The sequence below is a fragment of the Oncorhynchus nerka genome, linkage group LG13, assembly GCF_034236695.1.
Source record: "Oncorhynchus nerka isolate Pitt River linkage group LG13, Oner_Uvic_2.0, whole genome shotgun sequence".
NCBI lineage: Eukaryota > Metazoa > Chordata > Actinopteri > Salmoniformes > Salmonidae > Oncorhynchus > Oncorhynchus nerka.
Window position 1 is genome coordinate 73,819,279 of NC_088408.1, and position 121,896 is coordinate 73,941,174.

At 44.3% G+C, this 121,896-nt stretch overlaps 3 protein-coding genes across 3 annotated transcripts in view; all 3 read right to left on the reverse strand.

Moving 5' to 3' along the window:
- Positions 1 to 11,415, reverse strand: part of LOC115140102 (ras-like protein family member 10B) — a 32,334-nt gene extending 20,919 nt beyond the window's left edge. The window contains exons 1-2 of the mRNA XM_029678201.2: positions 10,392 to 11,415; positions 1,421 to 1,545 (exon numbers count right to left, since the gene is read on the reverse strand). Of these exons, the coding sequence (XP_029534061.1) occupies positions 1,421 to 1,545; positions 10,392 to 10,607 (341 nt within the window). The 5' untranslated portion in view covers positions 10,608 to 11,415. The remainder of the gene's footprint in view (positions 1 to 1,420; positions 1,546 to 10,391) is intronic.
- Positions 11,416 to 18,549: 7,134 nt separating this feature from the next.
- LOC115140103 (AP-1 complex subunit beta-1-like) lies at positions 18,550 to 62,283 on the reverse strand. The gene is given in 26 exon segments (XM_065026670.1): positions 18,550 to 20,576; positions 21,256 to 21,260; positions 26,317 to 26,475; positions 37,006 to 37,092; positions 37,662 to 37,746; positions 44,168 to 44,297; positions 44,430 to 44,575; positions 44,767 to 44,843; positions 44,846 to 44,900; positions 45,011 to 45,040; positions 45,641 to 45,793; positions 46,022 to 46,042; positions 46,250 to 46,460; positions 46,831 to 47,090; positions 48,019 to 48,117; positions 48,849 to 49,014; positions 55,379 to 55,494; positions 55,792 to 55,887; positions 56,058 to 56,178; positions 56,308 to 56,529; positions 56,712 to 56,902; positions 57,121 to 57,366; positions 57,515 to 57,650; positions 57,822 to 57,927; positions 59,961 to 60,021; positions 62,194 to 62,283. Coding segments are annotated over 26 exon segments (3,078 nt in total). The 5' UTR covers positions 62,218 to 62,283; the 3' UTR covers positions 18,550 to 20,501.
- Positions 62,284 to 66,370: 4,087 nt separating this feature from the next.
- On the reverse strand, positions 66,371 to 121,503 carry LOC115140104 (GAS2-like protein 1). The gene is given in 7 exon segments (XM_029678210.2): positions 66,371 to 74,056; positions 74,059 to 75,089; positions 76,917 to 77,223; positions 85,744 to 85,840; positions 89,042 to 89,149; positions 119,011 to 119,979; positions 120,956 to 121,503. Coding segments are annotated over 6 exon segments (3,336 nt in total). The 5' UTR covers positions 119,695 to 119,979; positions 120,956 to 121,503; the 3' UTR covers positions 66,371 to 72,947.
- Positions 121,504 to 121,896: the final 393 nt, after the last annotated feature.

Below are 121,896 nucleotides of genomic sequence, written 5' to 3' on the forward strand. Positions count from 1 at the left end.
AGCCAGACAGACAGTCAGACAGCTTGCTAGCCAGTCAGACTATCCAGGACAGATCAGGACAGCCTGGCAGGTCATCCAGTCAGCCAGACAGACAGTCAGACAGCTTGCTAGCCAGTCAGACTATCCAGGACAGATCAGGACAGCCTGGCAGGTCATCCAGTCAGCCAGACAGACAGTCAGACAGACTTGCTAGCCAGTCAGACTATCCAGGACAGATCAGGACAGCCTGGCAGGTCATCCAGTCAGCAGACAGTCAGACAGACAGTCAGACAGCTTGCTAGCCAGTCAGACTATCCAGGACAGATCAGGACAGCCTGGCAGGTCATCCAGTCAGCCAGACAGACAGTCAGACAGCTTGCTAGCCAGTCAGACTATCCAGGACAGATCAGGACAGCCTGGCAGGTCATCCAGTCAGCCAGACAGACAGCTTGCTAGCCAGTCAGACTATCCAGGACAGATCAGGACAGCCTGGCAGGTCATCCAGTCAGCCAGACAGACAGCTTGCTAGCCAGTCAGACTATCCAGGACAGATCAGGACAGCCTGGCAGGTCATCCAGTCAGCCAGACAGACAGTCAGACAGCTTGCTAGCCAGTCAGACTATCCAGGACAGATCAGGACAGCCTGGCAGGTCATCCAGTCAGCCAGACAGACAGTCAGACAGCTTGCTAGCCAGTCAGACTATCCAGGACAGATCAGGACAGCCTGGCAGGTCATCCAGTCAGCCAGACAGACAGTCAGACAGCTTGCTAGCCAGTCAGACTATCCAGGACAGATCAGGACAGCCTGGCAGGTCATCCAGTCAGCCAGACAGACAAGCCAGAATCCAGGACAGTCAGGACAGCCTGCCAGGTCATCCAGTAAGCCAGAAAGACAGTCAGACAGCTTGCTAGCCAGTCAGACTATCCAGGACAGATCAGGACAGCCTGGCAGGTCATCCAGTCAGCCAGACAGACAGCTTGCTAGCCAGTCAGACTATCCAGGACAGATCAGGACAGCCTGGCAGGTCATCCAGTCAGCCAGACAGACAGTCACACAGCTTGCTAGCCAGTCAGACTATCCAGGACAGATCAGGACAGCCTGGCAGGTCATCTAGCTTTTCACACCTGCAGCTCAGGAGGGGAAAGACTAGTACATGTGAAAGGGATGGTGCACTGTAGTTTAAAGGCAGGTCACGTCACAGAAGCTGCAAAGATGTGAACCTCTTTAGAGCTCAACAAATGAGGGCCATTCATTCCCCTATCAATATGCAAATGAATGCAGGTGCAGAGACCTGCAGTCGGAATGACAGATGTCTTTTGTCCTTTTTCTCTTTTACATACAGTACATGACTGCTGGTCTTCTGTGGCCATTTATGGGTCTCTCCACAGGTGTTTTACCTAATTGGCCCATATTTGTCACTGTGTTGTGGTTTTCCCTTACCTGTGCTCCATGATCTGCTGGCGGATCATCTTGACGTACTCAAAGCTCTCCACACAGCAGATGTCATAGACCAGGATGTACGCGTTGGCATTACGCACCCCTCTGCAGCGTAGGTCCAGCCACTCCTGACAGAGAGAGAGAGAGAGACAGACATCACTCACCCACTACAGACGCACAAAGATCCAAAAATAGGGAGGATATCGAAGACATATTGTTTCACTTGTTACTGACTTGACAAGTGAAACAGAATTTTAAATGATTTATATTTCAAGACCCAATATAACATTTTCAAATGGCATGTATTCTGCTCCTATATCTCCCATAAAACAGTGAGGCTTGTGAGGACAGGAGTTATTTTAGCAGGTTTCTGAAACAGAGGTAGCCACAGATCACATCCAATTATTCAAAAGCTGTCAGGAAGTTTTGTCCTCTTCATTTCGGTTGAAATTGAAATAGCGTAGAGTCAAATAGATTTTTAAGACAACTTTGAGTCAGTCAGATTGATAGCCCAGGTGTAATTTGAATTTGAATTGAACCTTTATTTAACTAAGAAAGTCAGTTAAGAAGGAATTCGTTGTCTGACTCTACCTGACGTGTGCATAATGCAGGTCCAGTACAGTTCTCTGGGCTACACATGGCTGAGGTCAGAAACAGAGAAACAGAGCACTGGCAGAGGGCCAGTCTCCTGTCAAGCGTAACACTTGGAACACATCAGTCCCACAGCGCTACACTGTTCAGCCCTGCTGTATGCAATGATGGGAGGGCAAACAGCTGACAGATGAATGGTAATGATTTGCTAACAATAATTAAAACACACAGCACAATGGGAGTGATTTGCTACAGCCATTAGGGTAATTGCTTCAGCCATGACACAGTGACCCAATCTCCTCCCTCCTGCACTCTGATTTTCTCTCACACACACTTTCCCTCGCTCACTCTCTCTCACTCTCACTCTCTATGTCGTCAGCTCTACCTACGTGAGCTGAATCTATAAGGAGTTCTGTTAGCTGGGGGAGGGAGAGAAAAAGAGAAGAGGGTTATTGGGGAGGGAGGGAGGGAGGGAGGGAGGGAGGGAGGGAGAAAACCGAGATAGAGAAGCGGAGAGATTAAAGAGCAGCAGGTGGATGGACAGGAAGGAAGTGGGAGGGAAGGGTAGAGCGATGGAAGGACCAACAGGGTGTGAACATAAGCCCTGGCCTGAGCCCCACCAGGCTGACAGGCAGTGGGTGGAGGAGTGGGCGAGGTGGCAGAGGGCACAAGCATTCTCCTTCACTCACCTCCAACACCAGCATTCTGAACAGAGTGAGAAATCAATATGGCAAGAAGAGCTGAATGTCATTGCAGTAATGAGAATCAACAGGACAATACTGGAGGAGTAATCTAAATGTATTTATTCTGTAGATAAGTCTAAACAGGGAGCTTGTCAATAAGTCATTTTGGTGGGGAATCAGATGTAAACTGAAGAGACGAGAGCGAGAGAGTGTGTGTGTGTGTGTTTTAATTATTGTTAGCAAATCATTACCATTCATCTGTCAGCTGTTTGCCCTCCCATCATTGCGTACAGCAGGGCTGAACAGTGTAGCGCTGTGGGACTGATGTGTTCCAAGTGTTACGCTTGACAGGAGACTGGCCCTCTGCCAGTGCTCTGTTTCTGACCTCAGCCATGTGTAGCCCAGAGAACTGTACTGGACCTGCATTATGCACTAAACGCGAGTCAGACAACATGTTTTATGGCTTCAGTCTGGTTTACCGTAGGCTATCTGACTAACTCAAAGTTGTCTTAAAGGCCAACACTACAGTTCAAAAGTTTGGGATCACTTAGAAATGTCCTTGTTTTCCATGAAAACATACATGAAATGAGTTGCAAAATGAATAGGAAATATAGTTAAGACGTTGAAAAGGTTGTAAATAATGATGTTTGATTCAAAGAATAATTGTGTCCTTCAAACTTTGCTTTCTTCAAAGAATCCTCCATTTATAGCAATTACAGCCTTGCAGACCTTTGGCATTCTAGTTGTCAATTTGTTGAGATAATCTGAAGAGATTTCACCCCATGCTTCCTGAAGCACCTCCCACAAGTTGGATTGGCTTGATGGGCACTTCTTACATACCATACGGTCAAGCTGCTCCCACAACAGCTCAATAAGGTTGAGATCCATTGAGAGTGCTGGCCACTCCTCTGTCCAGTGTCTGTGTTCTTTTGCCCATCTTAATATTTTCTTTTTATTGGCCAGTCTGAGATATGGCTTTTTCTTTGCAACTCTGCCTAGAAGGCCAGCATCCCGGAGTTGCCTCTTCACTGTTGACGTTGAGACTGATGTTTTGTGAATACTATTTAATGAAGCTGCCATTTGAGGACATGTGAGGCGTCTGTTTCTCAAACTAGATACTCTAATGTACTTGTCCTCTTGCTCAGTTGTGCACCGGGGCCTCCCACTCCTCTTCTATTCTGGTTAGAGCCAGTTTGCTCTGTTCTGTAAAGGAAGTTGTACACAGTGTTGTATGAGATCTTCAGTTTCTTGGCCATTTCTCGCATGGAATAGCCTTGATTTGTCAGAACAAGAATAGACTGATGAGTGTCAGAAGAAAGTTCTTTGTTTCTGGCCATTTTGAGTCTGTAATCGAACCCACAAATGCTGATGCCCCAGATACTCAACCAGTCTAAAGGACCGTTTTATTGCTTCTTTAACCTAATTGTAAAAGGGTTTTCTAATGATCAATTCGCCTTTTAAAATTATAAACTTGGATTAGCTAACACAACGTGCCATTGGAACACAGGAGTTATGGTTGCTGATAATGGGCCTCTGTACGCCTATGTAGATATTCCATAAAAATCATCTGTTTCCAGCAACAAAAGTAATTTACAACATTAACAATGTCTACATTATATTTCTGATCAATTTGATGTTATTTTAATGGACAAAAAATTTGCTTTTCTTTCAAAAACGAGGACATTACGAAGTGACCCCAAACTTTTGAACGGTAGTGTATTTCACTCTCTCTCTCGATGTCACCAGCTCTACCTGCTTGAGTTTAATCTAAAAGTGGTTCTGTTAGCTGGGGGGGGGGAGAAGGAGAGATGGAGAAAGAGGGGGAGAGAGAGAGAAAGTCAAGAGAGTGATTGGGGAGGGATGGATGGATGGAAGGAGAAAACCGAGATAGAGAAGCAGAGAGATTAAAGAGCAGCAGGTGGATGAACAGGAAGGAAGTGGGAGGGAAGGGTAGAGCGATGGAAGGACCAACAGGGTGTGAACATAAGCCCTGGCCTGAGCCCCACCAGGCTGACAGGCAGTGGGTGGAGGAGTGGGCGAGATGGCAGAGGGCACAAGCATTCTCCTTCACTCACCTCCAACACCAGCATTCTGAACAGAGTGAGAAATCAATATGGCAAGAAGACCTGAATGTCATTGCAGTAATGAGAATCAACAGGACAACACTGGAGGAGTAATCTAAATGTATTTATTCTGTAGATAAGTCTAAACAGGGAGTTTGTTAATAAGTCATTTTGGTGGGGAATCGGATGCTGTAATGGGGCAGAATCTGAGAGCAGATAGGGATCAATGTGAGCTGTAATGATGACAATGGTAACATACCCATGTCGACAAGGAATAATAGCCTTTATTTAATTTGGAGGGATTTTCGGCATCACTGCGTTTGTGTGTGTGAGAGAGAGAGAGGGAGGGAGAGTCTCACACATACAGTAGGTCTGAAACATAATGAGGGCGATCAGCCATGGAGGCAAGCAATGTGGCACCGAGATCATTACACACAAAGGTGGGAGAGAGTGAGAGAATGAGAAGGGAGGACAACAAAATACATAATGGTTGACAGTGAAAAGAATGTACGTAGGGAGATTCAGTTCTATACATTTGTGCTGTTATTGCCTTTTCTCCCTGTGGGTTTATTCAAAAGTTTTCCAGGGGAAATTAGGGGGTAGTGACCATTGAAGACAGATCATCAGCATTCCTCTCCCATCTCTCCTCTTTCTGCCTCAGTTTTTTCTGCCCCCCCTCCCCCATTTTCTATCCATCAATTCCTATTTCCAGATTATTAACTCTCTTTACTGCTTAAGCAGTACACATGATCACATCCCTCACTATCTACAGTAGGTGTGTTAAATGCACCCCCATCTCTCTGTGGGCTAAAAATAGAGGTTGCATCCTCGGCTCATATCTCTTTGTCATCCAAGTACTATTTTTTATGTGGAGGTGGAGCTCTGTACACAGAAACGATGGCAACACTGCGGCTTGTAAACTCACTATTCCACATTCTCACACCTGTAGGACAGAGAAGAGAACAACAGAGAAAGAGCGAAACGAGGACGTGGAAAGGAGCTATATAAAGTAACCACACATGGAAATTGTGCGTGCGAGTGTGCGTGTATGTGTGTGTGTGCACAGGTGTGTGTGTTTATGTTCTCCAGTTGGCTCTTTGAAAACTATTAAAACTCGCAGCTTAGCCTGCTCCCTTCAAGTACCAAACAGAGCAGGTTTCCCTGACAACCCAGGTCCTTGGTCACTTTTGTACCCGGATGTGAGGGAGCTGGCATCCCATTGCTCCCAAAGACAGTAATGGTGTCCAATCACAGCTCATACAGAGAGAAGAGAGCATGGTCATGAAGGGTTATACCTGAAGACATACCTCAGACACTATTCTGTCCCTTTGGGATTGAGCTTCTCAGGACTCATTGAGGTACTGTTCACAAGGGAGACAGACCCACATTACATCTGTGAGTGTTTGCGGGGTTTATTAGGGTTTAAGATGGCATTGATCTGTTGTCTCCTCCAGCTGCCGTACTCTGATGATAGCGCCGGCCTTTTAATACACACACATCACCTGCTCTGCTAGTCTGTGTGACAGAGCCTATCTGCAGAGGCTGACAAAGGGCCAAGAGAGCGTATCCAGAAGAAAGACAACATTTCTGATTCATCTGATGTAATGAACAGTAAAATATATACATTGTACTCTATATACACTCAGTTGCCAGTTTATTAGGTACACGCATCTAGTACCGGGTCGGATAAGGCAATGTATTTACACTCCTCAATTTGTCCAGTATTGGTGATCGACTTCCCACTGGAGCCGCTTCTTCTTGTTTTTAGCTGATAGGAGTTGAACCCGGGGGGTCATCTGCTGCAATAGCCCATCCGTGACCAGGATGGGTTGTGCATTTTGTAGAGGCCGTTCTGCACACCAGTTGTGCTCTGCTGTTATTTGCCATTCCGGGTTGCCATTTGATTAGCTGTTCAGGAGTCTTATGGCTTGGAGGTAGAAGCTGTTAAGATGCCTTTTGGACCTAGACTTGGTGCTCCGATTGCCGCTTGCCGCGCAGTAGCAGAGAGAACAGTCCATGGCTAGGGTGGCTGGAGTTTTTTGTTTGTCACACCATTCTCTGTAAACCCTAGACACTGTCGTGCGTGAAAATCCCAGGAGGCTGGACGTTTCTGAGATACTGGAACCGACGCGCCTAGCAAAGATCATACCACACTCAAAGTTGCAAACAGTAATTTAATGCCTCGATGCCTGTCTGCCTGCTTTATATAGCAAACTCACTGTCTGTAGGAGCGAACGGGATGGTGTATCTAATAAAATGAGTATACATTATCATAGTAAGAGAGAGAGAAGCAAATAGAAACAGAGAGAGAGAGAGGCACGAGAGCGAGACGAGAGCGAGACGAGAGCGAGAGAGAGAGACGAGAGAGAGACGAGAGAGAGACGAGAGAGACACGAGAGAGAGACGAGAGAGTGAGAGAGTGAGAGAGCTTTATGTGTGGAAGTCATGGTGATATGATACAATATCAGAAGATGAATAAATCTGAATGGGATCCATTGTAAGGCTTAAGTCCATCTGTCATCACATCCTATCGATAAACTGTGACAGATGCTCTGGGAATGCAAACAGCAACAAATTAAAACAGACAGCAGCCCCGCCAGAACATCAATGATTGTTACCATCCCCAAAATTGAAATAATGAAGTGTCGTCTGCCCTGTCTGCCTAAAGAGACCTAAACAAGTAAACATCCTGAGTCTAAATGATGGACCAGAGCCAAAGTACAAGTACTACGTCCTTTATTGCATGCACTTACCTAACAGAAACCTGGGCCCCTTCCATAAACATGGAGACATACTGACGCACATCACTTTATTCACCATCTTCCTCCACAGGTACCATGTGGGGGAAGAGGAACCGCATTTAGTGAATCTGGATTTCTATGGTGGCCATTAGACTCTTTCTAACCTATCTAATAGGCTGCAGCAGCTCCACTCTCATCTCTATTAGTATCTCTATTAGTATCTCTATTCCCTCAAGGCCTTCAGCAGGGTACTGTGCTTTAATCCAATCAACTCCAAATAAAATGAGAGTAAATCTCAATCGGGTCCCTGGGTCTGTTCTTGTTCCAGAGCGCTCTGTCCTGTGATGTTGGTCCAGACAGCCTCCCCTCTGCAGACCACCATGGGCCTCCTGGCTCATTAAATATGGAAGTAAAAGAGGAGAGCGCTCGCTCGGAGTGGAGAGCGGGAATGCCTCACCACCCCTGTCACAGCCAGTAAAGGAAGACCAGATAGCGTGGTTCAGAGGCTGGGCTACAGAACAGATCACAGAGGACAAGAATAAAATATACTAAGGCTTCTGCTCTCAGAGCCATTCCTGAGGAAATGAACCATGACAAATCTGCCTGATAGCAGTGCTCTTGTTGCACTCAACTAATGATTCCCTGGTCCTGTTTGGCTCAGTGGTAGAGCATGATGCTTGCAACGCAAGGGTTGTGGGTTCGATTCCCACGGGTGGACCAGTATGAAAATGTATGCACTCACTACTGTAAGTTGCTCTGGAACAGAGCATCTGCTAAATTACATAAATGTACCTAAGTAGAGGTGTTGGTTAGATACTGTATGCTGATATCTTAAACTGCTGTCTGAAGAGGTTGAGGCTGTTATGTACATATTCAACCAAGGCCAGAAATTCTCCATTTAAGTATTAAACTGTTGAAAGATAACTAATCTATATGCAGACATAATGAATCATGGTGCTGTAACGTGTGAAAGGAAAGCACAATGCTCATGCAGCATTATATATGTAGGAATCAGAGAACAGATGTGCAATTTACACTTTATGTGACGAGGCGTCTGGGGATGTACTGTACACAGACACACCTTGCAGACTCTATAATGTGATCCATCCTGTCTTCTTCCTGCTGTTTGCACTTGCCAGACTGCTCTAATGATGGCTAAGAGGCATTTAGCTGAAGAAAAAGCAAAGACAATCAGATTGATTGTGTTGAGGTGCTCCACTCCACAGAGTGGAGACAATGAAACACACTGCAGACCTTTTAACACATACTAAGAGACAGTTGTCATATTCTCCTCTTTCTCTCTCCTGTAAATGGCTAGAATCCTGAATTGCTGGGTTGAGGCTGTCTACTCTTCAGTGTGTTGGATCTTCTGTTTACAGGAAGCACAGTGCATGCCCACTTTGAATTCAGAGGGCTTTCTGTTTGGCTGCATGGCCTGATCTCTCCTCCATGGCCTGATCTCTCCTCCATGGCCTGATCTCAATTTCTCAGTGGCACCACACCTGTCCAAAAAATACAGTTGTTGCAATGGAGCCGAAAGTCCGCAACGCGTTCCCTCGGCCAATGACAAAAGCCTGGCAACTATCAGTAATATCTGTGTTTCACGCCAGTCCCAGCCAGCTCTCCCAGCCAGCTCCATAGTAACCTTGGAGAATCCCATCTGGAGCCCCAGCAGCCAGGTCCAGGGAGGGAACAGACATGCTTCCTGTGGACCGGTGAGGAGGTCAAGATTGGTGTGTGGGGGTGTCATTGGACATTCAGAAACACCCTTAAGCATGAATACAAGCATGTATGCACACACACACTAAAATATGCATGTGTGTCTGTCACTCACTAAAGGTGAGGACAAGGAGATACAGAGAGAGCAGGAGACTGGTGCAAGTGCTGTCTGAAAGTAGAACAGCTTTGAGAAAATAGATTGAATTGATCAAACCACTGGCTGTCAGTGGAAAAAGATGCAACTACTGGATGGTGTTTCATCTGACATTAGCTGCTCTTGCCAGGGCATATCTATGGAGATACAGCTTACTGTAGGTCACTAAGAGAATCTCCATTTTGGTTTTTACTCATTTAATGCATTGGTCATTATATTGGAGCCTGCTGTGTTTTTAGCAGCAGTAAGTTCAACCATCTGCCATCGATTCAGAGTTTATGATTCAATGTGGAATTGTAGCACTTACTGCCACTCCAAACACTAGAATGCTACTTGATGGGCTGTGAATCTGTGTGCCAGCTCTAACAAAGTCAAAGCACATGTGCTTCCAGTTCCCTCCTCTGATAAGAGCACACATCACTCCCCTCAGCCAGGTAGACAGTCTCCATCACCCCAGCCAGGTTCAGGTGCCCTGAGGCAGGGCAGCGGAGTGTCCTCTGGTAGTGGGTCTAGGAGCAAATAGCTAATAATGACTTACTTATGGAGTCAGAGGCAGAACATATGGATAAATTCAACATGACATAAACATCCCTCCTTTTGCCTGAGGGTGGCAATATAATGCAGTGAGGAGCCCAGAGAGAGAGAGAGAGAGTGTGTGTGTTTGCCTGCGTGTGTTTTAAAACACCAAATACATAAAGTAGCCTATAGCCTAGGCTTACCACTGAAGTAATACATCAGGTATCCATAGAAACTACTGCTCTAAGGGACATCTGATTAAGAAAAAAATGCAACGGATGTCTTTTGAAGAAGCGCGCGATGGTAATTTTCCAGGGCTCTAACTATTAGCGAGAGGCCAAATAGGTTCTGATAACCTAAAGGTAAGTGAAAGACAATGAGGCAAACACTTACCACATCTCGAAATTATACCATTAAAGCCTAGGATATATTTTGAGCCCAATAAGAGAATGCTAGTATCTTTCTTATAAGTGAAAAACCCAAATAGAAAGTCACTTTCTATCTTACCTGGCTCGAGCTTGAGGGGAATGACGAAATTGGCGGGACATCCAAAATCTTCAGGTCGTACATGTTACCGTTCAAAATGACAGAGGGTCTGTACACATACCTGGTTCGGGTTGGAGTGTAAACCTCTGAGAAGTCATTATAAATAAATTGACGGATTATGGAAGTTTTCCCGACTCCGGGAGCTCCGATAACAGCGATACTTAGCGTCTCCACCATTCCTGGAACATCAGCACCATGGACAGCGACCAAACCAATTTGCAACTCAACAAAGATTATCCTAGCAGCGGTCTTGTTTCCAGGAAATATTGCTGCTGCTGCTGTTCCGACACAGATCAAAGCCAACAGTTATTTTTACGTTGAACATTTTTTGCTTGCTGCGGCCCAAAAATGTAGATTTTGCTAAACCTTATAATTAGGTAAAGAAAGGTCGAAACAGTCATCTGTCGTCAATGTTTTTAAATTCATTGATGGTTATGTTTGCTGTTATCCAATCTCTCTCACATCGAAACACAAATAACGTCACTTGAGTTTATTTCGTTTAATAGTCCTAAGAAAAATCAATCACTCCAAGATTCAATACCGGGGAGGGGGTTTTCGCAACGTCTCCGCATTCCATAGGGAGAAACGTATGCTAATCTTCTGGGGAACAACCCCCCGCGCCCTCGTCCCCTAGGAGGGAGCGCAAAGTCCGTCCTCGGAATTTCCACAGGGACATAATCTCACTCACTGTTTGAATTATCTCAACATTAACGAGCCCATTATTGCTTTTCTTACGGATCTTAGGCTGTACAGTTATTCTATCCGCACCTCTTACTCGTCTCCAGCCGATGCACCAATACGACTGACTCCTTGCGCTCACCAAAGCCTTGGAGAGGCACGCTAACTCAGCAGCCCCGTATCTACAGATAGATTTCCACGTGCTCCAGAATGAGCATATTCTGCTCTTCACGACGTAAGAAGGCACAGCTGATAATTTAGATGAAACGATCCAAAAACAGAGACAAGCGACCAACTGCTGCATAGGCATCAAATGAATGTATCTCCCCTGTTCACTGGCGTGTCTGTCGGTATGGTGCGCGTTCCTTGTGTGTGTGTGTGCGTACGTGCGTGATTGGATGTGTATGCTTTTGTCATCTTTTATCGTTTATGTGCGTGTTAATCATGACAGTCGTGCCCAGGTTTTGTGTAATGAGCTACTATTTAGAGGTCAAATACCTGAAATGGAACCACGAATGATGTAACCTATCACACAAAATGCACATTGACGTGTCGACCAAATTAATATTTCAATTTTTCCTCCTGGACACAGAATCCTCAAAGGAGGCTCCCATGGAGACAGAATGCTGCATTTACACTTCCTTAAAGCGCAAGGCTGACGCACAACTGATTGTGTTCCTAAAGCCAAGGGATTGATGAAGGATGGCTCCCTATCAATAGCAATACCTTGAGTGGCAATTAAGGTTTCACATATGATTAATTATACTACACCATTAATATGATGCAAAGCCGGTGTACTTACTTGCTCCTAAAACAATGGTCATACAATGAATGCTTCTCTTGCCCTTTCATATTCAATTACGACATCTAGACTACCTGTCTCAAGAGCTCTGTGTGTACTCATTAGCTATAGTCAAGCAATAATGACATATTTAGCCTACATAAAACCCTGCGTCATCACCATTTGTTTGTCTGTATGATTTCATCAAAACGAGCGGGGAGAGTGACGACAACCTGCTGCCATTCCAGTGATGGACGCAGTCAGAGTGAGAGACTGACTAAATGGGTGATATGAGCGCAGTGTGCTCTTGTCGCATTGACCAATTTTAACTCACCCTCACCTCACTGTTATAAGCAAACCGTTTAAAAATACATTTTGAGAGGTCGGTTGCAATCCAAACAATATAGTGAGGTTAATGTAAAGCCCCAATTATGTCAAGGTCATGCATCAAATCAGTCAAGGTATGTCGATCAACCTACAGGGATTGGCATGCCAAAACAGTTCCTCACAATTACCACAAGACTATGAATGTGTCCAACAATCTGTGCAATCAATAGAAATTCATGCTGCCACACGTCTTTTAAAGTTCATGTGCATCAATGTTTTTATTATTCTGGAACTTTATGGGATTCGCAGAAGTCCTGCCTGGTGACAGGTGTAACAGAATATTAACTTTCCTCCTTATAAATAACGCAGTTCTCGATATGGTGAGTTGTTAGCACCCCCTGTTGGTTAAGGTTCATCCACCCTTCTGGCCATCAGTGTTCCTCAAGGGTGAGCTGGGCTTTCTTTTGGATCCTGAGCAGAAACAATGATATTTTCGGGGTCACAAGAACACCATCAAAGCATTAGTTACGTCAAAGTAAAAAAGAATAGGGACCACTGTTTCACATGTCCTCATTCATTGACACAGTGGTGTGTGGATGACAGTCAGAGAAGATTGCTTGTTACTGCCAAAATCATCTAGAGCCTCTATTCAATACTTTGAGCTAAAGCCCAATTGAAATGTATAGGCAATGTTCCTGCGTTAGAGGAGACTGCATTCACGTTAAACCCTGCATATGTCCGCTAGATCGCATAATACCTTTACATTTCTATTACGCAATCTGGAACACTTCAGCGATACAGACTGAATGGAGCCATAGGTCTGGCACCACTCCACTGAGGGCATACCTCATACTGATGACAAAATAACCATAATATTAGACAACCTGATAACATTGCAGTTTAGGAAACACACAAAGCAGCTATGATGTTAAGGGAGGTTTTATTGCATTATTTTTAAAAAGCATTGAGTGTTTTTTTTAGGCACTGAACTGCAACAATGTGTGTTTTATAAACCTTAAAACGCACACACCGTGAGGATGAAGTCATTATCAGTGATCTAGTCCTCAGTAAGCTACACACGGTGTGGAGAGATAATGAAACAGTGATCAGCGCTGACTCCAGATCAGCTCATAATTGCCACTCCAGCTGCGCTGCTCCGATAACCAGTGGTGTAGTGCTGTTTTTGTAGGTGAGGGAGCGCAATTTATTTTTAAATGAACATCCTCAATCAAAAAGTTGTACCAACAGATGTAGCCGATTATTGAATAGGCGGTCATTATAGAATATGCATAAAATGCATCCTCCAGTTGAATACCCTCAAACACCAAGCTAAGCATACCTAATTTCAAAATAGGCCATCATCACTGTCAATTGTGAATGAGGTAGTTTGGAATTCGGTAGTGAGTGTTGCAACCGAGGACAGATGATTTTTACGTGCTTCACACTTCGGCGCTTACGTTCTGTGAGCTTGTGTGGCCTACCACTTCGAGGCTGAGCCAACGTTGCTCCTAGACAAACTAACTTGTTGAAAAGGTGGCACCCTATGACTGTGCAACGTTGAAAGTCACTGAGCTCTTCAGTAAGGCCATTCTACTGCCAATGTTTGTCTATGGAGATTGCATGGCTGTGTGCTCGATTGTATACACCTGTTAGCAGTAGCGATTTTAGCATGTAAATCTCGGTGTGGCAAAATAAAATAAAAATGTAGATACATGCCAGCAAAGCCACTACACAACAACACAATAATTGGACTATAATGGTGACCAAACTGTTAGGGCCTACATAAAGCTGTCCCAACAGCAGAGTCCCAACACCTTACCACTGCTACACCTGGCTATCAACAGAGCCGTGTCTGGCAGCGAAACATTTAATTCAGCCTCATTTACTGCCTTTTAAACAAACATGGCTGACTTGCTTAAACAAATGTGACGATTGAGATGTACACACTATGGCATAAGGGGATGACGAGCAGATGAGGCAATCTGTAATTTCGTACTAGGCTGGACGTAGTCAATATAACTATTTGTTCAGCACTTTTGAAATGTACAGCGACAGACCTCAGAACATGGCAATTCTTACTGGATTCTCCCTGTACACCAAGTCAGAACTGTGAGAAATAAAGGGGGCATATAAAACAAACAATGAAAGCTCTTACAATACTCAATGATGACATTTCTCTAAATCAGGCTATAGGCTACAAGTGCACCACCAAGTCAGAACAGTTCACTAAATTATGAGGGGAAAAGGGACCAAATTATTAGGGTGAGACGTGGGCTAGTAACAGCTTAGTACACAACATACACTTAATATTACTTTCTTAGCTACAGTATACATATCTCCCTGGGATATTACATCATGTATGTAGCACAATACAATACATTTTTGGACACACCTTATGGATGGCCTCTTATCCGCTCGTCATCCCCTTATGCCAGAGTTTGTCAATTGTCAGTAGAAACCGCATTTGTTTAAGCAAAACAGCCATGTTTGTTTAAAAGGCAGTAAATGAGGCAGAATTAAATGTTTTGCTGCCAGACAAGGTTCTGCTAATAGTCAGGTGTAACAGTGGTAAGGTGTTGGGATAGCTTTATGTAGGCCCTAACAGTTTGTGGGCAATGTTATAGTCCAATTAATGTATGGCTTAGTGTTGTTTTGTGTAGTGGCTTTGCCGGCATGCATCTAAAAAAAAAAATGGGGGAGTTTGCCCCACCAAGATTTACATGCTCAAATCGCCACTGGAAAGGAGAACAGCACCCGGTTTGTTTGTGTAGCATCTGAATGCAAGAGCAAATTGTTTTTTTGCATCGTAGAGGACCGAAATTGTTTTAGGTTGTGGCACTCAAGTGAGTGTGACTCATTGCGGAAAAAAGGCACCAGGAAAGACACTTCGATGTCGCTCAGGTGTTCAATTTGACCTCTGTTGCATGTTTCCATTTCCTGCAGGTACCCATTCTCCTGCATGCCAGCCTCCCTTTATGTTTCATTCATGACTCGAATGGCCTTAGGGATGTAAAGGACTTGTTAAGGATTGTAAAATAATGTTGTACTTTTGGAATTGTTCCCATTCTGACTCTTTATGTTATAGACGATATGCTAGTTGAATGTAGAAATTGTAGTCGTAAAAGCTAATAATTGTAATATGCCTTACTTGTTTCACATTTTGTAATTCCAGTTGGATTTTGATGAAAGTAGCCTTGAAATGAATATTGTATAATGTTATGATAGAGATTTAAACGGGTCTTCATCTTCAGGTTTGAATGAGGAAATGTATTCCCCTATGATTATTCTTTCAATAAAGTTAGTTTTATTATTATATCACTTTTTTTTGTCTTTCCTTATATGTAATACTGAATGCTGTGTCATTTGTTTGGGTGCAGATGTGTGTGTGATCACCAAACATCCCATAGAATGAGAAAATTCCATCGGTCACTAAAAGCTCTAACCAATTCACAGTAAAAAGGTACTTATATTCTGAGTTTAGATGATCAATCCTTACAAAACAAGGAAGAGTCAATATCCTCCAAGCTTTTATCTATCATTCTTTAGAAAGTTTGGTTTGGGAGAAAAGCATTGATTTTCATACAAGACACATTTTCACATGTTTTTCTTGACCGATTACAATTTGATTGATGTGTTGCTATTGTACGTCATATCAATTGAAAGAGCTATTTTTCAGCTTTTAAAATATGTATCATGTTTTCATATAAGGTTTAACACCAGCAAATGATTCTAATTTATGCACACAGAGGTCATGATTCAGTAAAAAAAATGTACAATTCCCACCAGGCAGGAAAGGGTTATTAATGACAGTTATGACAGGGTTATTTGTCATTATGAAGCATTTAACATTGAACTTAACCCCTGCACGAATCATGGATCTTGGAGGTCTGGGAAAATGCACTGTAAGTGTAACTATGCCTACATAACATTTTGCCTTGAAAACAGTTATCATGGGGAGACAAATCCACAATAATGTAGGCCTATGGCATTGCAAAATCGAATGCTTTTAACCGAACGTTAAAACCTCTTCTTACCGAAATAATCACCTTATAGTAGTCCTACTGTCATTCATGTAGAGCCAGCCTACTTGTTGGATAGATTGGATGCGTATTGGTGTCTTGCTGTAGGGTAGTTGTCTACTGATATTGTCGACTATCATCATCTGATCCATGAAAGCAAACAAAAATTACAAAGCTAAATAAATGGTCTACTTCTTCTGGCCTAGGATGGCACGGAGAACACCAGTGCCTGTGTGCACCTGAAGAACAACGCAATGAGCCTCTAAACAAATGATTGACTAAAGCAAACAATGATAAAATCAACAAATAAATCAAATGAATTTGGAATGAAGGCTATTTAAAAAAAAAATCAAGGACAAATTGCAAACAAATGGCAAAAATGAGCACATACAAAGGAAAGTCTATTCGTACAGGAGCTCAGCTGAGGCCGAAATTCAGCACTGCTGAGTGGACAGCACCGCCACATAGAAATGGTTTAAACCACGATGTCAAACTCATTCCAAGGAGGGCTGAGTGTCTGCAGGTTGTCATTCCTACCTTGTACTTGATTGATGAATTAAAGTCACTAACTAGTAAGGAAATCTCCTCACCTAGTTGTCTAGGTCTTAATTGAAAGGACAAACCAAAAACCAGCAGACAGTAGGCCGTCCATGGAATGAATTTGACACCCCTATTTTAAACCATGACAGAGAGGTGGGGGAGTTTATTTAATTTTGATGCTTTCATTTTCATATTTACCACTACGTTTCAAACAAATAGAGAATGGTTCAATTAGCATTATTTAGAAACCCTCCTAAAGTTAGCTTTCCTAAATGCAACAAAAAGCTAAGCCCCACCCCACCCCCGTAATTCACACCTTGATCCACAGGCTGTTCCATGTACTGTAGTAGCATATACTGTGTATGGTGCTGAGGAATATTAATTTAAGTTCTTCCAAACAAGATTTGGGTTCCAGTCAACAAACCAACCACAAAATTGAGCAGTTTAGCTTATCCACCCACCCCAGTCACTCTTGGCAGCTGCTAGATTGAGTGGGTACAGCTCAGAGAATGTAAAGCTTCTATCTACTATCACTTCAAAACCTCACCATCTTCTTGCTCCCAGTCTGTCATAGGGATAAATAAAGCACTGAGCTCCAGATAAACCTTGGGTTTCACTCTGGACTCATGGAGAAAGAAGGGGTGAGGACAGAGAGAGGAGCAGGGATGAAGGGAGAGGAGAGCAGATGTGTGAAGGGATTAGGGTAGAGGAGAACAGGGATGAGGGGAGAGGGGGAAGGGAACATCAAATTAGTATGCAAAGCTGTTTTTTTAAGGCTGCCCAACAATACTGTAAAAGAAATGACAGCTCACTCAACAGAGTGTGGACAGCCCTATACCTTCCGAAGGTCATTGTAAAGATAACTGTAGATATGCCTATAATATACAACATGAACCCATTTGTTAATATGGAATCTGTATGTACATATTACACAAAAGGACAAAAACATATTTAAAACAACTTCTGATCATCTTCCCTACTTCAGAGACTTATAAAGCAGACATGTTCTCCCTGTCCATCAAGCAGTGTCTGCATATGTGGCCAAGTGTGGAAGAAGAGTTACTCAGATTGTATATTCTACTAGTACAATACTAACCAGTGTTGCGATTGGCTTAGTCCTTTATATTATTTATATTATATTACTTCATATATATATATATATATATTATAATGTAAGATCTCAGTATACAAAACATTAGCAACACCTTCCTAATATTGAGTTGCACCCTCCTTTGCCCTCAGAACAGCCTCAATGCGTTGGGGCATGGACTCTACAAGGTGTCGAAAGCGTTCCACAGGGATGCTGGCCCATGTTGACTCTAACGCTTCCCACAAGTTGGCTAGATGTCCTTTGGGTGGTGGACCATTCTTGATAAACATGGGAAACTGTTGAGTGAAAAACCCAACAGCGTTGCAGTTCTTGACAAACTCAAACCAGTGCACCTGGCACCTACTACTATACTCCGTTCAAAGGCATTTAAACCTTTTGTCTTGCCCATTCACCCTCTTAGTTGCACACATACACAATCCATGTCTCAAGGCTTAGCAATCATTCTTTAACCCCTTAATCTACACTGATTGAAGTGGATTTAACAGGTGACATCAATAATGAATCATAGCTTTCACCTGGATTCCCTTGATCAGTCTCATGGCAAGAGCAGGTGTTCCTAATGTTTTGTACACTCAGTGTATATCTTATGGAATCCTTATTGGATGGAACTAAACGTGGTATACCATTCCTAATTGATGATTCAAGTAAATTCAGAAAATGCACTTGTGGCATTTGTGAACATATCTGATTTTTAATAGTTCTGTTTCAAATGATGTACACAGAAACGGTCAGTCAAAAAAACATTAGATTTCTCCTTCACCAGCTATTTTACAACTTCTCATCACATACACTAGTCAGTTTTCGCCACACACAGACCAAGTAAATCCACTCATCTCCAAGTAGTGAAAGTGCTCACTGTGGAGCTGTTCCAGAGGGTTCTGATTCAATGACTCAAAAGTTTAAATATCCAATTCATTTTCCAAAGAGACTAGGTAAAACAGAATGGTGAAGTTGAGTTGGTCAGATTTTCTTCATACAAAAGACTTCATGATGTGTGCTACCTCTACAGTTAGTTTCCTATAGAGATAAAGTATAGAACATACAGGTGGTTTGAAGCCTCTATGACAGGTGGTGGAGGTACTTGACCAACTAAGAGGGGAGGAGAATGCAACAACCTGGCAGGGAGCCCAAGCAGCCCTGATTAACAGAGCGCACACAGCAGAAACAACATCCAAACATCTGTGGCCCTCGCCCGCCTGCATGCCCAGAGTTAAATCTTCAATTACACTGCAAACACAAACCTGGGAATACATCATGGAATTACTTTAAAGAAGAAAAGGGGCAAGAATTAGGGAAAGAAAAGGTATTGTATGTAGTAGTGAGGCGTATATTGCTGAGTTTACACAGGCAGCCCAATTCTGATCTATTTGGCAATCATTAGTCTTTTGACGAATCAGATCAGATCTTCCGCCAATAATTGGGCAAAATATCAGAATTGGGCTGCCTGTGTAAATGTAGCCTTAGATGTTGCTCCAACCCTCTAATAACAAATAGCACACAGGCACCCCAACACACAAATACATGCACACACACACACACACACACACACACATGGGAGAGAGAGAGACCTGCTCCAAGAGACAGCAGAGATTGAGTACAACAACAATAAACAAGCCCAATGGGCACATCAAGAGCAAACAACAAACTAAACACATATGTGACATGGTGGGTTCCAAAACATTTAGTGTCTCTTACTAGCTGGGACATCACATCCCTTTAAAATAAAAAGGAGGAAAGTGTTTGTGAGAGAGAAGAAGTGAAGACATTGAGAGAGGCGGGGGGGGGGGGGCTGAGGGGTGAGTGAAGTGAGAACAGGAACACAGCAGGTGCTTCACAGCCCCAAGATATGGGGAAACAATGTGTCTGTACTGCCACATTTGAATGTGAAGCACCAAAAGGTATGCTGACAGTAGAGATTTAACTGCTGATTACACACACTAAATATAGGTACTAATTTGCAGAGACGCGAGGTGAGATAATCGTGAAAAGAGAAGACATCAGGGGTGGGGGGGGTATGGAGAAACAGTCACAAGGAACAAGAGTCCATCGCATCACAGTCTCCTCCAGCAGCACTAGCTGAAAATCCCTAACAGGTGTGTCCCAGATTAGAGGCTCATGGGAGGAGGGTGAACTGAATCAGATCAGCACGGGCTGGACTGGAGTTAGACCATCATGCAAGGAAGATCTGACAGGGTAGTGAGCTCTCATTGAAGACCGACTAGACTTGGTGGGTTATGGGAAACACAACCCCAACCATGTTCAAGGTGAAGAAGACAAAGGCCATTCCAACTATTGACGTGAGTGACAGGATTGGTCTATAGAAAGCTTTGGGACCAGGAGGGCTAGAGACTTCAGACTTAAATCAGATAAGGACTTGTAGAGTGGAGGGTTAGTGCTTGACAGAAAGAACAGATAGAAACCAGAGTCCCCAGGGAGGCACACAGACAGACAGCAAAGTTGGAGATTCTACAAGGAAAGGGTCTTTCAGAAGCCTGTATGTCAGGGGGAGAAGGGGGAGGAGAGGGTCAGGAGGGTTGGGGGTCCAGGAGGTCCCTCCAGTCAGGGCCAGTCTCCACGCCTCAGGTTGCGCCCCCTACTTCAGCCCTGTCAGGGGTTCAGTTCTTCAGCACTGCCTCGTAGCACTGGAACACACACTGGGACACCTCTGGTGCTCTGCACTTCAGAGAGATCTGAGGAGAGAGAAGAGAGAGTTAGTTACTACATGGTCTGGCTGGGCAAGGAGATAGTAGTCCTTCTGTTAGCAGGTGTTAGGTGTTGAGAGCACCTGGTCAATAAGAACTAGTTCAGATGTTCAGCCAAAGCAAAACACTTTCAAAAGCCAGCGTGACATGCTGGAGAACAAACGTCAGGTAGAAGCTATTGTTTTAGAAAGACATGGACAAGCTAGCTAAGCAGTCAACAATATACAGTACATTTCTATTTAATAACTCAAATCAACAAAACAGCTCAGTGTCATTTCTTCATAAACAACAAATATAATCTCTCATCTGGAGCAGATGCTGCCCTCGTCTTTATCTCAGGAGTCAAGTGCTATGAGAGATGAACTATAGTTCAGTGATCCAAAACAGAATCACACTTTTCCTGGTGATCATTTGATCGAACATCCTTAAGAGAGAGAGAGAGAGCCTTTTCAGGGATGAGGAAGCTGTATGGACGGGATGAAGGCTAAGTCGCCGGGCCACTTTTTCATACCTCGAAGAAAAGCTCCTTTCGATATGCTAGTCTAGTCAGTTAGTGCAATGCAACTGTAATGACAGGACTTTAAGCACCGTCTGTTTAATAAGCATGGTAATTATTTCAGCAGCTTCACTGACTCATGACTGAAGAGAAGAGTGAATAGCTCCCAACCTCCTCTATTCCCACCATTTCAGCAGAGGCATTTTGTTTCATTTTATTTGCAGGGGAGAATTTATTAGCATTATAAATGCTGCCTTTTATTCAATCTTATCAGCTTGGAGCAGAAAAAAATTAAAATGTCTCATTCCTTCTCTCCTTGTGAAGTTGAGAGAGTCTGTTGCTGCAGGAACTAATAGAGCTCTTAGCTAGCTGCAGGAACTAATAGAGCTCTTAGCTAGCTGCAGGAACTAATAGAGCTCTTAGCTAGCTGCAGGAACTAATAGAGCGCTTAGAGGCGGTTTCCTTTTCATTAGAGCTCATGCAGGAAAAGCTCAAAATTCTGTGTGTAGCCGTGCCTTTGCAGCAGTACTACTGCAGCCGTGCCTTTGCAGCAGTACTACTGTAGCCGTACGTTTGCAGCCGTACTACTGCAGCCGTGCGTTTGCAGCAGTACTACTGCAGCCGTGCGTTTGCAGCAGTACTACTGCAGCCGTGCGTTTGCAGCAGTACTACTGCAGCCGTGCGTTTGCAGCAGTACTACTGCAGCCGTGCGTTTGCAGCAGTACTACTGCAGCCGTGCGTTTGCAGCAGTACTACTGTAGCTGTGCGTTTGCAGCAGTACTACTGTAGCCGTGTGTTTGAGGTGCCAGGGTGATTGTGTGGTGATTGACAGTTCCGGCTGGCTCGTGCTTAGCAGTTCTAATAGCAATTGTCATTAACTGGCCAGAAGCATTTGAAGTCCCATTAGACAGAGGTTCACACCAGGTCCCTCTCTGACCCATGGGACAGGAGATCACACTGCTGTACCATGGTGACAGAGTGTCCCCCAGCACTGCATTGGTACATTCCACAGTGCTGCGCTAGACGAGTGGGAACACTACACAACTCCTCCCTCCAGGGCTGCCGCTGCTCTGTGTACTGCTGGCTCTTTACTAATGCATAATGGTGCTGGCATGATTAGTCAGAAACACACAACCTAGGCCTAGTTGGAGAAAACGGGGCCTAGCTGGCTGTCATAAGGATCAGCTTATTAAACCAGGTTGTAGAAAAGCTCTGATCAACTAGGTTTACATGGTGTGTGGGCATTTTGCTTAAGGCTTTGTAAAATGCTGCTGAATAATCTGCCTGTGAGTCAATATGAGGGTGGCGTGTGAAGGAGAGAGAGAGAATAAAGGACAGAGGAGAAAAATAACTAGCTGTAGAGAACAGTGACTGGTAGAAACAGTGCAGGTGGGTGGTGGTAGTGTTTTAGGAGAATGGAAGAAGATGTAGGAAGATGTAAAGATGCTGTGATTTCTGCACCATATAAGGATACCCGAGATTGAACGATGAGTGGGGGAAGAAGGAGGGCTGAAAGATGAGTAAATAGAAGTTGTGTATGGTGGCACGGTCATGGCGCTGGCTGTACCAGAGCACCATTCTCCCACAAACCCCTGCAATTAGCCACTCTTGGGGAGGGGGGAGTGAAGCAGCCCTTGCCATTGGTCATGCTGTTGCCATGGGGACAAGAGGTGAGGGCCCGGTGCTCCACTTTAAAAGACAGAGCTAAGAAGCAGAGCATCATGGGATAACAGGGACCAAATATGTGGGGTGATGGAGGAGCACTGGGGTTAGCAACATTACGTTAGAGTAGACCCAGTTAGTATAGAAGGTTTGGTTGTTTAGCAACCAAACCGACGTGTGCTCAACTATGAGGCAAAACAGGCAGGGTTGGCTTAGATTGTTGACATGTAAACTACATTAGTTAGTCTCCAACATTTATTGAAAACAAATACATTTGCACAATGAGCACTTCTCTCAAATACATTATTACAGTTGTTGGTTACCTAGCGAATTTTTGCCATATTAGCATAGACATGACATCAGTCAAGACACCACAAAATGGTATCAAGAACAAGACACAACTAGCTGAAACGAGCCACTTACGACTCCCCACATGGCAGCTTCTTGGCATTATTGTTAGCTATCTGGCCATCCAGAATCACAACAGACTTTTGCCCCACTGAATCACGCGCATCGCTTGTGACGTTGTCAGCTAGCCAATATATAGAGTTAGGAGGGCATCATTTCTTAACTGATGTCAGCTTTGCTGCCTTTCTACAGGGAGCTGTGGAATCTTCCCACAGGCTGAGTACGATCCACAGTGTTCTTTTCTCATGCTAAAAATAACTGCTCAACACAAGCATGTGTCAGGTTGACTTTCACGTGTTGTACTGAGAGAGCATCAGATCCATGCAGCAGCAGCAGCAGCACAGAGATGTGAGAGTGCATGCTGCACATGTGAAAAATGTTAACATCTTCAGTGAAGATCCAGATCTTCTGATGGTAGTCATCTGTAGGGAGGAAGAGAGCCTTAAGGGGTAGTAGGAATAGGAGAAAGCAACAGAAAGAGGGCATATCCTGACAGGTGTTCAGGCTGAGAGATATATATGAAAAGAAGAAAAAAAAACTCTAAATCCTAGACAAATTAAGAACAGCACAAGTGGAGACAAAAACACATCAACTACAAAAATGACTACAGACATACTAACAGAACAAGACAAACAGTCAAGGGCTGATCAAACACCTCAGTTGAGTCATTTCACAGACTGAAAACTCATTCATCTCCTGAACGAAAATACCAATAGACCAACAAATACAGAGGCTTCAACCACTGACAGATGAGTCAAGCTGAATGCACAATGAACTGTGGAGGAATTAAATTTAAAATGCTACATTTGAGCGAGATGGATAAAACAGATTGACTGACCGAAATGGAATCATCTGGGCTGGGGAAACAAGACAGTAAATGCCTGTATAATGAATAAAAACATGATCCTAAAGCACATTGACAAACGAGATGGGCTGAGGAGTCACGTCAAGGTCAGTGTTCTGAAATACTCATGCACAATGTCCTGGGCTACTGCTAATAACCAAGTAAGCAGACAACAGTACAATGACACACAATGCGTCACAAATGAAACAATACACACACAGACACGCCCCCTCGGGTGAAACACTCTTAGCCAGCAGGGTTGGTGGTGATGATGACTAAAACTCATCCATACACACTCCAGATCATCCCCATCTCTATTCATCCCTACACTCCATCCCATCCCTACACTCCAGATCGTGCCCATCTTTATTCATCCCTACACTCCAGATCGTGCCCATCTCTATTCATCCCTACACTCCAGATCGTGCCCATCTCTATTCATCCCTACACTCCAGATCGTGCCCATCTCTATTCATCCCTACACTCCATCCCATCCCTACACTCCAGATCATCCCCATCTCTATTCATCCCTACACTCCAGATCATCCCCATCTCTATTCATCCCTACACTCCAGATCGTGCCCATCTCTATTCACCCCCACTCCATCCCTACACTCCAGATCATGCACATCTCTATTCACCCTCACCCCAGATCATGCCCATCTCTATTCATCCCTACACTCCAGATCATGCCCATCTCTATTCATCCCTACACTCCAGATCGTGCCCATCTCTATTCATCCCTACACTCCAGATCGTGCCCATCTCTATTCATCCCTACACTCCAGATCGTGCCCATCTCTATTCATCCCTACACTCCAGATCGTGCCCATCTCTATTCATCCCTACACTCCAGATCGTGCCCATCTCTATTCATCCCTACAGTCCAGATCGTGCCCATCTCGATTCATCCCTACAGTCCAGATCATGCCCATCTCTATTCATCCCTACAGTCCAGATCATGCCCATCTCTATTCATCCCTACAGTCCAGATCATGCCCATCTCTATTCATCCCTACAGTCCAGATCGTGCCCATCTCTATTCATCCCTACACTCCAGATCGTGCCCATCTCTATTCATCCCTACACTCCAGATCGTGCCCATCTCTATTCATCCCTACACTCCAGATCGTGCCCATCTCTATTCATCCCCACTCCATCCCTACACTCCAGATCATGCCCATCCCCACTCCATCCCTACACTCCAGATCATGCCCATCTCTATTCATCCCTACAGTCCAGATCATGCCCATCTCTATTCATCCCCACACTCCAGATCATGCCCATCTCTATTCATCCCCACACTCCAGATCATGCCCATCTCTATTCATCCCCACTCCATCCCTACACTCCAGATCATGCCCATCTCTATTCATCCCCACTCCATCCCTACACTCCAGATCATGCCCATCTCTATTCATCCCTACAGTCCAGATCATGCCCATCTCTATTCATCCCTACACTCCAGATCGTGCCCATCTCTATTCATCCCCACTCCATCCCTACACTCCAGATCATGCCCATCCCCACTCCATCCCTACACTCCAGATCATGCCCATCTCTATTCATCCCCACTCCATCCCTACACTCCAGATCATGCCCATCTCTATTCATCCCCACTCCATCCCTACACTCCAGATCATGCCCATCTCTATTCATCCCCACTCCATCCCTACACTCCAGATCATGCCCATCTCTATTCATCCCCACTCCATCCCTACACTCCAGATCATGCCCATCTCTATTCATCCCCACTCCATCCCTACACTCCGCTCTGCTGTCACTAAAGTGATTCTTATCCACCAGTCTTTCCTAGATCTCTCTCCTTTAATAAAAAGTTGTTCTCAGTCCCTCCCGTCTCTGTGCTCACCGTGTAGTTGGGGTTTCCAGCCTGCACCCTCAGTTCAGCCAGCACCCAGATGCCATTGGACAGTTTGATGGACATGTAAAGCATGTCCTGTCCCACCTTGTCCCTGAACTCACCGTGTAGTTGGGGTTTCCAGCCTGCACCCTCAGTTCAGCCAGCACCCAGATGCCATTGGACAGTTTGATGGACATGTAAAGCATGTCCTGTCCCACCTTGTCCCTGAACTCACCGTGTAGTTGGGGTTTCCAGCCTGCACCCTCAGTTCAGCCAGCACCCAGATGCCATTGGACAGTTTGATGGACATGTAAAGCATGTCCTGTCCCACCTTGTCCCTGAACTCACCGTGTAGTTGGGGTTTCCAGTCTGCACCCTCAGTTCAGCCAGCACCCAGATGCCATTGGACAGTTTGATGGACATGTAAAGCATGTCCTGGCCCTCCTTGTCCCTGAACTCACCGTGTAGTTGGGGTTTCCAGCCTGCACCCTCAGTTCAGCCAGCACCCAGATGCCATTGGACAGTTTGATGGACATGTAAAGCATGTCCTGGCCCTCCACCGTGCGCTTGGCTATGGTGAAGATGTTACTGCCCTGCAGCTTGCTGCTGGCTGCATCTGTTTTGGGGGAGAAGAGAATAATCCTCAAAAACAATCTGTGTCACTTCTTCAACTTGAAATACACAGTTCACATTTTAAAACGTTATATTGTCAGTTACTTCAGAAAGTTCAAACCCCTAGACTTTTTCCACTTTGTTACTCTACAGCCTTATTTAATACAATTTAGAATCTATATTTTTTGCAATCTACACAAAATACCTATAATGACAAAGAAAAACACAGGTTTAGAAATATGTGCACATTTATTAAAAATAAAAACAGAAATACCTTATTTACATAAGTATTCAGACCCTTTGCTATGAGACTCGAAATTGAGCTTAGGCGCATCGGTTTCCATTGATCATCCTTGAGATGCATCTACAACCTGGGAGTTCACCTGTGGTAAATTCAATTGACTGGACATTTTATTTCTTTCACCTTTATTTAACCAGGTAGGCCAGTTGAGAACAAGTTCTCATTTACAACTGCGACCTGGCCAAGATACAGCAGAGCAGTGCGACACAAACAGAGTTACACATGGGATAAACAAACGTACAGTCAATAACACAATTGAAAAATCTATATACAGTGTGTGCAAATGTAGTAAGATTAGGGAGGTAAAGGCAATAAATATTCCATAGTGGCGAAATAATTACAATTTAGCAATTAAACACTGGAGTAATAGATGTGTAGAAGATGAATGTGCAAGTAGAGATACTGGGGTGCAAAGGAGCAACAAAAATAAATAACATGGGGATGAGGTAGTTGGGTGGGCTATTTACAGATGGGCTATATAGAGGTGCAATGATCGGTAAGCTGCTCTGACAGCTGATGCTTAAAGTTAGTGAGGGAGATGAGTCTCCAGCTTCAGTGATTTCTGCCATTCGTTCCTGTCATTGGCAGCAAACTGGAAGGAAAGGCGGCCAAAGGGCGAGTTGCATTTAGTTTTACTTGCATTTAAGAGCAGTTGGATCCCACGGAAGGAGTGTTGCATGGCATTGAAGCTCGTCTGGAGGTTAGTTAACACAGCGTCCAAAGGGCCAGATGTATACAGAACGGTTTCGTCTGCGTAGAGGTGGATCAGAAAATCACCAGCAGCAAAAGCAACATCATTTATGTATACAGAGAAAAGAGTTGGCCCGAGAATTGAACCCTGTGGCACTCCCATAGAGACTGCCAGAGGTCCGGACAACAGGCCCTCCGATTTGACACACTGAACTCTGTCAGAGAAGTAGTTGGTGAACCAGGCAAGCAGTCATTTGAGAAACCAAGGCTGTTGAGTCTGACGATAAGAATGGGGTGATTGACAGTCGAAATCCTTGGCCAGGACGATGAATACAGCTGCACAGTACTGTCTTTTATCGATGGCGGTTATGATATTGTTTAGGACCTTGAGCGTGACTGAGGTGCACAAGCTCGGAAACCAGATTGCATAGTGGAGAAGGTACTGTGAGATTTGAAATGGTCGGTGATCCGTTTAACTTGGCTTACGAAGACCTTACAAAGGCAGGGTAGGATAGATATAGGTCTAACTGTTTGGGTCTAGAGTGTCTCCGATGACCGGGGAAGCTTTCCCATCTTTAGGGATATCAGACAATACGAGAGAGAGGTTGAACAGGCTAGTAATAGGGGTTGCAACAATTGCGGCGGATAATTTTAGAAAAAGAGGGTCCAGATTGTCTAGCTCTGCTGATTTGTAGGGGTCCAGATTTTGCAGCTCTTTCAGAACATCAGCTATCTGGATTTGGGTGAAGGAGAAATGGGGGAGGCTTGGGCAAGTTGCTGTGGGGGGTGCAGAGCTGTTGACCGGGGTCGGGGTGGCCATGTGGAAAGCATGGCCAGCCGTAGAAAAATGCTTATTGAAATTCTTGATTATCATAGATTTATCAGTGATGACAGTGTTTCCTAGCCTGAGTGCTGTGGGCAGCTGGGAGGTGCTCTTATTCTCCATGGACTTTACAGTGTCCCAGAACATTTTGGAGTTTGTGCTACAGGATGGAAATTTCTGTTTGAAAAAGCTATCCTTTGCTTTCCTAACTGCCTGTGTATATTGGTTCCTAACTCCCTGAAAAGTTGCATATCGTGGGGGCTATTCGATTCTAATGCAGTACGCCACATGATGTTTTTGTGCTGGTCAAGGGCAGTCCGGTCTGGAGTGAACCAAGGGCTATATCTGTTGATAGTTCTACATTTTTTGAATGGGCATTGCTTATTTAAGATGGTGAGGAAAGCACTTTTAAAGAAAAACCAGGCATCTTCTACTGACGAAATTAGGTCAATATCCTTCCAGGATACCCGGGCCAGGTCGATTAGAAAGGCCTGCTCGCTGAAGTGTTTTAGGGAGCGTTTGACAGTGATGAGGGTTGGTCGTTTGACCGCGGACCCATTACGGACGCAGGCAATGAGGCAGTGATCGCTGAGATCCTGGTTGAAGACAGCAGAGGTGTATTTAGAGGGCAGGTTGGTCAGGATGATATCTAAGACGGTGCCCATGGTTACGTATTTAGGGTTGGTAGGTTCCGTGATAATTTGTGTGAGATTGAGGGCATCCTAGTTTAGATTGGTGTGCTAAAGCAGTGAATAAAACAAACATAGGGAGGAGGCTTCTGATGGTAACATGCATGAAACCAAGGCTTTTACGGTTACAGAAGTCAACAAATGATAGCGCCTGGGGAATAGGAGTGGAACTGGGGGCTACAGGGCCTGGGTTAACCTCTACATCACCAGAGGAACAGGGGAGGAGTAGGATAAGGGTACGGCTAAAGGATATAAGAACTGGTCATCTAGTGCGTTGGGGACAGAATAAAAGGAACAGATTTCTGGGCGTGGTAGAATAGATTCAAGGCCTAATGTACAGAGAAGGGTATGGTAGGATGTGAGTACAGTGGAGGTAAAACCTAGGCGTTGAGTGATGAGACACGTTGTAATCCAGGTTAGGTCTCAGCGTGTGTGGGGTGGGACAAAAGAGCTAGACTGAGGGCTCTACAGTGAAATACAACATTAAGAACTAGCCAAGACAGCAGTAGACAAGGCATATTGACAGAGAGAGGTATAAAGCAATCAGAGGTGTTGATCAGGAGAGCTAAGACAACAACGAGTAAATGGCGATGAATGGGCAGAGCGGGTCAGTTAGGTACATAGAGGACCGGAGTTTGAGGCTTGGGCCGACAGGTAAACAAAATGAGGTACCGTGTTATTGAAAAGTCCAGTTGGCATCAGCTGTGTAGTCGAGTGATCATTGGGTCAAAAGAGAAGCAATAGTTTGTAAAGGCACACACCTAACAATCGAAAAAAGGTCCAACAGTTGACTGTGTATGTCAGAGCAAAAACCAAGCCCTGAGGTCAAAGGAATTGTCCGTAGAGCTCCGAGGCAGGATTGTGTCAAGGCACAGATCTGGGGAAGGGTAACAAAACATTTCTGCAGCACTGAAGGTCCCCAAGAACACAGTGGCATCCACCATTCTTAAATGGAAGAAGAATGGAACCACCAACACTTTTCAGAGAGCTGGCCACCCGGCCAAACTGAGCAATCGGTGGAGAATGGCCTTGGTCAGGGAGGTGACCAAGAACCTGATGGTCACTCTGACAGAGCTCCAGAGTTCTTCTGTGGAGACGGGAGAACCTTCCAGAAATACAACCATCTCTGCAGCACTCCACCAAATCAGTAATTTATGGTAGAGTGGCCAGATGGAAGCCACGCCTCAGTAAAAGGTACGACAGCCTGCTTGGAGTTTGCCAAAAGGCACCTAAAGACTCAGACCATGAGAAACAAGATTCTCTGGTCTGATGAAACCAAGATTGAACTCTTTGGCCTGAATGCCAAGCGTCACGCCTGGAGGAAACCTGGCACCATCCCTACGGTGAAGCACAGTGGTGTCAGCATCATGCTTTGGGGATGTTTTACAGTGACTGGAAGACTAGTCAGGATCGAGGAAAATATTAATGGAGCAAAGTACAGAGATCCTTGATGAAACCTGCTCCAGAGTGCTCAGGACCTCAGACTGGGGCGAATGTTCACCTTCCAACAGGACAATGACCCTAAGCACACAGCCAAGATAACGCAGGAGTGGCTTCGGGAGAAGTCTGAATGTCCTTGAGTGGCCCAGCCAGTGCCCGGACTTGAACCTGATCGAACGTCTCTGGAGAGACCTGAAAATAGATGTGCAGCAACGCTCCCCATCCAAACTGAAAGAGCTTCAGAGGATCTGCAAAGAATGTGAGAAACCCCCCCCAAAATACAGATGTGCCAAGCTTGTAGAGTCCTACCCATGAAGACTATGCTAAAATCGCTGCCAAAGGTGCTTCAGCAAAGTACTGAGTAAAGGGTCTGAATACTTGTCAAATTGAATTGTAACAATAAATTTGTACAATTTATAAAAACCTGTTTTTGCTTTGTCATTATGGGGTATTGGGTGTAGATTGATGAGGAAAAAGCTTATTTCTCTCAAATGTTGTGCACAAATTACATCCCTGTTAGTGAGCATTTCTCCTTTGACAAGATAATCCATCCACCTGACAGGTCTGGCATATCAAGAAGCTGATTAAACAGCATGATCATTAAACAGGTGAACCTTCTTCTGGGGACAGTTTTGTCACAAAGCACAATGCCACAGATGTCTCAAGTTGAGGGAGTGTGCTATTCTCATGCTGACTGCAGGAATGTCCACCAGAGCGGTTGGCAGATAATGTTAATTTCTCTACCATAAGCCACCTGTAAAATCATTTTAGAGAATATGGCAGTACGTCCAACCGTGTGGGAGAGCGGTTTGCTATTATCAACGTTGTGAGGGTTTCTTTATTTTCACTATCTTCTAAGGTGTAGAATAATAATGAAGACATCAAAACTATGGACATATCACATGTAGTAACCAAAAGTGTTAAACACTTATTTATATTTGAGATTCTTTAAAAAGCAACCCTTTGCCTTGACAGCCTTGCACACTTTTGGCATTCTCTCAACCAGCTTCACCTGGAATACTTTTCCAACAGTCTTGAAAGAGTTCCCACATATGCAGAGCCCTTGTTGGCTGCTTTTCATTCACTCTGTGGTCCAACTCATCCCAAACCATCTCAATTGGTTTGAGGTCAGGGATTGTGGCGCCAGGTCATCTGACTTAACACTCCATCACTCTCCTTTGTCAAATAGCCCTTACACAGCCTGGTTGGTGTGTTTTGGGTCATTGTCCAGTTGAAAAACAAATGATAGCGCAAACCAGATGGGATGCCGTATTGCTGCAGAATGCTGTGGTAGCCATGCTGGTTAAGTGTGTCTAGAATTCTAAATAAATCCCAGACAGTGTCACCAGCAAAACACCCCGACACCATCACAACTCCTCAATGCTTTACTGTGAGAAATACACATGCATAGATAATCCGTTCACACACACCTCTTCTCACAAAGACAAGGCAGTTGGAACCAAAAATCTCAAATTAGGACTCAACCAAAATTCAAATTTCCACCGGTCTAATGTCCATTTCTCGTGTTTCTTGGCCCAAGCAAGTCTCTTCTTCTTATTGGTGTCCTTTTTAGTAGTGGTTTCTTTGCAGCAATTCAACCATGAAGGCCTGATGCACACAGTCTCCTCAGAACAGTTGATGTTGATGTTGAGATGTGTCTGTTACATGAACTCTGAAGCATTTATTTGGGCTACAATTTCTGAGGCTGGTAACTCTAATGAACTTATCCTCTGCAGCAGAGGTAACTCTGGGTCTTCCATTCCTATGGCGGTCCTCATGAGAGCCAGTTTCATCATAGCGCTTGATGGTTTTTGCGACTGCATTTGAAGAAACGTTCAAAGTCCTTTACATTTTCCGGGTTGACTGACCTTCATGTCTTAAAGTAATGATGGATTGTCATTTCTCTTTGCTTATTTGAGCTGGTCTTGCCATAATATGGACTTGGTCTTTTACCAAGTAGGTGTTCTAAAACTTTTGACCGGTAGTGTATATATGAACCAGTGTGTTCAATCATTTTCTCCCAGGCAAACACTGGTTCATTGCCACATGTTCACTAAATAAAACATTGATAAGTAGCCCCTGGGTGTTGTTAGTTTATAGTAGACAACCTGTAACACAAGCCTATCAAAATAAAGTTGCACACTCCATGTATAGTCTTCCAGCAATTTAATTGGTATTTACCAATGTTTTGGCATCACTGTGCCTTCCTCAGGGTAATGTCATGAATACTTGAACCAGGTTATGTAGACACACAGTGCAATTAGTGTAACCAATGACAGTAGTGAGGGGTGTGTCATAATGATTCAATTAAAATGAATTAGTGAAACAAAAAACAAGTGTATATCATATTAAATATATTATGCTATTGTTACCATATAGAAACAATGGAATATTCTACATCATATTAGCATCAACATACATTGTTTCATTGAATTTCCCATAATCATTTCGTATTTCATTTTTGTTACATGTAATCCTTTGGTTCAACCTTAATATATAATGTACATCATCAACATGTCGCAATATAGGAGATAGTTTGGTGAGATCTGACATGCCCCCTGAGCCCACTCAGACACTCTTGACACCTATCCCAAATGGGAACTACAAATGTAGCTCATGCACACAGTGCAATAGCACCATAAAAACATCTTTCTTCAGACACCCACATACAGGTCAAAAGATCCCTTTTAAGAGTATTATATCATGCAAGACCAAGGGAGTAATCTACCTCATCACCTGTTCATGTGGAAAAGCCCATGTAGGACAAACGAAAAGACAATTAAAACAGCGCATAGCTGAACACCGCAGCGCAATCAGGTGTAAGAACATTGACTATCCAGTAGCAGCTCACTTTGTTGAAGCTAACCACTCAATCTCCTTCCTCAAATACACAGGCATTGAGCATGTTGCTCTACCAAGGAGAGGAGGTAACATCGAGATCCCACTACCTCAAAAGGGAGGGTTACTGCATATCCTATCTAAAAACATTGACCCCTAGTGGTCTGAATATTGACTTTGATCTCAGACCCTTCTTATAAACAAGTCTTGTAAATTGAAAAAAAATGTTTACAGCTTATTAGCGTACACCTAATATGTTCCCCCTGTTGATGATGTACATTATATATTAAGGTTGAACCAAAAGATTACATGTAACAAAAATGAAATACAAAATTGTGAAATTTAATGAAACAATAATGTAGGTTGATGCTAATATGATGGACAATATTCCATTATGTTTCTGTATGATAACAATAGCATAATATTTAATACGCCATATACCATTTAACAGTTTCACAAATTAATTTTAATTCACTTAATCATTATGACACACCCCTCACTACTGTCATTGGTTACACTAATTGCACACATAACCTGGTTCAAGTATTTCATGACATTAACCTGAGGACGGCACAGTGATGCCGAAACGGTAAATACCCATTACATTTCTGGGAGACAATACATGGAGTGTGCGACATTATTTTGATAGTTTATTTGCAGTCAGTCAGCACCTCCACACAAACTATTATTCTGGGCGTGCGCCAGCTACTGTATTTAAAACAATCTACTATAACTGAGGGAATCAGAATGAAGCAATATGATGGCTATCTAATAGGCCTCCATGCAGAGGCCTGGACCTTCAGCTATTTTACTGTTCAACTTTAAAATGTGAAGGGGTTTGGGGACAGCATTGCAATCAGAACCATAATGGAACCAGGCGGTTGTCCATCATCTGCTCTGGGTCCTAGTGGAGCTTTTCCTTCTCAGTCCATAAACCATACTCTTTCAGTTCTTCGGATAATACACACACACAGTGAGGTCGGGCACTGAAGTTGAGCAATTAGGTCTGGCTCGCTGTCGGCGGTCCAATTCATCCCAAAAGGTGTTGGATGGGGTTGAGGTCAGGGCTCTGTGCAGGCCAGTCAAGCTCTTCCACACCGATCTTGACAAACCATTTCTGTATTGACCTCACGTTTCTTTTCCACAGGGGCATTATCATGCTGAAATAGGAAAGGGCCTTCCCCAAACAGTTGCCACAAAGTTGGAAGCACAGAATAGTCTAGTATGTCATTGTAAGCTGTAGCGTTAAGATCTCCCCTCACTGGAACTAAGGGGCCTAGCCCAAACCACGAAAAACTGACTTGTTGGAAAGGTGGCATCCCTGAGCTCTTCAGTAAGGACATTCTACTGCCAATGTTTGTCTATGGACATTGCATGGCTGTGTGCTCGATTTTATACACCTGTCAGCAACGGGTGTGGCTGAAACGGCCAAATCCACTCATTTCAAGGGGTGTCCACATACTTTTGTATATATAGTGTATAACAGGCATAGAAAGAATTCAGAGAAATGGAGCTTTCTGAAACAAGTCTCTTTTCATGTCTGTGGCTTTATTCATCTGCAGAGCACTGATACAACTCTGCCATAGTCTAACTAAGCTCTTCCTCTTTCATTCAAAAGCTAAACTCTTAATTTTCAATTACAGTTACTCTGTTTAAACTACCTTGCATAGCAAAGATATACTCCTTAATTAACTTGCCCTTGTCTCTCTGTCACACTACAGGAAGGTCTAAACCATCAATTTTCACTCTACAGGAAATTAAATCTATTCAGGAAAATATACTATAAGCTGGCATTAGTCATTTAGCTCAGACCCAACTGTTTTCATGCTTGTGTAAAATCTAATTATCACATGTAAATAAGGTCAGCAGGTTACCTAACGAAATAAAGTGCATTGAGGAAGTATTCAGACCTCTAGACTTTTTCTACTTTGTTACAGCCTTATTCTAAAATGGATTGAATTGTTTTTTCCCCCTCAATCTACACACACACACAATACCCCATAATGACAAAGCAAAAAACAGGTGTGTAGAAATTGCAGCAAATTTATTACAAATAAAAAAACTGAAATATCACATTTACATAAGTATTCAGACTCTTTACTCAATACTTTGCTGAAGCACCTTTGGCAGCGATTAACCTAAGGTCTTCTTGGGTATGACGCTACAAGGTTGACACACCTGTGTTTGGGGAGTTTGTCCCATTCTTCTTTGCAGATCTTCTCAAGTTCTGTCAGGTTGGATGGGTAGCGTCGCTGCACAGCTATTTTCAGGTCTCTCCAGAGATGTTCGATCAGGTTCGAGTGCGGGCGTTGGCTGGGCCACTCAAGGACATTCAGAGACATGGCTTGGCTGTGTGCTTAGGGTCGTTGTCCTGTTGGAAGGTGAACCTTCGCCTCAGTCTGAGGTCCTGAGCACTCTGGAGCAGATTTTCATCAAGGATCTCTGTACTTCGCTCCCTTCATCTTTCCCTCGATCCTGAAAAGTCTCCCATGTCCCTGCTGCTGAAAAATATCCCCAAAGTATGATACTGCCACCACCATGCTTCACCGTAGGGATGGTGCCAGGTTTCTTTCAGACGTGACGCTTGGCATTCAGGACAAAGAGTTCAATCTTGTTTTCTTCAGACCAAAGAATCTTGTTTCTCATGGTCTGAGTCCTTTAGGTGCCTTTTGGCAGGATGAATACTGCAGAGATGGTTGTCCTTCTGGAAGGTTCTCCCATCTCCACAGAGGAACTCCGGAGCTCTGTCAGAGTGACCATCAGGTTCTTTGTCACCTCCCTGACCAAGACCCTTGCTTCGGTTGACCGGAAGGCCAGCTCTAGAAAGAGTCTTGATGGTTTCAAACTGCTTCCATTTAAGAATGATGGAGGCCACTGTGTTCTTGGGGACCTTCAATACTGCAGACATTTTGTGGTACTCTTCTCCAGATCTGTGCCACGACACAATCCTGTCTCGGAACTCTACGGACAATTCCTTTGACATCATGGCTTGGTTTTTGCACTGACATGCACTGTCAACTGTGAGATCTTAAATAGACAGGTGTGTGCCTTCCCAGATCAAGTACAATCAATTGAATTTACCACAGGTGGACTCCAATCAAGTTGTTGAAACATCTCAAGGATGATCAATGGAAACAGGATGCACTGGAGCTCAATTGAGTCTCATAGCAAAGGGTCTGAATACTTATGTAAATAAGTTATTTCGGTTTTTCATTTTGAACAAATTTGTCAACATTTCTAAAAACATGTTTTCACCATGTCATTATGAGGTATTGAGTGTAGATTGATGAGGGAAAAAAACAATTGAATACATTTTAGACAAACGCTGTAACAAAATGTGGAAAAATTCAAGGGCTCTGAATACTTTCAAAATGCACTGTGTATCCATTAAATAGATAGATAGACTGGAGCTCTGACCGGACATGGTTCTGTTTCCACAGCCCACATCCCAGGTTACATGTCAAGCTGTCTTAACACATTTACATTTAAGTCATTTAGCAGACGCTCTTATCCAGAGCGACTTACAAATTGGTGCGTTCACCTATTTAACCAGGCAAGTCATTTAAGAACAAATTATTATTTTCAATGACGGCCTAGGAACAGTGGGTTAACTGCCTGTTCAGGGCAGCTCGGGGGTTTGAACTTGCAACCTTCTGGTTACAAGTCCAATGCTCTAACCACTAGGCTACCCTGCCATGTAGAGGTACACATTCTCCTCCTCTCCTTTTATCCCTCAGTGTTTGTCTGTCTCACCTGAGTTGAGATGGCAGTCTTTGATCTGGAACTGAGACTCGTTGTCATTAGGAATGTCTTTCCATGTGGCCAGGAACACCTGACGCTCTGGGGAGAGATACAAAGAAGAGTTCAGGTGGTGGGAAAAATTGAGAAACAGTGAAAGAAAGAAAGAAAAATATGAGGGAGACCGAGGACGAGAAAGCAAATGGAAATAAAAAACAAATGAAAGGTAAACAATTTGTTGCGGTGCTGAACAGTGCGGTCCCTGCTGCGCTTTTAGGATCCGGAACATTAGCTCCCAGCAGCATCTGCAGTCTCCACAGGGGGACAGACACCCCCACATTCCCCCAGAACCAATCAACCAGAGCGGGAAGGGCAAATTGGACCCAACGTCAGGATTGTGTGATCTGAGAGCAAATGCATGACAAGATACTTGTGCGCACACAAACACAGCTTCTAGGAGATTGATGTAATGGTCAGGGGCTGACCTTATCCTGGTTTGAGGCTATTGACAGGTGACACAATATGTTCATGTTTTAAATGCATGTCAATTGTAAAGTCTTTTGTCTAATGTATTTTTTGATTTGCGTCGGCAAATGGGGATCCTAATAAATCAAAACTCTAAAATCAACAGTGACGCACTGATTCACTGAGTAGTTTATTCAGACACTCACCCATCTTTCCATCTTCCACAAACAGCATGCTGATGGGGTATTGGCAGCTGAAGTAGAAGACGTCAATGTTGTTCTTCACAGCCACCTGTGAGAGTGATCATACAGAGGGGAGGGGGAGAGAGAGGAGGGAAAGGACGGAGATGAAGAGGGCAATCTATGACTCATTGTTTTCAAGTGGTCTGAAAGGACAGACACTGCAGGGCATGTGTGGGGTTATTGAACAAGAGGTTACTGTCCTGTGGAGACGACAACACACACGATAGCATCCACTGCACTCTGTATTCTACTACACAATGTGATCTCTCCATCCCTTTCTCTGTATTTGTGAGGCCCATTTGCTAAGGCAACATCTTTTATTCCTCCCTCAACGTTTATCCATTATGTTCTTCCTCGGACAACTTCAGAATAAAGAAAGCATGCTATAAAAAATATATATATATATATTTACACAGACCAGAAGATGCATAAAAGGCCATTTGACTAAATCTTCATTGAAGCTTGACATAGGATGCATCCCAAATGGCACCCTATTCCCTTTATAGTACACTACTTTTGACCAGGGCCCACACAATATAGGGAACAGTTGGGATTAAACCACAGTCTACTCTCTAAGAAATTTGTGGAGCCTGGAGCAGTCACCGTATTGATCAGCCTGCTCTATAGAAGAGTGATAAGGACCATGAGGTTGAGTTGAGCCTGTGGCAGGAAGGGCATGACAGGAGAAACTCTTGCATAATCCATAAGGGAGTATTGGTGCTGTGTGGACAGAGTGCCTCTCTGCCTGTCAGGCTGTCTATACTGCAGTTGGGCTATTCTGTATCCCTCGGTCACCCTACGTCTCTCTCGAACCTTCACACAATTGACTGGATAATAATGGAAACTGTTTTATTATCACTGCTGCTAAACTATTTGTTTTTATAGCCTACAGTACCATGATACAAGTCCTGGGCCTGTATGGATCAAATAGTTTAGCAGTGATGGGTAAAGTATTTCCATAAGCTGATACGAGAACGTTACTGTTGGCTAAATAACCGTCAGCAGGTACAGTACAGAGGCCACAGCTTTGTCCTCCTCCTGTAGGAATACACCCGGCTGGGAGGAGCAGTGTTGGCGCCAAGGGAAACAGAGCAGAGCCGTGGTGTAGACTAATACCACAGAGTGGGGTGACCTCTAATGACTATCCCCCACCTCTCGCTCATTTCTCCTGGACTCTCTCATCTCCTCTCACCAAGTGCACAACGTTGCATCCTTCCACCCTCGTTCCAGCCTCTCGTCCCTCTACGTCATCGGAGGACTGCTCTGATCCAAAGAGGCCCCGTCTCAGTTATGGTTCTGAACTAAACTAGTTCCAGAGACTTTCTTAGGTCATATTTCATCCTTAGTTTCTGTAGCACAGGAATTTAAATAACCTGACATTATTTGAACATTGTTTGGGGTGAAGCCATGACACAGCTAAGACTAGGGCTGGGCAATATGTCCAAAGTACAGTATTTAAAAACAAAAATTGACGCAAAGACTGTTAGACGGTATTTTTAGTTGCTGACTAAAAAGTTGTACATTTGCTTTATGAGTAGTGAGTGATCCTAGGGTGCTTTATGAGTAGTGAGTGATCCTAGGGTGCTTTATGAGTAGTGAGTGATCCTAGGGTGCTTCATGAGTAGTGAGTGATCCTAGGGTGCTTCATGAGTAGTGAGTGATCCTATGGTGCTTCATGAGTAGTGAGTGATCCTATGGTGCTTCATGAGTAGTGAGTGATCCTATGGTGCTTCATGAGTAGTGAGTGATACTAGGGTGGCAACGCATACATTCTAAGAGATGTCAAGGAGTCTTTCTCCATTCTGATTGTTTTATACTGTTCAATTCAACCAAAATCTATTTCAGCACTTTTATCATTTCTGCATTTCCCTGCACTCAATTGCAGTGGTGGAAAAAGTACCCAATTGTCATACTTGAGTAAAAGATAAATTAATAGAAAATTATTAAGTAAGAGTATTAAGTAAAAGTCACCCAGTAAAATACTACTAGAGTTAAAGTCTAAAAGTATTTGGTTTTAAATATACTTAAGTAATTTCACCATTTTTTTTTTTTTTACAGATAGCCAGGGGCACACTCCAACAGTCAGACATAATTTACAAACAAAACATTTGTGTTTAGTGAATCCTCCAGATCAGAGGCAGTAGATGACCAGGGATGTTCTCTTGACAAGTGTGTGAATTGGACCATTTTCCTGTCCTGCTAAGCATTCAAAATGTAAGTACTTTTGGGTGTTAGGGAAAATGTATAGAATAAAAAGTACAGTATTTTATTTAGGAATGTAGTGAAAAAAATAGTAAAGATAGCAACAACAACAAAAAAACACTTTAAAATATACTTTCAAGTACTAAAGTACTTTACACCACCGCTCAATTTTGAATTTCCACACTGCCACCCACATAGGGCTGCAGGATATGGGCTAATAATCTAGGACTTATATTTATTAACCAAATGTTGCAATTGCGATGACTTGCGAATTAGAGCAAAACTGTTGGAATCGTGGAAATGGAATGACTATTCTAATATATAGTTAGAATAGAATAGTGGGCACTTTGAATACAGTGTTGTTTGAGATGACAACGAATTAAAATGCCAGGGAGGATTTATTGTGACAGGGTAGGAACTAAAGTGTTGATACGTGTTTCCTAGGGGACCCTATAAACTTTGGCTGCATTGCATGTTCTCTCTTAGCTACTTCATGTAGCTAACATATTCTTGCTTTGCATATTCCTCTTTGATTTAAAAGATACTGTTGCAGAAACAACATGCCGATTCAGGTCTACACCATCACTGGTAATATCCGGCTGTATTAGCTAGCTACGTTCGCTCTTACTCTGTACATTTATTAGCGGCTAACAATTAGCGTCACAAGATTTAGGGCAACTTGCCAAGAAAATAAATTAGCTGTTTGCTGATGTAAGAAACACAAACTAATAGTGTCATTATTGAACGCTAGTGGATTTATATTAAGAAGCAAAGTGAAAACAGTATTGTTACATTGACCATGCAGACTGAACACAAGTGTCTCGTGGTTGAGTAACATAAAATGCGCGCCTTGAGTGACAGGGGACGTGGCTAGGTCTGTGTGGAAAGTGGCACCGGGAGAAAGAGCGGAGAGAGATGACTCAAGTAACAAACTATACAAATTGACATTACACATGGCGTATCACATTTAACAAACCTAAACATTCAAATACCGGTATAGAAGGTAAAGTAAAAACCCAAACCGGTCCCTGCATCAATACAATACGGTATACTGCCCAGCCCTAGCTAAGACAATGAATAACATCAACTGGGGGCTGTACTGTATAATTTAACAAGACATACAGTTCCTTGAAAGTATTCCTACACCTTGACTTATTCAACTTTTTTTTGTTGCAGCATGGATTCAATAGATTTCTCACCCATCTACACAACACCCCATAATGACAAGTAAAAACATGTTTTCAGAAATGTTTGCTAATTTATTGAAAATTAAATACAGAAATGAAATTTACATAAGTAGAATGAGCTTTGGCAGCTGTAAGTCTTTCTGGGTAAGTCTCTAAGAGCGTTACACACCTGGATTGTACAATATTTGCACACTTTTTCAAATTCTTCAAGCTCTGTCAAGTTGGTTGTTGATCATTGCTAGACAGCCATTGATTTTCAAGACAATTTAAGTCCAAACAGTAACTAGGCCACTCCAGAACATTCAATGTAGTCTTGGTAAGCAACTCCAGTGTATATTTGGCCTTGTGTTTTTGGTTATTGTACTGCTGAAAGGTGAATTGATCTCCCCATGTCTGTTGGAAAGCAGACTGAACCAGGTTTTCTAGGATTTTGCATGTGCTTAACGCGATTACATTTAGTTTTATCCTAAAAATACTCCCTAGTCCTTGCCGATGACAAGCAGTCCCATAACATGATGCAGCCACCACCATGCTTAAAGATATTAAGAGTGGTACAGTGCCTTGCGAAAGTATTCGGCCCCCTTGAACTTTGCGACCTTTTGCCACATTTCAGGCTTCAAACATAAAGATATAAAACTGTATTGTTTTTGTGAAGAATCAACAACAAGTGGGACACAATCATGAAGTGGAACAACATTTATTGGATATTTCAAACTTTAACAAATCAAAAACTGAACAATTGGGCGTGCAAAATTATTCAGCCCCCTTAAGTTAATACTTTGTACCGCCACCTTTTGCTGCGATTACAGCTGTAAGTCGCTTGGGGTATGTCTATCAGTTTTGCACATCGAGAGACTGAAATTTTTTCCCATTCCTCCTTGCAAAACAGCTCGAGCTCAGTGAGGTTGGATGGAGAGCATTTGTGAACAGCAGTTTTCAGTTCTTTCCACAGATTCGATTGGATTCAGGTCTGGACTTTGACTTGGCCATTCTAACACCTGGATATGTTTATTTTTGAACCATTCCATTGTAGATTTTGCTTTATGTTTTGGATCATCGTCTTGTTGGAAGGCAAATCTCCGTCCCAGTCTCAGGTCTTTTGCAGACTCCATCAGGTTTTCTTCCAGAATGGTCCTGTATTTGGCTCCATCCATCTTCCCATCAATTTTAACCATCTTCCCTGTCCCTGCTGAAGAAAAGCAGGCCCAAACCATGATGCTGCCACCACCATGTTTGACAGTGGGGATGTTGTGTTCAGGGTGATGAGCTGTGTTGCTTTTACGCCAAACATAACGTTTTGCATTGTTGCCAAAAAGTTCAATTTTGGTTTCATCTGACCAGAGCACCTTCTTCCACATGTTTGGTGTGTCTCCCAGGTGGCTTGTGGCAAACTTTAAACGACACTTTTTATGGATATCTTTAAGAAATGGCTTTCTTGCCACTCTTCCATAAAGGCCAGATTTGTGCAATATACGACTGATTGTTGTCCTATGGACAGAGTCTCCCACCTCAGCTGTAGATCTCTGCAGTTCATCCAGAGTGATCATGGGCCTCTTGGCTGCATCTCTGATCAGTCTTCTCCTTGTATGAGCTGAAAGTTTAGCGGGACGGCCAGGTCTTGGTAGATTTGCAGTGGTCTGATACTCCTTCCATTTCAATATTATCGCTTGCACAGTGCTCCTTGGGATGTTTAAAGCTTGGGAAATCTTTTTGTATCCAAATCCGGCTTTAAACTTCTTCACAACAGTATCTCGGACCTACCTGGTGTGTTCCTTGTTCTTCATGATGCTCTCTGCGCTTTTAACGGACCTCTGAGACTATCACAGTGCAGGTGCATTTATACGGAGACTTGATTACACACAGGTGGATTGTATTTATCATCATTAGTCATTTAGGTCAACATTGGATCATTCAGAGATCCTCACTGAACTTCTGGAGAGTTTGCTGCACTGAAAGTAAAGGGGCTGAATAATTTTGCACGCCCAATTTTTCAGTTTTTGATTTGTTAAAAAAGTTTGAAATATCCAATAAATGTCGTTCCACTTCATGATTGTGTCCCACTTGTTGATTCTTCACAAAAAAATACAGTTTTATATCTTTATGTTTGAAGCCTGAAATGTGGCAAAAGGTCGCAAAGTTCAAGGGGGCCGAATACTTTCGCAAGGCACTGTACTCAAAGTTAATTTCTTTGCCACATTTTTGCTGTTTGACTTTAGTGCATTATTGCAAACCGGATGCATGTTTTGAGAATATTTTTTATTCTGTACAGGCTCTCTTCTTTTCACTCTGTCATTTAGGTTAGTATTGTAGAGTAACTACAATTTTGTTGATCCACCCTTAGTTCTCCTATCACAGCCATTAAACTCTATAAATGTTTTAAAAAGTCACCATTGGCCTCAGTGAAATCCCTGAGCGTTTTCCTTCCTCTACAGCAACTAAATTAGGAAGGACACCTGTATCTTTGTAGGGACTGAGTGTATTAATACACCATTTAAAGTGTTGTTAATATCTTCACAATGCTCAAAAGGATTTAGAATGTCTTTTTTTTTTTGTACCAATAGGTGGCCTTCTTTGTGAGACATTCGAAAACATCCCTGGTCTTTGTGGTTGAATTTCACTGGTCGACTGAGGGACCTTACAGATAAATGTGTGTGTGGGGTACAGAGATGAGGTAGTCATTCAAAAATCATGTTAAACACTACTTTGCACACAGAGTGAGTCCATGCAACTTATGTGGCTTGCCATAACAAAAGGATTGAATTTGTATTGACTCAAGACATAAGTATTTCATTTAATTAATTTGTAAACATTACTAAAAACATAACTCCACTTTGACATTATGGGGTATTGCATGTAGGCCAGTGACAAAATCTCAATGTAATCCATTTAAATTCAGGCTGTAACAACAAAATGTGGAAAAAGTCAAGGGGTGTGAATACTTTCTGAAGGAACTGTATGTCAAGGCCAAAGCTGACATCACATGTGGTAACAATATTTCAAGCTGACATGTAAAACAATTAACTCTTCACGCAGCCTAGTTTTCTGAAACATCCTGTACAACTTATGTTGTGGGAAGGTTACCTGCAGGTTGTTGAGAGGATCCATCTTCATGACTGGCCCGACAGTGCTGAGGGGGAGGCTGACTTCAATTGTCTGGTTTGGGCCAAGAGGGGTGAGGACCTGGAGAGGGCCAGCAGGGGCCAGTCCAAAACTAGAGAAAGATGAGTCCAAGTCAGAACCAGAAACCACCCAAGAGGAAATCACATTCAGACAAGAGATGAATGGGTTCAATGACAGTCATTCAGAATGTGAGCTCACATCAGTCACAGTGTGGTCCTCTCACCTGTTCCTGTTGAACTGGATGGCAAAGTCGGTCATGACGCTCATGGCCTTGTTGGTGAGGATCAGCTCCATCTGGATGACTCCAGCACGCCGAGCGAAGGTCCCAGAAATCTCCAGACCTTTAGCCTTCATGGCCGGGAGCCACACCTGAAGATACAGGACGCCATCAGAACGCCTCTACAGCACTGCAGCAGTATCATATAGCAGCTATATCCTTCTAACTGCTTGTTTCAGAGGACAAGGCCATCATATAAATACAAAACACTTATTATATTCTGCATACTAATCTGACACTGCAATAATATACTATCATACTAATACTGTACAGAGAGACTTACTATTTTGGGAGGAATATATGCTCCCATCGGCATGCCAACCCCACCCAGGTCAAACAGGTCTCCTAGGCCACCCCCACTGGGGCATTGAGTGAGGCTGGCATCACAGCAGGAGCCGCCCCAAAACCTGCCCCCATCTGTGGATGAGAGATCATGTTTAACATGTAAGACATGAGCATCCAAAAACTGCACTGAAATATCAACCTTCAAAATGTATATGTTTAAACAACCAGGCAAGTAGACTTACCGCAGGACTCCCACCAATATCTCCTCCAAGCTGAGGGGAGAGAGAGAGAGAGAGAGAGGTTCAGATTTTACATGACTAGAATGTTACACCTTATTCCCAGCAGGTTGAGAGGGAGATGCTAGAGGAAGACTGAAGGGGGGGGGGGGGGGGGGGGGTGAGGAGAGACAATATAACAGTGTTCTAGAACTGTGGATGAAAGGAGGGAGATTGAAGAGCGCAGAACGAGCATCATGTATTCATGTTCATTCTGACATCCCTCTGAAACTAAACGCCAACTGTTTGCCAGCACAGTGGTCCGTTAGATGGTTTCACAGAGAATTCAGTATTGAAATACATATTACTCCCAAACATTTCATGAAGAGAGCAGAGCAAAAGTCTAGAGTAGCATGTAAAAATCATCAAATTATAGCTAGCTAGAGTAAGTAAGGACTTTTGGAACAACAAACAAGAAGAACAGGACCTACAAGAGTTTAAGAGCCCTGAAAGAAACATGTTGAGACAAGAGGAAATAGACCGTGACACTGCTGCTAAAGACAGTGAGAGGTCACAGGTCACAGTGAAGCACAGGGTACCAGAGGGGGACTCTAGTCTAGACTGTTTAGCAGCCTCTACTGATGCCCCTCAACCAACCTCTGCAGGGGGGCTGTGCTCAGTAGGGCTGTGGTCAGGAGGGCTGTCAGTGTGACTGTAGTCAGTGTAGGTGTAGTCAGTGTGGGTGTACACTGGCGACGGGGGCTGAGGTGACGGAGAGCGAGGAGTGTCCGTCCGTGGGGGAACGTGGGGCTGATGGCAGGATAATGTAGGGTTGTCAGATGTGTTCATTGACATGTAACAATCAGGATGCATGAAGCACAGAGAAAGAATATTGAAGAGGTGAATACAGCACACAGTATGATACGTATAGTATATACTTGTAGACACAGAAATAAAAGTGAGCTACTACATCTAACTAATGATGATAAAATGTGATGTGTGACTATAGAGCTATGCCCTCTCCCTCCATGTAGTTACCGGTTCAGACTCATCCCCCATCTGCAGGTGTGGCATCAAATAAACAGAGGAAAACACTCAGTCAAAAAAAGAAAAGAGAAGAATTTGGGGGGAAAAAAGAGAGAGGGGGGGTATAATAACCGTAACCTCTGGCTACAATGACTGTTTGCAGAACAGGAGTACCCAGAAAGGGTTCACTGGTTGACCAGGAGTAGCAGCATAGGGGTCTACACTATGTGAAATACCTACCAGGCTGTCCAGACCTCCACCCAGGAGGTCCATTCCCCCCATCTGCATGCCGGTGGTGGGGGGTGGGGGGCCACTGGTGGTGGGGGGTGCCATGTCCAGGTTGAGAAGGTCCCCCAAAAGGTCTCCCTGGGAGGGGATGATAGAGGGAGCAGCCTCAGGGGCAGAGCCCCCAGCAGCAGTGCCCACGTCTGGGCTCTCCGTACTCTCTCCTCTGGGGGATGGAGAGACAAGGACAGAGGGAGTTAGAACTAAGATTCACACAATAAAAAGGGGCATTTAAGAAGTTTTTTAACTTTTTTGTGCCAAAATACATATAGGCCTAGTCCAAGCCAAGCTAAATTATCTGGAACTCTATTCAATAAACCAAACCTGCTTAAAATGGATCCTAAAGTAATTTTAGGAACACCACTGGCACATCTTAAATCTAATGAAAATAGCAATTAAATGACAATAAACTTAATCTGCTCTGTGCAGTGGGCTGCACTTGATGCCTGCTTGGAACACAGCCTCATATGAGATATTTCTGACTGCTCTGGGTCACATCAAGTGGGCCCTAAGTGATCCTTGTGTATGAGACTCACGACCCAGTGCGGGCGGGGAGCCTCTTGTGCATCACACCGCGGCTGCCCTCCACGAAGGCGCTGGGGGGTTTATGGTAGACGGAAGCCAGCGTGCCGATGTGGCAGATGAGCTCCTCCAGCAGGGTGGGCTCAATCAGGTCAGTCTCCTCTGAGATCAGAGGCTTCTCAGCCAGTACCACCTCCTTGGCAGCCACAGGGTCAGTGGAGAGCAGGCGCCAGTAGATGTAGCCACGGTCTCGCAGGTCCGGGTTGTCAGAGTCCTGCAGACAACAGATGGACAGGATGACTGATGTGGTGCATAATAAATACTAACTGCTGCTTCAGACTCTTCTCTCTGCTACTCAGTCTGTTCTTCTCACTCATGTCAAGTCAGATACTAAGCAAATAATCTAAGGGTCAGTTTAGGTTCGGTTCCCTGAGGGGTAGAGCTAGAATAATTTACCCAGTCTAAGTCAGTCAATAACAATAAGACACTCCTAGGGAACAGCATAAGAAAGTCTTAGAAGTAAGACATGAGGAACAAGGGCATAAAACTAGATATTAAAAATTAAATTAAAACATTAAATATTTCTGGTCCTGGTAGCTTCCTGGCAGTGTTGAAACTAAACTCCAAAGTTAGACAGTCTGAGGAGTCTGTGGAGGGAGATTAACTACTCATAAAACACTCTGCAAAACAGAAACTAGTAACACCCAAACTAATAACACCCATATATAATAACTCATGTGCCCTCGTTGTCATGTTTAGTCAAGCACATCCCACAGTAACTAGACCAATGAAAGGCTACAAGTATTTAGATTACAGTCCACTTTTAAACTGGGTTGTTCCCAATGCTTTTGAGCAAAATACAATCAAACTCTTAATCTTTCTTATTTTTGACCTTCCCTTCTTCCTGTTGTGTTGCTTGGCTTATTGGTCTATTTAGGATAACACTTGGAGGTGTTCCACGCTTTCTGGGAATAGGGTACCCTAGTTGTTGAAAGATTGGACAATACACGTCCCACCTCTCCAACTTAATTTGAGCAATTCTAAGACAAGACAATCATAACATGCTGGTTTCTGTTCTTCTATTGGGCGGTTGGAGTGACATCTGACATGGCCTGAAGGCCCTGGCATAAGGATGCTGTTGTGAGACTTGTTAATCAGATCCGAGCTGCTCACTGTGTATGTATGTGTCCCGGGGCACTCACCTGTGTGGCCAGGCTGAGCACCTGCTGCACCAGCTCCTGGGTCTCAGTGGGTTTCTTGAGGAACAGCTTCACTATGGCTGTCAGCAGCTGCAGCTGCACCTGGGAACCAAGAGTAGACGAGACCAGGTTAAACTCACTCGTACTATTCACATCAACTCAGCTCACAGCTACATCCTTACAGTACAGAAAAGCCTTATGGACAAAACATTTGCACACCTAACAAAGACTACCCTGGACTGAAGACTACTCTGTATACACAGAGCCACTGAGGAAAATATGTAAATGAATACCAACTGCTCCATATTTCAATTGTTACTGAAGTGCTCCAATTGAAGTGTTGTTTTTTTACATCACCTGGACTCTGACGTTTTAAGGAAACAAAAAAAAATAGGCATTTAAGTGTCTCTCCAGAATTATTCAGTTTTATTTTTTATCTTCATCACAAACAGGTTGAATTCCTAAAGTAAATCAAATCAATGCTCTTTCACAAGCAGTGCCTTTCAGCGTTCCATAAACAGCCAGTCAGCATTTGCACATACCTGCTGCTGTCTCTCGAGAGCCAAAACAGTTATCATATGAAAGAACAGAGTGGCCAGTCAAGTATAGGACTACTCTCGCTGCGTATAGGCTGCTAAATGCAGCCCCCCCCAATCTCTTCCAGTGTACACAGAATGGTTACATTGAATCCCTGTTTAGACAGTGAGAGGTAAACGGAATCTTGTCTTGTGTCCCAAATTTCACCCTATTCCCCATGTAGTGCACTACGTTTGACTAGGGCCCATACATGGAATAGGGTTCCATTTGGGACAAAAGCCATGTGAGAGTCAGACCTGGGTGCTCTCGTCGTGGAAGCCCTCCAGGAAGCTCTCCAGCAGCTCATCAGCGTTGTCAATCCTCTCCGCGTACTCGCCTACGATCCAGATCATGGCCGCCCGCGCCTCCGGCTCATCCAGAGAGTCCAGGTTCTCACACAGCGTGGCGATCACACTCTCATACCTGGGAACAGATACCACGGTCAGGAACTAACAGACAGAAAAACATTTTCAAAGGGAACTACAAATAGTTGAAGTACTTCATTAGTCCCAAATGGGAAATTGGTTAAATGCCAACATAGCATTTACAACAGGATGTGCTGGAGCAGTAATGCGAGGGCAAGGAGGCAGCAGGTAGCCTAGCGCTTAAGAGCATTGGGCCAGTATTTTTTTTTTTTTAAAAGGCAACAATCTGTTCGCGCTGTTGCGAAGACTAACAGAAATTTCACAGCTTCTGAACTTTCACTTCACTAAATTCTAGCACATTTGTATTGTGTGCCTCTGAATATTTACATGACCGCACATCACACAAATATTTTGTGGGCCCACAATTACCATACTTTATGCTGGATGAACTGTGTTATTTTCTGAATTACATTTTGCTGACAAAAACTAAAAGAGGGGGGGGAACGCAACGTCTTCAGAAATTTAAATGATTCACTAGCAAAGGAAGCAAAGGAAGACCAAATAGAATGAAATCATCCATTTCACCAGCTAATTGAGACAAAGGTTCACTGAGTGACTCATGGCTGTGAGACCATGGTCAGGAAACAGCAGTACAGTAACTTAAGCACAGGGCAACGTGGACTGGGCTGCCTGAGGGTATACGTTTCTGTCGGTCTGTGCAGCATATGGATCCAGTCTCCTGGGCCTAGATAGAGCCGGAGTCAAGCTGTGGCTGCCTCAGCCTGTCCTCTTTTCTGACTGGGACTGCTTGAGAGTTATCTGGGGAAGGGTTTCAGTGCTACGCCATTCTCAAGGACTGACACCCTGCATGTGTGGGGGAGAGGTTAGAGGAGCGTTCACTCCCTCAAAAGCTTATCTTCATACCTTTCACGATGAAAGACAAGCAGAAAACCCTCTGTCATGGTAATGAGCTTTCTCCCTGCCTCTTCCAGACAATAAAATGTGATCTGGGGGCAGTGAGCTGGAACAGACAGGGCTCCAGGGTGTGTGTGTGAATTTGTGCAAGTTCGAATGCATTTGCTTGCATTAACACAGAGCATACTAAGTGACAACGGGAGAGCATAGGCCATTTTAACAAGCATAGCAAGCTCTGCTGATGTGCAATACAGCCTCTATGACAAATTGAATATCAATCTCCATCACAATCATCCATGGTTGGTTTACTACAGCACTATATCCCTGGTTGCATTGATCACTACGGATACGGCTATGAGAATTTGACAGACAATCCATTTTGATGGATGGAATGGTTTACCAGTAAACACCTCACCCACAGAAAAATAACAAGCCTATTTAGAACTATACTGGCTTCCTGAGTAGACTCATTCACCGATTCATTAAAATTGTGATATATGCAGTGCCTCTTCCATCAGTCATTCACTTCTAAACCATTTGAAAATACATTTATAGGAAAACAAAAACACTAAACTGGATTACTAGGATTGCGCCACATGTTCATCCCACATTTTGTTACGTTACAGCCTCATTCTAAAATGGATTTTAAAAAATCCTCAGTCTACACACAATACACCATAATAACAAAAACAGGTTTAGAAATGTTTGCAAATTTTTTTTTTTTTTTTTTAAATAATAACTTTACATAACTATTCAGACCCTTTGATATGAGACTTGAAATTGAACTCAGGTGCATCCCGTTTCCATTGATCATCCTTGAGATGTTTCTACAACTTTATTTGTATTTATTAAGGATCCATTAGCTGCTACCAAGACAGCAGATACTCTTCCTGGGGTCCAGAAAAATTAAAAGGTAGCTATGCAATTTAAAAACATTAGAATACATTAAGTTTGTGCCCTCAGGCCCCTACTCTACAACACAAAATGTGTACAGTGGGGCAAAAAAGTATTTAGTCAGCCACCAATTGTGCAAGTTCCCGCACTTAAAAAGATGAGGCCTGTAATTTATCATAAGTACACTTCAATCAACTATGACAGACAAAATGAGAAAAAACAATTCCACAAAATCACATTGTAGGATTTTTAATGGATTTATTTGCAAATTATGGTGGAAAATAAGTATTTGGTCAATAAAAGTTTCTCAATACTTTGTTATATGCCCTTTATTGGCAATGACAGAGGTCAAACGTTTTCTGTAAGTCCTCACAAGGTTTTCACACACTGTTGCTGGTATTTTGGCCCATTCCTCCATGCAGATCTCCTCTAGAGCAGTGATGTTTTGGGGCTGTTGCTGGGCAACACGGACTTTCAACTCCCTCCAAAGATTTTCTATGGGGTTGAGATCTGGAGACTGGCTAGGCCACTCCAGGACCTTGAAATGCTTCTTACGAAGCCACTCCTTCGTTGCCCGTGCGGTGTGTTTGGGATCATTGTCATGCTGAAAGACCCAGCCACGTTTCATCTTCAATGCCCTTGCTTCAATGCCCTTGCTGATGTATCTCCCGATACATGGCCCCATTCCTTCTTTCCTTTACACGGATCAGTCGTCCTGGTCCCTTTGCAGAAAAACAGCCCCAAAGCATGAGGTTTCCACCCCCATGCTTCACAGTAGGTATGGTGTTCTTTGGATGCAACTCAGCATTCTTTGTCCTCCAAACACGACGAGTTGATTTTTTATCAAAAAAGTTCTATTTTGGTTTCATCTGACCATATGACATTCTCCCAATCTTCTTCTGGATCATCCAAATGCTCTCTAGCAAACTTCAGACGGGCCTGGACATGTACTGGCTTAAGCAGGGGGACATGTCTGGCACTCCAGGATTTGAGTCCCTGGCGGCGTAGTGTGTTACTGATGGTAGGCTTTGTTACTTTGATCCCAGCTCTCTGCAGGTCATTCACTAGGTCCCCCCGTGTGGTTCTGGGATTTTTGCTCACCGTTCTTGTGATCATTTTGACCCCACGGGGTGAGATCTTGCGTGGAGCCCCAGATCGAGGGAGAGTATCAGTGGTCTTGTCTGTCTTCCATTTCCTAATAATTGCTCCCACAGTTGATTTATTCAAACCAAGCTGCTTACCTATTGCAGATTCAGTCTTCCCAGCCTGGTGCAGGTCTCAAATGTTTTTTCTGGTGTACTTTGACAGCTCTTTGGTCTTGGCCATAGTGGAGTTTGAAGTGTGACTGTTTGAGGTTGTGGACAGGTGTCTTTTATACTGATAACAAGTTCAAACAGGTGCCATTAATACAGGTAACGAGTGGAGGACAGAGAAGCCTCTTAAAGAAGAAGTTACAGGTCTGTGAGAGCCAGAAATCTTACTTGTTTGTAGGTGACCAAATACTTATTTTCCACCATAATTTGTAAATAAATTCATTAAAAAAAATCCTACAATGTGATTTTCTGGATTTTCTTTCCTAATTTTGTCTGTCATAGATGGAGTGTACCTATGATGAAAATGAGAGGCCTCTCATCTTTTTAAGTGGGAGAACTTGCACAATTGGTGGCTGACTAAATACTTTTTTGCCCCACTGTATGTGTGTGTGTGTGTGTGTGTGTTTGTATGCATGTGTCTGTCCCTACAGTGGCAAGAAAAAGTATGTGAACCCTTTGAATTACCTGGATTTCTGCATAAATTGGTCACCAAATTTTATCTGATCTTCATCTAGATCACAACAATAGACAAACAGTCTGCTTAAGACTAATAACACAAACAATTATACATTTTCTTGTCTTTATTGAACACTGTAAACATTCACAGTGCAGGGTGGGAAAAGTATGTGAACCCTTGGATTTAATAACTGGTTGACCCTCCTTTGGCAGCAATAACCTCAACCAAATGTTTTCTGTAGTTGCGGATCAGACCTTCACCACGGTCAGGAGGATTTTTGGACCATTCCTCTTCAAACCGGTTTCAGTTCAGCAATATTCTTGGGATGTCTGGTGTGAACTGCTCGAGGCCATGCCACAGCATCTCAATCGGGATGAGGTCAGGACTCTGACTGGGCAACTCCAGAAGGCGTATTTTCTTCTGTTGTTGATTTACTTCTGTGTTTTGGGTCGTTGTCCTGTTGCGTCACCCAACTTCTGTTGAGCTTCAATTGGCGGACAGATAGCCTACCATTCTCCTGAAAAATGGCTTGATAAACTTAGGAATTCATTTTTCCGTTGATGATAGCAAGCTGTCCAGGCCCTAAGGCATCCCCAAACCATGATGCTCCCTCCACCATACTTCACAGTTGGGATGAGGTTTTGATGTTGGTGTACTGTGCCTTTTTTTCCTCCACACAGTGTTGTGTGTTCCTTTCAAACAACTCAAATTCAGTTTAATCTGTCCACAGAATATTTGTCCAATAGCGCTGTGGAACATCCAGGTGCACTTTGCAAACTTCAGACACGCAGCAATGTTTTTTTTGGACAGCAGTGGCTTCTTTCTTCCGTGGTGTCCTCCCATGAACACCATTCTTGTTTAGTGTTTTACATATCGTAGACTCGTCAACTGAGATGTTAACATGTTCTTTAGTCTTTAGCTGACACCTTAGGATTCTTATTCACCTCATTGAGCATTCTGCGCTGTGCTCTTGCAGTCATCTTTGCAGGACGGCCACTTCTAGGGAAAGTAGCAACAGTGCTGAACTTTCCATTTATAAACAATTTGTCTTACCGTGGACCGATGAACATCAAGGCTTTTAGAGATAATTGTGTAACCATTTCCAGCTCTATGCAAGTCAACAATTCTTAATCTTGGGTCTTCTGAGATGTATTTTGTTCAAGGCATGGTTCACGTCGGGCAATGTTTTGTGAATAGCAAACTAAAAAATAAAATAAAAAATAAAAAACATTTTAATAGGGCAGGGCAGCTCTAACCATCTCCAATCTCGTCTCAGTGATTGGACTCCAGGTTAGCTGACTCCTGACTCCAATTAGCTTTTGGAGAAATCATTAGCCTAGGGGTTCACATACTTTTTCCAACCTACACTGTTAATGTTTAAATGATGTATTCAATATAGACAAGAAAAATACAATAATTTGTGTGTTATTAGTTTAAGCACACTGTCTGTTGTGACTTAGATGATCAGATCAAATTTGATGCCCAATTTATGCAGAAATCCATGTAATTCCAAAAGGTTTACATACTTTCTTGTCACTGCATGTTTGTGTTGCTTTTCAGTCGCCGCTGTTCCATAAGGTGTATTATCACCTTTTTAACTTGATGTTACTTGATGTGGAATAGAGTTCCATGTAGTCATGGCTCTATAGTATGTAGTCGGTTCTGGACTTGGGAACTGTGAAGAGACCTCTGGTGGCATGTCTTGTGGGGTGTTTATGGGTGTTTGAGCTGTGTGCCAGTAGTTCAAACAAACAGCTTGGTGCATTCAACATGTCAATACCTCTCACACATACAAGTAATGATGAAGTTAATATGTCCTCCACTTTCGAGTCCACATGTGGTAAATTCAATTGATTGGAAATCATTTGGAAAGGCACGAACCTGTCTATAAGGTCCCACAGTTGACAGTACTGTACATGTCAGGCAAAAACAAAGCCACGAGGTCGAATGAATTGTCTGTAGAGCTCGGAGAAAGGATTGTGTTGAAACACAGATCTGGGGAAGGGTACCAAGAAACTTCTGCAGCATTGCAGGTCCCACAGTGGCCTCCATCATTCTTAAATTAAAGACGTCTGGAACCACCAAGACTCTACCTAGAGTCCTGATGAAACCAAGATTGAACTATATGGCCTGAATGCCAAGCGTCGCGTCTGGAAGAAACCTGGCACCATCCCTACAGTGAAGCATGGTGGTGGCAGCATCATGCTGTGGGGATGTTTTTCAGCGGCAGGGACTGGGAGACTAGTCAGGATCGAGGGAAAGATGAATAGAGCAAAGTACAGAGAGATCCTTGATGAGACTGGGGCGCAGGTTCACCTTCCAACAGGACAACGACCCTAAGCGACAGCCAAGCCATGTCTCGGCATGTCCTTGAGTGGCCCAGTCAGGGCCCAGACTTGAACCCGATCTAACATCTCTGGACAGACCTGAAAATAGCTGTGCAGCAACACTCCCCATCCAACCTGATAGAACTTGAGAGGATCTGCAGAGAAGGGGAGAAACTCCCCAAATACAGGTGTGCCAAGCCTGTATTGTCATACCCAAGAAGACTCAAGGCTGTAATCACTGCCAAAGGTGCTTCAACAAAGTACTGAGTAAAGGGTCTGAGTACTTCTGTAAATTTGACAGTTTATTTTTTTAAATACATTTGCAAAACGTTCTACTACCTGTTTTTGCTTTGTCATTATGGGGTATTTTAGAATAATGCTGTAACGTAACAAAATGTGGAAAAAGTCTGAATACTTTCCGAATGCACTGTAGTGCGCTACTTTTGACCAGAGCCCTATGCCACTGTGTTATAACCAGGCCTAGACCTGACATGGGGCCATCAACAGGTGACCTACTTGTTGGGGTACTTGCGGAAAATGTCCTTGATGACCACGATGGCCTCCTGCACCACATAGTTGACCTTGGTCTGGATTAGGTCCAGCAGGGTGCTCACACAGCGCTCCGCTGATTGCTGACAGACAGAGACAGAAGAGACTGTCAACCAAACACAGAGCAGTCAAGGGAGACACTACAGTAACAATTGGCATTATTCAGGCTTTTGTTATTAGATGCATGAAAAAGCTCCAACCTTTCATAGACATTTATACTACACATGCTGCAGTAAACACATGGCACACAGTCATAAGGCTAGCAGTAAAAACACTAGTTAGCTTGACAGTTTCTTGTACTTGACTTGAAACATTATACTACAATGTATGACCCGTGTACAGTATATCATGACAGTGTTCCATCATCTCCTCACTCTCACCTCCACTTTGATGGCACAGCGGCCGATGGCTCGGACTGCCTTCCGCACAAAGTCCACATCCACCTCAGTGGCATACTCCTTCAGCTCTGCCAGCACCTATGAAACCCCCAGCATGAGGTCATTGATACTGGCTTTTATGTTGTCTAGGAATCACACATTACTGCTTGTCCATGTTACCTACCAAATGTTACTTACAATCAAACATCATGGCTTCCATTGGAAGTAAATGTTCTAACTGTAATGAGATTGTGGTGTGTGTGGGTCACCTGGGCGATGTTGGCTTGAGACGCCAGGCGGATCATGATGTCCAGTTTCTCCAGCTTGACATAGATGGGGTCGTTGTACTTCACAAAGAACACCTTCATCTCATGCTTCAGGATCTCTGGGCTGCACAGAGAAACCGGTACAGTCGGTTAGTTAGTAGAATACAGCCAACACATTAAATACTTTGAATGTGCTGAGGAAGCACGGGTAGAGTCCCAAATGGCACCCTAATCCCTATCCAGGCCTTCCTACCGTTTCTGTACGATGAGGTTGATGTTCCTCAGGGCCACGTACTGCAGCTCAGGCTCTGCAGACAGCAGGGTGACCAGGGGCGGGGCCAGCTTCTTCAGCAGGGTGCTATAGTAGTCCAGGTCCTTAGGAAGCATCTCCATGAACTTCATCAGCACCTTGACCGCCGACAGCACCACCGCAGAGTTGGCATGGGACAGACGGGGGGTCACCCGCTCACAGATACTACAGCGGGAGGGAGGGAGAAAAGGGCAGAAGTGATACAAGGGACAAGTACAGATTATGGGGAAATTGATATACATTACACTTCATATACAGCAGATGATGTGGAAACTGACAGGGAGAATAAGTGTGTCATAGACAATGAATGAATGTGATGAATGAGGTGGCATCCTGTGCTTTCTGACCTCTGGGACTCGCGGTCGTCACGGGGGGTGTAGTTGGCCAGGCAGTCCAGGATGAAGATCTGACCCCACTCTGTGCACTCGTTGAGGGCCGTCAGCAGCTTGTTGATGGACTGGGGATTCAGGTCCAGCAGGTTGCTGTTGGGGTGGGACTCTGCAATCTCAGACAGGGCTGCCACTGCATTCGCTACCACCTGACAGAAGGAGAGGGTAAGTTAGACTGCAAGAACACATAACCTAGTAGGTAGCAATGAGATGACGGAAGGAATTCATTTCCAAACAGCGATACAAATCTGATACCGCAAGTGCCCTTTTTCCTATACTGGGATAAACCTCCCATTCATGAAAAGTAGTACTACAGCCCAAGAGCCAGTAGTCTAGCAGTCTGGTCAGCCTGCCGTGGGAGCCTCACCATGGGGTTGGAGTCAGAGATGAGGTCCTTGAGGGTATCCAGGAAGCCCTGGTCCTCCACCAGCTGGGCGTTTATGTCATGGAGCTTGGCCACGCACACGGCTGCAGTCTTCCTCACGTAGGGGTCCTCGTCCTTCAAACACTTCCTCAGAGGCTCACACAGGTACTCAGTGATCTTGTCCACGCGGATGCAGCCCATAGTACGCACAGCCAGGGCCCGGATCAGGGGGTTAGCGTCCTCACAGTCCTGAAAGTGGAGGAGAGTCTCTCTATGTTAGTTTTACACACTGAAGAGTATTGAGATGTAGCTACCCCAGTTCTCTCACTTGTCAGTGAGACAATATTTTGTATAGGTCAGTGCCGTCTGTCTGACCTGCCCTGGTGTTGTGCTTTACCTTGACGAAGGTGTTGACAGCCATGATGGCCATGTCAGGCTGGCTCTTGGCATAGTTCATCAGGTACAGGTAGACCAGCTTCTTCAGCTCCAGGTTGTCAGTCTGCATGCAGTTCACCACGTCTGGAAACAGGGCACTGGGGGAGGGGTGCCAGATAATTACATATAGAATTATGAAGGTATGACAGCAGCCACTCGTGAAATATAGGTTCCCTATGGAGGGAGCAGAGTCAGTATGGGCCATGACTATCCATCGCATTGTCACATGTTCAGAGGTGACACCAGAGCGCGGGTCTAACACGACTCACCTGACATCCTTCCCAACGGTCATGGAGGCAATGACCTTCTTCACAGCCTCCTTCTTCTTCTCCTTCTTATCGCTGTTCAGCTCAGCTTTCAGCTCAAAGATCTCTCCTGCACAGATGGAAACAGAACATACCATTAAAACAGATAGCAAAAGTGTGTGTGTGTGGAGTAGTCATGCTTAATTCTTTAGATCAAGACCGGAGCATGTATTATAACCAGTCAGTGAAGGGTGCACTGCACACACTACTGTTACTTTGATTACAATTAATTTCATGACAGGAACACATGTATTGTTATAGAGATACGGTTGACCTTTGCTTAAACACTGGAGGAAGCTTGGTTAAACAACACTCCATAGAGGCTGGTCTATATTGATAGATGGGATGGACAGAGTGGTTGAGGGGTGGGATTAAAGAGCTCATGTTCAGTAATGTATTATTGCATATAAAAGTACCATGCATGTCAAATGTATGTATATGTAGCAGAAAAGCTGAAAATCCCAAAAAAGATGTGTCCTCCGAAGAGGGGGGTGGTGGTGGATGGGTTAATAAAAAAATATATTTATATTTTAAAAAAAAGTTAAACAAACCATGCACATCTCCAAGATACATCTGCAGACTTGTTCTATTTGAAGGGCCTACTGTACATGTAGGCAGTGGTGTAAAGTACATAAGTAGTACTTTAAAATATTTCTACTTAAGTCGTTTTTTAGGGGGGTATCTGTACTTGACAACTTTTACTTTACTACATTACTAAAGAAAATGATGTACTTTTTACTCGATTTTTTCTGACACCCAAAAGTACTCATTAAATGTTGAATGCTTTTCAGGACAGGAAAATTGTCCAATTCATGTACTTCTCAAGAGAACACGTGGTCATCCCTACTGCCTCTGGCCTAGCAGACTCACTAAACACAAATGCATCTTTTGTAAATTATGTCTGAGTGTTGGAGTGTGCCCCTGGCTGTCCGTAAATTTAAAAAAACAAGAAAATTGTGCTATCTGCTTTGCTTAATATAAGGAATTTGAAATGCTTCATACTTTACATACTTAAGTATATTTGCACACAAATACTTTTAGACATTTACTCAAGTAGTATTTTACTGGGTGACTTTTACTTGAGTAACTTTCATTAAAAGGGATCTATACTTTTACTCAAGTATGACAATTGGGTACTTTTTCCACCACTGCATGTGCAATAGGTGCAAAGACAAACACAGACAGAGCAGAGGCTGGACTTCAACCTCTTCGCAGTGCAGCCTGTCCTCAGGTAACACTACAGATCAGTTCAGCTTCTCTCTGGGCTTGGATAGGAGTGTTTACTCTCAAACACCACTGTCTGTGGGCTTAACCTTGAGCACAACTTCCCCCTGGTTCCAAGTGTAGAAAACCCATTAATGAGCCTCCCTCACACCTACACACAGAGTAGTGATGATCTGCCTGAAGGACAATAAATCAAAGTGAAGGGTTGCTTATGCAGCACTTCTGACTCCAATGTCTCATACAAGGCAAACAGACATGAAGAGACAAGTCTCCTTCATAAGCACTATATCAGTTTGAATGGTAGTGATTGGCTGGATGTTTGGGGGCTGTTTTTGAAGAGGTGAGAGAGGATGCAGAGCGAGGCAGAGAGCTGGGGAAAGCCAGAGGGACAGCAGGAGGGCTAACTTAAGGAGTGCTAAAGCCTGCGGCCCTAATCTTATTTAGAGGACAACCTCAGCTGTTCTATTCCTGCTTTCATCAGCCAAACACACAAAACACACATAGCCAGGCTGCTGCTGAGCCCGGTTTTCTACTCCTTTTGTTGATGTTGCTTTCTCTTGGCTGTAAATACCCTGAACCTGACATGTATTTTTTGTGACAGTATGTGGTTGGGAGCAATTCATTTCTAGAACATTCTCGATATAACATTCTCTAAGTCAACCATCGTTACACATGGTGGCTCTTTCCATCAGCGGGGTCATGAAGCCTGTTTCCATATTTTGATTAAGCCTACACACCATTTAGATTCGGGCCTAAAATCAAGTCATGACTAATATGATAAGAGTAGCCTAAAAACAGCAGCTCTGAATGAATTTTGATACTGTATTTTTTAAATGTATATATTTAAAATTCACTTTTGAAAGTCAAAGTGGGCCAGACCTTTCTTGGTAGTGGTGAAATACTTAGAGTCCGTCATCTTGGATCCAAATTGCCGGTTCTCCTGCAAGAGAGAGCGCAAAAGAATGAATGAAAAACAGGCACCAAGGTATATTTTTCCTAGAAGGAGAGGGATCTGCAAAGAAGACAGGAAATTGTAGAAGTGCAAGTGCAGGCAAAATAGGAGGAAGTCTTCATCACTTGGACACTTAGCTTTGATGTTTTTTTACGCGATTACACATTGTCCATTGTGTTAAAACACATTGGTCGACAACCCCTAAACAAGTTAAAAACCTCCTAGTCAGCACATAGGCCTACTTAATCAGCCGGCCTCTGACTGGACCTGTCGTTTGGAGTCGACGGAATCTCAGTCTGTAGCACACAGCATTATCCCTTTCCTGTTGTTGAATACCACACAGCATTATCCCTTTCCTGTTGTTGAATACCACACAGCATTATCCCTTTCCTGTTGTTGAATACCACACAGCATTATCCCTTTCCTGTTGTTGAATACCACACTCGATCCACCACCTTCATGTGATGGATCTTCCCACTAAGAAAAAAACTGACTGTTCTCTGCACTAAAAAAAAAACACTGCAAAGTAGCAGGCCTTGAAAGTAGCAAAGCTCCTGTGAAATTAAAAACATTTGTCTCTTATTTCACTGGATTAACAGCCCCCTTCCACACCCAACTTTAGCACTTCAGGATGAGATTGGGCCTCACATGTTGATATAATGCAATATAAATTATGCTGTGAGTAGTCAGTGTATTGGCTCTTGAGTATTTCATCCATCAACATTAACCCAATTCTAGTACTTACTTTTTTTTCTGCATGAGGTAGTCTTATAGATATCAAAAGTATTGACAGTATGAAAAATAATTTAGACATACAAAACAACCAGAGTACTAGAAAAATGGCACAAATGACTACCATGTTATCACACCCTGCTCCCAAAGTGATAGTGCAGAAAGCACAATGCCTGTTGAGAGGCTGTCTGGTCGGGCATTGATAACAATGTTGCTGCCCACCACACTGGCTGGACAAGTTTTTAAATTACAGTGCTGTGGTGGTTCAATAGACAGGACCCTCGTCAAATTCCCTGGGACTAAACTCAATACTCTCTTCTTTTTCCCCCCCGCTACTCTCTTCCCAATCTCATGCTCTCACCAGAACAAAAACATGCACAATGTTAGACTCCTTGCTAATGGGAAGCTGTCATTGCTGACTACCTAGTCACTAGCTTGGCTACAACGCAGGCAAGAGCAGTGGTCAGTCAATCTGATTCAGAAGCTGGAGAAATATATTTAGGTTAAGCCTAAATAGTTATGCTAGTTAACATTTTATTGACTTGAGGCACATGAATAAAAGGTGTTGCCTACATCCAAAGTGTAGGTATAAACTAACTGTATCATGGCTATCAGATCTGTGGCCCTTTGTGAAGAAATATCAACTAACAGTAAGCCTACATTAATTTCTGTGTTATGGAAATAACTGGCAGGCAACGGCCAGCTGTCATAACGCAAATGTAGCCTAAAACACTGACTGACTGCATCTAGCATGAAGTAAATAATGTTACTTCCCCAAAGACAATTTTCTGTAAATTAATCAATATTTTCAACAGCTACCTAGTTAGCAAATTTGTCAAGGTCTAGTAAATGAGCTGAAATTGACAAACTGAGTGGCATCTCTGACAGCAGTCAAAAGCTATTGACAGATTGTTATTAGTTAGCAAACAGCTAGGTTACTAATAGTGTTAGCTACTTGGCTGGAAACTTAGTTAAAACAGTTTCAAGTTTCAATATCACGTGCAAGTACAGTGAAATGCCTTTCTTGCCAGCTCTAGTTAAACCCAACAATGTACAGTAGCTAACCTAGTACTAATCAATATCCAATGCTAGTTTAACGCGGGGCCCCACTAAACTATTTGAATACCCTGTCACTTAGCTAGCTACTTAGCTATGACCTATGAGGTTAAGGTAGTGTTAAAAACCCTGGCAAACTATTGTTATCATAACTAACTAGCTACACATGTTCACACTTCCTCCTTGTCATTCCGAGCATCGCTAGCAAACAGTAATAGCCAACAACTGCTAGCTAACGTTAGTTCGCCAGAATGGTTAGCACTTCATCGGCTTTGCTCTCGTTCATTTTTAAAGCTAAAATTATATCAAGCCAAATCGAATGGCACAAATCAGATTTAAAACTGCTCTTTCTAACTTCGACTGATTACTCACGCATAATTGATTAGCCCACTCCATATTTGCTTGATGAATGAACCTGCTGCTCAGCTAGGTACTGTAGCTGATGCTATGCTGCTGTCTAAAGAAATTACCTTCTAAAGTAGAGGCTTATGGAGCCTTTGCCGGGATAGTAAAGCTCTTAATCTATCGACCTATTTTCAAATCCAACCCCACAGAATGAACGTGCCTACTGAAGTTAAAATTAGACACGACACAGAATAAAACAGCAGAGAAAATCGAAAGCAGCTTACCGTTGCGAAGTGTGTGTTTTACTTGGCCTTCGTTCCCTCCCACTTGAATAGCTATCATCGATCATGGTGTTTTTTTACTTCCGACTTCCGCAATAAGGTAATTTTAGGTGGATAATAATTATGAAAATGACTAATTTGGTGAGAAGATTATCATTAAGTGGGTATCAGATCACATTTGTTTCCACATCGTAAATAGACCAATCAAGCCTTTTTCTTGAATATTCTGTAATGACCTGACTAGATCATAAATGAACAATTGTCCAGACAGAGGCTTGAGTTTGCGAATTGACGGTTTATTGAACCAACTTTACACAGGCTACTGTTTGGGCCGTAGCACACGCCAAATAGATGACAGATAACCCACAAGCCAATCGTGACCTTCTCTTGTGAAGCCCAGACATAAGAGAGAGAGAACAAAGGCTGAACCTGGTCTTAACTTCCAATGCCCAACCCCCCTCCACGCCACTCCGCCAACCACCAGGATGCCCGGCATCAGAACATTCCAGGCATTCCCGTGATTGGCAGATAGCAGGTTGATTGACATGTCGGACCCCGCGAACACCGGGTACTGGTCAGTACAACACAACCACCTCCTAGCCTAGCACATAACACACAGCTGTCTGTGCGGGTCGCTACACAGCCCCCCACCACAAAGTCCCTCGTCCCCGAGGGAACAAACAAAGTCTCTGAAGCGACCCGGAGGTCTCCTTTGCCTGCGTGGCCGTGATGGTCGCAGAGTGCCCCTCTGGGAACCAGGGGATGAAGGCAGGGATATGGGGGACAAGGAAGCGGGAACGGGTAATACAGTCCGTGGTTCTGGGGAACCACGCGGTGACACAGGGGGAGACAGGGGGAGTGGGCTGTCTGGAGCCTTGTCTGCGGCACCTGAGGGTGGGTGCCTGGAGAATGTCATTGCCAGAGAGGGGAATTGTGGGTGTTCCTGGGGTTTGGGGAGAAGAGGCCCCTCTGTATGGGGCTAACCTGTCCCGGTGCAGTGCCACCTTTCTCCCCCTGGGAGGAAGCTGCACCCGGTACACAACCTCCCCTACCCTCTCCAGGACACTGCAGGGTCCCACCCAGTGACTGTCCAACTTGGGGCATCTGCCTTTTTCCTTAGGGGGCTGTAGACCCAGACCAGCTCCCCAGCCACAAAGTGCCTTCCCCGGGTGTGCACGTCATAGTTCCTTTTCTGCCTCACACCTGCATTCACCAGCTGCTCTCTGGCGAAGGTGTGGGCCTGGAGGTCCTGGAGTCTCCGGGCATACTCCGGCCCCGGAGGAACATGAGGGCTATCCAGGGGCCGACCAAACGCCATCTCCGCAGGGGTGCGGATCTCTCTCCCCAGCATGAGGAGGGCAGGCGTGCAGGAGGTGGAGTCTTGGACAGCGGAGCGGCATGCCATGAGGACCATAGACAGGTGCTTGTCCCAGTCACGCTGGTGTTTGGAAGAGACGATGGCCAGCTGCTGTCCAAGCGTTTTGTTGAAGCGCTCCACAAGGCCATCACTTTGAGGATGGAGAGGAGTAGTGCGGGTCTTGTGCATGCCCAGCCTCTCACACATGGTGGCGAACACACGGGACTCAAAGTTTCTGCCTTGGTCGCTGTGGATGGACTCTGCAGCTCCAAACCTGCTGAACATCCCCGCTGTCAGGGCGTCGACGATGGTCTCTGCCTCCTGGTCAGGCAGAGCATAGGCCTCGGGCCATTTTGTGAAATAGTCCATGGCCGTGAGCACCCAGCGGTTTCCACTGTCTGTGGTGGGGAACGGCCCAACTACATCCACTCCCACCCTCTCCATGGGAGCCCCCACTGGGAACTGTTGGAGCTGAGCATGAGAGCGGCCTGAGGGGCCCTTTCTCGCTGTGCAGTTGTCACAGCGGCGACAAAGTCCTCCACATCCCTCTTGTGCTGCCCCCAGTAGAAGCCCTGACGGAGACGGCGCAGTGTTTTTGTGACCCCAAAGTGTCCAGTCCCCACCCCCATGAGTACTCTGGAGCACAGCCTCCCGCAATGCTTTTGGGACCACCACCTGCCACCTCTCCTCTCCCGTAGCTGACTCCTTCCATGCCCGCTGTAGCACGCCATCAGCCAGCCGCAGTCTCTCAAACTTCGACCACAACCCTTTGGTCGCGAGTGAGAGCGCTGTCACCTCTTCCCATGGTGGCCTCACCTGCGCCTCTACCCACTGTAGCACTGGCTGTAGGTCTGTGTCCCGTCCCTGCTGCTGCCGCCATTCAGCCACGTCGACAGTCTGCAGCTCACAGCAGACAGGCCCGCTCGCCCGACACACTGTGGCACAGACACCCTCCTCTGCCCGCAGCTCTCTCTCCCGTCCCTCTCTCCGTTCACAGTGGCGGCAGCCGTCTGCAGTACAGGGCCGACGGGACATGGCGTCGGCGTTGGAGTGGCGTGCCCTGCCCTGTGCACCACCGTGAAGTCATACGGCTGAAGCTCCTCCAACCAGCGTGCCACCTGCCCCTCTGGCTCTCTGAAAGACATGAGCCACTGGAGAGCAGAGTGGTCAGTCCTTACAGTAAAGGGCAGACCACCCAGGTAGTACTTGAAGTGTTTGACGGAAGCCACAACAGCCAAGAGCTCCGCCGGGTGACACAGCAGCGGCGCTCATGTTTGTCAAATGTTTTGCTGAAGTACGCCACCACTCTCTCCCCCTCTGGCCCCACCTGGGCCAGCACCCCACCCATGCCCACATTGCTCGCGTCTGTGTCCAGGATAAAGGGCAAGGTGAGGTCAAGGGGGCGAGCACGGGGCCTCGATCAGTGCACGTTTCCAGGGTGTTGAACGCCTCCTCACACTCCACTGTCCAAGTGAAAGCCTTGTCCTTCGGCAGCAGGCGGTTCAGTGGAGCAGCAATGCTTGAGAAGCCCCGTACAAACCTCCTGTAGTACGAGGCCAGGCCCAGGAAGCTCTTCAGCTGACGCTGGTCGGTGGGGGTGGGCCAGTCTCTGACAGCCCCTACCTTGTCCTCCATGGTGCTGATCCCCTCCTTCCCCACTCGGTGGCCCAAGAAGGACACCTCTCTCCTCATGAAGTGGCACTTCTCGGGGTGGAGCTTCAGACCTGCGGCAGCCACCCTCTCCAGCACACGCCGTAGCGCCCCCAGGGCTGACTGGAAGGAGCTGCCATGGGCCAGGATGTCATCGAGGTATACCAGACACTGCTGTCTGTCGGGGGATGCCATCCAGCACCCTGTCCATCAAACGCTCAAAAGTAGCTGGAGCGTTGCACAGGCCAAAGCACAGGACCTTGAACTGCCAGTGTCCTCTGTTAGTGGAGAACGCAGTTTTGGCTCTGGCCTCTGGGGAGAGGGGCACCTGCCAGTAGCCGCTGCGGAGGTCTAGTGAGGAGAACCAGGAGGACCCCCTAACCAGGTCCAGCGACTCATCGATACGTGGTATGGGGTATGAGTCCTTCCTAGCACATAACACACAGCTGTCTGTGCGGGTCGCTACAATTCAGACAAAAATGTCAACCTGCTATATTATGCCAAAACTGAGATGGAACTTGATCACAGTCTTATTTAAAAAGATGAAAACATTTATCTGAATACCAAAATGTCTCTCTCTCTCTGTGTCACACACAAACATGCAGGCACCTGTATAAAACTAAAGAAATGTGTATGCTAAATAGAAACATAATGTGCCATGTCAACAAGGTCAGAAATGTGAGATATGAGAATGCTTCCGCTTCATCCTCTTCATCTTCCCTGGATTTTATGGTGGTTAGCACTGTGAAAAATGGTTTTTAATTACTTTTGGTTATAGGGCCTATGGACTTTCTAGTGTCATTTAAAAAGTTGCTTCACAACCTAGTGCATAGACTAACCTCAGTCACCATTGGCATGATTAGAGGTCCTCTCATCATCATCTCACTAAAAGTTTCAACAATAAAAACACAGTTGATTAGAGAAATATCAGAGGAACATATTTTATTTCAAGAACAGCTTGACAGCAATTGATTTTTCAAGGAAGAGTGAGGTCTTGGTTTTGCAGTATTGCTATTTAATACAGACAAATTCCACAAATGTTAAGTACTCATCTTCAGTACATTTAATTGTCATTATTTGATAGAAAATAACATCAGCAAATGATGCTTAAACACAAAAATAAATTCAAATGGACATTCAAAATTGATGTGACAATCCGTTTCATTTCATTACTTTTTATTATACAATTTAGACAGAGATATCAGAGATAAAAGGGAGAGCGAGAGAGAGAGAGAGAGATAATTAGTTATTTTAAAAGCAGTGTTTGACAATCAAAAGAAATGTTGCACCCTAAGGAGAAAGTTAAACTAGAAAATCATTTTGCAATTACAGTTGAATTGCCAAACTCAATCATTAGACCATGGTTTTCAACATGTTTACTGGAAAACATCTGTCACTTGCTTACCCATCATGCATGTTTTAATATTTCAAACCCATTTGATAATTGAACATTTTAATTGAAAATGTATCAAAAACAAATATATAAATAGTACTTTTTTTAAAGACAGCCACATGTAAAAGCAATACAATGAAATGGACCCAACTTTTCATTGGGTCAGTGAAGAGAGAAAATGTATATTGGCTAATAATGCAAACAGAGCCTACTTATGCCAGTGGGGGGTCAAATAAAAATGCAACGGTATCTTTGAGCAGTTAATAGGCAGTGTGTAGGTTGGCTCCTCCCTGTGTAGTTATCAACAAAACCAGTGACCCTCTTGGATTGGCTATATTCATTGCTGGAGTGTTCCCTTAATACAGCAAAAGCATAACAGCATCTGCTGTACTGTGACTATTTGGTTGATGTGTGGACATTAATTGGCATGATAAAACATGTTAAAAGCAAATATTTGAACAACCAAAATCCTCAAGTCAAAGACACAAAAATACATGAAAACATTCTCAGAAATAGTAGAACACCACCTATGGCCTCAAGTAGAGGATAGAAACCAATATACACAGGCAGTTAGAAAAGCCAAGGCTAGCTTTTTCAAGCAGAAATTTGCTTCCTGCAACAAAAACTCAAAAAAGTTCTGGGACACTGTAAAGTCCATGGACAATAAGAACACCTCCTCCCAGCTGCCCACTGCACTGAAGATAGGAAACACTGTCACCACCGATAAATCCACTATAATTGATCATTTCAATAAGCATTTTTCTACGGCTGGCCAAGCTTTCCACCTGGCTACCCCTACCCCGGTCAACAGCACTGCACCCCCCACAGCAACTCGCCCAAGCCTTCCCCATTTCTTCTTCTCCCAAATCGAGTCAGCGGATGCTCTGAAAGAGCTGCAAAATCTGGACCCCTACAAATCAGCCGGGCTAGACAATCTGGACCCTCTCTTTCTAAAATTATCTGCCTCAATTGTTGCCACCCGGTCTGTTGTCCGGGCCTCTGTCAGTCTCTATGGGGGTGCCACAGTGTTCAATTCTTGGACCGACTCTCTTCTCTGTATAAATCAATGATGTCGCTCTTGCTGCTGGTGAGTCTCTGATCCACCTCTACGCAGACGATACCATTCTGTATACTTCTGGCCCTTCTTTGGACACTGTGTTAACAACCCTCCAGGCGAGCTTCAATGCCATACAACTCTCCTTCCGTGGCCTCCAATTGCTCTTAAATACAAGTAAAACTAAATGCATGCTCTTCAACCGATCGCTGCCTGCACCTGCCCGCCTGTCCAACATCACTACTCTGGACGGCTCTGACTTAGAATATGTGGACATCTACAAATACCTAGGTGTCTGGTTAGACTGTAAACTCTCCTTCCAGACTCACATCAAACATATCCAATCCAAAGTTAAATCTAGAATTGGCTTCCTGTTTCACAACAAAGCATCCTTCACTCATGCTGCCAAACATACCCTCAAAAAACTGACCATCCTACCAATCCTCGACTTCGGCGATGTCATTTACAAAATAGCCTCCAATACCCTACTCAATAAATTGGATGCAGTCTATCACAGTGCATTCTGTTATGCCACCAAAGCCCCGTATACTACCCACCATTGCAACCTGTATGCTCTCGTTGGCTGGCCCTCGCTTCATACTCGTCGCCATACCCACTGGCTCCAGATCATCTACAAGACCCTGTTAGGTAAAGTCCCCCCTTATCTCAGCTCGCTGGTCATCATAGCAGCACCCACCTGTAGCACGCGCTCCAGCAGGTATATCGCTCTGGTCACCCCCAAAACCAATTCTTCCTTTGGCCGCCTCTCCTTCCAGTTCTCTGCTGCCAATGACTGGAACGAACTACAAAAATCTCTGAAACTGGAAACACTTATCTCCCTCACTAGCTTTAAGCACCAGCTGTCAGAGCAGCTCACAGATTACTGTACCTGTACATAGCCCACCTATAATTTAGCCCAAACAACTACCTCTCCCCCTACTGTATTTATTTATTTTGCTTCTTTGCACCCCATTATTTCTATCTCTACTTTGCACATTATTCCACTGCAAATCAACCATTCCAGTGTTTAACTTGCTATATTGTATTTGATTCGCCGCCATGGCCTTTTTTTTGCCTTTACCTCCCTCACTTGCTCACATTGTATATATACTTATTTTTCTACTGTATTATTGACTGTATGTTTGTTTTACTCCATGTGTAACTCTGTGTTGTTGCATGTGTCGAACTGCTTTGCTTTATCTTGGCCAGGTCGCAGTTGTAAATGAGAACTTGTTCTCAACTTGCCTACCTGGTTAAATAAAAGTGAAATAAAAATTTAAAAATGTAAAAGTGTCTGCAGAGAATTGATAAGGTCCCTGGAACCCTGTGCATTACTGAACTATGGGCTCTGGCTAAAGCCATAAGGATAATGGAGAGCCACAGTTCTAACAACATTTTTTATTTCCCTTTTATGACTTATTCTGGGCCCTCACCTTCAGACTCTACATACATCATTGTTTTTCACTTCGAGCCATACCTGTAACTCGAGACCAATTCATAAATAAATAAATAAGACCAACTACATCCCTCCCTTCTTTTCATCAGCAATGCTACCATGTTCCCATTGACACCAGAACACCTGGTACATATTCCTATACAGTACGTACTCAGATTCAGATTGCTGACAGATGTGCGCACACCACCTCTGCTCGTGCAACCCGATTACTGAAAACCCACTGCAGCAAAGGTCCCTGTCATTCCACTGTAAAACCATTCATAGTAGTTTTACAGGCTCTAAAGCCTTGTTAAAGTGTCAACCCCACATTCAGATCCCTGGCCTGCTCTGTTATTGATATTGCCAATAAGGCAGAGTCCATAACAGGGGACAGACAAAACCATTACACTATCAATTATTCATGTCCATTCTCCACATAAAAGCCCTCAAGAAAAACCTACACATATTCTTAAGCCATTTCAATACACCACAGAGTACATCACGATGAACAATCATCTACTCCAAACCAATCCAGCAAAGCACATGATTCAAAACTCAATATGTTAATATAAAACTCAAAGGAATTTCATCCAAATATGACACTTTTTACAACCACTAGATGTCACTGAAGACACTTTCACGAAAGATTGGTTTGTCTATGTATCTATTATACAAATAGATTATAATCCATCTAAAAAAAAGTGCTTCTTTTAATTTAGTGTCGTTGAACAATTCTACACTGAGAAACAAACTGATGGTGATGGCAATGACACTCACGTTGGATGGGTGTTGTTGTTGGGCACTAACATTCTCAAACCACACTCAAACACACATTTTAAGGCAAAGGGAATTGTCAAGGCATTTCCAACAGCAATATTGCATAGCTAAGGCAGCATATAACCCCATACAGCAAATATTTACACATTTCATAATTATGTCTTGTTATATACACTATAACCACATCTTTATGCAAGTATACATATACATGTACAGTACCAGTCAAACGTTTGGACACAGCTACTCATTCCAAGGTTTTTCTTTATATTTACTATTTTCTACATTGTAGAATAATAGTGCTGACATCAAAACTATGAAATAACACATATGGAATCATGTAGTAACCAAAAAAGTTGGAAACATATATTTTATATTTGAGATTGTTCAAAGTAGCCACCCTTTGCCTTGATGAGAGCTTTGCACACTCTTGGCATTCTCTCAACCAGCTTCATGATGAATGCTTTTCCAACAGTCTTGAAGGACTTCCCACATATGCTGAGCACTTGTTGGCTGCTTTTCCTTCACTCTGCAGTCCAACTCATCCCAAACCATCTCAATTGGATTGAGGTTGGGTGAATATGGAGGCCAGGTCATCTGATGCAGCACTACATCACTCTCCATGGTCAAATAGCCCTTACACAGCCTGGAGGTGTGTTTTGGGTCATTGTCCTGATGAAAGACAAATGATAGTCCCACTAAACGCAAACCAGATGCGGATGGTGTATGGCTGCAGAATGCTGTGGCAACCATGCTGGTTAAGTGTGCCTTGAATTTGAAAATAAATAACCGACAGTGTCACCATTAAAGCACTCCCACACCATCACACCTCCTCCTCCATGCTTCACGGTGGGAACCACACATGCGGAGATCAGCCGTTCACCTACTCTGCGTTTCACAAAGACACAGCGGCCAAAAATCTCAAATTTGGACTCATCAGACCAAAGGACAGATTTCCACCGGTCTAAAGTCCATTGCTCGTGTTTCTTGGCCCAAGCAACTCTCTTCTTATTATTGGTGTCCTTTAGTAGTGGTTTCTTTGCAGCAATTCAACCATGAAGGCCTGATTCACACAGTCTCCTCTGAACAGTTGATGTTGAGATGTGTCTGTTACTTGAACTCTGAAGCATTCATTTGGGTTGCAATTTCTGAGGCTGGTAACTCCTAATGAACTTATCCTGTGCAGCAGAGGTAACTCTGGGTTTTCCTTTCCTGTGGCGGTCCTCATGAGAGACAGTTTCATCATAGAGCTTGATGGTTTTTACGACTGCATTTGAAGAAACGTTGAAAGTTCTTGAAATTTCTGTATGGACTGACCTTCATGTCTTAAAAGAAAGGATGGACTGTCATTTCTCTTTGCTTATTTGAGCTGTTCTTGCCATAATATGGACTTGGTCTTTTACCAAATAGGGCTATCTTCTGTAAACCACCCCTACCTTGTCACAACACAACTGATTGGCTCAAATGCATTAAGGAAAGAAATTCCACAAATTACATTTTAACAAGGCACACCTCTTAATTTAAATTAATTCCAGGTGACTACCTCATGAAGCTGGTTGAGAGAAGAGTGTGCAAAGCTGTCATCAAGGCAAAGGGTGACTACTTCAAATAATTTTAAATATAAAATATATTTTGATTTGTTCAACACATTTTTGGTTACTACATGATTCCATATGTGTTATTTCATAGTTTTGATGTCTTCAACATTATTCTACAATGTAGAAAATAGTAAAAAATTAAGAGAAACCCTGGAATGAGTAGGTGTGTCCAAACTTTTAACTGGCACTGTATATACACATGCACATATATAAACACATTCATCCACTTAACTTACTCTTTTGTACACATATTTTAGTGTTGATTTTCAAGTTGAGATAAATCTTGATCATTGGAAGTATGTTTCAGTGACAATGACATATTATCTTACTCTTGCCCCAGACTGCAGTTAACACATAGAACATAATGTGAAAAATACTACTTTGTATATTTCCACAATAAAAGCTCAAAAACGAATCAGAAGACATCACTCAATCATGGCCATGTGGATTGGCAGTGAGAAAGTGACATCATACATGTATGACAATGAACAAGTCAGGATGCAGAGGGTTGGTGGGGGAAGGTGAGTAGAAGTGCACATATGGAATACGAAGTCCAAAGGACTGTTAGATGTGAACATTGTACAGTAAATTATTGTAGAGTATTGTATTGATATATAAGTCCAATACAGATTAGATGTGTAAAGATCCACAGAAGGTAAGGAGCAGAGGGTGAGTGGCAGTATGGAGAATGAGAGAAAGTATTTGTTACAGCACGCTCTCCACACCAGTATTTTGACAATCAAAGCAGACAGAGATGCTGTGGCATACACTGTCCACTAGAGGGAGCCAGTCCAGTTGACTTGATGATGATGCTTGTGATTCACTGCTTCTGCCTGGGGTTCTTTCCTCCCCATCAGCCCTGACAATTCTTCAGCGATGCGTATATAGCATGGGGCTTTCAAGACAGTGCCTGCTTTGTATTAGACACTTTATGATTGAACAAAGCATCCCCATATAATGCCAATAAATCCATTCAACTTAAACAATAGTATTCGATTCGGGATCGATCCTTTGGTAATAAATAATTAGGCTTAGAGTGCAAAGAATATAATTGGATACTGAAACCCTGACCGTTATAGGTAGGAAAGGGCATGACTGCATGACAAAATGAGGGAGTGTGCAACATGCTCTATAAAAAATAGTCTGTAGCCCAGTCTCCAGTCTATTTTAGACAGTAGTCAGTTTCATTTGACAACAGACTTTTCTATATCAGCATCATCAGGATTAGTTAGTTGTGTGTTACATCCAGGCCTCAGTGTCCAAGCCGCTCTCTGACTCCACAGAGTAGGAGCGGTCCCTGTTGCCCATGGCAGGGGAGCGTGACTGGGGGTGGATCAGGTCGGCAAAGGCCTGGTGCATGGCCTTTCGTGAGGGTGAATGGTCGTTGGAATGGGAGCTCTGAGGGGACTGTGGCGGGGTAGGGGTCTGGAGGGGAGTATGGCTGCCCCTGGCCTGAAGGTCTCTGTAGCTGACTGGGGTGGGGATACGTGACGGGCTGTTCCCTGGCCTGTTGTCTGTACGGGGTCTGATCCTGGGCCTCAGCTTGAGCTTGTAGATGGAGGGCACCCTGTCAGCCTTTTTCCCTGCCCTCTTGGGCCGGAAGACTACACCCCCATCAACTGCATCCCCATTGGCCAGGGGAGGAGGTGGAGGAGAGTACTCTGAGCGTGATTCACTCAGGCTGAAGCACATGGAGGAGCTCTCACTGGAGGAGTCTTCCTGGAAGGAGCCGTCCTCCGAGGGGGGCAGGGGGATGGGCGAGGGACAAGACTCTGGGGGAGGGAGGTCATCGTTGTGGTCTCCACCCTCCAGGTCGTAGGGGACGCTTGGTTGGTGATCCTCCAGTGGGACGTCTCCCTCAGGCCCCGAGCCCCAGCCCAGCTGACCCTGCTGGCTCTCCATCAGCACCTCTACTAGAGCACCACTGACATGCCCCCCCCCATTCATGCTCCTGCGGTGGAAAGGAAGTTGTGAGGGGGCATGGCTGAGAGATATGCCCAGCTCCAAGTCTCTCCGGCTGGGCAAGGAGGACAGGAGCTCCCCTTCGTCTATGGAACTGGAGATGGCAGGGAGCTTCCTGAGACCTCCACCTCGCCCGCCCCAGCGCTCTGGTTCTGCGTGCCCACCGTTGGATAGTCCGCCAGGGCTATGGCCATGCAGTGGGGCCAGGGTATCCTCCAGGCCTCCAGAGAAACGTGGGTTAGTTCTTTTAGACTCCCGGAGGTCAGGCAGAACTCCTACCTTACCCCCCACGTTGAGTGAGGAGTTGGAGGAGTTGGAGGAGGAGTAGGCCGAGTCAGTGACGTTAGGGTCAGCAGAGGCAGGCGTGGGCAGGGTTTGGGGCCCAACCCCTGCTGTGGGTGTGAAGAGGCAGGAAGCTGAAGGCCCCCCCCCCCTGTGGGTCTACTAGGCCCCCCTCTGCGCTGCCCTGTGTTAGCTAGGAACTCAGCCTCAAAGCTGCGGTACAGGTCCTGCTCTTTCTGGGGGTCCAGGTTGGGCAGGATCTGGAAGTTATAGCCTAGCCCCTCCTCCTCAGGTTCCTGTCGTTCAGAGCTGGCCCACCCCCTGTGGCCATGCCCATTGGAGCGAGGGCCGTGGGAGGTTCGAGGGGAGCGGGGTCCATGCCCATGGTGGTGAGGGGAGCGGGGGGAGGAGGAGTGAGGAGAGCGCCGGCCTGCCTGGGTGACTGTGGGCAGCAGCCTACTCCTCCCCACCGAGGGGGAGCGTGGAGCGGGGGGCCGGGGAGCCACTACAGTCTTCTTACTGAGGCTGCTGCTCTGAAGCCCTTTGATAGGTGAATTAGAGCAGGAGGATGATTGTCTCCTGGAGAAACCTCCATTGATTCTGGGGGAGGCGGGGGGCAGTTGTTTGGTCCTGAGCTCCTCTCGTCTGTCAGAGGATGGGGGCTGCGAGGCCCCATGACGGGGAGAGGGTCCAGGGCTGGCATCGCTGGTCCGACTCCGGCTGGGCATCTTCCCCTGGCTGTGGGAGCGCAGGGTCTGGAGCCTGCGGGGACTTTCGGGCCCGAGAGAGCGGCCCCTCTCCCCATGGCTGCTCCTGAGCCCGTCAGAGGGGCCCTGTGGGGGGCTGGGTTTGAGGATGGAGGCGGGGGCGGGGGCGAGGCGATCCCGGGAGTGGCTGCGTGTGCGGGGCATTGGGGGGCACAGGGATGGGCCCTGTCCGCCTTCTCCAGGCCTCTCGATTATATGCTTCCCCTCCTTCCTGTTAACCAACAGCACCACCTCCTCTCCGGAGCGACGGGTGCCTCCCAGAGAGAAGCGGCCTCCCCCTGTCCCTCCTCCTCCCTTAGAGGAGGCTGTAGAGGAGTCGCTGTCCCCTGATAGACGGCGGGTCACTGGCAACAATGACGAGTCCTTAGACCTGCAGAACACAGAGGAAGACAGACAAGGAGTTAATTATAGTTGCAGTATCTTTTATTTATTTCTGGCCTGAAATTGTATCATTGGAATAAAATAAATATAACATCATATATATTTTTTTACATTCATACTAGTTTGAGAAAAACAACTTGCTCAGAGCCCATTCTCCAACCCAGCACACCATAGTGCCTATGCCTCACCCCACTCCTCTGGCCCACAAAGGTTTATAGTAAACACCATCCACCTCCAGTTCATGATGGGATCTGTGACCTCCAGTGATCATGAGGAACCTCCCTGCAGGCTTCTGCTGCTGCCTACCCTGACGGACACACATAGGGCCGGGTGCTTCTCAGAACATTGGGCTGGATCAGGGATTACAGGGAAAATGAGAGCAAGTGGGGGCAGGATTATAGGCCCTGTGGATTTACTGACCCCACACACAGCCGCAGAGAGCACTGCCTGCCCTTCTTTCCCAGAGCTCACCACACCACTCCACTGACACGCACCGGTGGGGCCCCTCGGGACAACGTACCATCCAAGACAGGATACAACTAATGACTTACAGCAAGATAGAGCATAATCAGTAGAGCTCTGTATCAGTGGCCAAAACAACAACCTGATAGACATGTCTTTCAGAATCATGTGCTCTCTGGTAATATCCTGTAAGAACAATTAGCTATATCCGCTTTCTTTGCTGACATTCTTTATGTAACCACTTCTATAATGCTCTGAGTAACCAGAACAAACAACCAAGAAAAGATTATTGTACACTATATAAACAGGGCAAAATAAATTAGTGACAAGGTTGAAATGTTAATCAAATATTGCCTTTTAAAATAATGACGTAGGCAAACCAATATTGACTTAGGTTGACTGCATTCTGACGGCTTGGCATAATGAAACACATGGTGTTTTCCTTCACAGGTTAGCCCAACTGTGACCTACTTCCTAGGGGGAGCAGCAGGGCCTAGGGGTGCAACAGTTGTCAGTCAGATTAACCCTTATCTAGTCTGGTGCATTTGGAGGTGCCGACCTTGAAGGGGTTAACCTGTCCCGAGGCCTGTTGCCGTGACGCCGGGCCTGAGCCATCACTCACTCCGGATACTGAGCCAAAGTAAACGAGCCCACAGCCCTTAATTGTGTTGAACAATGGCGACTCTGACGTATGAGGGAGGTATGTGAGACCAACTCAACGGGACCTTATGTGGAGAGCTGAGGGAATGCATTCTCTTTACTATCCAGAAAATAGTTTTATAGCCAATGAAAACCAGTACTCTGACTGTCATGCCACTTCAGTGAGAGACAGCAGAAAAAAGGAGAGACATGTTTTTCCTCTAGTATAGTCAACATGTAGCCTAATTCAATCCATCAGCTCCGGGCCTTGGAGAGAGAACAGAAACATCACCAACAGCAACACTTGGATGTTGAATCCCATCTGAATTCAGACAGTCATTAGTGTAATTAACAGAACCAAAGGAGAGGAAGGAGGAGAGGGAGGGAGAGTGAGGGGGAGGGAAGGAGGACAGGGGAAGAGAGGGAGTGAGGCGACAGCAGCAATCAAGGTGTGTGTCCTATCTAGCCACCAGGAGGCAGAGTGGAACGGCCGGGACAACAGGACAGTGTCAGCGCAAGGTCTCATTGGAATGTCACCTGAGATTAGGAAAATCTCACTCTGCCTTGTATAATCTGTCGCTTCCCAGTTTTGTGCGCTGTGCTGTGCGTGTTTGTGTTTTTGTGTGTGTGTGTTTGTGGTGAAAAGTGGATCCGTGCTGGTGATGCAGACAAAGACGAAGTGTCATTAGCACAACACACACACACACTCACTCACCTGACAGGGTTGAAGTGGCGGGGTTCTGAGCGTTCCCGCGGTGGTCGTGGTAACAGGGGGGTGCGTCCTGCGTTTGAGTCGAGCTCTGTAGGGAGGGAGGGGTGGTGTGAGCGGCCAGGCCGGGTGGAGGAGGAGGGGGTACATGATGGAGGCTCCAGGCCCTGGGTGCGTCTGTCAGGGGGCTTATATGGGGCAATGCCCTCGTTACGCCAGTGTGGACCTGGGCTGGTGGAGCGGGAGGAGTGGGCACTGGAGGACTTGCTGTGGGCACCCTGCCCGCTGGCTTTGGCCTGGTGGTACCGGTGAGCTGCAGGGAATAAGCACAGGAAACCACAATATTAGTAGAGGCATGGGTTATATACCATGGAGAACCAGAACAACTGTGCAGTTGACTCTGGCATCAGACAGACAACAGTCAGTGTAGAAATAGAATAGATCCAGGGTTGATCCAAGGATCAACATAGCAGAGCACACATTGCAACAGCCCCTCACAACTGGTGGCAGTCACAGCGCATATGCATGTCTTATGAGTGCAAGAGATGAAGCAACTGATGCAATCAGATGAATGATTTAAAGCATGAGCTTGACATTAGTGTAGGGCTGACATTAGTGTAGAGCTGACATTAGTGTAGGGCTGACATTAGTGTAGGGCTGACATTAGTGTAGGGCTGACATGGCCTACAGCTCATAAAAACCTGGAGACCTGTAAAAACCCTTTCATATGAGTTCATGGGTTAGAAATGCAACACCAAGCATTAATTCAGCCCATGTCAGTTGTCCAGACACAAGGCCACTGACATTATTGGTCTGGCAGCAGTGTGGACTCATGGAGAGTGAAGAGCTATTCTACCCACAGCACAGAGTAACACCAGCCCCAGGCCTGGCTATCACACACAAGGTTAAACATTAACTGATATGAATGGTTATGGCAGCCGTCATGTCATGTTTATGACAGCGTGATGAGGGCTTTATGTGTGAAGTGTAGTGTTGTCTGAAAGGCCATTGACATGATATTGAATGAGGTAGCACTATGGTTGCACTGTAGTAGCACTATGGTAACACTATGATAGCATTATGGTAGGACTATGATAACACTGTGATAGCACTGTGGCTGCATTGTGTTAGCACTGTGGTAGAACTATGGTAACACTATTATAGCATTATGGTAGGACTATGATAACACTGTGATAGCACTGTGGCTGCATTGTGTAAGCACTGTGGTAGAACTATGGTAACACTATTATAGCATTATGGTAGGACTATGATAACACTGTGATAGCACTGTGGCTGCATTGTGTAAGCACTGTGGTAGAACTATGGTAACACTATTATAGCATTATGGTAGGACTATGATAACACTGTGATAGCACTGTGGCTGCATTGTGTAAGCACTGTGGTAGAACTATGGTAACACTATTATAGCATTATGGTAGGACTATGATAACACTGTGATAGCACTGTGGCTGCATTGTGTAAGCACTGTGGTAGAACTATGGTAACACTATTATAGCATTATGGTAGGACTATGATAACACTGTGATAGCACTGTGGCTGCATTGTGTAAGCACTGTGGTAGAACTATGGTAACACTATTATAGCATTATGGTAGGACTATGATAACACTGTGATAGCACTGTGGCTGCATTGTGTAAGCACTGTGGTAGAACTATGGTAACACTATTATAGCATTATGGTAGGACTATGATAACACTGTGATAGCACTGTGGCTGCATTGTGTTAGCACTGTGGTAGAACTATGGTAACACTATTATAGCATTATGGTAGGACTATGATAACACTGTGATAGCACTGTGGCTGCATTGTGTAAGCACTGTGGTAGAACTATGGTAACACTATTATAGCATTATGGTAGGACTATGATAACACTGTGATAGCACTGTGGCTGCATTGTGTAAGCATTGTGGTAGAACTATGGTAACACTATTATAGCATTATGGTAGGACTATGATAACACTGTGATAGCACTGTGGCTGCATTGTGTAAGCACTGTGGTAGAACTATGGTAACACTATTATAGCATTATGGTAGGACTATGATAACACTGTGATAGCACTGTGGCTGCATTGTGTAAGCACTGTGGTAGAACTATGGTAACACTATTATAGCATTATGGTAGGACTATGATAACACTGTGATAGCACTGTGGCTGCATTGTGTAAGCACTGTGGTAGAACTATGGTAACACTATTATAGCATTATGGTAGGACTATGATAACACTGTGATAGCACTGTGGCTGCATTGTGTTAGCACTGTGGTAGAACTATGGTAACACTATTATAGCATTATGGTAGCAATATGAGTACATTATGGTAGCAATATGAGTACATTATGGTAGCAATATGAGTACATTATGGTAGCAATATGAGTACATTATGGTAGCAATATGAGTACATTATGGTAGCAATATGATAACACTGTGATAGCACTTTTTTTTTTTTTCTCTCTCTCATTTATTTAACCAGGTAGGCCAGTTGAGAACACCTTTATTTAACCAGGTAGGCCAGTTGAGAACACCTTTATTTAACCAGGTAGGCCAGTTGTGAACACCTTTATTTAACCAGGTAGGCCAGTTGAGAACACCTTTATTTAACCAGGTAGGCTAGTTGAGAACACCTTTATTTAACCAGGTAGGCCAGTTGAGAACACCTTTATTTAACCAGGTAGGCCAGTTGTGAACACCTTTATTTAACCAGGTAGGCCAGTTGAGAGCACCTTTATTTAACCAGGTAGGCCAGTTGAGAGCACCTTTATTTAACCAGGTAGGCCAGTTGAGAGCACCTTTATTTAACCAGGTAGGCCAGTTGAGAGCACCTTTATTTAACCAGGTAGGCCAGTTGAGAGCACCTTTATTTAACCAGGTAGGCCAGTTGAGAACACCTTTATTTAACCAGGTAGGCCAGTTGAGAGCACCTTTATTTAACCAGGTAGGCCAGTTGAGAGCACCTTTATTTAACCAGGTAGGCCAGTTGAGAGCACCTTTATTTAACCAGGTAGGCCAGTTGAGAACACCTTTATTTAACCAGGTAGGCCAGTTGAGAACACCTTTATTTAACCAGGTAGGCCAGTTGAGAACACCTTTATTTAACCAGGTAGGCCAGTTGAGAACACCTTTATTTAACCAGGTAGGCCAGTTGAGAACACCTTTATTTAACCAGGTAGGCCAGTTGAGAACACCTTTATTTAACCAGGTAGGCCAGTTGAGAACACCTTTATTTAACCAGGTAGGCCAGTTGAGAACACCTTTATTTAACCAGGTAGGCCAGTTGAGAACACCTTTATTTAACCAGGTAGGCCAGTTGAGAACAAGTTCTAATTTACAACTGTGACCTGGTCAAGATAAAGCAAACCAGTGCGACACAAACTACAACACAGAGTTACACATGGAATAAACAAAACATAAAGTCAAAAACACAATAGGAAAAAAGTCTATATACACAGTGTGTGCAAATTAGGTAAGATAAGGGAGGTAAGGCAATAAATAGACCATAGTGGCGAAATAATGACAATTTAGCAATTAAATACTGGAGTGATAGATGTGCAGAAGATTCATGTGCAAGTAGAGATACTGGGGTGCAAAGGAGTAAAAAATAAATATATACAATAACAGTATGGGGATAAGGTAGTTGGATGGGCTATTTACAGATGGGCTATGTACAGGTGAAGTGATCTGTGAGCTGCTCTGACAGCTGGTGCTTAAAGTTAGTAAAGGAGATATGAGTCTCCAGCCTCAGTGATTTTTGCAATTCGTTCCAGTCATTGGCAGCAAAGAACTGTAAGGAAAGGAGGCCAAAGTAGGAATTGGCTTTGGGGGTGACCAGTGAAATATACCTGCTGGAGCACGTGCTATGGGTGGGTGCTGCTATGGTGACCAGAGAGCTGAGATAAGGCGGGGCTTTACCTAGCAAAGACTTATAGATGACATGGAGCCAGAGGGTTTGGCGACGAATATGAAGCAAGGGCCAGCCAACAAGAGCATACAGGTTGCAGTGGTGGGTAGTATATAGGGCTTTGGTGACAAAACGGACGGCACTGTGATAGACTGCATCCAATTTGCTGAGTAGAGTGTTGGAGGCTATTTTGTAAATGACATCGCCAAAGTCAAGGATCGATAGGATAGTCAGTTTTACGAGGGTATGTTTGGCAGCATGAGTGAAGGATGCTTTGTTGCGAAATAGGAAGCTGATTCTAGACTTAATTTTGGATTGGATATGTTTGTTGTGAGTCTGGAAGGAGAGTTTACAGTCTAACCAGACACCTAGGTATTTGTAGATGTCCACATATTCTAATTCAGAACTGTCCAGAGTAGTGATGCTGAACGGGTGAGTAGGTGCTGGCAGCAATCAGTTGAAGATCATGCATTTAGTTTTACTTGCATTTAAGAGCAGTTGGAGGTCACGGAAGGAGAGTTGTATGGCATTGAAGCTTGTCTGGAGGTTAGTTAACACAGTGTCCAAAGAAGGGCCAGAAGTATACAGAATGGTATCGTCTGCGTAGAGGTGGATCAGAGAATCACCAGCAGTAAGAGTGACATCATTGATGTATGCAGAGAAAAGAGTCGGCCCGAGAATTGAACCCTGTGGCACCCCCATAGAGACTGCCAGAGGTCCGGACAACAGGCCCTCCGATTTGACACACTGAACTCTGTCAGATAAGTAGTTGGTGATCCAGGCGAGGCAGTCATTTGAGAACCCAAGGCTGTTGAGTCTGACGATAAGAATGTGGTGATTGACAGAGTCGAAAGCCTTGGCCAGGTCGATGAATAAAGCTGCACAGTATTGTCTCTTGTTGATGGCGGTTATGATATCGTTTAGGACCTTGAGCGTAGCTGAGGTGCACACATGACCAGCTCGGAAACCAGATTGCATCGTGGAGAAGGTACGGTGGGATTCGAAATGGTCGGTGATCTGTTTGTTAACTTGGCTTTCGAAGACCTTCGAAAGGCAGGGTAGGATAGATACAGGTCTGGAGCAGTTTGGGTCTAGAGTGTCTCCCCCTTTGAAGAGGGGGATGACCGCAGCAGCTTTCCAATCTTTGGGGATCTCAAACGACACGAAAGGGGTTGAACAGGCTAGCAATAGGGGTTGCAACAATTTCGGCAGATAATTTTAGAATGGTGTCTCTCTATCACAGGTGAAGGATCATTTAAATGAACAAAAATAGTTCTACAAGCAGCTATTACAACAATAAAATTGTCCAAATACTGGTGGAATCAACTAATAAAAAAACAGACAACCTGACCAGAGAGGTCCAGGACCTGAAGAACAGTTTTCAGCTCGATAAGTTGAAACAGGAAAACGGCAAGATGACAGCAAACATAATGTTAACTTTCACTGCTATGCGGATGACACACAGCTGTACATTTCAATGAAACATGGTGAAGCCCCAAAATTGCCCTCGCTAGAAGCATGTGTTTCAGACATAAGGAAGTGGATGGCTGCAAACGTTCTACTTTTAAACTCGGACAAAACAGAGATGCTTGTTCTAGGTCCCAAGAAACAAAGAGATCTTCTGTTGAATCTGACAATTAATCTTAATGGTTGTACAGTCGTCTCAAATAAAACTGTGAAGGACCTCTGCGTTACTCTGGACCCTGATCTCTCTTTTGAAGAACATATCAAGAGTGTATCAAGGACAGCTTTTTTCCATCTACGTAAAATTGCAAAACTCAGAAACTTTCTGTCCAAAAATGATGCAGAAAAATTAATCCATGCTTTTGTCACTTCTAGGTTAGACTACTGCAATGCTCTACTTTCCGGCTAACCGGATAAAGCACTAAATAAACTTCAGTTTGTGCTAAATACGGCTGCTAGAATCCTGACTAGAACCAAAAAATGTGATCATATTACTCCAGTGCTAGCCTCCCTACACTGGCTTCCTGTCAAGGCCATAGCTGATTTCAAGCTTTTACTGCTAACCTACAAAGCATTACATGGACTTGCTCCTACCTATCTCTCTGATTTGGTCCTGCCGTACATACCTACATGTAAGCTACAGTCACAAGACGCAGGCCTCCTAATTGTCCCTAGAATTTCTAAGCAAACAGCTGGAGGCAGGGCTTTCTCCTATAGAGCTCCATTTTTATGGAATGTTCTGCCTACCCATGTGAGAGACGCAAACTCGGTCTCAACCTTTAAGTCTTTACTGAAGACTCATCTCTTCAGTGGGTCATATGATTGAGTGTAGTCTGGCCCAGGAGTGTGAAGGTGAACGGAAAGGCTCTGGAGCAACGAACCGCCCTTGCTGTCTCTGCCTGGCCGGTTCCCCTCTTTCCACTGGGATTCTCTGCCTCTAACCCTATTACAGGGGCTGAGTCACTGGCTTACTAGGGCTCTTTCATACCGTCCCTAGGAGGGGTGCGTCACTTGAGTGGGTTGAGTCACTGATGTGATCTTCCTGTCTGGGTTGGCGCCCCCCTTGGGTTGTGACGTGGCAGAGAACTTTGTGGGCTATACTCGGCCTTGTCTCAGGATGGTAAGTTGGTGGTTGAAGATATCCCTCTAGTGGTGTGGGGGCTGTGCTTTGGCAAAGTGGGTGGGGTTATATCCTTCCTGTTTGGCCCTGTCCGGGGGTATCATCGGATGGGGCCACAGTGTCTCCTGACCCCTCCTGTCTCAGCCTCCAGTATTTATGCTGCAGTAGTTTATGTGTCGGGGGGCTAGGGTCAGTTTGTTATATCTGGAGTACTTCTCCTGTCCTATCCGGTGTCCTATGTGAATTTATGTATGCTCTATCTAATTCTCTCTTTTTCTCTTTCTTTCTCTCTCTCGGAGGACCTGAGCCCTAGGACCATGCCTCAGGACTACCTGACATGATGACTCCTTACTGTCCCCAGTCTACCTGGCCGTGCTGCTGCTCCAGTTTCAACTGTTCTGCCTGTGATTATTATTATTTGACCATGCTGGTTATTTATGAACATTTGAACATCTTGGCCATGTTCTGTTATAATCTCCACCCGGCACAGCCAAAAGAGGACTGGCCACCCCACATAGCCTGGTTCCTCTCTAGGTTTCTTCCTAGGTTTTGGCCTTTCTAGGGAGTTTTTCCTAGCCATCGTGCTTCTACACCTGCATTGCTTGCTGTTTGGGGTTTTAGGCTAGGTTTCTGTACAGCACTTTGAGATATCAGCTGATGTACGAAGGGCTATATAAATATATTTGATTTGATTTGAATCTGTAAGTCATTGAGAGAGAACATCAGTTCGGTATATGAATCCATGATAACAATGACGGAGAAATCAGATTATTTCAAGGCACAAACAAGGCAGAACAAAATTGTTATGGACGGAATTGCAGAATCTCCGCATGAGACCTGGACAGAGTCTGAGGACAAAGGGAGGGAAATTATTTCGAAGCAACTGAAGATTGACCACAGGAAGATTGATGTGGAGCACGCCCACAGGACTGGAAAAACCACCACTGGCCCAGTTGACAGGCCCAGGCCGATAGTGGTCAAGTTCCTGAGGTTCAAGGACAAGGTAGCTGTTCTGGAAAGATCCAAGAACTTGAGAGGAACATACATCTTCTTCAACGAGGACTATCCTGAAGCTGTGCGCCAAGTGCTGCAAAGAAAGACGTAGTTAAGCTGCAGCTGGCCCAGAACAGAGCGGCACATCTTGCTCTTCATTGTAATCAGAGAGCTAATATAAATCTCTCTTGGCTAAGGGTAAAGGAGAGACTGACTGCATCACTTATTTTTTATATGAAACATTAATGTGTTAAAAATTCCAAATTGTTTGTACATTCAACTTACAGCACTGACACACACACTTACCCCACCAAACAAGCCACCAGGGGTCTTTTCACAGTCACCAAATCCAGAACAAATTCAAGAATCAGTACAGTATTATATAAAGCCATTATTGTATGGAACTCCCTTCCATCTCATATTGCTCAAATGAACAGCAAACCTGGTTTCAAAAACAGCTAATGGGGATCCTAATAAAATACCAATACCACTATGCTAGCACTGTTGTAACACTATGGTAAGACTGTGGTAGTACTGTTGTAACACTATGGTAAGACTGTGGTAGTACTGTTGTAACACTATGGTAAGACTGTGGTAGCACTGTTGTAACACTATGGTAAGACTGTGGTAGCACTGTTGTAACACTATGGTAAGACTGTGGTAGCACTGTTGTAACACTATGGTAAGACTGTGGTAGCACTGTTGTAACACTATGGTAAGACTGTGGTAGCACTGTTGTAACACTATGGTAAGACTGTGGTAGCACTGTTGTAACACTATGGTAAGACTGTGGTAGCCCTGTTGTAACACTATGGTAAGACTGTGGTAGCACTGTTGTAACACTATGGTAAGACTGTGGTAGCACTGTTGTAACACTATGGTAAGACTGTGGTAGCACTGTTGTAACACTATGGTAAGATTGTGGTAGTACTGTGGTAACACTGTGGTAACACCGTGGTAAGATAATGGTAGCACTGTGGTAAGACTGTGGTAACACTACTATGGTAACACCATGGTAAGACTATGGTAGCACTGTGGTAAAACTATGGTAGCACTGTGGTAAGACTGTGGTAACTTTGTGGTAACACTGTGGTAAGACTATGGTAGCCCTGTGGTAAGACTGTGGTAAACTTTGTGGTAACACTATGGTACCACAGTGTGAGCTGTACAACTCCTGACCTGAGTTGTATCAGATAAGCGGTTCAAATGGATACAATTGTAAAACAATTGTGAACCGTGCAGACTGACCAGAATTAGATACAATACAGTACAATATAATACAATACAACTCAGTGACTATAAAGGGTAAAGGGCTGGTTGTTTTGGTAGAGGTGACCTCACCGAAGGCGGCACAGCGGCAGGGGTCATGCTTGTCCAGATAGTGTTCTAACGTGTCCCATCCCCCACCCACACGCACCATCACATGAGTACGAAGGACCTGTGGAGAGAGAGAGAGAGGAGACAAGGTTACAACCCTGACAAACATGGCATCAATTCACAAATTCACTCTCACAATGAAGACTAGCGGGAGACTATATACTATGAAGCTTAGCACACGTACAAAACCAAACCCTGCGTACACACACAACCACTCACGCACACACACTGTTTCAAAAAACTCAAGTGATGTTTAAACCCAGTGACACGGTGCGATACCACACAAACTGCAGATCAAGTCAATAGATATATAAATCCGACAAGTGGAGCAGAATGCTGAGTGCTTGGCCTGGAGTCCCTCCCCCTTCCCCAAAAATGACGTAACACTCCCATCAGATGCACCCCTGCCAGTGCCCATGCCTCTGCCTCCTCCCACATGACCCCCCCAGCTGCCGCCATTATGAGCACTTTTCATCGCCATGCCAACACACAATTAAAAACAGAGGGGAGAAGAATAAACACGCACACTGCTATGAAAGACACTCCTTTTCTCTCCCTCTCAGCTGGCGTAACCATGCTTTTAGAGAGCGGGGGTGAATTAGCATGGTAACAACTCATCCTGCCCCTCCTCTCCTACAATTTCAGCTAGAAGAGAGGAGAGGGGGTTGAGCGAGAAGAGGGGGAAAGGAGAAGAGAGGAGAGGGGGTTGTTCATTGAGGCAAACAGACCCAGAGTATGAACCCCAGACAGAGTCTTTTTCTCTCTGTCGCTCTCTTTCCCCTGCAGGCAGATGCATTCCTCACAGCAGGGAGAGAGAGGCTGTATATTTAGCTTGATGTGAAAGTCCTGTGGATGCAGGCAGCCTCACCAGTCTGCCTCCTCTCTGGGTTGTGTAGTCACTGCTGCCAGCCACATGTTTCATTCAGGGGCTGGGCCCGTGTCTCTGTGGCCAGGCCAGGCAGGACCATGAGGGTGCTCTGGGTGAGCTGGATATTGCGGGGAGCCATACTGCACTAAATCACGTGGCCATGCAAGGCCTCCCACACTGACTCAGGACATCTACCACCTGTCCTTTGCTGCTCTTCAACATGCCCACCACACCGCCAACACAACACACTGCCTGTCTGCAAAACAGCTGTCCTCTGCCTTCCTTCTTCTTTTCTAGCTCTTGTCCTTTACTGCTGCTACTCTACTCCTGAAACTTTTGGTCTTGTTCCCAGCAGAGAGGCTATGTGATGGTAAACTGTTGGCCTATTGTCTATTGTCTGGTCCACTAGTGGAGTCCCACTATGCCTGACCCAGCCTCTGTGCTGTGAGTACCATGATAAGGATTAGTTGATTCCCTGGAACCAGTGATGCTCCAGCCCTCTGCCTCAGCAGCCACTCCATCAGTGATGGGGTATCCCACACTCCACATCTCCATAGTGCCTACCCCTGTTTCTATGTCAACGACGAACAGAGACTCCTTGTAATCATGATGGGGGTGGAGTAAACCAATTCCCTCCCAAATCAGGCTTGAAGTTTTAAGCTCATGGCCAGCTGACACTGTACTACAACCCCAAGCACCCTTCCCTTGAACATGGGTGACCTCCCAGAGTCCGCCCCAGTCACTCTCCTCCATTTATTTATCCCCCTTTTTCCCCTCACTTCCTCCTTCTCTCCTACACCTCATCCTCTAGCCTGCACTCTTAGTCAGGCTTTGGCAGCTGAATGAGGCCTGTTGGCTTTGATGGTGGCAGCCAGCAGGCTAGCTTCCTCCCTGAAGATAAATATGGAAGCGTGTTGGCTGGGCTGCACTAGTGGCTGCTGGGGGATATGTATAATCACTGTCCTCCTCAGTGAGTGGAGGAGAATGCAGAGACAGTGCGGGAGGGGGGGAGGGGGGGGTAATCTGCCAGAGAAATGGCTCCTACATACAATCTCCAGACAGGCTTTACACTAAGATGTGTGACACGCTTCAAACACACTGCAACTACTACACTTGAGTTTAACACTCTACCTGCTTCAAAAGCCACTACACTTTAGTTTTAACACTTTATTTGCTTCCAACAAAGCCACGGCACTAAAGTTAACAATTCTACATTATCTGCTTCCAAAACAGCCACTACACTATAACATACTACACAAGTAAGACCCTACTAAAACTGGCACTCCACTACATACCATACAGTCAAACACACAGTCAGTCATCCAATCTTTAAGAAACTTTTAACAGAAACATCTCACTGAGGTGTAAAAGCATACCACAGATCCGAACATACACACTGTGCTTTTAACGGACCTACATGACTAGCCATTTTAAACTCGGGGAAAGTTTGAGCTGCTCAAAAGAAGAGTGGAAATATTGAGGCAGACATCCTGGAAATGGATACGATTCGGACTGGCATCCGTTGAGTCCATTAATTGGGCGGAGGTACATGGGAAGTAAGAAACAGAATCGATCTATCTGGCACGGAGCCTTCCTGCAGGCAGAGGCCCGGAGGGCAAGATAAAGTTTCAGTGGCGACACCAGGCAGAGCCCAGACTGAGGCACACAGCCTAGCAGAAGCAAGCAGCAGAGCAGGACAGATAAGGGCCCATACAGGAAATGACCCAAAACTCTATTTGTGTCATGCTGGGCCAGCGTGTATGGGAGTTGGGAGGTCTGGGCCAGCCAGTAGGGAGGTACCAAGAGGCAGAGCAGTGGACTTGTAATAGGTCAGATCAGTTCAAATTATAAACAATATGCAGCCTGGACTGGGGAGAGTGAGATCACTGTACATACTGTAGTTCAGGGGACATTTATTACATCTACAGAATAGTTTGTTTGTTTGACCCTGTTCTGGTTTTCCTTGCAACAACAAATTTAGCTAAATATACACACTGTATGCCTCGATTGTAATACTGTGTAAGCAGTCATCACAACAGCAGCATATGAACATTTGACAATCTAATTTCTCCTGGGCATAATATTTGCATTTATCCAAAATATTAACTGTAGCCTACTATTAAACTGCAATGCAATCTAAGTGATATTAGAGTAATCCAAAGGCACGTCCATGAGCTGTGAAAAATACAAAATAACCTATCTATGGACTCTTGGACTGTGTAAAGGTGCAATGGTTAACCTGTTTGGTTAACCTGGTTACTAATGCATCCACAGGTTTAAGACATACTCACACATGCATGCACGCAGACACACACACTACACTCAAGGCTGATTGTTGACTATTCTTATGGTCTGGTTTAGTGGATGGGGTTGATGTTGATGGTCGGTTCATACCCGTATGAAGATCAGAGCGCTGGAGTCTCCCACTTTGTATTTCCCTTCAGACACCTTGGTCATGGGGAACTGGGCAGGGCAGGAGCAACGGCCCAGGATCTCCCGCACCTACAGAGACATAACAGAACCCTGGTTACCACCCACAGCCTACGAAACATGACAATCGACATTCACAAATCTACAGAAAGGAACAACAGGCATAAACTGTTCATTCTCTGTTCAACCTGCCGTCTTCTTCATTTCAACTCTTCCTATGACATCATGCTTACTCATATCCATGACAAAATCCCCTCTGGTCCTGAGTTCTCTGTGTGTGTGTGTGTGTCACCAGCACAGTGATTATATTACATTAGGGTGAGACATGGCTAGCCCTGGCTGTCTGTGTGTGTATTAGCTTCAAGCAGAGCAGAGGTCCCTCTGAGTACCTGTGTAATGGAGGGCCCATCTCTCCCTGCCTCACCAAATATTGCCTCATCTGCCTGGAACGCTTAGTCCACCTCATTGCTGCAGTGCAAAAAGTCATAAAAGGCACACAAATAAACATCACAGCACGCACACGCACAAACACACACACACTGCTGCGAAGACCTCCGGACTGCAGCAATAAGGTGAGGCCCTAACTAAAGCCAGAGGGATGACGTTCATTTGAGTCTGTGGTTTCAGATGCGTTTTGGGTTGAGAGAGAGAGACACTCTCCGGTCCTGTACTGTGCAGTTGGGGGTGCTTATTTAGCACATTGGAGTCAGACAGAACTCTAGGGTGGGGCGAGAGAGGCCTGTGTTGTGTGGGCTCTCTCTCTCTCTCTCTCTCGCCTGGGATTGGCCAGCTTTGATGATATTCTTGGCAGCTCTCTCAGACAAAGGCGTGTGCACACTTGTCGACCAAGAGAAAGAGAGAAACGACATCACAGAGGACAAAAATAGGCGAGCTGAGCAAGGACAAAGAAACAACAGGGACTCCTGTACTCCATATGTACTGTATATACAGCAGCAAATCAATTAAATCAAATGTTATTCGTCACATGCTTCATAAACAACAGGTGTAGACTACTTACGGGCCCAACTATGCAGAGAAAGCACATGTACAGTACAAACACAAACACAGTGAAACAAGGGAAAGGCTCTCAGTAGTCTCCCAAGGAATGAATCACATTAAGAACATAAATCAGATGAAGAGAGATTGAATTAGATCAAAATAGATGAAATGTGAGACTGTCAGGTATCGATTGAAGACATTTACCATCCATGTACAGTATATATTTAGCTGGAGGTTGTATCAATGTTGCAGGCAATGTTCCCGCTAAACAGTGTTCCCCCTAAACTGTGTTCCCTCTAAACTGTGTGCATGCGTGGGTGTGCAGTAGCCCAGAGACTGCTGCGCAGCTCCCCAGGATTTCCACACAGAGCGCAGAAGAAATATCAGCAAATGGAAAGAAGCCAGAGATTGAACTTCACTCAACTTTCTAGAGTTTTCCCTGTTAGTTAACACTATAAACTTTCTAGAGTTTTCCATGTTAGTTAACACTATAAACTTTCTAGAGTTTTCCATGTTAGTTAACACTATAAACTTTCTAGAGTTTTCCATGTTAGTTAACACTATAAACTTTCTAGAGTTTTCCCTGTTAGTTAACACTATAAACTTTCTAGAGTTTTCCATGTTAGTTAACACTATCAACGTTTCCCTTTACTGTGGCAATTGTGATCGAATCAACTCAATATTAGCCACTTTCAATGCAACATACCGAAACAAAAAAAAGTACGGAAGAGATTTTGTTGTAGGCAGAACGCATGATATCTCTCCTGCTCCAGCCCTGTGGTCATAGCTAGGCTCACCCAAAATCATTTTGTGGGTGCTGTACAGCTCCCACCAGACTGTTGTAGCTCTCTACCTTTACTGTGTATTGTGGTAGCTGTTCTATACAGTCTCCGGTTACTATTATATTAGTTCATTTGATGAATCCGTAATTAGCATAAGAAATATTTTATATTTATTTGTTTTATACATTTTCTTCACATTCTGAGCTGAGACAACACCGCATCACCATGATGCTGGGCATGCATGGCTTCTCCTCTTGTGAAGCTGAACTACAAGTCATGGTCATGACCTGTGCCCCCACTGCCTAGGTGTTGGCCACCTGCGTGAGGCCCTTTCTGACCCCTGCATTAACTGCGCCATCCTGCCTGTGAAGGTGAGGGAAGCGCGGCTAGCCAGAGTTGAGGGCCTGGTTTTCAAATATAATTTACCAGCGTCAGACGTTGTTGCCAGGACCCACCCAGGTCCACTGAAAGAGGGAAAACCCACAAAGCCAATGGCGCCCCCCTGGTAAAAACATAAGAGCTTCACTCGTGAAGGTCGATTCCTTATCCTCTGAGATAGAGCAGCTAAAAACGCTTTTGTGTTCCTTCAAGCCCTGAGTCGAGGCCCTCTAGCACTTCCTTCCTTCGAACCCAAAGCCCAGAAGCCCACGCGTGAACCTCGCCGCTCTCAACCGGCCCTGCCCTACACACGCCCTTGGTCCTACCACCAGCCTAACAGACGGCGATGCAGCCACCCCCCAAATACCCAAAAGAAACTGAATGGCAAGGGTTGGCCGTTGGCCAATTTACCCAGCAGCACCTGACCTACTGGGAATCCAACTCCTCAGACCCATGGGTGGTGATGACCCGCTCACATTGGTACAGACTGCAGTTCCGATGTCGGGCACAATCACGAGTAAAAGCATCAGAACAGCAAGATTGCTTTTACTCAACCTATTTCCTGGTTCAGAAGAAAGACGGATGCTTTCGTCCAGTTCTGGATTTAAAATGGTTCAATGTTTTCCTAAAAGTTCTCCCCTTTCACTTGTTGCAGACGGTTGACATTCTCCAGACAGTAACCGCAGGGGAATGGTTCATGTACAGGATGCTTTCTTTCAGGAGTTTTCTATGGTTCGCCTTCCAGGGCCAGGCATACCAGTTTGCGGTATTACCCTTTGGTCTCTCCCTGGATCCTTGCGTCTTCACAAGATGCGTGAGCGCAGCCCTGAGCTCCTTCCACCTACAGGGGATCAAGATCCTTCCTTACCTCGGCGACTGGCTCATCTGCACCCCTTCTTGTGAGTGTGCGGCCGAGAGCACAGTGCTGACACTGACCCATGTCACCGCAGTGGGTCTTCCCTTTGAACAATGAAAAGAGCAACTACAAACCAAGCCAAAAGGTCACCTTTATTGGCATGGCTCTGAACTCCCGCACTATGAGGGCACATATAACACCTCTGCACGTTGACAGTATTCTTCTTCTGCAACAATTCCAGTTGAATTAATTGGTGAAGGTACGAACGTTCCATCAACTGATGGGCGGCTCATGGCGGCCTACACGGTGATACCATTAGGTCTGCAGTCTTTAAGGCCATTACAAGTGTGGTTCAACGACCTCCGCTTGGACCCCAAGCAGGACAGAAACACCAAAATACAAGTGACATGGGTGTGCTACTCTACTCTGCGGCCGTGGAGGAAGACAGTCTACCTGACTACATGTGTCCATCTTGGATCAATTATGGCAAGGCGGGAAGTAGTGATGACCGATGCTTCACTAACAGGCTGGGGAGCAGTGTGGCAACACCGGTACGGGGAGAGTGGTGCCCCTGCTGGAGGAAAGAGCACATCAATGTACTAGAACTTCAGACAGTTTACCTAGCGCTGAATCACTTTTTGCCGGTTTTCAACCACAAACATTCCCTGATACGATCAGACAATACATAGATAGTGTTCCACATCAACCATCAAGGGGGAACGAGGTCTGTACGATCCATACAGGTGGCCCAACAACTCTTGATAAGGGCCCTACCACATCTGGCCAGCCTATGAGCCATTCATCTTCCAGGCAATGTGAACGAGGTGGCAGACTTCTGGTCGCGACAGAAACCGTCCCAGGGGGAATGGAGACTTCACCCACAAGTAGTGAAGATGATAAGGCAGCGGTTCGGAACAGCACGTGTACCTGTTCGCCTCAGAGCAAATATCCCACTGGTTCTCTCTAGCAGAGTCCAAGAGGCCCCTGGGCATGGACGCCTTAGCCCACACATGGCCAGAGGGCTTACTGTATGCTTTCCCTCCGACCCCCCTGATCTTAGCAACGCTGCAAAGGGTCTCTCAGGCTCAGCACAAGCTGCTGCTTGTAGCCCCCAGATGGCCAGCGAGACCCTGGTTTCCAACCCTCCTCAGTCTTCTGGAGGGAGAGCCATGGCAGCTCCCTAACAGACAGGATCTGCTCTCAAAGTTGTACGGCAGAATATGGCATCCCAGCCCAGACTAACTACAGCTATAGGTGTGGCCTCAGAAGAGCGATCCTGCTATTACTGAGACGTTACAGAAAGACAGAGCCCCATCAACCAGGATAATGAATGCTGGTCACTGGAAGCTGTTTACCGAATGGTGCTCTAGCAGGGCAGAGGAACCGGTGTCCTACTTTGTACCTGTTATACTGAGCATCCTTCAAAAACTATTGGACTCTGGTCGCTCTGCCTCTACCTTGAAGGTGTATGCCTCAGCCATATTGGCTAACCATTTATGCATCGTTGGAAAATCGTCAGCGGCCCACTACCTCATCTGCCAATTCTTACAAGGTGTCCGCCGGCTGCATTCCCCTAGGGCCGTCTGCGTGGCATCCTGCCACTAGTATTGGAGGCGTTGACAAAACCTCCTTTCGAGCATACGGAGGAGCCAGACATAAAATGGTTCTCTCTGAAAACGGCTTTCCTCTTAGCTACAAAACGTGTGAGTGAGATCCACGTGCTCTCTATGAGCCCTGTCTGACTACAATGGAAGGCAGACAACCTAGACGAGACTTTATGGCCCAATCCAGCCTTTTTGCCTAAGATTTCATCATACCTTCACATCAATCAAGCCATCGAACTGGCGGCCTACTGTCCCCCTCCTTTCCAGAATACGGAGGAAGAGCGAGAAAATCTCCTGTGTCCAGTCCATGCCCTCAAACGCTATATGCAAACCTCGGAAGTTGGTACAGAAACAGCTGGTCTTCGGTGGGAAGTCAAAAGGCCTTGCATTGTCCAAGCAGAGGCTTTCACACTAGGTTGTGGATGTCATCACTCAGACCTACAAGGGTGTATGGCTCCCTGTCCCAGAAAGTGTGATATGTCACTCGACCAGAAGTGTCGCCACATCCTGGGCTACGCTGAGTGACGTCCACCTGAACAAGATATGCTCAGCTGCTACCTGGTCATGGCCCCGCACGTTCTCAAGATTTTACAAGGTCAACGTCGCATCCTGACACACCATGGGCTCTACCATTGTTCCAGTGGCACTGTTGCATTAATCAGAGGTTAGTAGTGCTATTCCTCGTGACCTTGTTGGTATGAGTCATCCATACTTTCAACCGTACTGATGGTCTGAAAGGTATGAAGTAGAATGGAAGTTACGACTGTAACTATGGTTCTACGAATACCTGGATGAGCGCCAGTACTTTCCTGTCACTCAGAGTTTTCTGGGCGATAAGATTCTCAGAGACAGTGGGTGGTCTAACGTACGATTTAATATGAACCGCAGGGGCACGTTCTCACACTCTGTCACATCACTGGCATGACTTTGTTGCTGTTATTACTCGACCTGCGCGAAGCACAGGTATTCGGAACTTCAGACGCACTTGTTTTCAGATCAAAGCAACAGCTGCATGTAGCCACGTCTGCACATTTTGTTCATATATTTTGCTAGTTAGTGAGTTATTAGCCCAGTTATAGATAATTTGTAGTTGGCAGTTGATCCCTACAAGAGCACAAAATGTTTACATTTCTAAATACCTTTGAAAAGCTAGTCAGGTAAAGAGCTTTTTTTTGTCTTAAAAAGGGGCAGTGATGTATTTTGAGACAGGCTTGAATAAGTTAACTAGCCAATAGGCAGAGGGAAGCATAATTTGTCTGATTCTCTGTAATAATGGTATAGGAATAATAATGCATTTTATTTTGTAAAGTGGTGTCTTGCATCAAACAACACAAGGACATTTTCAGTCACTTTCAGTCTTGTGGATAAAGTGGATAAACAGTTATGTCAAGCCCTGCATGTTTTTTTCAAAAGTCTCATGGAATGTAGGCCTACATTGAACACCACACATTAGTTGCTTCTGTAGGCTGAATGATAGAACAGCTATTTCCATGTTAAAATGTAATGGGATGCATTTTCTCCATAGTTTTTGTTGGTAGGCCACCCTGGCAGGCCTACATTATGATCAAATAGCCACAGCAGCCTACATTATGATCAAATAGCCACAGCAGCCTACATTATGATCAAATAGCCACAGCAGCCTACATTATGATCCAATAGCCACAGCAGCCTACATTATGATCCAATAGCCACAGCAGCCTACATTATGATCAAATAGCCACAGCAGCCTACATTATGATCAAATAGCCACAGCAGCCTACATTATGATCCAATAGCCACAGCAGCCTACATTATGATCCAATAGCCACAGCAGCCTACATTATGATCAAATAGCCACAGCAGCCTACATTATGATCAAATAGCCACAGCAGCCTACATTATGATCCAATAGCCACAACAGCCTACATTATGATCCAATAGCCACAGCAGCCTACATTATGATCAAATAGCCACAGCAGCCTACATTATGATCAAATAGCCACAGCAGCCTGCATTATGATCAAATAGCCACAGCAGCCTACATTATGATCAAATAGCCACAGCAGCCTACATTATGATCCAATAGCCACAGCAGCCTACATTATGATCCAATAGCCACAGCAGCCTACATTATGATCCAATAGCCACAGCAGCCTACATTATGATCCAATAGCCACAGCAGCCTACATTATGATCCAATAGCCACAGCAGCCTACATTATGATCCAATAGCCACAGCAGCCTACATTATGATCCAATAGCCACAGCAGCCTACATTATGATCAAATAGCCACAGCAGCCTACATTATGATCAAATAGCCACAGCAGCCTACATTATGATCCAATAGCCACAGCAGCCTACATTATGATCCAATAGCCACAGCAGCCTACATTATGATCAAATAGCCACAGCAGCCTACATTATGATCAAATAGCCACAGCAGCCTACATTATGATCCAATAGCCACAGCAGCCTACATTATGATCCAATAGCCACAGCAGCCTACATTATGATCAAATAGCCACAGCAGCCTACATTATGATCAAATAGCCACAGCAGCCTGCATTATGATCAAATAGCCACAGCAGCCTACATTATGATCAAATAGCCACAGCAGCCTACATTATGATCCAATAGCCACAGCAGCCTACATTATGATCCAATAGCCACAGCAGCCTACATTATGATCCAATAGCCACAGCAGCCTACATTATGATCAAATAGCCACAGCAGCCTACATGATGATCCAATAGCCACAGCAGCCTACATGATGATCCAATAGCCACAGCAGCCTACATTATGATCAAATAGCCACAGCAGCCTACATTATGATCAAATAGCCACAGCAGCCTACATTATGATCAAATAGCCACAGCAGCCTACATGATGATCCAATAGTCACAGCAGCCTACATGATGATCCAATAGCCACCGCAGCCTACATTATGATCCAATAGCCACAGCAGCCTGCTTGGCCACTGTTAAAACTGGAACTGTTGACAGTAAACGCATGCTGGAAGTTACACAGAATTTTCACAATGTTCAAATTTGCGTTCAGCAGACCTGAAATTTGCTCTGTGCCAAAAAACATTAGAGGGAACATTGGTTGCAGGTTATAACTGGCCATCGGTGGGGTTGTGCTCAGTGCTGAAAGTGGTGAATGGCTCATTTTCCAGATTATGGTTTATTCAGGAGATTAGGGAGATTTTTTTTCTTCCTAAAAAAGCTATCTTTATTCCCCATACTAATTAAAGTGATGGTGGAATCAGTGCTAAGTCTACACATCTCACCTGCCTCCAAAGGAATACATGCTAAATCATTATCATTAGTCTCCCACAGTCTTCCCGCTCTCTCTACTGTCGTCTCTTTCCTGTTTTCATTCTCCCACTCTCCTTCTCCATTTGCCAGTCTATCAGTCCCTCTTCATCTCATTCGTCCTCAGTCTCTTCCCAAGTCTCTTTCTTTCTCAAAGTTGTTTTTCACTAGGTAGACAAGCCCTCTTTGGAAACCCCCCATCCAGTGAGTTAATAAAAATATCAACCTGGTTACAGACACACAGTTTGTTTTCTTTTTTCTTTATTTTGTACAGCCTTAGTACAGCCTTTCAACTGTCTCTCCTTGCTGCCCCAGACAACACCTCCCATAACCCCTTTGGGCTTGTTTGCCTCCAGAGAAGGAGAAGAGGTTAGTGAGTTGAGAGTTGTAAATATACAGAGAACATAACAACCTTGTTACAAAAAGATCATTCAAAGACACATGGTCTAAGACATTCCTCACTGTACTTGTTAACCCAATCAATGACACCATTGAGCTTTTTTGGTTAAATATTAGTTAACATAATTTAATATACATTTCTGTAACAGATGTGTTTTAGCAAAATCAAAAACCAACCTTGTACAACACAACAAGCTCAAAGATTCCCTAAAACACACACACTGTGCACACACATACGTGTAAGATATTGAACCGTGCTAGGGGCCACAAGGTCACACAGGAAGCATGTGGAAATGGAACTGGAGTGATGTGTGAGAGCTAGTGGATGAATTATGGAGATGAATTATGGAAAGAGAGAGAGAAAAAGAGAGAGAAAAAAAGAGAGAGAGAGAAAGGGAGAAACCCAATGCCCTACATCTGCAGCAAGAATCAGACAGCCCCACAGAACACCCCTATACTTTGAAGGAATTCTGTAATCATCTCAAGCTGGAGAATGTTCATGCATCTGGAGGAATGTTACGTAAACACCATCTGCTTTGTTCAGTCATGAACAACTAGAGAAAGTGTTGTGAAATGAATTAGTGTTCCCTGGTTTGCCTTCGAACAGGGAGTTTTTGCAGGATATATGTCCCTCCTTTGATAATTGAGTCCACACACCATATCTGTGGTTTCTGATACTCCACCTCCAACAGAGATTGAGGTAATCGACTCTTTATTGCCTTCCTTCCTGTCCTACATAGGGAGGGAGGAAAGCACAAGGTAGGCCATGGAGGAGATAAGGTGAGGGGTGAGGCTCGTCCAACCCCCGGAGACACACCATAGACATATGTAATTGGGAGAGTGATTTGTGTATGTCAAAGTTCACTCTTCAGGTAATATTTTCAACAGTTTGGAATGTAGCAGTTATTGGCATGTGAAAGGAAATTTGACAGTTAACGACTGTCTAGCTGAGTTTTGAAATAAGAATAATTGATTGTTCCTTTAGCCACAAAGCTTTGCAGTAGTTTGGTACATTGTGATTGACCACAGACGTGCTAATCTGCTTTTGCTTGTTTTTATGTTCAATAAAGGGATGACCGTGATGACTGTGTCCCAGCCTCAACAACAATCCAACTGAGTGATGTAACACCTTACACCAAGGGATTTTACGTTTCAGCCATTTTCAGGGTTTGATTTCTGGCCCAGAAAGATAAAATCCTTGTGGAAATGGGAGAGAGTGAATAGATTATCTACCATAATGAGCAGCTCTCTAATAAATGACATAAAAAAGAAGAACAGGAGGGACATTGAGTTAATCTGCTTCCTGCTGGGGGTCTCTAGAAATGACTGGACGCGTCCCAACCCAAACCATACAATCAGATGAGTAATGGAATCTTCTTCGAGTTGAATCTAGGCCACAGGGGGTTCTTGGCAGGGAGGAGCATATTTGGAATTTCAGGGAGGATTACTCTTTTAGCCTCTCACGTAACTCTGGACTAAAAACACTGGACACAGAAACCATATCTTCTTATGCAATCCCCTTTTCTCAAAAGACAAACAGTTGTGGGTGCAATCAAGGTACATTTAATTGGCCTTCTCAGCCAGCCATTTTTCTCCAATTGAGCCTAATTTATGCTGGACAGGTTAAGAAAAAATGTGTTCATCTAAATAGAAAGGAATAACCAAATGTTTGTGTTTGCGGTGACGAAAGTGTGCTGTTGAACCAATACCCTGAGGAAAGCAGCATTGTTGGAGTGATCATGTACACCAAAAGGCTCCTCAACAGCTTCTACCCTCAAGCCATAAGACTGCTGAACAATTCATAAAATCACCACTGGACAATTGACATTGATCCCCCCCTCCCTTTTGTAAACTGCTGCTACTCGCTGTTTGTTTGTTATCTATGCATACTCACTTCGCCCCCACCTACATGTGCAGATTACCTCAACTAACCTGTACCCCCGCACACTGACTCGGTACCGGTACCCCCTGTATATAGCCTCGATATTGTTATTCTAATGGTGTTACTTTTTATTTTAGTCTACTTGGTAAATATTTTCTTCTTCTTGAGCTGCACTGTTGGTTAAGGGCTTTTAAGTAAGCATTTCACGGTAAAGTCTACACTTGTTGTACTCGGTGCATGTGACAAATAAAGTTAGATTTGATGTGGGTACTTGTAAGAACACTATTCCCTACTGTATGCTACACCAACAGACTAGACCAGCTGAGGATGGTGAGAACAGGGACTAAAAATGTCAACTAAAACCAAGAACATTTAGTTTGGGACTATGGAAAGAATGGCAACGCTGTTACTTAGAAATGAAGTGTACAATTATAATTGGTTCTTGGTTGATGCTGCAACCTTTATAAAAGTGATCAGTCACAACAATAAACAGCTCTGTATTTTAGTAAGGTGAATTGTATTAGTAATGTTGCTTAAAGGGGACGGCCTACCTAGAATTTCAAGATAGGTTTCTCGAAAAAAAACGACATGCCAGCCCTTCTGCTTAGCGCTGTGTGACAAAATAAAAAACAAGTGTCTGGGGGAGGGGTTGAAACCACCCGTGATAACAACACTGCACTGCCTCCATCTTAACACATCACATTGCCATGCAGAGGACACAGTGACAGACCTGGTATTACTGTATGTAACTGGACTCTTTACAATTCAAACAGAAAAATGTTTATTCCTTGTTTATTCCTTGTGCAGAAATAGGAATGTGTATCTGAATTTAGGAGAAACTAACAATTTCAGAAACAGGGTTGGAGTCATTTCCAGTTCAAAATCAAATAAAGGAGGGATGCTTGAACTGGTTAGTTGTTCTGATCACCATTGAGGAGCCAGACCACTCTAATCTCAGTCCTTAGCTTACTATGGAACAGTGCTTTACTATTTTATCATCAGACTAGACTGTTGTCTGTTGTCAGCCAATGTTATACGAGTGACTGGCAATAGACAGTGATTCGTGATTCTGCCAGTCTACACCTGAGACTCCAGGCAAGGCTCAGCTGGGGGAGGTGCATCAAAACAAGACTACTCAACCAAACAAAAACACAGATGAATGTTAAGCACATGCACAAGTACACAGTTTCAACTGTAAATGTAGCTAGACACTACAATATTGACATATAACCAACACCAATCTGTAAAGTCAGCCCTTTGGTCTGTGTCCTGTCACATGATGGAGAGCAGAAGAGACAGAGGTCTGTTCTGTATTAGAGTCAGCTGAACTAATAAATCACCATAAAATGATAAAACACTTCGGGCCCAGTCAGTCTGCACACTGATCTCATGTAGAATACTATCCCAAGAAGTGTGTGTGTGTGACGCTGCAAACAGAAACAGAGACATGCTCTCCCAGCAAAGCCCATGAGCCTGACACACTGCAAGCCATGATGACCTACTTTTCCTCTCTTTCTCACCCTCCCTCTATCTTTCCCTGTGTGTAAAATTCATTAGTCAGGTGTAGCAGAGTGTACAGTAAAGACACTCCAGGCATACTATCTGTTGTTGTGTTTCTCCTTGTTTTCTGAATGCATGAACTGTACCATAAGTGGTCATACAGCAGCCCCCTCCCCCCCAGTGCCTGCTCCTCTTCCTGTGTCTACTCCCAGACCACCAGGGCCCATCAGACCATCTCAGTGTGAGATGACCGCCATAGATTACAGCGTTGGCATCACTGGCAGTCTCTTCCCTTCTCCTCTCTCCTGCCACCAACAAATCATACTTTCTTTGTTGCCTTATCATCTCCAAGGGAAGAAGTTGGGGGAAGGGGGCTGTGGGGGGTAGTTGTGCGTTTATGAAATAAACCAGAGGCCGAGTAGTTAAGCCTGAGGGTGAGGAGTAGACACAAACAGTTTTGCGGAAACAACGAGAGAGAGAGAGAGAGAGAGAGGGAGATGGAGAAAGAATCAAAAGGGCATCCTTTTAGAACGCAGGCAGAGCTCCCAGCGTCTGCCATTATTGTCCTTGAGGGTGCATGCTGGCCAGCAAAATGTATGTTTCGGTATGTGTGTGTAAAACCTGAATGTAGTAAGTGAATGTGCACCCCTAAGGTGTAAGGGCACGAAAGTACTTCCATATATACTCTCATATTTTTCTTTACTGGTACCGGGCTACCTTCAGATGAGTCTTGTGGTTGTCCAAAAACGACATGTAGCCTACTATCGATGGTGGCTCATATTAGTGTGTACCCCAAACTGTTTGGACGCTGCAGACAGAAGTTGGCAGATCGGCTGTACCGACTTCAGTCTCGTGACGCTTATGGGGGTCGAAGAGCAAAACACCATCATGTTGGTGATGTTTCCATAGAGGGGGTCATATTAGTTTGTAAGCTAAACCGTTGGGAAGCTACCAACGTTTTCATGAGAAGACCAATTTTCAGGATGTCTCCTGGTCTGAAAAACATCAATGTAGCTCTGCCACCTTCCACCGCAGATGCGGAAGGCTGACATCAGCGCATGTGGTGGATTGAGATGCAGCCCATGCAAAAAACATATTTTTATATTCAGATTTTGACAGTCATTTTTTTATTATGCTAATTTGATTTAAGCAGGGACAGTTTTAATGGCTGTGTAAGTGCATCAGTGGCCAAGTATGTTATGTATGTGTTATTGTATATGAGCCTGTATTAGAGTTCTATGTAGGCCACTAACTCCAGGGCCTGAGTGCTTTCCAAGCCCACAGCTGAGAGAACAACACACTGCAGGTAGGCCTGTGACAGTAATTTAATAACTGTGTCACTGACAGTTCTGAAAAGAAAATAACTGTCAAAACCATTTAAAATAGGCCTACATTCATTTTAGGATTTTTATTTAATTAACTTTCTTTTCATGTAGATTAAATGTACCTATTAGTGGGAGTGTTTACTAAATGATTATAAGACATTTTTAAGCTAACTTAAACTGTCTGTTGAGGTTAAACGTTCTACATCTCTTCTTCAAAGTGGCGGCCGCGTAGCCTAGTGGTTAGAGCATTGGACTGAAAGGTTGCAAGATCGAATCTCCGAGCTGACAAGGTACAAATCTGCCGTTCTGCCCCTGAACAAGGCAGTTAACCCACTGTTCCTAGGCCATCATTGAAAATAAGAATTTGTTCTTAACTGACTTGCCTTGTTAAATAAAGGTCAAATACATTTTTTAAGTGTTCTTTGATGCAGGAGCAGCTAATCTGCTAGATGTACATGGGGTGTAGAGCACTATAGGCTATGGCACTTTAGCAAAAAATGAATGAGTGAACTACCCATCCCGGATCCGGGAGAATTGTCATCAACTACACTAATTAGCAAAGCGCAACGGTCAAAAAGTATTACTAGAAAATATTCATATTCATGAAATCACAAGTGAAATATAGTGAAACATAGTTTAGCCTTTTGTTAATCACCCTGTCATCTCAGATTTTGAAATTATGCTTTACAGCTGTCACGTTCTGACCTTTATTTCTGTTGTTTTTGTCATTATTTAGTATGGTCAGGGCGTGAGTTGGGGTGGGCAGTCTATGTTTGTTTTTCTATGATTTGGGGATTTCTATGTTTCGGCCTAGTATGGTTCTCAATCAGAGGCAGGTGTCATTAGTTGTCTCTGATTGAGAATCATACTTAGGTAACCTGGGTTTCACTGTTTGTTTGTGGGTGATTGTCTATGTTAGTTGCTTCTGTCAGCACAGTCCTTATGATAGCTTCACGGTCGTTATTTGTTTATTGTTTTTGTATTCAGTGTTCAGTACTTTCTTTAATTAAATATTCATCATGAACACATACCACGCCGCATTTTGGTCCTCCGATCCTCCTCGCCTCTCCTCTTCAGATGAAGAGGAGGAAGACCGTGACAACAGCCTAAGCAAGACAAGCGTTTGTGTAAGTTTATCAATAGCCTAGCATAGCATTATGTCCAGCTAGCAGCAGGAAGCTTGGTCACGAAAATCAGAAAAGCAATCAAATGATTTGTTTACCTTTGATGAGCTTCGGTTGTTTTCACTCACGAGACTCCCAGTTAGACAGCAAATGTTCCTTTTGTTCCATAAAGATTATTTTTATACCCAAAATACCTCCATTTGTTGGTCACCTTACGTTGAGAAATCCACCGGAAATAGCGGTCACGACAACGGTGAAAAAAAATTATATCCATAATATCGACAGAAATATGGCAAACGTTTTTTATAATCAATCCTCAAGGTGTTTTTCAAATATCTATTTGATAATATATCAACCGGGACAATTGGCTTTTCAGTAGGAGCGAGAGGAAAAATGACTACCTCTGTCTTTTACACAAGAATCACTCAGAGCCCTCAGCTGGCCACTTACGCAATGTAATCGTTTACGCTCATTCTTCAACATAAAGGCATGAAACTACGTCAAAATGCTGTAGACACCTTAGGGAATACGTATAAAAGGGAATCTGGTTGATATCCCTTTCATTGGCCAATAGGGGTGCATAGGAACACAACGGTTTCAAAACATGAGTCACTTCCTGATTGGATTTTTCTTAGGCTTTCGCCTGCAATATCAGTTCTGTTATACTCACAGACAATATTTTGACAGTTTTGGAAACTTTAGAGTGTTTTCTATCCTAAGCTGTCAATTATATGCATATTCTAGCATCTGGTCCTGAGAAATAGGCGGTTTACTTTGGGAACGTTATTTTTCCAAAAATAAAAATAGTGCCCCCTAGTTTCAAGAGGTGAACTTTCATTTATACAAATGTACATTTTCATTGCTTGCTAGTAAATAAATAAATAGGTATTTAAAAAAGTTTGGACTATTCATTAATTATTCAACAGCAGTCGACAAGGTTGTTATGGCTCTGAGGCTAATGTTGTGTCAAATGGACAATGCCCCAATCCTCTCCAACCTGGCATGGTATAACTTGATACAGAATCTTTTCTTAATTTATAGACTAATCAACACTGATCAGGCCCTGTCCTGGTCGATATGCCACCCTAGGCAAGACAGCAAAAAAATGCCATCCTCCTATCCCTGCAAAGTAGAATGAATAGCCTAGGCTATACTGTCAGCCCACAATGCAATTTTATGAATGCCCATGTGGTAGCCTACCTTTTGAATAACAGGCTATTTACCTTGAATACCTTCCATTTGGTTACATTAATTTCTGTTAATGCATGTATTAAAGTGGATAAATAGCCTCTACCATCCTTTCAATTGGCGAATGTGCAATCACTGGAGAATTAACTGGATGAGCTCTGTTCGAGACTATCCAATCAATGTGATCTGAAAAAATGTAACATCCTGTTTCTCAGTCGTTGCTTAAATATAACTCCGTTTTTACTATATATTCGGCAGGCAGGACAAAACCGCAGCGTCAGGGAAGCTCAGGGGAGGGGGTGTGTGTCTCTTTGTTAACAACAGTTGGTGCGTGATCGCTAATATTAAGCAAATCTTGAGGTTCTGCTCGCCTGAGTTAGAATACCTCATGATTCTATACTAATTTACCAAGAGCGTTCATCTATATTTTTCATAGCTGTCTGTTTACCACCAGAAACTGATATTGGCAGTAAAACCGCACTCAACGTGCTGTATAGGTCCATAAGCAAACAAGAAAATGCTCACCCAGAGGCAGCGCTCAGTTGCCAGTGACTTAATGCAGGAAAACTGAAGTCAGTTTAACCTCATTTCTACCAGCATGTCACCTGTGCAACAAGAGGTGAAAACTCTAGATCACCTTTACTCTATACACAGAGATCAATACAAAGCTCTCCCTCACCCTCGACTTGGCAAATAACTCTTCTGGATTTTTGCTTATAAGCATAAACTCAAACAGGAAGTACCAGTGAATCACTCAATATGGAAGTGGTCCGATTAAGCGGTCGCTAAGCTACAGGACTATTTCGCTAGAACAGACTGGAACATGTTCCGGGATTCAGCCCATGGCATTGAGGAGTTTACCACATCAGTCACCAGCTTCATTAATAAGTGCATTGACGACATTGACCATATATACATATCCCAACCAGAAGCTCGTCGGAGTCAATCACCACCTTCCGGAGACACCTGAAACCCCACCTCTTTAAGGAATACCTAGGATAGGATAAAGTAATCCTTCTCACCCCCCCCCCCCTTAAAATATTTAGATGCACTATTGTAAAGTGGCTGCTCCACTGGATGTCATAAGGTGAATGCACCAATTTGTAAGTCGCTCTGGATAAGAGCGTCTGCTAAATGACTTAAATGTAAATGTAAATGTAAGCCATGGAATACAGACAACATCCGCACTGAGCACTGAGGATAGAGCTGCAGCTTTCAAGGAGCGGGAAACTAATCCGGATGCTTATGAGAAATCCTGCTATACCCTCCGACAAACCATCAAACAGGCAAAGCATCAATACAGGACCAAGATCAAATCCTACTACACTGGCTCTGACACTCGTCGGATGTGGCAGGGCTTGCAAACTATCATGGATTGCAACGGAAAACCCAGCACTGAGCTGTCCAGTGACGCAAGCCTACCAGACGAGCTAAAAAATGTTTTTATTTTTTCTTTATTTAACTAGGCAAGTCAGTTAAGAACAAATTCTTATTTTCAATGACGGCCTAGGAACGGTGGGTTAACTGCCTGTTCAGGGGCAGAACGACAGATTTGTACCTTGTCAGCTCAGGGGTTTGAACTTGCAACCTTCCAGTTACTAGTCCAACGCTCTAACCACTAGGCTACCCTGCCGCCAATACCGCCAATACCCACTTCGAGGCTAGCAACACTGAAACATGCATGAGAGCACCAGCTGGTCCAGACGATTGTGTGATCACGCTCTCCGTAGCCGATGTGAGTAACACCTTTAAACAGGTTAACATTCACAAGGCCGCAGGGCCAGATGGATTACCAGGACAGGACGTGCACTGCGTACATGCACTGACCAGCTGGCAAGTGTCTTCACTGACATTTTCAACCTGTTCATTGACTACTGCTCAGCGGTCAACGCCATAGTGCCCTCCAAGCTAATCACTAAACTAAGGACCTGGGATTAAAAACCTCCATATACAACTGGATCCTGGACTCATTGATGGGCCGTCCTCAGGTACTATGGGCTAGCCAACAACAAATCCAACACGCTAACTCTCAACACAGGGGCCCCTCAGGGGTGCCTGCTTAGTCCCCTCCTGTACTCCCACCCACGATTGCGTGGATGTGCATGACTCCAACACAATCATTATGTTTGCAGACGATAGTGTTAGGCCTGATCACCAATGAGACAGTCTACACTGAGGTCAGAGACCTGGCAGTGTGGTGCCAGGACAACAAACTCTCCCTCAATGTCAGCAAGACAAAGGAGCTGATAGGACTACAGGAAACGGAGGGCCGAGCACGCCTCCATCCATATCGACAGGGCTGTAGTGGAGCGATAGTCCATTTAGACAGGATACGTTGGCGTTCTTGGGCACAGGGACTATGGTGGTCTGTTTGGCAGGTCGAGAGCTTCAAGTTCCTCGGTGTCCACATCACTAAGGAATTATCAAGGTCCACATCACTAAGGAATTATCAAGGTCTACATCACTAAGGAATTATCATGGTCCACACACACACACACATCAACGCCTCTTCCACCTGAGAAGGCTGAAAAGGGGCGGCAGGGTAGCCTAGTGGTTAGAGCGTTGGACTCGTAACCGGAAGATTGCAAGTTCAAACCCCCGAGCTGACAAGGAACAAATCTGTCGTTCTGCTCCTGAACAGGCAGTTAACCCAAGGTTCCTAGGCCGTCATTGAAAATAAGAATTTGTTCTTAACTGACTTGCCTAGTTAAATAAAGGTTAAAAAAAAGAAGTTCAAGATGACGGTCAATCACCCTCAGTCTGGGGCTCCATGCAAGATCTCACCTCGTGGGGCATCAATGATCATGAGGAAGGTGAGTGATGAGCCCAGAACTACACGGCAGGACCTGGCCACCGTCATGGATTAAAATCCTGCAGCGCATGTCCAGGCCCATCTGAAGTTTGCCAATTACCATCTGGAGGAATGGGAGAAGGTCATGTGGTCTGATTTGACAAAAATAGAGTTTTTTGGTCTAAACTCCACTCGCCGTGTCCCCTTTCTGACAACCCCAAGAAGCATGGAGGTGGAAACATCATTCTTTGGGGATGCTTTTCTGCAAAGGGGACAGGATGACTGCACCGTATTGAGGGGAGGATGGATGGGGCCATGTATCGCGAGATCTTGGTCAACAACCTCCTTCCCTCAGTAAGAGCATTGAAGATGGGTCGTGGCTGGGTCTTCCAGCATGACAACAACCCGAAACACACAGCCAGGGCAACTAAGGAGTGGCTCCGTAAGAAGTCCTGGAGTGGCCTAGCCAGTCTCCAGACCTGAACCCAATAGAAAATCTTTGGAGGGAGCTGAATGTCCGTATTGCCCAGCGACAGCCCCGAAACCTGAAGGATCTGGAGAAGGTCTGTATGGAGGAGTGGGCCAAAATCCCTGCTGCAGTGTGTGCAAACCTGGTCAAGAACTACAGGAAACATATGACCTCTGTAATTGCAAACAAAGGTTTCTGTACCAAATATTAAGTTCTGCTTTTCTGATGTATCAAATACTTACGTCATGCAATAAAATGCAAATGAATTACTTAAAATTCATACAATGTGATTTTCTGGATTTTTGTTTTAGATTCCGTCTCTCACAGTTGAAGTGTACCTATGATAAAAAATTACAGACCTCTACATGCTTTGTAAGTAGGAAAACCTGCAAAATAGGCAGTGTATCAAATACTTGTTCTCCCCACTGTACATACATACAGCATCTACTTCAATTACCTTGTACCCCTGCACATTGACTCAGTACTGGTACCCCGTGTACAGTGCCGTGAAAAGGATTTGCCCCTTTCTGATTTTCTCTATTTTTGCATATTTTGATACTGAACGTTATCAGATCTTCAACCAAAATCTAATATTAGATAAAGGGAACCTGAGTTAACAAACAACAAAGACAGAAATATACTTTACATTCCCAAACCATCACATTACCACCACCATGCTTGACCGTTGGTATGAGGTTCATACTGTGGAATGCAGTGTTTGGTTTTCACCAGACATAATGGGACTAATGTCATCCAAAACGTTGACTCAAGTTTGCCAAAAAGCACCTGGAAGAACCTGGATTATCATCAAGACTCTTAGAAGAATGTTCTATGGACAGATGAGTCCAAATTTGAACTTTTTGGATGAAATAGGTCCCATTATTCCTGATGGGGCCATCTATGCTATAATATGAAGACGAAAATGACAATCATTAAAATACAAATACATGCAACATGTCCATAGCCTATTTATCAGTGACGCTGAAACAGGAAAGGGCCTTCCCCAAACTGTCTAGAATGCCATTGTATTCTGTAGCGTTAAGATCTCCCCTCACTGGAACTAAGGGGCCTAGCCCGGATCATGAAAAACAGCCCCAGACCATTCTTCATTGTCCACCAAACTTGACAGTTGGCACTATGCATTCGGGCAGGTAGCATTCTCCTGGCATTCGCCAAAACCTGATTAGTCCGTTGGACTGCCAGATGGTGAAGCCTGAATAATCACTCTAGAGAATGCTTTTCCACTGCTCAAGAGTTCAATGGCGGCGAGCTTTACACCACTGCAGCCGACGCTTGGCATTACGCATGGTGGTCTTAGGCTTGTGTATGGCTGCTTGGCAAAGGAAACTAATTTCATGAAGCTCCCGACAAACAGTTATTGTGCTGAAGTTGCTTCCAGAGGCACTTTTGTATATACAGCACCAGTCAAAAGTTTGGACACACCTACTCATTCGAGGGGTTTTCTTTATTTTTTACTATTTTCTACATTGTAGAATAATAGTTAAGACATCAACATTATGAAATAACACATATGGAATCATGTAGTAACAAAAAAGTGTCAAACAAATCAAAATATATTTATATTTGAGATTCTTCAAAGTAGCCACTCTTTCCCTTGATGACAGCTTTGCAGTCTCTCAACCAGCTTCATGAGGTAGTCACATGGAATACTTTTCCAACAGTCTTGAAGGAGTTCCCACATATGCTGAGCACTTGTTGGCTGCTTTTACTTCACTCTGTTTGTCCAACTCATCCCAAACAGTCTCAATTGGGTTGAGGTTGGGTGATTGTGAAGGCCAGGTCATCTGATGCAGCACTCCATCACTCTCCTTCTTGGTCAAATAGCCATTACACGGCTTGGATGTGTGTTTTAGGTCATTGTCTTGTTAAAAACCAAATGATAGTCTCACTAAGCGCAAACCAGATGGGATGGCGTATCACTGTAGAATGCTGTGGTAACCATGCCGGTTAAGCATGCCTTGAATTCTAAATAAATCACAGATAGTGTCACCATCAAAGCACCCCCACACCTCCATGCTTCACAGTGGGAACCACACTTACAGAGATCATCCATTCACCTTCTCTGCATCTCACAAAGACACGTCAGTTGGAACCAAAAATCGCAAATTTGGACTCATCAGACAAAGGACAGATTCCCACCGGTCTAATGTCCATTGCTCGTGTTTCTTTGCCCAAGTAAGTCTCTTCTTATTGTTATAATCTCCACCCGGCACAGCCAGAAGAGGAATGGCCACCACTCATAGCCTGGTTCCTCTCTAGGTTTCTTCCTAGGTTTTGCCTTTCTAGCGAGTTTTTCCTAGCCATCGTGCTTCTACACCTGCATTGCTTGCTGTTTGGGGATTTAGGCTGGGTTTCTGTACAGCACTTTGAAATATCAGCTGATGTAAGAAGGCTATATAAATAAATTTGATTTTGGTGTCCTTTAGTAGTGGTTTCTTTGCAGAAATTCGACCATGAAGGCCTGATTCACGCAGTTTCTTCTGAACAGTTGATGTTGAGATGTGTCATTTACTTGAACTCTGTGAGGTGCAATCTGAGGTGCAGTTAATTGCCGATTTCTAAGGCTAGTAACTAATTTGTATTTATTTTATTTAACTAGGCAAGTCAGTTAAGAACAAATTCTTATTTACAATGACGGCCTACCTCTGGCCAAACCCGGGCCACGCTGGGCCAATTGTGCACCGCCCTATGGGACTCCCAATCACGGCCAGATGTGACAGACTGGATTCGAACCAGGGACTGTAGTGACACCTCTTGCAAGGAGATGCAGTGCCTTTCCTTTCCAGTGGCAGCCCTATGAGAGCCAGTTTCATCACAACACTTGATGGTTTTTGCGACTGCACTTGGAACTTTCAAAGTTCTTACAATTTTCCGGATTGACTGACCTTCATGTCTTAAAGTAATGATGGACTGTCGTTTCTCTTTGCTTATTTAAGCTGTTCTTGCCATTATATGGACTTGTTTTTTTTACCAAATAGGGCTATCTTCTGTATTCTACCCATACATTTTCACAACACAACTGACTGGCTCAAACGCATTAAGAAGGAATGAAATTCCACAAGGCACACCTGTTAATTGAAATGCATTCCAGGTGACTACCTCATGAAGCTGGTTGAGAGAATGCCAAGGGTATGCAAAGCTGTCAGCAAGGCAAAGGGTGGCTACTTTGAAGAATTTCAAATATAAAACATATTTTGATTTGTTTAACACTTTTTTGGTTACTACATGATTCCATGTGTTATTTCATAGTTGTGATGTCTTCACTATTATTCTACAATGTAAAAAAAAAAGTCTAAATAAAGAAAAACCTTGGAATTAGTAGGTGTGTCAACTTTTGACTGGTACTGTATAGTGCATTTTTATTTTGACCCATTAATGTTGTGTCAATACAAAAATGCGACAGATCCTCTCCAATTTGGCCTTTCTTCATATGTTGATTAGGCAATAACCTGAATGATAATTAAATGCCATGATAATAAGGAAGTGTAACGGCTCGTTTCAAATAGGTTTAATTAAGAAGCATATCCATGTAAACAAGTGTACAAACAGAATGCGCCACTACTGATATTTTAACACTCCCAAGGACCAAGAGGCATGGAGAGGCAGCCATTTAGTTATTATGCCCCAAACCTCTGGAATAGCCTACCAGAGAACCTGAGGGGGGCCGAAACGTTCTCTTAAAAAAAGAGATCTTCAAACATATTTGTAGCTTTGCATTTCCTTAGGGGGCTTTTTAGTCATTCAGTTGTCATTCTTTTTTAAAACCTTATGTTTGTTGTGTAGTAAATATTTCAGCTTTTATTTTCATATTTTTTCCTGTAAAGCACATTGCGTTGCATTCCATGTCTGAAATGTGCTGTAAAAATAAAGCTTGATTTGATGTGAGAAAGATGCAGAAATGATTTGGTTTAGCTAACGTTACCTAGCTATGTAGCCAGAAATACTTTTCGGTTTTTTTTACGTCCAATGTTTATGTTTCCCATGCGTCATCAATGGGCCGCGCGTGGCGTTCTGGGTGATTCTTGGACAAGGAGAGCGCTCCTTCAACGAGTGAATGTAAATCAATTGGGTGCTAGCTCAAAAACCCAACATCAGCATAAATTTTGTTAAGAAGTACAACATTACAAAACTTTTCAGAGTTGTGAGATAATTAACTTCTCAGTAACATCGTATAACTTTGGAATCGTGACATTGTGTTCTTTAAAGGAAAATAGACCGGTTTATCAACTCATATTCCCGGAGTTTGAGAAGGGATTGCGTGATGATTAGCTTAGCAACCGCGTGACAACGCGACTGGTCGACAGTGCTGGGTGGGCGGTTATACGTTTCAACATTCATTGCCCAATGTGATTCCTAGCATCTCCTTTCTCTAACATCTCTGGTGTCGACTAGCCAGCTATATTATAATATGAATGATACTGCATGATAACGTTACTGTACTTTTATATTCGTATGGGAGTGGTAAACGTTCATTATTGATATTCTAACGTATGCATGTTGTTAGCTAACTAGCAGGAGTTAGCTGTGTATTGTGCTGAGGTCTATAAAGCACTAAAGGTAATAGACACAAAGTCTGCAGGTCCAGACAACTTGGATCCCTACCTCCTAAAGATAGCAGCTGGTATTCTTACTGAACCTGTGGTTCACATTTTCAACTTGAGTCTCTTGACCAATTCCATACCCAGTATTTGGAAATCAGCTTATGTCCTCTCACTGCTAAAGGTTGGAGATCCCTCAGATGCTAATAACTATCGTCCCATGTCCAAACCCTATCCTGGCCAAAGTTTATGAATCCATAGGGAACTCACAGTTAGAAAACATCTTAACTGAAAATAACATACTGGCTTTAGATTGGGACACAGCACCACAACTGCAGCTATGGCAGTGGAAAATTACATAAATGCACTTGATGAAAAGCAACATTGTGCTGCTCTGTTAGTTGATTTATCAAAGGCAATTGATTCAGTTGACCATGAATTGTTGCTAGCTAGATTCAGTAACATTGGTCTCAGCGAAGGGGCAGTAAATATGTTTAGGAACTATCTTTCTGACAGAACACAATGTGTTTATACTGACAATCACAAGTCTAGCTTTCTTAATATTAATAGAGGTGTGCCCCAGGGTTCCATTTTAGCTCCTGTGTTGTTCTCAATGTGTATTAATGATTTGAGGAAATGAGGATGCAACCAGTAAAGCTGCATCTATATGCAGATGATAGTCATATATTCATGTGCACCTTCTCTGGTTCAGGCTGTTGAAGAGCTCCAGACCGCTTTTCAGTCACTATAGGCCTCCCTTTGTGGTCTCAAACTTGTATTGAATGTACAAAAAACTACATTCATGACCTTTACCAGAGCTAGCACTCAGCCAGAGAAGGTTAGCATTGTCACATCTAGGAGCTTATCCATTGAAGTGTCATCCTACAAATACCTAGATATATGGTTGGATGACAAGTCCTTTAAAGTTCATATGGATAATCTTGTGAGGAAGCCTAAATTGAAATTGGGGTTTTATTTTTGTAATAAGGCTTGCTTCCCGCTTATGGCTAGAAAGAAGCTGGCTGTTCAGGACACTTTTCTCTCTGTAATTGATTATGGTGACTTGTTGTATATGCATGCAGCCTCCTCCGGACTCTGTTTATCATGCATCCTTGCACTTTATTACAAATGTCAAGTCACTGACCCACCATTGTACCTTGTACCAAATGATAGATTGTACCTCACTTTATATGCGCATGAAAGCTACATTGTATGTGACCAAACACACTAAGACAGTTGTGTAGAAGGCACAAGAATGCCTCTTCCCCCTCAGGAGACTGAAAAGATCCTCAACAGCTGCACCATCGAGCGCATCCTAACTGGCTGCATCACTGCCTGGTAATGGCAACTGCTCGGCCTCCGACTACAGAGGGTAGTGCGTATGGCCCAAAACATCACTGGGGCCAAGCTTCTTGCCATCCAGGACCTCTATACCAGGCAGTGTCAGAGGAAGGCCCTAAAAATTGTCAGACTCCAGTCACCCTAGTCATGGACTGTTCTCTCTGCTACTGCACAGCAAGCGGTACTGGAGCGCTAAGTTTAGGTCCAAAAAGCTTCTAAACAGCTTCTACCCCCAGCCATAAGACTTCTGAACAGCTAATCAAAGGGCTACCCACTCCCCTCTTTTACGCTGCTGCTACTCTGTTTATAATCTATGCATAGTCACTAACTATATATTACCTAAATTAACCGGTGCCCCCGCACATTGACTGTACCGGTACCCCCTTGTATATAGACTTACTTATTATTTTAATGCTGCGGTTGAATTATTAGTTCATTTTATTTTCCTGTTGTATTCGGCGCATGTGACCAATACAATTTGATTCGATTCACCTACAAAGCCCTTTTGGTTAAACTCCCTCTTTACCTCTCTAGTCTGGTCTCCTTCACCACCAGCAGTTACCATACCCGGTCTGCTAGGTGATTGCTAGGAAATGTACAGTATTAGACAAGACTGCCTTCTCGTCTTGTGCACAAGAAGCATGGAATAGTCTACAATCCATGCTTCATCTAGATATATTAGGGCCACTGAATTAATTTAAAATATTGATGGGAGACTAACAGAGGAGTGTAAATGCTTTTTTTATAGGCTGGATCAGGTTGTATGTTTTGATTCTGTAATATATTGATTGTTGCTGCCTTCTTGACCAGGTCTCAATGGGCTTTTCCTGGTTGAATAAAAACATTTAAAATTGTCTGCTAATTTAATGTGTACGTACAAGACAATAAACCCTTTAATTGTCTGCACATGCTGGTGAATTGTTGCGTTATTCAAGAGTGTAATATATTTGAGAAGATAAATTGCTTGGATTGATAAATAGTTTAATGTAATGGATGACAGTAAGAACATTCTGTTATCCACAATTTGACAGAATGGCATCATAGGAGAGATAAGAAAACTATCCTTGAGCCAGACTCCTGCTGGCACTTCAACAGTTTAGGCCTAAGTCAGTTAACCCATAGAGCAAAGCTGATCACCAGGTTAGTGAACTTCTGTCCTTAGCCGTCTGGTGGTTAATTAATAGAGCAAATTGAGTGTAGTGTCATTGATTGATAATTGCTCATATGATAACCCTTTGAATCATTGTCATCAAGACAGACATTTTGCCAATAAAGTTAGTGTGAAGGAGGCTATCGGTTGTCATTAGTTACCACCGCGATAATTATGGCTAAACCCACCTATTTCTACAATATCTTAATCTGATTTTAAACCTAACCACACCTATATCCTTATGCCTAACCCTAACCTTGTTTTTCTAAAATTATCATTTTTGTTTTAATGAATTTTTACAATAGACATTTTTGATTTTGTGGCTGTGGTAACTAGTGACAAACGTTCAAAAATAGAGTTTTGATTATCACTGATTTGCCAAAAGACACTATTCAAACCCAGGGGCTTAGAGCTTTAAATGAAAATTCCCTTTATTCAAAATAAAAGACTTGCGAGAGAGTGGGCCAACCTCCTGACACGCCACAAGGCCAGCACAATGCAAGAAAACAGCCGTGGCTGCATGACGGACTGCTCTGCACACTGGAAACACGGCTGGTGACACAGCTGTGGACCAATGATAATATCACTAAGCCCTTCAACTTACTTTCTCTCCTTCCCCATCTAGCTCTCATGACGTTTCCAGTAATTACACAGAGACCAATCTCCTGGGAAGCATCTATATTGGAAATACAATAGTATGGGAAGGCCGAGGCAAGTGCAATGCAGAGAATACCGGTGACTAAGGTTGTGGATGACCCATAATGCCTTGCGGGTTAGTGGATATTCAGTGGCTGGCTTTGTTGACTGTTATTGGATCTAAACCCCTCCAGTTGTACAAAAGTAGGATTTCAGTTAATTTACTGCTGGTCCATTTAGTCCAGATATGGGCCAGCATTGACTGGCCTGCCTCAATGCCACTATGATCCAGACAAGGTCAGTTCCAAAAGAGAAATCAAATACTGTATGAGCAGATCTATAGACCAAAAGGGATTTCAAAGAGCTGCATTAACTGGAACAGGATGCTTTAGCACATTTACAGGAACACAGTGCAGTATAGTAATTCTATATTCTTGTACTATGCAGGACTGTAACTAATAATGCTGCTTTGGTGTGTTCCCATTTCTGTGCCCTCCTGGTTTCTTACTGTGAGAGCCTCATGTTGCTGATGCAGGCAGTTTTCCTCCAGCATCCAGGCACTTTATTCAGGTAGACAGAGAGAGGCTTTCAGAGTCACTGAATCGTAGGAAGTTCACTCAGCGTGCACAGTGAGTCATACTGCCCCTTAGAAAAAGGACATGCACTTGACTTGCTGTGTCCCCTCACTATCCCTTAGTGGTGTGGGTGGGTGATGAGGTAAGACACCATGTCTCACCCCCTTGCCCTCACACATTCTCATAGGAACATCAGCAGTCAACCAAGATTAAAGTTTGTAATAGTAATATCAGCGTATCCAGTTATGGTAGTGAGTGTATGTGGGCACTAGTACTAGGTCAGGGGTTGGGTGCATAGTACCTCTCTCTGTACGCCCTCAGAAGCAAGTGTTCATGGTTGTGATCAAGCAATTAGTGCTTGGCCATGTGAGAAGGACTAGAGGGCCAAGTGGGCATGAGTATTGACTGCTGACTGGCTCTCCCTCTCTCTGTCTACCCCCCCCCCCTATCTGTGGTGTGAAAGGATGGCATTGTCCTCACTCTGCTCATCTGCACCAAAATATGAATTCCTCTCCACTCGTAACCAAAGCACGCGTTCCAGCAGCTAACCCCTGTCTGCCTGCTAGTTTCTCTGTCTCTAACATTGCCTCTCTCATGCTCACACACACAGTGGGACTGGATGTTGAGGTGTATAAGACTGCTTTAAGACAGCCCAGGGGGAACACACTACACCCCATCTGCATGCAAATGGAAGCATCAAGTTATAAAGGGATAATAGATTGTGTATAACACTGATGTAAGAATGTGTCCAGCTACCATAATACTTACCATACAGCTGCACAGTTCCACATGAACAAATAAGAAGCACATGAACAAATAAGAAGGAGCAGTAGCTCCCCTGATTGCCAACCACCTCGTAGGGGCAGGGCTGAAGTGACATTTCCCTAGAGGAATCCTTAAAATGTCACCAGCTACCTACCTACACAGCCTTTTAGAGCCTGTGTGTGAGAGAATGTGTGGATTAGGAGGCAAACACACAGTAAGGCAGCATGCACTCTAAACACACACAGGAGAGCAGGGAGTCAACATATCAGGGAGATTCGTTTTTACGAAAGGGACCTCACTTCTGGCACAGTAATGTTTTTAACTCTAGGAGACCATTCCTATAGGTCAGGACTGCATTCAACTGTTCCATGGGTTGCTTTTGCACCATGAAACAACATTGAATGTGTTTTTCTCTTGGACAAGGGCTGGGGATGTGTTGTTTTAGGAAATTTGATAAATTGTTATTTTTGTTCAATATGGGAGAATGTACACTACTCAAAAAATAAAGGGAACACTAAAATAACACATCCTAGATCTGAATTAATGAAATATTCTTATTAAATACTTTTTTCTTTACATAGTTGAATGTGCTGACAACAAAAGCACACAAAAATGATCAATGGAAATCAAATTTATCAACCAATGGAGGTCTGGATTTGGAGTCACACTCAAAATTAAAGTGGAAAACCACACTACAGGCTGATCCAACTTTGATGTAATGTCCTTAAAACAAGTCAAAATGAGGCTCAGTAGTGTGTGTGGCCTCCACGTGCCTGCATGACCTCCCTACAACACCTGGGCATGCTCCTGATGAGGTAGCGGATGGTCTCCTGAGGGATCTCCTCCCAGACCTCGAGACATGATGTCACAGATGTGCTCAATTGGATTCAGGTCTGGGGAACGGGCGGGCCAGTCCATAGCATCAATGCCTTCCTCTTGCAGGAACTGCTGACACACTCCAGCCACATGAGGTCTAGCATTGTCTTGCATTAGGAAGAACTATGGGCCAACCGCACCAGCATATGTTCTCACAAGGGCTCTGAGGATCTCATCTCGGTACCTAATGGCAATCAGGCTACCTCTGGCGAGCACATGGAGGGCTGTGCTGCCCCACAAAGAAATGCCACCCCACACCATGACTGACCCACCGCCAAACCGGTCATGCTGGAGGATGTTGCAGGCAGCAGAACGTTCTCCACGGCGTCTCCAGACTGTCACGTCTGTCACATGTGCTCAGTGTGAACCTGCTTTCATCTGTGAAGAGCACAGGGCGCCAGTGGCGAATTTGCCAATCTTGGTGTTCTCTGGTAAATGCCAAATGTCCTGCACGGTGTTGGGCTGTAAGCACAACCCCCACCTGTGGACGTCGGGCCCTCATACCACCCTCATGGAGTCTGTGTCTGACCGTTTGAGCACACACATGCACATTTGTGGCCTGCTGGAGGTCATTTTGCCTTGCTCTTGCATTACTCCTCCTGCTCCTCCTCCTTGCACAAAGGCAGACGTAGCGGTCCTGCTGCTGGGTTGTTGCCCTCCTACGGCCTCCTCCACGTCTCCTGATGTACTGGCCTGTCTCCTGGTAGCGCCTCCATCCTCTGGACTACGCTGACAGACACAGCAAACCTTCTTGCCACAGCTCGCATTGATGTGCCATCCTGGACGAGCTGCACTACCTGAGCCACTTGTGTGGGTTGTAGACTCCGTCTCATGCTACCACTAGAGTGAAAGCACCGCCAGCATTCAAAAGTGACCAAAGCATCAGCCAGGAAGCATAGGAACTGAGAAGTGGTCTGTGGTCACCACTTGTAGATCCACTCCTTTATTGGGGGTGTCTTGCTAATTGCCTATAATTTCCACCTGTTGTCTATTCCATTTGCACAACAGCATGTGAAATTTATTGTCAATCAGTGTTGCTTCCTAAGTGGACAGTTTGATTTCACAGAAGTGTGATTGACTTGGAGTTACATTGTGTTGTTTAAGTGTTCCCTTTGTTTTTTTGAGCAGTGTATTTAAGAACGGTCTGCATCCTACATTTGAAATTTGAGTCATTTAGCAGACACTTATCAAGAGTGACTTAAAGGATCAATTTGGGTTAAGTGTCTTGCTCAAGTGCACGTCAGATTGTTCCCCTAGTCAGCTCAGGGATTTGAACCAGCGACCTTTTGGTTACTTGCCCAATGCTCTTAACAGCTAGGCATGCTAAACAGTTATGGAAATGTAATAGGAGGGCATTCTGTGCAGTCATTTTTCCTTTCCTTTTCCCAAACTCAATTGTAGGTATATCAGTGAAACAATACACCTGAGAGGTGTTACTTACCAACTCATCTAAGTTTCTCATGTCACACAGCACCCTCTGTTTCTGTTGCCAATGTGCATAGGGGGCAGGCTCGGGTTCATCCACCACACTCTCTTTCCGAACGAAAGCCCTGCTTATTGGAAGCAGGCTTGGGCTGGGCTCCCCCAGGTTCTCCTGGTCCCGGATCTCCTCCTCGATCTCCTCCTCCAGCTGGATCAGCATCGGGGCCAGCATGCCGAACTTGGCGCCACGCCTCGCCACCTCCAGCAGGCACAGCACAAAGTTCTTCTCGTTGCATTTCTCCACTATGTCGTTGGTCTCGAACATGAGAACATCCTTGATCCACAGTTCCTGACGACACCAGCCGATGAAATTGGACACGTTGTCCCGAGCCAAAAACGAGCCAGAAACCACGTTTCTTGATTGAAAGACCACATCCTTGGTTGGCATCCTCAATGACTGTGCAGCCTCTGGGTACTCCAGTTGAAAGTCCAGCGCTGCGCGATTCACGTTGTTGGCATGCCGACAGAGGGCACAGCCAGTCTCCAGCCCTTCCATAAAGGTGTCCGCCGTTATATCCAGTTCATACAGCGTGTTAAACCACTCGGCCAAGTCCTCTTTCATGGCATACAGGTATTCCTCGCTGGACTTGAATGGCCGGATGCTTTTGGAAGCAGCAGACTGGATGTTACTCTGGTCAGCCATATTGTCGGAATATGTATCAATGCAGGCTATTTAATCATTCCAGATTGGATCATTCCATAAACACAGTCCAAAACCGTATGGAGCAGAGCAAATTAACCGCGTCGACGCACCCATGACCAACGCGCATATACGGCATCTCAATCGAGGTCCTTGAATGAATCCTTTGTATTGTTAAAGCATATTGACATCATGCTAGGAAACCGTGGCGCGTGGAAGCGTTTCCGGATGTCTGCGTGATATCAGTTTCCTATAATGATAGCATCGCTATTTCTCACCGAACTCCAACTGCGGGAGAGAGAGAAACCGGTATGGTTAGCTACAGATGGATACACACCCAATGCATAAAGCTTCCCGGTGCCCTAGATCCTACCCCGGTGAATATACAATGCGTTGCGATAGTCGTGTTGCTGGTTTGCCTGGATGGTCCAAATCACTTCTTCGCAGTCTCCCTCAATATAAAGACTCCACACTGACCAGTGGCAGGCTTCACAGTTCCCTTGCCGAGTAACATCGTCCCCCGCTCATTAATTGCTCGGCCCATATTGCACGGCCTCCTGCTATAAGCATGCTGACCGGCTCTAGCTTAGACAAGAGACAGGCAGAGCGATTCAGTGGCATATCCCATTATGAGGGATAAGCGCCAGTAGAAGGGGGAAAAACTTAACCCTCTATCCACCGCTTGACAATAATATAGCATAGCCTAGGGTTTATACCACTGAAAAACGGTAGCCATTATTTTTGAATGAAACACACCTATTGCGTAGGATATAGCCTTCAATTGCAGAGTTGACAATTGACAACCTGTCACACTGTACCATGCAGATGCGCATTAATACGTTGGATAAGGCACATGAGCTGTGGGCATTTAAGATCAAGTAGGTTGTTAGGCTACAAAGGCCTACATTATTACCTGCAGTAGCCTATAATAACGTCATATCAGCTCGTGAAGTCAGTGTACTGATATACTGATAAAAGGGTGGAACGCATGTTTACATTAGGCTACAGCGATCATAAGAAGATATGTTCTTTAAGTGTTCACATGGTGAGGAAAAACATGACATCGAGAATTAACGGACCACGGGTAAGCGACCACCGTCTTTAAATGCACATCATAAGCCGTCAAAGAAAATACCATCATTATACTATCTTGACAATATTTCAAATGACGCAATGACCTCACTGTGTGGTTAATGTACACGACCAAGATTTACTAAATTATACAACTTCATTCTCATAAAAAACATTTTCATTCTTTACATACCTTTGACCTGTCTACATTTTCTGTCAAGGACGACGTTTGTCGAAAGAAACAAATCGAAACCATCCCCCAGAACAAGAGCTGTAATATTGCCTACACTTTGAACGAGTTCAAAAGTGTAGAATTAATGACACCCTAGTCGTTTAAAAAAGACACCATCTGTCCATACACTTGTTTATGTCATTGCTAAAACACCAAATCACTTTCAACACCAGGACACGGGGCAAGAAAAAAAAGAGAGGGAGGCGAGTCTATTTCCTCCGGCTTGAAAAGGCAGACAAAACCTGCCAAGGAAACATTAGCAGGTCATCAGGCAGCCTACGTCCGAAGACTGCATCAAATTCAGGCATGCCCATTTTACTACAGGACAAATTGGTCCAAATTAGTATCCAGATTACTCCAAAGGAAGCAGAAATGAATATTACAATGTAACGACCAAGAAAAGTCTACAGTGTAGCCTTCAAAGATTATCAACACACTAACTCCACTTTAGTTTTGCTGTGCCTTAGAGATCTTTGGCGGGAGGCGAAAGTAATTCTATTTAGGCAGATTGTGTTGGGCTAATTATTTTAGCTGTGGTTCATTATGTAGAATTGAAAGCTGAATGTAAAACCGGGTGAGGAGGAGAAAGCAGTATAAGGGAAGTCATCTCTACCAATGATGTAATCCGTCCCTCAGACGAGCATGTGCATTAAGCATTCTGGGGAAATCAGTGAGATATATATCTATTACACACACACATACATACACACACGGACACCCATTCAAATGAGTGGATTCGGCTATTTTAAACACACCCGTTGCTGACAAATGTATAAAATCGAGCACACAGCCATGAAATCTCTATAGACAAACATAGGCAGTTGAATGGCCTTACTGAAGAGCTCAGTGACTTTCAAGTGGCACAGTCATAGGATGTCACCTTTCCCTTAAGTCAGGTCATC